This window comes from Grampus griseus (genome assembly GCF_964374135.1).
Source record: "Grampus griseus genome assembly, chromosome: X".
NCBI lineage: Eukaryota > Metazoa > Chordata > Mammalia > Artiodactyla > Delphinidae > Grampus > Grampus griseus.
In genome coordinates, this window is record NC_138999.1 from 4,599,202 (window position 1) to 4,743,380 (window position 144,179).

The 144,179-nt window shown below is 46.8% G+C and overlaps 1 protein-coding gene and 1 pseudogene across 2 annotated transcripts; both read right to left on the bottom strand.

Moving 5' to 3' along the window:
- Positions 1–23,746: 23,746 nt before the first annotated feature.
- LOC309839864 (pseudouridine-5'-phosphatase-like) lies at positions 23,747–94,881 on the bottom strand. Its single transcript, XM_082681838.1, has 4 exons — positions 94,580–94,881; positions 61,227–61,445; positions 43,448–43,677; positions 23,747–25,136 (listed from the first exon to the last, which is right to left on the bottom strand). The coding sequence occupies exons 1-4, from the start codon at positions 94,791–94,793 to the stop codon at positions 24,960–24,962; spliced, it is 840 nt and encodes a 279-aa protein (XP_082537964.1). The 5' UTR covers positions 94,794–94,881; the 3' UTR covers positions 23,747–24,959.
- Positions 94,882–123,461: 28,580 nt separating this feature from the next.
- LOC309839787 (high mobility group protein B1-like) lies at positions 123,462–124,577 on the bottom strand (annotated as a pseudogene). Its single transcript has one exon. The product of its transcript is annotated as a high mobility group protein B1-like (transcript).
- Positions 124,578–144,179: the final 19,602 nt, after the last annotated feature.

Consider the following 144,179-nt stretch of genomic DNA (forward strand, 5'->3'; position numbering starts at 1 on the left):
GCGGCGCAAAACGGCTGCAGGCCGCCGTCCCCTGGCCAGGCCAAGCTGGGGGTACAGCACCACGTCCAGTTGCTAACACACACAGAGAGGTGCGTGCGTTCCAGCTCGTGACTGGATGGCAGGCACTGGGTGGCCCACTCACTTTGGTCCACTGGCTGCCACCTGGGGATGGCCATCACCAGCCGAGAAGGCGATGGCCAGCTTTCCCACAGCAGACGGGCCCAGAGGACAGGCACACGCCCCTAACTGCAGTTCACCTTTGTGGAGCATCTTCTTACTGTCACTTTGGGTGAGGCACTGTGTCCTGATGGCAAAGAGCAGTTTAATGTGAAAACTGGTGGGGAGATGAACGTGTTGTCTTAAGCCCTCGTAAAGGTAGTACCGTGTGTGTGTGTGTGTGTGTGTGTGTGTGTGTGTGTGTTATGGTCACGCTGTCACATTTAAATGCGCCTTGCCGATCGCCACCGTGGTGCTGAAACCACAGGAGATGTTCTTCACCTTTTGGTCTCAGTGGTAACGGGGGACGTGCTCAATCAAACCGTCTCACGTGGGAGACCGAGGGAGGAAGGTGGGGCGCTGAGCACAGCGAAGGGCTTACGATGACAGATCACTGCAGTTCTGCAGAGAAAGACCCCAAGGCTTTCACTGAACGCAGACTCAGTGTGTGTCAGCTGACTGGCACATTTATGGAGAACGCTGATGAACTCGTAGGCTAATCTAAGTGAAGACGTGCAGCCTTTATTTCGTATCTCAGCTCAGTATCACATTCAAACAGAAACCAACTCCGACATCCAGAGAAGTCTGAGAAATAATTTAATACTTTTTTCCTCCGGGTCCATCAAAAAGGCCAATATTTTCGTCTTTTCTAGCTGCAGGTGGTATTCTGCTCAAATAAGCATCCTTCTGTTATAAAGGTGGTGCACTGCCTTTTATTTCAACAGCAGCTGTATGGGAATGTTAATTTTGCTATTATTGGTGTAAACTCATGAAGGAGAAAAGTTAACCCAATGGGCCACCTGGATTGGGATCTAATTCCTTAGCAACCTAGAAATAAGTAGATGGAAGGGCTTGTGCTCCAGATCAAAGACCTAGGAGACCAAAAACAAATAGAGTCCCCACACAAATGCCTTTAAACCCCCTCTGCCTCCTTATGTTTGATCAACTTGCCATCCCAGTCACTTAACAGGGCCAGGGAAGATGTGTTCTGCATAACCCGTCATGAACCACTGCTTAACCCTTGATGTTCGGAATGTCTAAAGTAAACAGCTTTGGGTTGCAAATTTGCTTAAAATTATACACAACCCCACAGGTATCTGTTTAATCATGTCTCCATGATTTATTACTGTGGAAAGCAAATTTTATACTCATATTGTCAAAATCACAGCTATAGATGCAGATGTGCAGATTGGCTTTGAGGGCGGAACCAGCAATGGCTGGGTATAATTTTGGAGACCTTTGCTGGAACATCACATGCGCAAAATGCCTGTAATGCCTCGTTTTTTGCTACTTGCTGAAAACGCATAGAAGCAAGTGAAGGATGGGCTACTGCCTAATTTTCAAGACAATATAATATTGCTGATTTTATTCAAAATTAATTACAGAATTAAAGACTGAAGCATTCTTTGCAGGTGGCTTTATCATTCACCTGCAAAATCATTGTCTCTCCTGTCATTGTCAGCATCCTCAGAAGATGATGTCAGCATCCTCAGTTTATCCTCATCATTCCAAACACTTCAGCCACAGTTAACGAACTGGACTGTAGACATCATCTCATCAATTTTAGTGCATTCTTCTCCCTTCCTTCTGCTGCGATAAAGGAGAAATCTCCCCTGTTACGTCATCCATCTGTGGTTAATCATACTTGCAAGGGCATGGTCCAAAATCTACAAATGTTTGATCCATAACTAGAGGAGTTCTGAGGGCAAAGGTGACACAGGACATGGTTGTTTCAGAGCTTTCCTTAATACTTCTGAGGAGACTGAGATGTCTTATTTTGGTGCTTCCTCTTCGCAATGAAGATATTCATGGTATACTATTGTATACCATGGGGATCAGACAGGAGTAATGGAAAGACTTCCACTTCTGGCCAAGAAGGAATAACAGGGACTGGATTAACTCTCCCACCTGAAAAAACCATTAAAACGAACAAAATATTGGAAATGGTGATTTTCAGGGTGAACCAGGACATCTGACAATGAAGAACCCTGAGAGACAGGAAACAAGATGAATGCTGTGACTGCCAAAGACTCTGGAGAGTTTCCAGGAGGCAGTGCAGAGATGGGGAACTGAGGCAGAGCCTCTCAGAGTGCAAGAGATCGACTGAAACTCCGGGGAGACCAATGTGACTGGAGTCAGTGGAAGAGAGTACCAAACAGGGGAAATCTGTGCAGAGAGGGAGTGTCCCAGAGACCTTCCCAGGGCCTGCCTGAGGACCAGCACGCGAGGGTGAGGAAACTCCATGAGGCCAAGGAAAGAATCACCTGAAATAATTAGAGGGATCAGTGTGCAGTGCTCACCCAGGGCTGGCAAGAGCGCCTGTTTCCACCAGCCAGACCGTGACGCGTGGGGCACTGAGTATTCAGAAAGGTCTTGCCTTAGTAACGGGGAATAATTAACCCTAGACTGAGCATTGCTCTGAACCTTCCTGTCAAATCATAAAAGTAAGACCCCAAAGTGGCGAACTGTTTCCAAGTAACCTAACGGAAAACAGTATACCTCAAGAATATTTACAGGAATGCAAAGATATCTAGTATCTAAACACATAAAAACAGAATGTCTAGCATCCGATCGAAAATTTCCTGGCATGCAAAGAAGCAAGAAAAAATAATGCATGACTGAAAAAAACAATCAATTGAAGCTGACCCAGAACTGATGCAGAGATTAGATGTGCTTTTAAATCTCAAAGATTTAACTCTATTTCCTTCCCAAAGTGTTGTGGTTTTAAGTGTATATAAAAGTCTATGATCCACTTTGACTTAATATCAGCATGTATGCTTATTTGTATGTATTGTTCGTAGGCATGGATCAAAGTTCATTTTTTTAATATGAATATCCAATTGTTCCAGTATCATTGGTTGAAGAGACTACCGTTTTGTTACTGAACTGTCTTTGTATCTTTGCCAAAATCAGTTATCCACACATATGTGGGTCTATTCCAATCTACTGATTAACTATCTTAATGCCGATATCACACTCCCTTGATTACTGCAGCTTTGTGACACATCTTGAAATCAGGTAGTGTCGGTCCTCCAACTTTGTTCCTTTTTTCAAAGCAGTTTGGCTATTCTGAGTGTTTTGAATTTCACCATGAGTTCAGAATCAGCTGGATAATTTTAAAGAAGGCTTTTAGGATTTTGAATGGGATTGTGTTGAATCTATAGATCAACTCGGGGACGGCTGACATGTTAACAATATTGAGTCTTCCAACCTATGAACAATGCACAGGTCTCCATTGATTTCGTTCTTTTATTTCTCTCAAGAATGTTTTTTAGTTTGTTTGTTGTTTTTTGTGTTTTGTTTTAGTTTTTGGTTTACTGGTTTTGCACATTTTTTCTCAGATTTATCCCTGAATATGTGATATATCTTTTATTGAAGACTAGTTGATTTACAAAGTGAGCCAATCTCTGCTGCACAGCAAAGTGACTCAGTTATACACATATATACGTTCTTTTTTATATATTCTTTTCCATTATGCTTTATCAGTGGATATTGAATATAGTTCCCTGTGCTATACATTAGGACCTTGTCTTTTATCCATTCTAAATGTAATAGTTTGCATCTACCAACCCCAAACTCCCACTCCATCCCTCTCCCTCCCCCTGCCCCTTGGCAACCACAAGTTTGTTCTCTATGTCTCTGTTTCTGTTTTGTAGATAGGTTCATTTGTGCCATATTTTAGATTCCACATATAAGTAATATCATATGGTGTTTGTCTTTCCCTTTCTGACTTACTTCACTTAGTATGATCTTCTCTAGTTGCATCCACGTTGCTGCATATTTTGTTCTTTTTTATGGCTGAGTAGTATTCCATTGTGTATATGTACCACATCTTCTTTATCCATTCCTCTGTCAGTGGACGTTTAAGCTGTTTCCATGTTTTGGCTATTGTGAACAGTGCTGCTGTGAACACAGGGGTGCATGTATCTTTTCTAATTAGAGTTTTGTCTCGGTATATTCCCAGGAATGGGATTGCTGGTTCATATGGTAGCTCTATTTTTAGTTTTCTGAGGAACCTCCATACTGTTTTCCACAGTGGCTGCACCTACTTATATTCCCACCAACAGTGCAGGAGGGTTCCCTTTTCTCCACAACCTCTCCAGCATTAATTGTTTGTAGATTTTTTGATGATGGCCATTCTGACCAGTGGTACCTCATTGTAGTTTTGATTTGCATTTCTCTAATGATTAGTGATGTTGAGCATCTTTTCATGTGCCTACTGGCCATGTGTATGTCTTGTTTGGAGACATGTCTATTAAGGTCTTCTGCCCACTTTTCGAGTGGGTTCTTGTTTTTTCTTGTTGTTGTTGTTGAGTCGTATGAGCTGTTTGTGTATTTTGGAGATTAAGCCCTTGTCTGTTGTATCATTTGCAAATATTTTCTCCCATTCCATAGGCTGTCTTTTCATGTTTTTTGTTTGTTTGTTTGTTTATAGTTTCCTTTGCTGTGAAAGAGCTTCTAAGTTTGATTAGGTCCCATTTGTTTATTTTGAATATGTCTTTTTTTTTTTTTTTTTTTGTGGTACGTGGGCCTCTCAGTGTTGTGGCCTCTCCGGTTGCGGAGCACAGGCTCCGGACGTGCAGGCTCAGCGGCCATGGCTCACGGGCCTAGCCGCTCCGCGGCATGTGGGATATTCCCAGACCGGGGCATGAACCCGTGTCCCCTACATCGGCAGGTGGACTCAACCACTGCGCCACCAGGGAAGCCCCGAATATGTCATATTTTTGATGCTACTGTAAATGGTATTGATTTTTATACACATTTTTGATTGTTCATTGCTAATACATAGAGATAGCAGTTAACTTTTTTGGATAATGAACTCTGCTAAACTCAACAAATAGTTCTAGTAGCTATTTTGTATATTGCACTGGAGTTTTGATCATGTGTCTATGCTTAAAGATGGTTTCACTTCTTCCTAATCTGGGTGCCTTTTGTCTTCTTTTCTTATGGCACTGGTTCAAATCTTTAGTACAATGTTGAACGGAAGTGGTGAGAGTAGACATATTCATTTTGTTCCTGAACTTGTTCAGTTTCACCATTAACAATGATGTCAGCTTTAGGTTTTCAGTGCACGTCCTTTATTAGATTGAGGTAGTTCCTTTCTACTCCTAGTTAGCTGCAGGGTTTTCATCCACACTGCATGTTGGATTTTTTTAAAATCACTTTCTACATTTATTGAGATGGTCATTGTGTGTGTATGTAGTCTGACAATATTGTAAATTATGTTGATTGGTTTTCAACTGTTTCTAAACAATCTTACATTGTGGCTTAGTACTGTGACGTAACCTAGCCTGCTCTGGCTGTGTGTGTGTTGTTAAACAATGACAATATTCTGTTCTACTGTGACTCACGTGACTGCATGATAGTTCTTTACTACCAGGGTCACACCTGCGTCTGAGCACTGCCTTCAGAGGTGACTGAATGGAACAGGAGTAAATCTGCTCAGTTATGGAGGGCTCCCTTTCATGGCTGTGTGATTCTGGTTTGTATCCTAGGGTGGTAACCACTGGCATGATTTCTTCATTGCCTCCTTGGGGGAGGAGGGCAATCTTCCCCAGTACTCAGCTGACTGTTATGGTTGTTTTTCTTACTGTGTTTTTGTTCTTAGCAGCCATGGTCAGCCCGCGAGAGCTCCTCCTCTTCTCTGGGGTGTATTCAGGGCTCACTTGCTCTCTGGTGTATGCACCCTGCTAGGTGTTAGCCTTCTCTCAGTCCGCTCTATACATTTCTGCCACTCACTGGAACTTTCATTTTCCAAAATTCCACTTCCACATGAAGTCGTCTCTAAGCAAGGCTTCTCTCTACATTTTTCACGCAATCTTCCGTGACTGTAAAGATACTCCAAAATGCTGAGTGTGACGTGATGAAATTCAGATGCACAAAAAGCGACCGTGGAAGGTGGCAAAGGGTTACCATCATGCGGACGTTAATGAAAACTCCCCGCTGGGAAGCCTTGGACACATCACTTCATCCATCTGGTCCTGACTTTCCTGATCCTTAACTGCTTGGCAAATGGGGTATCTTGCAGTTGGGACGAACCTTGAGCTTTCAGAGGTCTCCCAAGTTTCAAACGCCCTATTTCAAGAGAAACCTGCATTTTTGAACCCCAGGGGAGACAAGCTTGTCATTTCAGCCTTCCCTTTATTTAAAAAGGTAATCTAATCTGTGCTAATTCTCCAGGGCACAGCACTTAAGTCAGTGCATCATAGGAAGACCATTAGGTGTAAAGTGAGAAATACACTATGTCAACCTTGAAAATTGATTTAGCACTTTTCGCTATAAAACCTTCAGATTTCTCAGGTAAGCAAAGAGATGCTTTCGCTTAATTGTTTTACATCATCAGGTATCAGTCCTCATGATGGGGGCCGTGTCATCTGCTTAAATGTGAAAGGGAAGGGAGATCAGAAACCCCTCTCTGAATGGTAATTTCTGTTGAGGTTCTAAATTAGCGTGTCAGCCTCCCACATAAATCCTCAGGGTCGTAGACAACAGAGACCGTCTATTCTTATATTGGATTGGGAGGTCTGTATTATGTAAGCTCTCAAAACTATAAATGTGTATTTGTTCTGTCCACCTAGACCTTCCAACAGCACCACCAGCCTGCCCAGGCCGTCGAAGTCCCTATATCCATCACGGCAGCATATAAAGGGGGAAAAACCCAGCAGGTATAGTGTCTCCTGTTTACAGAAAACGTGGTAAGTCCTGTTGGAAAACAGACTCATCATCTGAGGCCCACAGACTCACAACAACCTTGCTTACTCTCCTGAGGTCCTGATCATTCATTTCTTCCCCCGAATCTTGGTTCCAAACCCTTCTTACACAATGTGTCAGATATCCAGCCCCATAATTACATTTTGGAAATTGGGCACAGCACAAATTCAGTTCACCTTCCTTGGACTTGTCCACTGTACTAAGATTCTGCACGGCACCCACTCCTTCAGTCTCCACCAGTGTTTTTCTAACACAAGTGATGTGCACCCCACCTCCCAGCCCAGGGGACATTTGGCAATGTCTAGAGACATCTCTGGTCGCCACAATTAGGGGTGGGTGCACGTGGCATCTAGTGGGTGGAGGCCAGGGAGGCTGCTCAGTGCCCTACAGTGCACAGATGGTCTCCCACAACAAGGGATAATCTGGTCCAGATATCAGTCATGCCGAGCTTGGGAAACTCTAATCTATCTGACTTGGAGAGATTCTCCTCCAGGATTGAGCTCTGACCCGTAACTCTATCTACACAACTGGGATGCAGATACCTAAATCTTTCCAGCCTTTCCACAAGAAACCTGATTACCCTGCCAATGCTCACCAGCTGGAGACTGATTTCACGTTTCTCCTGGTTTTCTGGAAACCCCTTGGTGCCTTCCCTCAGATATCCACGTTGCCCAAACTATGCGTGAGCGTGACATGCTGTGTTAGGATGCCCAGCTTCTCATGCCAGAACCATTCCCAGCAGACTGGCTTCGGCTCATCCTCCCACGCCGGCGCTGCTGCCCTCTCCCCAGTTCCCAGCAGGTCCCCCACCTGAGCTTGCTTCCCTGGGATGCAGCAGTGGCCAGGGGCCAATATCTTACAAAGCCAGTTTCAGACGTTCTTTCAAAGGCTGCCTGCCATCAAGTGAATAAGTAAACCTTTGCTGAAGAACCCATGCATGTAGGTGTCATCTAATATTTTCACTGATTTCTTTGAACCTATGCTAAGAGAACTTTTTCACACTTCATTTGCAAAGTGAGAGAATGAGTATCTTCCGAAGGAGGAAAATATATAGCTCCCTTTTTATCCAAGGTGAAATCCATAAACATGTATTACTGAGCAAAGACACCTCAACAGAGACAAGAAGATTCAAATGACTGGCAAGGTACCCCACGTAACTGTAACAGAAAGATCTGGCTTTCTTGCCCTCTCGTCAAATTACTCTGACTAATCACAAGATCCTACAGACATGTGAGTCCTACAGGCTGGAATGAGGTCTCAACTTTTCTAAGGGGTAAGACAGCCACATCAGGACAGAGGAGGCTGGAGCAGCTGATCTTTGCAAAGAAGGAAGGGGAGAGAGCTGGGTCAGGCCAGGCAGACAGGGAGAGTGGAACTAGAGAAATAAGCTTCACCAGAGGAAGACAGCAACAGGGTGGTTACTGGTCTTAGCTCTACAGTCATAGTCATGCAGCTGCTGTCGGCCACAAAAGGAAATGAGAAAGAAGGGACACGTGAAGTTCGCACACCTGCCAGGCTGGGAAGACCCACAAGCATTGTATTAGCTTGCTCTGGCTGCTGTAGCAAAGCAGCGCAGACTTGGGGGGTTAAATAATAGACATTTACTGTCTCCAGCCCCGGAGGCTGGAAGTCTGAGACCAAGGTCCTCTGTGTGTGTCTGCGCCCTAATCTCCTCTTCTTATAAGGACACCAGTCCTATGGGATTAGGGCCCACTCTGATGACCTCATTTTAGCTTCATCCCTTCTTTAAAGACCCCATCTCCAAACACAGTCATATTCTGAGGTTCTGGGGGTTAAGCCTTCAATGTACAGACTGTGCAGGGAGAGTACAAAGTTCAGTCTGTGTCAACATACTTCTAGTGGTGGTTCCATAGTTTGTTTTGAGGCAAGGGGACACCTGAACAATGACGAATAGAAAAGACACGATATAAGTAGTGGGATCCTCCCAGGCTAGAGGGTGCCCCCCAGGTACACCCTACGAGGGTGGGGAGCTGAATCTGTCAATGCCTCTCACTGAGCACAGGGTGATGCGGGTGGTGGGCACTCACTTCCTAGTGCGGTCGGTGTCAACGTCCCATTCATTTTCTGCACAAAAAATTCAAAGTTCTATTTGGAGGTTTTTTCTCCATGGTAACCCAAAGAGGTCAGAGTCATGCAACTGTTTAGAGGAGAGGTATCCAAAAGAGAAGAGAATGTCATTTCTACCTTTGCTACCTTCTGTACAAACTTCTAGCTTTAAAATAAGTAAGTCATAGGCACGTAATGCACAGGAAAAAGAGAGAGACAGAGAACGTCATCGCCACCTTTGGTACCTTTTGTACTAACTCTTAGTTATACAATAAATAAGTCATGGGGATGTAATGTACAGAAAAGAGAGAGAGAGTCACTTCTAGCCCATAATGTGAAGACATACATCTCTTAGAGATTTGGGGTCTAATTACTGTTGTAGGGTCATGGGGGTACTTCTCATAGATAGTTTCAATTTATTCAAATATACACAGACATACATACATGCGGAATTGTAAAAATTACAGCACTGGCCATGTCCTCACCCCCTTTTTTTAATCTTCAAAATCACATTTCTGGACCCAGGCTGTGAAACACAAAATGAAACAGCTCCTGTCCGATGGGTTGGCACTCTGCTGCTCATGAAAACGTGTAATGTCCAGCTGGGATTTTCATTTTTTACATCAGCAGGGCTAATTCTCTATTACCAGAGACAGGGTTTTACTTTTGTTAGGGAGTAAATTTTTCCTTTCTCTGATTAGGAAGCTACTAGATGTCAAAATATGGTGCTCTCATGATGGATTCAAGTAGGTTATGTTTATGGGGGAAAGTATGTCCAACTGAGAGACAACAGCAATTTCGTGCTTGGCACGTTACTTTGAAAGTCTGAAATAAGGGAGGTGAACTTCCTTAGGACAAGGTGAACTCACAGTTGAAAAACCACTCTGAGAAATGTTATGATTAAATATACTGAGAACAAAAAACTCTTTAAACACGAACGCCCATAAAACGCACAAAGCCTCCCAAGACATCCTAGTTTTTGGATTCTGTTCAGAGTTCACCGGCGTGCAAATTTCTTCACTTCTTTCGATAAAAACTTACACGTATATGAGCAACTGTTTGTAATGACATTTGTAATAAGAACAGTTGTAAGCTCCTGTTTGTAATGACATTTGTAATAAAAATAATTGTAAGCTCCTTTCAAGCAAGGGCTTTATGAATACGTTAAGTGTGGAATGAATGCATAAAAATGAAAATAATGTATGTGTGAAACGAGGCTGGCATGAAATGTCAAATATAACCACATTCGTGCATACCGGTTAAAGAACTAGTGCTTTAATGTTAAATGTTAGAAGAATCAAGTGAGTCCATTTTAAAGTTAGGGAAGACACATAGGATTCCTGAATTGTTCTCGGTTTAAACCTAATATTTATTTTGTTTTAAAAATCCTTAGAACCTTAAAATGCATATGGCTGAGTGAAAGAAGCCGGTGTGGAAAGGCACCACACGGTATGATTCAACTAGATGACCTTCTAGAAAAGCCAAAACTATGGAAAGAGTAAAACAAAAATCAGTGATTGCCAGGGGTTAAATGGGGAGGAGGAGTGAGTAGGCAGAGCACAGAGGACTTTTACGGCAGTGAAGCGATTCTGTCGATACTGTAATGATGGACACATGCCACTGTACGTTTGCCCAAACCCACAGAACATACCACACCAAGAGTGAGCCCTGATGTAAACTGGGGGCTTTAGTGAATTGTAAGGTAATGATATTGGCTCACCAATTGTAACAAACACACCACACTAAAGCCAGATGTTAATGACAGGGAAAACTGGGAGGGGGACATCTATGGGAACTTTCTGGACTTTCACTCAAGTCTTCTATAAACCTAAAACTCTCCAAAAAAGTCTATTAATTTTTTAAAAATCCTCTCCCATTTTTGGCTTTCCTGCTCAGCAGCCTGTGCCCCTGCATCCTAAGCGGGCTGCACTGAGCTAATGCTTGGAAGTGCTCTATTCCCACTCTCACAAATGACACTGGGCATCCTGCCCCAGGCACCCCCAGGTTTGTCCACGGGCAATTATGTCACTTGACCAGAACTTTAAAATGAGGTTCAAGTGGTCAGATGGAGAATGGTGCCAAAATTATTGGGTGACCAGAATCCTACAAGCAGGTCAATCTTCCTAATAATTTGGAACTTATCCACCAGCCGCTGAAAACACATTCCCAGGTTCTTCCTCACCTGGCACGTAAGAGCTGAGCTCTGTGCCATGACAACTGGCCGCAGCCAGCTCGTTCGTTCTCACGCTTCCTCAGTGCCCTGTTCTCACAGACGACCGCCCTTACGGGCTCTGACACAGTCCTGTCCCTTCCCACCTGCGTGTTGCCCTTCACCCCGGCTCCGGCAGCATGTGACCTGTCCTCACTGCCTCTCCATGCCCCGTGTCTCTGGAGACCCCGCTCAGATCCTGCTTCTTCAAGGAGCCTTCCACGTCCACCCAAGTTCATCCCTCTGACCCCACCCTGTTCTGCAGAAGGCCCTGCACTTCCTTTGGGGTTTGCACACACCTCGCCATCACACCCTGCCTCTTCCTTATGGGACTCTGGCTTATATCCTACAGAGCTGCTTAATGCTCCCTGTTCGTGCCTCGGACCAAGAAGAAGGTAAGTTCCTGACTCAGGGACCTTTTCTGAGCTGTTACTGAGAATTCCTGAATGTCCACCCTTCGTACAGGAGCTGCCTAAGTAACACTGGTGACTTTTAGTGTACTGAAATACGGTCTACCGAAACGTTCTACAGGATATGTATTTGGTCAAGAATGGATAAAAATTATTCTTATTTTGAAGTAATACACATAGTCTGCAAAAAATTAGGTTGACTGTTGTCATCAGCCGTTTATGCAGTTATCTTATGAGATGAACAAGCATGGGATATCAGTTTGAATTACTGGGTTTTCCTTAAAATGAAAGAATGTGAGTCTACTTTTAGTTCTTCTGGTGGTTACCTGCCCCCAGTTAAATGTATTTGTCGCTCTTTTACTTGTTATGAATTTAAAAACGGTGTCTATTGAACGCCTGGAATTAAACATGAGAAAAATCAGCATGCTCTTCCTCGCACCTCCACGTTCAACTGCATTTCCTCGGATGATGTTTTTATTAGTTACATCATCATCTCTACATTGTCATGGTTGATACCATTTATTTTCTTCTCTGTGGCCCTGATTTCCACAGGTTTCACCTTAGTTTTACACTTAAACACATCTTTTAAGTTTACAATGGATCTCTCAGACACGGCTTCTCTTGGTTGGTAAGAATTCAACCTCTTTCTGTTTGTTTTCTTCATGAACCTATATTCCCTGCAGTGGTGTCTGTTTGGACATATATACTTGTATCTTTTAAAAGGTATGGACAGTTTTGGTTGCATTCTGGGACATACAGTCTTTCCTTCAGATCTTTTTATATATTGTTCCACGTTCTTCAAGCACTTCCTGTCTGACATGGAGAAATCTTAGCTTCCCAGATTTTTTTTTTTTTTCTGAATATCTGTAGAATTTTTTCCATAACTTAAAATCGCAGTAATTTGCTAGACTATTTCTTTGTGAATTAATCTATGTAAACAGTGCCTTCGGTTTCACTGGGCTATTTCTGTCTCCAGGTTCAAATTTCCCTGTATTTCAGAACGTTCACCGTGAATGCACCTTTGACTATTTTGTTCCTGTGCGTTCATTGTTAATGTTGGCCGGGCACCGGTTTAAAGGTGGTCCATCTCTTCTCTCGGCCTCTCCTACTCACTTTTCATTCTCGTTTCTTTCCGAGGCTGCCCGCCTACTTCTCATTCCCATCTAATGTATTATCAGCTCCTCCTTCAACCCTTGTATCTCTTCTTTAAACTCTCATTTCAGAGGAACACTATTTGCCTTAACTGCTGACTTCTCGGACGTCTCTTTGTTCATGGGCTTTGTGGCTGTGGTATGTGCCTTTATCCATCATGTCCTGTTCTTTTTTTTTTCCTTGCAGCATCTCTTCAAAGGCCTCTGGCCAGCCACCAGCTCTTAAAATCGTATTATTTCTCATGTTTGAAGGAGACATCTATGAGGACCAGGAACTAGACTGAGCAAAATCTGAGGGAATGGCAGAAGGGTGAGCTAGGTAGGGTGATGGGCCGCTGAGTTTCCGGCTGTGGCTGCAGGGGTTTTCCTAACTGCACCGGGCCAGTGGGGGAGTGCTGACAGCAAGCTGTCTGGGCTCAGCCTGAGGCTGTGCATTGCGCGGAACGTGTCACAGTGCTTATCTCACCTTGACCTTTCTACCTTCACCAGGTAAGGGTGAGCAGTTGCTCGGCTAGGTGACCTCGTGACTTCCCCACTCTGCCAAACCCACGGTCTGCTTCGAGCAAAGGGGGCCTGTTGGCTTTTTTCTTACTAATTCTTTCTCCACCCCCATCCTATGCCAGGATGGAAGCATGACGTAGGGAGGCCTCCAAAACCGGCCCGCGCACCTTGACCCTACTCTTCTAAGCAAGGGGTCATTGCTTTTCCTTTTAATGTGCGTTGCCCACTTTGGGTAACTCTTGAGTTCTGCCGTTTCTGCCCGAGTCACGCAGAAAAAGACGGCTTGTCTTGGTGTCCCCATCACCTTCATCCAATTCTCATGCATTTGGCCATCTTTCTGCATGTACTGTGATCCAGAAGATGCCTAGTTTCATCAAAGATAACATTTTTTTTTGTTTCTTATTCTCTTGGTTGTGTTGGGTTGGTTCCATAGAAGAAATGGGATGGAAATATGTTTCTGCAACCATTTGAAATTGAAAGAGTAATTCCTTCCTTTAGAGCCACCTCTTATTTTTCTCCCCAGTGAATCTGATACCATAAGGGAGGGGGGGAGTTGAATGTCTAACATACTTATATTCAAACTGTCACATCTCTTCTGCACAGGTCTGCCTGTCTCTGTCTCTCTCTCACACACAGAACATTCTATGAGGATACAATGGCACTTTTCAATGCTATATGTGGACAGTTTGTGTAAAAATACTACTTACTAAATGAGGATGAATGGAGAATTTAATTCCTTATGGAGAATTTAAATTCTATCAGAGGAATGGTATGTAGCCGTAGTAATTTTTTTCTTTAATTCAAAACAATTAGGTTGCATAGGTAGATACCCACATTCAATTTTCTCTAAACTATTTTGATTGAAATGTACCAAAGGAGAGATAGAAAGATAGGTAGATGATGGAAACATAGGTAGATGACAGATCGATCGATCGATCTCAGTATGTAGATGTATGTATAATAGTTATTCCTGTTCCTACGATCATTTCTCTTTTCTCCTTTTCCTTCCAATTTCCTCCGCAGAAGGCATCTTCTCTGAGTTCAACATGCTCTTGCGCAAAAGTCTGTAGGCCCAGATTAGCACAGCAGGTATTTACATGAACAGCAGGGAAGGATCATCTGGGGCGTGTGACTTAAGTTGGCAACAGGAGAAGGTTCCGATTTGTTGTATAAATCATCCTCAGAGCCCCCGAGAGTGCCACACGCAGACACTTCTTTTCATTTCCAGGGTTTAAGATCACCTTTTAAACACAGTTAAACGAGGCAAAGTGTGTAGATTTCTGAAAAGAGGTTAAAGAGAGATGGTTTTGATGCCTCTTGCTTGTAGTAGCTGTGACTTATTTCAACAAAATAAAAGGTTTAGAAGGAGAGAGGGTTACTCTTGCTCAGTGGGTAGGGCAAACATTCAACACTGAAAAATACACCAGTATAAATCTCAAAATTTATACCACTATGGTTGGGTGGAAATTAATAGATATCATTTAGTAACTTTATATTATCATGGGTTTGTAGTGAACTAAAACAGGGCAACTTTAGGGGAAAAAGTCATACACTTAAGGGAGAAATAAACCCTATGTTTAACTCTGAGCTCCATATAGCCCCTAAGGATGGATACTGTTTTCTCCCCTGACTGCCCTTTCTTTCTTAATGCAGAAAGGTTTCTTTTGAATATTTCACAACAGACATTTTTTTTAAGGATGGCATATTTGAGTCAGCCGTCACCACGGCTTATTTGAGAATTAATCCGATACTTCTAAGTTTATTTTGGAACTTTCTTAAAAGTGTGTAACAATGTTAGTTTGGAAACGACTCTCCAGTGGTGAGTTCAAACAGTTTACGAGTGCTGTTGTGGGTAAGTGTATACATTGGGGGTATAATACTGGCATTCTCCTGGGAAAACTCTGAGTCTTGTAAGTGGAGAAAATGGTGCAGAATGATGTTTGTTTTCTAAAGTTTCTGCAAGCCACCATCCAATTTGGATTATGATTTGGAAGACTAGCCATTCCAATCCTAAAAGGTATATGTCAATTTCTTTCTGTGCGCTCACCCACTCCGAACCTCAAGGTAAGGAGAGCGGGCGAGACACAGCAAAGAACATCACACAGACATCTACCATTTCAATATTTTATCCAAAAAAGTCCGAGCACTCAGCACGGAGGAAATCTCAGGACACTGAACTGTCCGCCCTCTGGGTTGCACTCCCACCGAAGACATCAGTCTGGAGACAGAGTCTTTTATGAAGTAGGGCTGCAGAACCAGCCCCATCTCTACTGCCCCAGGAAAAGTGGTCCAGCATGGCGTCATCCTCATCTTCAGACCCCAGACATGAGCATCTGTGCCATCCTGGAGCTTGGAGCGTGCCCTAGGAGGTGGCTTAGGGCAGGATGCCCCAGCCCAACCTTCACCCACCGCTGAGAAGAGCCAGCTGAATGCTTCTACTGTAGGGGTGGACACAGAAGGACACGCTGCCATGGAGAAGGATCCCCACAAAAGAGTTAAAAAAAAAGATGAGGGTGATGTGCTTCCCTGCACTCTCCTGGAGAGCCCAGGGCACCTCATTTTACAACCTGATCTTGCTGCCTTTGTGCTGCCCACAGTGGCGGCAGGCTCGCTTCCGGCACCCGATAACTAAATAAAAGGAGCTGGCACTCGGGGAGGCCATGAATGCCCACGGTCAGCCGCCAACCTCTCCAAGGTCCCACGAAGTCCCCGCTCAGACCTCCTTCCTCTGCTGCCGTGCCTCCTATTCAAAAGCCTTCACTGTCATTAACCCGCCTCTTCTTTCCTTGCATCGACATGTGATTCCCGCTGATGAGCGGTTCTCAGCTAAAAATGAGCAGGAAGCGCTCTGGTTAAAGAGGTTAAGAGCGGAAGTCGCGTTCCCCAGGGCACTTGCGTTTTTACAAGGGGGATTCATGGACATATGTGGCAACATCACCATGGAGTTCTGTGCAGAGAGACAGGGCAGGAATGAGCCGGGTTCAGTGCAGTGAGTGAGATTTGGGGTCAGAAGTATTTGTCGGGGGCTTAAAGCATATACGCACGTGGCTGCTTCCTCGGCTGTAAAAAGACGTCTGTTTTGATGAGCACGATGTGGAGAGCTAGGGAGGACGAAGGTCTGAGAGACCTTTAGCTACTTGGCTGTGCTGGATTCGCAGGGTTAAATGCACTTTCAGGGTAAATGCCAAAACACTTCATGAATTCTTTCCTCTGTGCTTGCCCTCCACCCGGCCGGACTCTCAGCCTGTTCTGTCCTTCCCCTTCTCTCTGGGGTCTCAAGTTTTGAAAGAGAAATTTCAACTCTGTCCACCAACCAGGATTCCTCGTTCCCTTTAGGATCAAGATAAAATTACTTCACAGAACTCTACCATCTGGAGTTCTGAAGCATGTCCTTCTCTTTCTAACCACTTTGAATTGTTCAGTCCACAGAAAACTCCAACAAAGACGAGAGACTCCCTCCTGGATCCTTTTTGCCTTGGAGAGACCACCCTGTCTTTGCTCTCCTGATCAGTAAAACTTCTCGGGAATCTTCTCCACTCATGGTGCCAAGCCCTTCACCTTCACCTTCTCCAGTCTGTCCTTGGTCCCCAGAACTGATCCTGTCCAACCTCAGGTAACTAGACCTTGTGTCCACTTCTCTGCCCCGATCGTCCTTGGTCTCTTGGCAGCGTGTGAAGGTGGACTTTCAACTTTTACGACGTTCCAATCACTTCCCTTTGACCTGTTTTCACTGGACACCTTCTTGTGTTAGGACCCAGATTCTCCTAAAGCTATGCATTTTCCTCGAAGCCAAGCTTTGGCTTATCTTGACAAACTATCACCAGAAATAGACTATAAACCATGAAGTGATTTGAACTCCTTCTCTTTTACTTTGTCTCTTCTGTTGGTCCTTCTCACCAACATCACTTACTGCTATGCAGGCGAATGCTATCAATATTTTATTTTTAAAGATTTTTTTGATGTGTAACATTGTTAAAGTCTTTATTGAAATTGTTACACTATTGCTTCTGTTTTGTGATTTGGTTTTTTGGCCCCAAGGCATGTGGGATCTTAGCTCCCTGATCAGGGATCGAACCCACACCCCCTGCGTTAGAAGGCGAAGTCTTAACCGCTGGACCGCCAGGGAAGTCCCTATCAATATTTTAAAATGCACATATTTTACATTAGAAAATGGACTGAGTGCATCGATTCATTTGGCATACTCTAAATCCCCAATTGAGATCTTTATCCATCTCTTGTCCAAATTACCTAACTTGCTACAAATACAGGAAGCTCCTTTTATGCGAGCTAATTAGAGGAACGCGTTTGGGTGTTGGTAAAAGGTACGGATAACACTGGAATCTGGGATTTTATCGTAGAGCCAACTTCCACAAAGCCCTTCTCTTTTGATGCCTTCTGTAGTTTCCTCCTTTTGACTATTATGACTAGTGCTACAATGAACATCTGTGTACAAGTTTCTGGGTGGGCATACTTTTTCATTTCTCTTGAATACTTACCTAGGAGTGGCAATACTGGGTACTGTATGGTCAACCTATATTTTGCTTTTTAAGAAACTGGCCAGGCTAACTTTCACTGCCTCCTGACTCAAGCGTCAATGCCGCTTCTGTCGCAAGGCCCCCCCCTTGACCCTACGAGACCCAACTTAAATGCCCACTGCTGTTCTCCCTCAGACACTGTTCTTCTACCTCACGGCCGCTGATAGCAATTTGCAATTGAATCTTCCTGTGTGTGGTTCCTTACCATGTCTCCCACACTAAATTACACATTGCCTGGGGGTCAGAGCATGCCCATCTGGTTTACCATCACTAGGAAACAAAAGAGTCACTGTTTTGTTTTGGGTGCCCCTAGTTATCCACCCCCACTAGAGGCATTGGGTACCACTAGTTATCTGCTCCCCCTACCCCCCAGAACTCTTGGGATAGGCTCTGAGCTACTCCTTCCAAAGAGCTCTGGCCAGAGAAAGGCAGGTGAGTGTTCACAGCTAACAGGAGGGAGTGGACAGCACACGGACCTGCAGGGACTGTCACAAGACCAGAGCTGCCTATCTGAGACCTTCATCAGGACTCGGGGGACAATGCTGCCAACAGGCTCAAGGCTGACTTCCACCATCCTGGAACTCAGGAGGCAAGTTCTCACTGGATGCTGTCAGGGTGGCGGACGTGGGAATGGGGTGTATGGACAATTACACAGTCAATTACAGTTTGGAGGGAAATAATCAAGGTCCAGAAATGAAAGAAGTAGTCTCAGGGAAAGGAATGATAGATGCAAAGCCTCAGATCCTAATCCTTGAGAGGACTTTAAAAACCTGCCCTAATAATAACCAGATGCTCTTCTGAAGGGACCGTGAGCCTCGGGATAGGATGACTATCCTAGAAAACACATGCAGATGATCGCCGCCTTAGATCCGGCCTTGAACCGGCTAATGACTTGTCTCATCGACATGACTGTGCATTAGTAAGGAAATGAGCAGAGAATAAACAGCTCATCACTGGGCCTGATGAGTGTTTGCCAAGAGAGAGCACTCAAGAATGACATCTCAGTGTTTTCTTTTCCGAAGGTAGCTTGAGAATACTGGCAACCCCAGTAATGAGGGAGCTGTCTCAGGCACAGGTAAGAGGTAGCATTCAAAGGGCTTCATATTTTCCCACTTAGTGGGCATCTCAAACTTGTTTAAGGAAAATAGTCCTCTTGATAAAAATGGATGGTGTGGCTAAGGCTGGAGGGTGTTCTGTGGGCTGCCTTAAACAGCATGAGTCCATGTTCAAATGCAGGGCTGCCTGGGCCCAGGCGGGACCCGTACGAGGCAGGTCTGCACCTGGAGAGTGGTGATGGGACACCAAACATCCATGACACTTTAATTACTAAAAGTCTTCTTTCTTCCCCTGTGGTTAGAGGCAGCAGTGCTGGGAATGATGAAGTCTCCCGGAGTGTGCCGTGAGGATAAATTGTACCTTTAACCCTCAGCTCCACCCCTGGCCTCACAAGTCATGCGATGTAATCGTGCCTCAGGTTCCCCAGAGGTAAGACTTAGAGGGGATGCAGAAAGGACTCTCAGCCACTACAAGGAGTGGATTCAGACACAAAAGAGCAAAAGCAAAGGCGCAGAGATGTGCGTTCATAAATATAAAGTGCCTAGCAGCTCACGATCAGCACCTGACACGTTACATGACCTACTTATGCAGAAATATGGAGTCTTGCAATTTTCAAGTGATCAGCATATGTGAATACTCTGTACTAACTGAAAGTGTTTTCCACGAGCTTTTCAGGTTTCGGCAACTGTGTGTGTGTCTGCCTTCCTTCTGTAGGTACGCACTTTCCCACAGGCAGGCAAGCTGAGCTGGGTGCTTCTTGGTTCTGCCTGCACAGAAGGCACAGAGCATGCGCCCTGGGCAGAGGTAGAGGAGGGCGTTCCCTCCAGGGACCTGGTTCTGCTGGTGTTCCATCCGGGCCCTCTGCTGATCCCCTGCTTCTTAGGTCCCGTGGTTCTGGGGATGTGTGACTTCTAGTGTACTTGATTCCAGGGGGTCGATCTCCCCGTGGATGATATCAGTGTGCCTAGCTTCCAGTCTAACGGAGAAATCTTAATCCTTTTCAGGTGCATGTACCCTGCCTCCAAGTCATTCCTGTGGCCCAGCCAGCACTGGCTTCTCGCCTGTCCTGACGACCACGCAAGCTCCCCAGGTCCTGAGCCCTCGCTTCTGGTGGTGCAGCTCCCGCCTGGGTATGACTCATTGATTACAGGGACTGCTAAGCCTTCTCCTTTTTGTTGGATTAGATGGAGAGGACCCAAAGAGGTGAGCCTGGGAATACGGGAAGAGATAATGGCCGAGGAGTTCAGGGGAACATAAAGCACAGACTCAGGGAGAGGTACAAAGTCCAAACAAGATCAAAGCAAAGGAAGCCATTCCTCAGAAGACCAAAGACCAAGGACAAGCCCTTAACAGCAGCTAGAGAAAAGAGACAGATCACCTTCAAGAGTAGGAACAATAGCTGGTTGTTTAGTCAAAGCTACGAAACTCAGGTAACAAGGAAATCATATCTTTAAAGGGTGAAACAAAATTAATCTCAAACCAGAATTCAGGATCCAGTGAAGACATCCTTAAAAAGAGTGGTGAAATAGACATGTTCAGAGAAACAGTTGAGAGAGTTTGACATCATGAGACTCATATGTAAACATTAAATGGCATTATTCATTGACTAGAATTTCTAGAAGGATGATATGAAAGCTTATTGATAGTAAGAATCCTTTTGGTTCCTGACTTTTAAACGGAATGCCGATTTTACCACCAATTAGAGCACTGACTTGGCTTACAGAGAAATAGGTATTCTTTATAATAAATATCTATCCTCATCTGATTAAGACCTTGAATATGGAATGTATGCCAATTCTTTCCTAAAGTGGATTTTGAAAACATAGCATTTTAAGTGACTCTGCACAATACATGAATACCCATGCCTCTGACGAGGTTTTCAATAAGCAAATGTATACTACGGCATGTTTCCCAAGGTCTCATGTTTATTAAAAGAGATGTAAAATGACGTCATTTGCAGCAACACGGATGAACCTTGAGATTATCATACTAAGTAAAGTAAGTCAGACAGAGAAAGACAAATACAGTAAGATATCACTTATGTGTGGAATCTAAAAAAATGATATTGTACAAATGAACTTATTTACAAAACAAATATACTCACAGACACAGAAAACAAACTTATGGTTACCAAAGGGGAAAGGCAGTGGGAGGGATAAAATTAGGAGTCTGGAATTAACATATACACACTACCATATATAAAATAGATAACCAACAAGGACCTTCTGTCTAGCACAGGGAGCTATACTCAATATTTTGTAACAACCTATAAGGGAAAAGAATCTGCAAAAAGTACATATATACATAAAACTGAATCACTTTGCTGTACACCTGAAACTAACACAACACTGTAAATCAACTATACTTCAATTTAAAAAAAGAGAGATGAGAAACTATTACGATTCTTAAATACTTCTTTATACAGTAATTTTCATCCTCTAGAGAAACACATGGTTAACATATTGGTAAAACTTGAAAACATTTTAATGTAAAACTACTCATTTTCATATACAGTGTTGTAGAAAGCCATGTGGAACTTGGGAAGCATTGGCATTTGCAGTCAACAAAAGCAACACTGTAATACCATGCTTTAACACCAAGCGGGCGGCTTCAGAGTCTCTAAACAGCTCTGTGACAGGCACCCACCACGGTGCGGGGGCCTGTCCTGCCCCTTGTCAAACAGGCTTGATGCTAACCTGGTACTGAAAAAAGATCTGGAAGCAACTCAAATATTTTTATGACTGAAGTGCAACAAGATAAATACCCTGAGATGTGTTCCTATTCAGTTTTCTATGACTATGGAGCCTGGCATATAGTAAGGAAATAACAATCCTGAATTAGTTCAATCCGGATGACAGTTTTTCTGATGAAGCTAGTTACAAGCAAGAGAAATATCCAATGACTAACGAAGGTGACAGAAAGCAAGTACTCCACTGTACAAGATACGATCTGTTAAAGAGAATCACGAGAAACCAGAACATTTTGAGGCATCCTGAAAATCTGCTTTCAGTGTGAGCTGCTCAGACAACAAATACCCTTGGTAAACCAAATATCTCCAACCAACAAAAACTAGTGGAGAATGCCACGTGGACTCTGACATGGGAGTAACTGTAGCTGCCGTTTTATAAATCTTTCATGATGTGCTAAGGATTCTCATCCCATGTGTGACCTCAATCAATGCTTTACACCAACACTGCAAAGTATTCAGTAACCCCATTTCACAGCCAAGGCATCTGAGGTGGAAAGGGGCAAAATAAAGTGACACCACTAGTCAGTAGCAGGGCTTCGATCTGAACTGAAGTTGGCCTAATTTGAAACCCCTTGCTCTTTAATTCTCATTTTCCCTTTACAGAAGATGATGATGGTGATGATAATAATAATAATAATAGAAATAATTCTAAAGACTGTTGGTGCTAGACTTAGGTCAGAAAGCCTTTCTATAAGCCAGGGGGGTTTGAGCTTTATCCTGTGGAATAGTAGAGCGTAGGCAGTACACGATGTTAAGCAGAGGAATTAACACCAATAGGCAGAAACTCATTATTCTTTGTTATAGAACTTGTTATCGTGTGCAAATTTGTTTTTAAAATGTGGAAACAGCATTCAAAGCATGCCGAATTCAGCATCAAACCGTCGATGATATTCATAGGTATGTGCACTGAGGTTTCTAAACACTGACTACCGTGGCAGAGCAGAAGTAATTCCTATTTCTTAGTAAGTCAACTGTCTTAAGCGTTATGTGGGTGTCTTCCAGACCTTTTCTCTTTTCTATAAATCACTGAGCTCTAACTGAAGACTTATTAGGTGGAAAAACTCTAATAAGTAGTAATTAGTACGTTCTTAAAAGTGTTCACGTTTCATTTAAGTGGGATGAAGAAGAGAATGACCGTGTCATCTCTCGGTGGCTGTCATCAGTACCGAAAATCCTTCTGAAGGACAGGTAACATATGAGCCAACAGGTGCAACTTAGGGCACAAAACGGCGTAACTTCTATTAATCCCTGAGGGTCCTAATGGAACACACTTTAAATGAGCTAAGAAAGTAAGACAACTACTCTTTAAGCTTTCTTGGCAGCAGTCATTCTGGTCTAACTTTTCATTATTATACCTCTATGAAATTGATGGATTATTCCGTGGAAAAACACCACTGAAATGTTGTATTGCTTCAATTGCTTCCATCAGACTCACGTACAAAAACAAGAAAGAATATGTGGGCTTTGACCACACATCCGTATTCCTCTTTTGTACAAAAAAGTACAAAGTGTTTGTCTGCAGAGTTGGCTAAAACCACAAAAACACCACCACCACATTTAAGACCACATTCACCCTAGAGAAAAACTGACCCTGATCGACATCATTAAGAGGCATTAAACCTGTTTGTCTTATTCATGCAAAATGGCTTAATGATTAGAAAACAGCAACACAAATATTTTGGAAGAATGAGATACCAAATCACGTACGTGACCATTTCACTGAGAGCCTTTCTTTGCTGTACGCAAAGACAGCAATGGTTCACCTAAAATATGTAAATGCCTACTATATATAAAATAGATAACCAACAAGGACCTACTGTACAGCACAGGGAACTCTACTCAGTAATCTGTAATGACCTATAATGGAAAAGAATCTGAAAAGGAATATATATATATATATAATCAAAACACTTTGCTGTACATCTGAAACCAATGCAACATTGTAAATCAACTACATTTCAATAAAAATTTTTTTAAATATGTAAATGCCACTTTACCATGTGAGCACTGTTTGGGTTAAGAGAAAAGAAAGTCAATCATGTATGTTTTGCATTTATGTTTTACATTTGTTAGACGATAATTTTTTTTTAAAAAAAGGTAAAATCATACTCCCATACAAATAAAACATGAACAAGTAAGTGTCAAAACTTTTATTCAATTAAACACACTGGTGAGGGAACAGTAAGATGTTACAACTGATTCCAAGGAGAATTCAAAGAACAGGCACGTATACAACACTCAAGAATGTTGAAATGAATTTGCTGAAATGATGTAAAATTGGTCAACAGCCAGAGACAACCATGCACAGATAATCATTCCCCCTGACAATCACATACACCACTATCACCTTTCTAAGACTCACAGAATTGAAAATTAGCTCAAGGACAATCAGTAACAGAGACCAGGGCGGGACAGAGGTGGGGTGTCCACCAGTGGAAACACCCTGTGATTGTACTGTTCCCATTTTCAATGCCTCTCACTATATTCCCATCACAAAAGGCTGAGTAAATCTACTAAAAGCAGTTAATCACCAAAGTGTAATGTCCAATAAATTGTTCCAAAAATGGGCTACGGCTCTCGGTGGTAGCAAGGATGCACTCTGAAATCCAATTCTATCTGCATCAAAGAATGTATTAAAAAAATAAATGTTCTTAAAGGAAATGATTTCTCTGAGGCAGAAAACATTCTGAAACGTGGATATGCACCTCGATATAAGATGTAGGCTACCATTATATTCACACTGAAAGGAAACAACGGAAGATACGGTTCACAGTCAGTCTCTCAGTAGAGGTCCACAGAGATTTAAGGGCACATAAGGAATGTCAACATTTGCTGATAAAGAGAATGATTTATGAAAACCTCATCCTTCATGCGGATTTCCCACTCAGATTACAAACCAAACAGAATTAACATTACCACCTCACTTTTATTAGTTGCTAGCGCATCTTAAAATGAAACACTGAGGAGACTGACACAGTACACAATGTATATAACTAAAATAAATATGTACATACACATATATACATAAAAGCATATACATATATGTATATATATTTTACATTTTCCAGCCAGGGTTGAGAACAACGAAGAAGAAAAAGAAATGAACCCAAATTATTCAAATATTAAACATGACTATTCAAGCGACAATTTCCATCTGTGTTCTGGGCTGTCTCTCTTTTGCTTTCTGTCTGTCACGTTACAGTTCATTGACCCTTTAGAGAGTGTGGGCCAGACCCTCGTGGGATGAGAAGGCTTCACAGGCTGAAGGACTGTTTACGTGGAGGTCTGGGAGCTGGGCTTTCCTCTGCCCTTCTCCTGGGCAGCGTGGGCCACACGTGTGGGCGCAGGAGCCTCTCACTCATAGGGCGGCAGACCGAACAGCTCGGGCTGGAAGTCCTGCAGGGAATCCAGCACGAGGGTGGCCTTTGTGGTCAGGTCTCGGTTTAAGTTTCCGTCGGGAACCATGACCACCTGCATCCCAGCTGCGAGGGCGGCCTCCACCCCATTGGGAGCATCTTCAAAGACCAGGCACTGTGGGGTGAGGAAGAAAGAGAGGGTTGAGACGGCCTTCTCTGTAACCACACGTCTAGACTGGGCTTTCATTGCCCGCACCACCGTCAGCTGAGTCAGCTCGGTGTTCTGCGTGACACAGAAACGGAGTGGAGGCTGTCCGGTTTATGGTTTGTGGAGAGAAGAGGGCGCTGGCCCTTCTGCAGCCCGAGTGCGTCCCACCACGTCACTTTACAGGGAAGAGGTCCATCTTGGCCCCAAAGTGCTACCGAAATGTGGCACAGCTGAGTGGAAAGACTGGATTCTCGGTTTACAAATTTATTTTAATTGAATCATAAGAATCTGTTCAATTGATAATTGACCATGCTGAGCATGAGAGGAAGTTGTGAAAAGTAAGAAAAAATACGCTTTTTAGGTGTAAAGTGACTTCAGAGCTGGCAATGTTTCAAGTACTGCAGTTTGGAAATTAAACCGTTAGGATGTTTTAGTGAAAAACTCAGCCCCTGGGGGTACCCGTCACGCACCAAAAATCTCCCGAACACAAAGACTGAGTACCAGGTGCGGTACCTGTTCCAGCTTATTCAGACACCACCACTAAACGGGAGTGTCTGTGCCCCCGTTCGCATCAGGAAGCTCCTCAACGTGCCATCCTGTGACCATCGCTACTGCGAGTTTCACGTCAGGACTCGCTCCAAATGCGAGGCAGAAGTCTACCCAGCGGTGAACGGGTGTGTCACCTTTTTATCACCTTCCCTCCGAGGAGAGCACCCACTGAGAAAGTTTCCCTTGGCTCCTGGAATCCCACACTGAATGTGAAAGCAGCTTTAGTCTTTTCCATTAAGATTCTGTAGGGGCCGGACATGTATAAAGAGGGCTGCTCCCAGCACCTCTGAGATGCTCTCCTGTGCCCCTTCTTCTCCACAAGTGCCCGAGGACGCCCGGGGGTGGCCCAGGTTGGACCTGACAGTCTCCCCCTCACGTCCTCCCAGCCCCCGGCCCCCCTGCCACTGATCACAACGACTGCCCCCAACCCTACTTCATAGGTCGCTGCGGTCCCAGCCGCATGTGCTGGTGACCTGGAAACGGCTCCTGGGCACCAGCTGCCAGGTGCAGCCTGACACTAGAAGGTCTGCATCCTCTGATGTCTTTAAGTCAGTGGAAAACGCACAACACACACAAACACATACACATGCTCTCACACTCTTACTGCTGGTCTGCTCTGGAACAGGTTCACTGACTTCTTTTCTTTCCCTCCCTCCTTCCCTTTCTCCTGGAGGCTGAGCCGTTTATGAGCTGACTCCCCCCAGGGCCGAGGTGAGGACCGAGCGAATTACTACTCGTCACGACAACAAGCCAGCACTAGGCACCTCAGAGAGCGGGCTGATGCCCGCGACACAGCGCTGAACTGGACGGTCCTGGGCACACGGAACACCCAGTCCCACTGCCTTCCTGTCAGGCTTCCTGTGGCCCCCTGTCTTGTTTCAAGCTCTCTGCCTCTACCGAGAGAAGACGGTTTCCCTCTCAGGGGGGAATGACTCTGCTTAGGCCGCCGAGGTGCCGTTTCTTAGTTATCTCATTCAGAGAGTCCCTGCTGGTGACGTTTCCGTCCCTGACTTTTTAAAGTTATGACCTGACCATATTCTAAACGTCCCTGTTGTTTTACCTGGGACCATGGACAAGCACTTAAATGTCACCTGCTGACATGTTGTTCTTTGAATACGTGAGATTTTTAGGCTTTGTGCAGGCCGCCTGTGAGCTTTCAGCGGGGCGGAGGAAGAGATTTTGTTGATTCCTTGGCGTAACGGTGCTTGGCTCCAGTCGTGAAAACAGCTTTTTGTATTTGTGGGAGGCTCCTTCCAAGGAGCATGTGGGCAGGTGTGAGGAAAAGGTGGTGGCTCAGAAACCGTGGCACTGAGCAGAACAGGGGCCCAAGACACCTGTCCTCATCTGAGAACAGTGGTCAGCCCATTCACACCTGACAGCTCACCCGCATGCCCTTTAAGCTCCAGGAAATACAGATGAATGTCCACATGCTCTGTCCACATGCCGTTTAAGCTCCAGGAAATAAAAGGAGGAATGGTGGCATGATCGGGAAAAGCTCCGTAAGTACTTACGGCTAATACAGGCGGCGTAACTGACATACCCTGTTTCTGAAGGTTTCACTCTCTCTGCAGGCGCGCACCGTTTATTGGTTTCTGTTTCCAATTTATCTTTTGTCCCCACCTAATTCTGGAATGAATCACCCCAACGCAGCACGGAGATGTGAAACGCGATGTTTAGGACGCATGCGGCAGAGTGAAGGGTGGCAGGCATCAGGGAGGCCAGCCTGAAGGACGACAGGGAGGAGGGATGTGTGAGGCTTGTGCAGCAGGAGGGCCGTTGGAAGTGTGTCCAGGCAGATAAGTAAGGCTGGGCGCTCGAAAGGACTCAGGGCAAAGCCCGGCAGACAGGACGGGGAGTTTGCACACAGCCTCTTGATGCCGACTGTTCTGAAAGGTCAAAAGCGATTGTAGTCTGTGTTGTAAATACGGTCGGAAGAATAGCAGAAACCCTGATTGTATACATTGTGTCAGGAGCTCCTAAAGTTCCTCTCCTTTGCCTCCTCTCCTGCGGCCAACAAACGCCTTCCACGAGCGCCAGCTGGACCCTTCCCGTGGGTCAATAAGAATCCGAGAAGTGCGGAGAAGTTAAAAGAGAAGTTGACGTTTTTAAAAGCAGACTGTAATAGGGAAGAACAAATACGACTCCATATTGGATCTGCTTCTTTAACTTTAGCCTTTGTACGCTATTGCTTTAGCTTCCAGTTAAGAATGTTGCCTGTAGCCTGAAATACACAGGAGAGCCCATTCTCAAGGCTCTGACCTTTAAAGGTGTAACATCTTCCCATTCAGGTAGAGATAAAAAGTTGCAGAACAAAGAATACCATTTGTCTTATTGGAGGTTTACATGAACACCGCGACGGGACCTATGTGGACAGTTGCAAGAACAAAGGATTCTGGCACCAAGAAGTTTGCAGCGACTATCCACGCTGCTGCTTCAACTTGCCTCTCAAAATGCTTTGCTGAAACCCTTGGGGGAGTCTGGAGTTTGGGGGGCATGAGCCACCGTCTGCTTGCCAGGCACTGCGGTAAACCTTTCTCTGCTCCAGACTCCAGAGTCTGAGTGCTGTTTGGCCTCAGTGTGCGTCATCGGGCGCACACGCCTGCGTTCGGTATCGGAATCGGCCAGTGCATTGGAGGGTGTATGATACAGGAAACTGGACCCCTCGGTCCCTCTGCCCCGGCCCTGCCCTCCTCACACAAGCTGAACAGAGCAGCCAAATGCAGGGCAGGAACCACACACACGACGCGGATCCTGCGGAGGACAGCACCAGCGATGGGTCCAGGTGGCCGACCCCAGCCCTGGCAGCACACGGACAGCACCGGGAATCGTAGGGCTTCCCCTCCTTCTTACAAGGAGCAGAAATACAAAGCAGAACAACTAGATTTTGGAGCACCTGTGAAAATGCCTCAAAAGGTTTTTATGTGCTCCTTATGCTGTGCCCTGATTCCTAAGACCTAAAGGTCTTCTAAGGACCACTCGTAGGGAAAGTTACCCAGAGCCTAGAATCGTGGACACTGTATGAACAGTCATCGCACGGCTTGTCTCTCTACTGAAACCAAAGAATAAACCTTTGAAAGTTACCTGGCAAGACTATGCCTGTTCATAACAGGACTTAATAGTCATAAAACCACTGAATCATAAAACCACTGAAAGACATAAGCTAAAGCAATACAGCTCACACCTTACACAAACAAAAAGGAGGAAGTATGTTTTCCCGGCAAGTACCAAAATATGTCCGGGCAGTTTCTAAGGGCCACATGTGGCTAACAGACGCTGGCCTTTGTCTCTCTTCTTCCTTTTCAACACTTCATTGTTCCCTCAGTCACCAGACCAGCCCTTCCCACCCAGAACTGACTGGTTGCACCTAACCTTAACTCGCTCACACCTACTTGTCAAGTGTGACTGGAGATGTGTACTTTGGTGTCTGCCGAAGAAATGTCCCTGTAAGAAAGGCTCTGCAGGGGCTGCAGCAGGTGCAGAGGCCAGGGGAGTAGAACGCCCGCCCTCCCTCGCCCACCTGCACATGCACCTCGGCCCTCGGCCCAAGATTCTGTGGACGGGTGTGGATGCAATCGTTTCACCAGTGCAGTGAGTTTTGGAGCACAGCACACATAGCAGGTACCCCAGGACACACTTCCAGTACTTCAAGGAAGCTGCCGGTCAGGAGTACTCTTCTCACAGCTTGTGCTTGGCTGTAAGCAGGCAGGGCTGCGGGGAAGGCACCCTCTCATGGTGCCAGGCCGGGAGTGGGTACATGAAGACCGCCTGCTGAATTCGCGGAGGTGGCGGAAGTGCCCTGGTCGGGACTCAAAGCGACACAGGGGCCGCAGAGTGTCACCCTCGAGGGCAGCGGCCAGCCCAGCCCTCTCCTGTCACTGTCATGGCTGAGGGATCTGAGCCCGGGAAGCTCAGAGGTGAGCTGAAGGTCACACCAGCAGGCAGGTGACAGAATTTGGGAACTGTGCCCGGGTCTCCAGAATCCAATGTTCTTTTTCACTTTACCAGGCTGAAAGCTAAAATATATCTGAATTCCATCTCCAGGAGAGCAGATGAGCTTAATTAAACTGTAGCTTGAGGGGTTTAATTTAGAAAGAATGACATTTCCAACCACCAGGTAGGTGAAGGGAAGTATTTCAGGGGCTTATAGCTCACGGAGGTGCCGAACCCACTTCTCTGAAGGTGCTCAGACTCAGGAGCGCCCTGTAAGGCGGCCCACGTCCGCGACCGTCGCCCACGCTGCTCGTCTGAACCACGGGCTGGGGCGGGGTAGCTAGGAGGTACTTTCAACAGGAGCATCAGGAACTAAGATGGCTCATGTGGTAACTATGGAATTGCACAGAACTGAACCTTTGTCTGACGGTGGCGGAGAGAACGCAGGGAGGTGGATGGGATTAGGGAGATCCTTCAAAGGCAAGAGGGAGTTTGATGGACAATGCCGTGGACGTTGACGCAAAGGAGAGTCCGACCTTTCTGATGCGGAGGGCACTGGGACTGCCATTTTGGTGGAGGGAAAGAGAGTTTGCTTTGTGACAGCCTGGGTTTGAGTCCACTGTGGGAGGGTCTGGCAGAGAGATGAGGAGCCTGCCTATGTCGTGGGTGAGCGGAGTGGGGCTGGGTGTGAGAGGAGGGGGGCTGGGTGTGAGCAGAGGGGGGCTGGGTGTGAGAGGAGGGGGATGGGGTGTGAGAGGAGGGGGGCTGAGTGTGAGCAGAGGGGGGCTGGGTGGGAGCGCACGGGGGGGCTGGGTGTGGAGTTGCAACCAGGAGGAGGGAAAAGGGGAGACAAGGAGGGGCCCGAGACAGCCTCGCATTTCTCTGAGATGAGCAGACGGCCCAGGAGGGATGGAGCTTCAGCGACAGTGGGGGGCAGAAGGGGAACCAGGTGAGGCAGCAGTGGGGCCAGGTGAGCTGCAGCCCCAGAAGCAATGTTAGACCCGTCTGCTAGGTGTGTCATCAGATGGCCTGGGGCCCCCTCCCCTTACTTCCAAGGGATGGTTTATACACTGGGTTCCCACACGTTCGGAGTTATGGCCCTCACCGTGCTTTTCCTCATCAGCTCAGGCCAACAGGGACTCATCTTCAATCCCATGCACCTATTCCCTTCAGGTCCAGACCCACCTGAGATGACACTTGATAACTAATTTTACATTTCAAACAAGTACAAGTGTACATTTTAAGTGGTACACTTTTCTGGAACTAGTGAACTTGTTCCATGTGATTACATCGTCTCTAGGGAAGGAAGCTTTTCCTTTTGCTCAGTAACACACAAACTTTGACATGAAGTCACTCTGAAGCCTCTCAGGGCCTGGCATTACGTGTATGCAAATTTAAGTACCCCTAAAGCAGCATCCGTGATTTTTCGTTATATATAAAGCCATGGATAATCCAAATCTAAGCACTAAAACAGTTTTCAACTAAACCACTACTTTTAAGTTGAAACTTCCATTATATCACTTCTGGCAGTAGATTTGATTCTATACATTAATTTTATAGTATCAAGTTCAATTTTCACACTATGAGGCATGAAAACTTTGAGGAGGTCTTAAAGTTTTTTGATTAACTTTTTATTAACAGTGCTCATATCTAAGGTTTAAGTTTTACTGGTCTCCTTGTTCTTTGTCAGTGAATTACCCATAAACAAGTACCACAGTATTGTGATAGCAAATATGTATACACTTCATTACATGTTTACTTAAGTACTGTTGTAAAAATGACTGAAGTTTGCATGTGTTTTGCTGTTAATTACTACTTTTGTTCATATTCTTCATCTTTTTATCTATCCATCCATCCACCCATCCACCCATTCATCCATCTATCCACCATCCATCCATCCATCCACCCACCATCCATCCATCCAAGCATCCACCCATCCATCCATCCCTATCTACCTACCTACCTACACACCCACCCACTCATCCACCTATCTATAGGTAAAGCAGATTTGAACTGTGCTGTGGTCTTCTACGTAAGTGTCTGATGCTGAGGTCAGTATCCCCTGCACACTGCAGAGCTGCTGTCTTACTGAATTAATTTTAGTCTGAAAATAAAAGAATAAAGCCAGTACTGAGATAAACATATGCATAAAAAAATCCTCCAGAGTTACAGGCTAGATACACGAATGAATCACACCACTAAATGGATTCCTTTTCCTTTTGAGGAAAGCCTTTGAAAAATGTAGTATTTAACAACTTGGCGGGCATGGGCGGGAAGCTTCCTAAGGAATTCTCTGTCATTTTATTCATGAAAGCTACATCGTGAGGCCCTCTCGTTGTCCATCTTAAAGTATGTGCGTGTAAATTAAGTGCTGAGCAAAGGACTTCAAGTAGCTCAAAAACCTTTTTCTCATTTTCTCTTTTAATAATACAGATTCTGTGTTCACCACTTTGTCAGGAAACCACTGAAAAGCCCAGCAATGCTCTCAAAGGCTCTGCATATTTTAAAGATTCATAAAACAAGTGTTATTTGTTTCTAAATGGTCATCAGAATACTTTCTTTCATCTTCCTACCTCTTCTATATATTCAAGTAAATGGGCAAAATCAGTGTTTTCCTCGACCTTCTGCACGATACTCGTGAAACACAGGTTTGACTCAAGGTCCCTATTAGTTTCACGTGTTGAGAGCTAAACTATGACACCAGCCTTGAAGATTATCCCCCTGCATGGCTACCATGTCGAAATACATACTACGGGCCGAATTGTTTTCCACAAGATTCAAACGTTAAACCCTAACACCCAAGGTATTTGGATACAGGGTCCCTAGAATGGTTTTCAGGTGAAATGAGTCCCAAGGGCGCCCTCATCAGAGAGGGTTAGGGTCCTTCCAAGAGGAAGGGGAAGCTGCTCTGTCTGGCCCTCCCCTTGCGCTCACCTGAGGCAGAACCTGCCAGAACCCTCCTGTTGGACGTCTGGTCCCCAGAACCGCGAGGATACACGTGCTGCTGTTTCAACCCCCAGCCTGTGATAGTGCGCTCTGGCCGCCCAAGCACACTACTACAATACGTCTAACAGAGAGCTGTGTGTAATCTCCAGGTAGCACTCTCTCGGAGGAAGAACCACTCGGAGGTTTCTTAGATCACAACTGCTTGCAGTTTGGGGAAAGGAAATAAATGTTTCCTGGATGACCTAATTCCACAAATGCCTAGAAGAGCAGAAGCACAGCACGTTTTGTCTGCCTTTGGGCATAGCTACTGAAGAGGCTTAAGCCATAAACAGAATTATCACAGGACAGAGGGCGCCTTTGAAGACCTGCCTAAGTGATTTTTCCACTCCGCCTGCAAACGTCGTGTACAGGAGGGGCTGACAGTTACTTTGGGAAGCGATACACACGCAGGGAAAGCCTATGTAATTACTGGACCTGGAGGGGGTTAAACTCTTCGTTCCCAAGCGAGGGGACGGACAGGCCGCTGTTCTGGGAGTTGACATGTCACTGCTGCCGATGCAGGAGGCCTCTCTTCAGTCCTCTGCATGCGAACAGCTGTTACTTATGGCCCAGCCACCTGTTTACAGGTGATGACAGGCCTATGAAGGCAAGGCCCTCCAGGATTTACTCTCTGGTACTTACTCTCTTTACTCGCCTGAATCCTGAGAACCCACTGAGTGCCCACCAACCAGATGAAAGCTTTCTTTTACACACAACCGTAGCTAATTCAGCACTTCTGGAAGTGAAGATGTGCTTAATTCCAGGGGAGGCTTCTGATCTTTTTCTTCATCTCTCAGTAGTTGTATTAATGTTCATTTCTAAACATCCATCAACAGAGGAATGCATAAAAAAGATGTGGTACATATATACGATGAATATTACTTGGCCATAAAAAAGAACGAAATTGGGTCATTTGCAGAGTTGTGGATGGACCTAGAGACTGTCATACAGAGTGAAGTAAGTCAGAAAGAGAAAAACAAATATCGTATATTAATGCATATATATGGAATCTGGAAAAATGGTACAGATGATCTTACTTGCAAAGCAGAAATAGAGACACAGACTGTAGGGAACAAATGTATTGGATACCAAGGGGGAGAGGGGTGGGGAGGAATTGGGAGATTGGGATTGACATATACACACCACTGATACTATGCATAAAATAGACAACTAATGAGAACCTACTGTAGAGCACAGGGAACTCTACTCAGTGCTCTGTGGTGACCTAAATGGGAAGGACATCCCAAAAAGAGGGGATATACGTATACGTATAGCTGAGTCACTTTGCCGTACAGCAGAAACCAACACAACATTGTAAAGCAACTACACTGCAATGAAAATAAAATAAATAAAATAAAGATAAACTGTCTACTAGGACGTCATTAGGTATGAGGTTTCCAGAATGTTCTTTGATGCAGCAGTCCAGAGAGATCTACTGCAAAAAGGAGATTCTTCACGTTGAATGAGGGACTGGAGATTCGTGACATACAAAAATCAGCATAAAAAAAGTTTCCGGAAGGACTGCCCTGGATAAACCCATTGTTTCAAGTTTGATGGAGAAGTTTTGCAAATGTGGAAATGTTTTCAGAGAAAACCAATGAACGTCCCCCATAATTAATGCTCTGAGGAATACATCTGGGAAAAGCTTCAAGAAGATACACCTGACCATGGCAAACTTCACATTAGTGCAAATAAAGTCCTTGGCCTTTTTTCTTGGAATGGTCTGAATCCTCCCTGTACATAATAACTTTAACTTAAAACGCTTATAATGAATAAAATTAGATGATGCAAATGCTCACTTTAAACGTCAACCAGCTCTGGCACTTGGGTTACGCTTTTATTTCACTAGGAACGGAAATGCGTGAAGACATAAGGAGCTCTGGGCAAAGGGTGCGCAAGAGGTCGCGTGGTCAGGTCACCCCGGAGGGGCAGGGGACACTGTGGAGACGCATGAGGTCCCTGAAGGTGGGCGCAGAGCAGTCAGGAAGGCATCCTGGGTCCACGTGGGCCAAGAAACGTTCTCAAGAAGTATAAACAGCAAGCCCTGAGTTTGCAAGTCTCTTCTTGGGGTTTGCCAATGCGGGGGTGGGGCATCTACCAGCCAAGGGTCCAAGCTGACCCGAGCCCTCTGCATCGTGTGGATCCCTGTGTGGCCACAGACCACACCCTGGTTTTCTGCTTCTTGGACACTGGCCAGTGGACACTCAGCACGGTGGGGTGAGAGCCACAAAAACTACCCAGGACCGGGGCGCTCTGTGGTCCTCCAGGGACCCCAACACGTGCCCCAGGGACCATGTGCCGCAGGCGCTTTTAGCTGCTGGTAAAAGAAACAGCGCAAGTACTATTTACCTTCAAAACAGACTATAGCAACAACAGCAGTGTTTGCAGGCAGAACAGTCAAGTAAAGGACCAATAAATATAGCATTGTATTAGCTTTCTTCCTCTACCTTGAGAATATATTAGTGGGGTGAGAATGTTTCATATCCCATGCATTTACCTTCTTATAGACTTCAATCATTTCAGCCTCTGACTCAATTTTAGTGTCTAATAGAACAGGGGCAGTGAAGAGCTCCGACTCACAGGCACTGATACGTCATCCCAACTGGGTGAGTCCTGGTCCAGCCTGGAGCCAGGCCTGCCTGCGAGTGTGGCCGCCAGCCTCCTGGTGACCAAGAGCACCTCAGGACCTGCAGACAGGGGGCAGTGGGTCAGCAGCCAGGTGCTGTGCGGAGACTCTGGAAGAATCAGGAATGTGAACCCCTACGGAATATGATGTAGAAGCAGCAAAGAACAACGTAGAGGGAGAAAGTCAGCAGCAGAGGGCCTGGGAGAAGCTTTATTCCTGCAGCAAATGTCATTTCTAACATTTCTAATATTCTTATCTCCGTCCTATAAGTGGGAAAACTGGAACTGAGAGTAGGCACTGCGGTGGGCAGACTGGTCCCCAAAGATGCCCACCCCTGAAGCCCCAGAACCTATGAATGGGGTCCCTTACACGGTAAAGGGGACTTTGCAGAAGGGCTTCAGGCTATGGAGCTGGAGACAGGGAGGGTGTCCTGGCCGAAAGGTTGGGGGCTCCTCTAGCCAGGTGTGCCCCTAAAAGCGGAGCGCCTTCTCTGGCTGGAGGGGGAGAGATGCTGCAGAAGGAGTGATGTCAAGCATGAGCAGAGTCGGATGCACCAGTGCTGGCTCTGTGATGTAAGACCCACTGTCAGGACCAGAGCGAGACCTCGAGGGGTTGAGGGAGGAGCCCAGGACACCCAGCTAGGAGACGGGGACTCCAGTCCTACCTATAAGGAGCTGGGTTCCACCAGCCACCTGATGAGCCTGGGCATGGTCCTTCCCTAGCGCCTCCTGGGAGGAGCCCAGCCAGCCAACATCTTGGTTTCACGCCTGTGAGACTTGGAGCGGAGGACCCAGCTATGCCAGGCCCGGAATTCCAACCTATGGAACAGTGACATAAAAATCTGCGTTGTTCTAAGTCCCCAAGCTTGTGGTCATTTGTTAGGGCAGAGGTGGAAAGGAACATGGGCAACTGGTCCAATGTTAAGCACCAAAATTCACATTTAAAATTCACAAAATTCACCTGGCTAACTGTGGAGAAAATAATACAGTATACAACCAGCACACCCTCTGATTGTGCTAAGAGGCCTTCAGCTAATAAAACAAACCATGCTCTAATTTGCTGATGGTCCACAGAAAGGACCCTGGCAAGAAACTCCCAACCCAGTGGCCAGTCTTCTTTACTTGTGCAGAATTCACATCCCAGTTCCTTCTGCATTCACCTGGGGACCGATGCTGCTGTGTTTTAGAAAACAGGGAGGGATTCCATCTTCATCCAGTTTACGCCCAAGACTCTTAGAATTAGGAAAGCTTTGAAGAACTGGTCCAAGACCCCCAGTATCCCTCAAAGAGATTTGGATCCTCTTGCCAGCATTTAGGACAAGCTGTTGCCAAGTCTGGACTTAAACAAGGGGGAACCAGTCATCCCCACTGGCCTGGGATTAGGTGGGTCCCTGGAACACGGAGATTCAGAGCTAGCACTGCACAGGATCTGGCCGATGGCGAGGACTCAGTCACCCTAGTTTAAACAAACAAAGTTCCGGGGATGTAGCCACTGGGGACGCCCTCTAAAAAAAGATCACCCTTGAATCTGTCAGATGCCGTCCATGGAAATTACTGGGGACTATTAACTCAGTATTTGTTTAAGCTAGCATACGAGTAATCCAGTGTTTCTGAGGTATCTTGTTCATTGTCGCTGCCTAAGAAGCCTTTGCAGACAGACTTTTTTTTACCCCAATACAGCAACCCCCCTTCCCCGCTGATGACAGGCTAGTAACACAGAAGGGGAAGCTACGACAGAGCCCTGGGGTCACCAGCGAGGGAGGAAGCGGCCGGGCAAAGGGGCGCTGTCAGGAGCCAGGCAGAGCGACACAGAATCAGAGCTAACGACACGAGCACACACGCGGTTTACAGCTTTACAAAGGCAAAGCTGGGAACGCAGGAAGACGTTCTTCTTAGCCCTGGCAGTTGAGTCACTGCTCCCCGACCCTAGCAGAACTCTGTGTGTCTATGAAGGTTACCTGTGGGCACGACTATTTAATTTTTCACAAATCCAAGATACAACTCATCCTTCTCAGTGTCTGGAGCCCTGTCAAATTTTCATTCTGTGATGGTGGCTTAAAATAGATGGGTTATATGTACATGCTGTTACGAGGGCCTAATGAGAACCATCATTCTTTCGGACTGCCGATATGTGAAGACTGCACAACCACACGTACAAACACACAAAGAACAGAGAAAACACGTGGTGCAACACAGGGCTCACAGCTCCTGGTGCGGTCTGGGGTGGGGGGCGGGGGGGTCCCTGGGGCTGGCATGGGACCAGCTGGCTCAGGTGGGAGCCAGACCAAGGGCTCCTGGAAAGCAGGACTCCCTGAGGCCCCGTGGGAGATGAAAATCATTGGGGTGAAGGCAGGACTTGAGGTCATTCAGAAATGCAGAGGCCGGGCAGCTCGGCAAGCAGAGGCCTTACCGCTGGCCAACCAGAGGCTGAATATTCACAGGAAGAAGCAAGAAAGTGACGATGGGGAGTTGGGGAAAAAACAGGGACCGCTCGGTGGTGAAGGGGGCCCAGAACATGCCACGGGAGCCCAAGGATTATTCTGAGCTGAAGACATGGGAGATCAACAGCTGCAGGGCAAGGCTTTTTCTAAATTCTCCTTATCTTCCTAAAAGCAAAGCCTCCCTAAAGAATGCAACTGCCATAAATCCCCTCCCCAGGAGCTTTACAACCCGGGAAGGTTGACTTTTATGGCTGAAGAGAAGTCTGCACAGGTCAGAGCCTGGATAAGAAACTGTGTAAACAGACATCGTCATACAACTACCACGTCTCACATCTGTTCTCCTAAGAGCCCATTCATGTTTCCTAAAAGTCGTCTCTTCTACCAGAAGCGCCCCTCTGTCTCTCCCCAACCCCTATTAAGATGGTATATAAGCCCCAGGTGCTCACTGCCTCCTTGAATCATATTTTTCTGGGAACTGCCTCATGCTTACACAAATAGAAATCTGTATTTTCTCTTGTTAATTTCTTCTGTCCGTTTAATTTACAGGCCCCCAACCACCAAACCTAAGAGGGTACAGAAAACGTTTTTTCCCCCCTCGACAATGGAATTTGGGAAAGCAAGCAACCTAGTCCACAGAAAGTCAGTAGGGATACCAAGCAAAGGCAGGCTGGATGAAAGAAAAGATGTGTAATGGGAGGAGTTATGAAAGGAATAGTTGAGATCTTTTTTTTTTTTTTTTAATGAAGTAAGGGAGGGCCTGGTACATCAGGTTGCAAGAGACGTGAAATAATACCAAGACCAGTGACCAGAGGCCTCCGTATTTTCCTCAGTGGTTCTGGGTGACAGGAGAAGACGGGCATGAGGCCTGGGCAGCAATGGCCAGGGATGTGCAGTCTCCCTGAGGCCCCGAAGGTGGCTGACTACGGCCCAGTGACTCTCCACACCGCCAGGAGAGACTCGAGCACCACTATGCCCCTAATGGGGTGTTCAGAAGTGAGACACTGACTAAAGAGTATGCAATCCCCCAAAGACAGAAGCGCAGCTCATCTCACCTGGCCGCCAAGTTTTAACTTTCTTTTCTTTTTCTTTTTTTTTTAATTTTATATATTTATTTATTTATTTGTTTATTTGGCTGCTTTGGGTCTTCGTTGCTGCGTGCGGGCTTTCTCTAGTTGTGGCGTGTGGCCTTTTCAGTGCAGTGGCTTCTCTTGTTGTGGAGCACAGGCTCTAGGCGCGCGGGCTTCAGTAGCTGTGGCTCAGGGGCTCAGCAGTTGTGGCTCGCGGGCTCTAGCGCGCAGGCTCAGTAGTTGTGGCGCACGGGCTTAGCTGCTCCGCGGCATGTGGGATCTTCCCGGACCAGGGCTCAAACCTGTGTCCCCTGCACTGGCAGGCGGATTCTTAGCCACTGCGCCACCAGGGAAGTCCTGTTAACTTTCAATCTGCCAGAAGCAACGCACCCACTTGATTCCCATTATTCTGGGAGGTGAAGTAGCTCTTCCAGCAGCAACACCTGACAGCCTACACCTGTCTGCAGACTTTGGCCATATAGACAATACACAATAAAAAGAGATACAGAGAATGATTTTTAAATTAACGTGTTTCTTTGTCAAGAGATTATGTAAAATATATTAATTGCCATTTCACATATTGAAAAGTCAACTCAGGTGATGACTTCTGTAATTGAAGAAATGGTCTGAGTGTTACATGATGAAGACATTGTACAGTTAATCAGAACTCAAGTTAAAATACATTTGCCATTTTTTAACTCTCTAGGTATATAAAGGCTTAACGTGCGAGACTTTCTTCAAAACAAAACAAAAAAGTAATTCAAAAGAAAACTCTGGGGACTTCCCTGGTGGTCCAGTGAGTACAACTCCGTGTTCCCAATGCAGGGGGTTCCGGGTTCGATCCCTGGTCGGGGGAACTAGATCCTGCATGCGTGCCACAACTAAGAGTTCACAAGCTGCAACTTAGAAGTCTGTGTGCCGCAACTGAGAGCCCGCACGCCACACCTTAAAGATCCCACGTGCTGCAACTAAGACCCGGGGCAGCCAAAATAAATAAATAAATAAATAAAATAACTGATTCTTTAAAAAAAGGAATAATTGTTCATTTAAAAAAAATCCTGAAATTCAGCTGTGAACATTAACAAGAAAAATATGTATCCAAAGTAGTGACTGCCATGCTTTTAAAAACTGATTTCAGGTTTTACTTGTAACGTAGTAGTAAATATCAACACAAGAAATCCTGTGTAAATGATGGCATTTTTATTTTGCAACAAAGACGTGCATTTTTGCGGCGAGGCACTGAAATGGCAGAGCACACACACCCAGGGGGGCTGGGGTGACTCCCGGCTTGCTCCCTCAACCTGCCCCGGACTCTGAGCACCGCCGCTCCTGTCTGCAAGCCTCCAGAAGCTCAGGGGCTGTGAAAGCTGGGGCAATGATAACCTCTGCCCTGCGGGGCCCGTGGGATTCAGTGGGGGCTCCCGCATGCCAGGCCCCCCGGCACACAGGCGCTCAGTGAGTGCGCCTGAGCATGGAGATGGGTAAAGTGACTTCTGAAGATGGCACCGTACTTTTGCATATCTTAAGCACAAAAGAACGATACATAAATAACTTAGGACATCTGCAACGAACACTTGCTGAATGCCAGCTCTGTTAGGCATCTTCTCCTAGTAAAACAGTGACTAACGTGACAACATAAATTCCCCCTTTTATGCTACTTGTGCTTTACTACAGTCCTATTAGTACCACTGTACCAGATTAATTTGGTGACACGCACAGAATCATAAATTCCCAACGGCAACCGTGACTCTCTCTAGGGACTTGATAACTGCATGAAATGCCCTTCAACTCCGAGGCTCGTCACCCCTATATGCTGGCGCCTGCACTGCGTTAAAGAGGAAGCAGCAGGACACAACCTAAGAGCAGTGTCATGCTTCCATGAGCCTCTCTGCAACTGCTTGCTGAATTTGGAAGACAAATGCAAGTACAAAACGGGCGGTGGGCCTCCACAACCAGGAGCCGACCAACACTGTCCTTTCCTCCTACAATAGGCACATCTGAGGAAAACCCAAACACCTTAACTGTGTCTGCCTAGGAAACAGGACAAGACAGGTTTCATTTCTGCAAGACAAATAGCTGCATCAATAAGTGTGGGTGACTAACAAGGGTAACTGGTGGAGAGCACTTCTAGGAGCGAGACTACTCCTCAGATACGCACGTGCTCATTTTCCTTTGATGTGCCTAGAACACTGTCACCGTGGGCAACAGGGATGTCCGAGCTCTGCCTCGGCGCCTCGGCGTCTCACCAAGGGGAACTCCCGCCCGTATAGACTGGAGCCACACAGCCGTGCCCTCCTCTCCCGCAGCTGCACTGCAACTGGCCTCACGCAAAGCCGGCGTGTGGTCTCCCCATAAACTTGGTTTGCACACACACTTGAAAACCTGGCAATGCCATGTTTCCATGAATAGGGTGCCCGGCAAAGGAAGGACTGCCTGGAGTAGAAAGAAAGGCAGCACCCTCCTCCCTGAACAGCCAAACAAAGGAGGACACGACGGGTCAGCACCTCATCTTCTCAGCTGTGAAGACGGCTGCAAGCAGGCGCTCCTACTCTGAGCTGCTCCAGAACCAGTCTGCTCAGGGAGGCACCTCACTCTACCTGCACCACACAAAGAAGATGGCCCTTCTAGGAGGAGGGTTTTATCACCTGAAGGGATGGGAGATCCTTTAAGAAGTTCTTAGGGAAGGAGAACGCATTTGTATGGAATCTGTCATAGGATGGCAAACACGTGGACTCAAAGATGTTCTGATGTAAGAAGCAGAACCACACTGCAGCCAGGACCCGTCCCACCAGCCCTGAGGCCTCATCTTTGACTCTGTGGCTTAGTGGCTGGGCCATCGCAGGCTCCACCCTGGTCATGCAACTGCTGAGTTGAATCCGTCCGCGTACTTGTATTGCGAGGAACGCACTGCCGCCATCACTCAATGATATGCAATGATTCTTCCGGCTGTCGCATAATAAAAAATATATATATTTGGCCCTTGCCCCTGGTTTCCAGTACAGAGCTCCTAAAACCCTTGGCACTTCCTGGGCAATCAGAACATTTTTCATTATTCGTAATAATCTCCTTTCAAGCACATGTCAGCTTATGCTAATGAGTGACAGTCCTGGGCCCCAGATGCTTTCGGGATGGGGGCTGGTGGACAGAAGGACCAGGCAGGATTAGAGCGCTGCAGCTTGCACCCCAGCCCAACCTGCAGGCCCGGCGATGCAGTCAACAAAGGCCCATGGTTTAACCAGCAGTGCCAGGCAATGGAGCCTCCGCAGAAAGCCCTAAGGTTCTCGGAGCTTCTGAACACAAGGGGGTGCTGGGAGGGTGGCGTGCCCAGAGAGGGCACGGAAGCCAGCACCCTGGCACCCAGACCTTAGGCTAAGCAGCTCTTCCACCGGGCTGCTCCTGAGCTGTACTCCTACACTAGACCAGTGAACGCAAGTCGCGTCTTCCGAAGTTCGGTGAGTCATTCTAGTGAATTATAACAACCGGGAAGGGGGCTGTGTGGGAACCCACGTCTGTGGCCGGATGGGAGAAGCACGAGGGGCCTGGGTACCTCGTCAGAGGCTGGCATCCGCAGCAGGGGCAGTCTCGGGGGCTGAGCCCCCAACCCGGGGGTCGGCGCCGACTCCAGGTCCTTAGCGTCAGAAGTGCGCTGAATCGTGGGACGCCCAGCAGGCGTCTGAGAATCAGAGGAAGCCCAAGGGGTTACACAGCTCGACGGCCCTTACAGGTTCAGTATAGTCAGTTAGGCCCCGGGCCCAAAAAACACATCACTCAACAACGTTCGCCACTGTCAGCTGCATCGGGAGGCAGGCTTTTGAGTAACCTTCCCTGCGCTCGCGGTTAGTGTGGCAAAGGCCGCGTTAGTGACAAGCAGATGGTGAGAAGATCTCTCACGGAAAGGCTCTTCCCTGCACCCGTGCCCCACGAAGCACCGCACCCTCGGATGCAGGGACCAGGAGGGAGCACCGTCACCCTGAGGGACGCCCCGCCTGCTGTGGACACACGTGGGTCACCAGCAGCAACCGCTCTCGAGAAGCCCCAGGTGTTCTGGAATCTGCCTCTGCAGGTGGCTGAGGCTTCTTCCCCCTCCTCCGTCTCACCAGCCCCCATGAGCCGCGCGGAGACTCAGCAGAAGCGAACAAGCCCCGTCGCGCACTCTAAGCACTCTTCCTGGGCTCAGACACCACCTCCCCAGCTCCAGCACGGACGGCATAAGGAAGCAGCCCACAGAGGCAGGACAGAGCTCCGCCTGCGGCCCCCTGGCAGGGGAGAAACCGAGAAGCATTTGGGGGGAGGGGTGGTGAGCGTTGCTGACTTACGTCTGAATTGCTGAACTGCAGGGAACGTGTGTGTCCAAGGCTGCTCGTTACAAATAAGGACACCGTCGCCATGCATCACTGAAGGCCCCCCTTCCCTGCAAAGTGCCCGTCAGGCAGTGCTCTGCGAAGCCTAGGCTTTCTTACATTCGGGCACCCCAGACGATTCTGGCCGGGACTCACTGGCCAGGTGACTTGGGGTGGCTGCACTCCGCCACAAAACGAAGGGATCTCCCCACGCACCTTCCACCCGGCGACCCCACTGCCCTCTCCGTGAGTCCTCGGGAGTGCCGCGCAGCAGCTGTCCACGTGGACACAGAGACCCTGCGCCTGCGCACGGCATAACCTGCACGCCCGCTGCCGCTTACCTGCTCCACGGGAGCGGCGGGAGAAAACCTGCGGGCGCACGCCAGGAAGATGTCTGGCTCCGGCTTCCCACTCCTCACTTCGGGGTCATCGCCGAGGACGACGTGATGGAACAAGCTGAAGAAGCCCTCGTGTCTGCTGGTCTTCATCTGGAAGGATGCGGTCCCTGAGCTGGTGGCCACGGCACAGGGCACGCCGTGCTTCCGCAGGTGGTGGATCAGCTTCTCCACACCTGGGGGCGGGGGGGGGGGGCGTCAGTGATGATGGGGAGCAGAGGTACCGGCCGCAGGCCTCCAGGGACACTGCGCCAGCTCTGCCGCCCTGGCTCTGCTGCCTCTGCCCAGACATCGTGTGAGCTCACACTGTCCTGACAGGGGTCGTCAGCACTGGGGCATCCCCACGCAACATAAACGTCAGAGAGCGATTCAGGGCTCAGCGCTAGCACCTCCCAAAGTAACAGAGGTGACGGTACCGGGATGCTGCTGCTGTGTTCGTCAATCCTATCGGAGCCAACCCAGGGAAGGGCCTCTGCACTGAGTACACAGGGCTTCGTTTTGTTTTGTTTTAAAGCAATGAATACACAAGGACTATGCTTTTGGTGTTTTCTGAGGAAACTCTGTATTGTACAGAAAGCAATTCAGCATTCCTCACACTGCTGGACCCTGAACCAGCCCCCATCAGAGGCTGAAGGGAAAGGTCGCTGCTGAAGCAAAGCTGCAGGACCACCTACCAAGGGGTCAGACACTGAAAAGGCTCTGCTTAACGCAGCTGAACAACAATAACAACAACACACCACGTGAAAGACACGCTTCCGCGTTCCTATCAACGGTGGTGGTTAAGTCCAGGAAACACGTAGGTTAATGTATTATCCTTGGAGCCAATTAAGAGACCGCCAGTTATAAGAAATGTGACAAAAATGACAGTACTTTCCACCTTCAACACACCCGATTACAACAACAGTAATGTCTAAATCCACACAAAGGTTTATCTAAAATAGTATCTTAAATAATCAGATAATCACGGCTGTTTCAGTAAGTACATAAGGCGATGTCCCTAGTTTCTCAATTGCTACAGAAAAGATTGACACGTTTTTCGATACCTGAACCCATTCAGAAAGGGAACAGATACTGTGATCCTTCAGAGGAACAGTCCTATGAGGTGCTCAGAGGAAAATGTGGACCTCAACTCCACGCCAAGACAACTAAATCAGCAAAATCTAGCACTTGGATGGATGTAAAAGTCAGTGTCCGACATCCAATCAAAATTACCATGCTTGCAAAGGAGGAAATACAACCCATAACCAGGAGAAAAAGGCAATCAATAGAAATGAACACAAATATGGAAGAGATGATGGATATCAGCAGATACTGACCTCACATAACAGCTTGGTAAATATAATTACGCCCAAGTCAGGGACTGTCAGAATGGAAAAACAAACAAAAATAAAGTGAGACCCAAATACACGCTGTCTGCAAGAAACTTACTTTAAAGATAAATACTCAGATAGGTTAAAACTAAAAGGATTGAAGGACTTTCCCGGCGGTCCAGTGGTTAAGATTTCACCTTACAGTGCAGGGGGTTCAGGTTGGATCCCCGGTTGGGGAGCTAAGATCCCACATGCCTCGTGGCCAAAAAACCAAAACATAAAACAGAACCAATATTGTAACAAATTCAATAAAGACTTTAAAAATGGTCCACATTAAAAAAATCTTAACCAAAAAAAGGATTGAAAACTATGTATTATGTCACTACCCATCAAGAGTCAGTGCAGCTGTACTAACAAAAGACAAGTGGGCTTTAGAACAACGAATGACAGTTATCAGGGATAACTAGGGATGTTTTGTAATGACAAATAGGTCAATTCATCAAGAAGATATAGCAATTCTAAACGTGTATGCACCAAATAACAGACCTTCAAAATAGGTAAAGCAAAAACTCAAAGCACAGAAAGGAGAAAGATGTTTCAAATTCCTCTCTCAGTAGTTGACAAAACAAGTAGACAGAAGATAAGTATGGTACTGCTGACTTCAAAAACACTATCAAGCAACTTAACCAAATGGACATTTATATAACACTTTACCCAACAACAGCAGAATACATATTATTTTCAAGTGCATATAAAACATTCAACAAGATAGAATACACTATGAGCCAAAGAACAAGTCTCAAAATTTTTAAGTAACTGAAATCATACAAAGTAATTTCCCTGACCATAGGAGAATTAAAATAGGAATGGTATTTGAAAAATCAAAAACTGGAAGAAAGAAAAGAAGATCTACAATCTAAGATTTTATCTTAAGAAAGTAAAGAGAAAAGAAAAAATAATAAACTCAAAACAGAAAAGAGAACATAGAAAACTGATTAAACCAAAACCTAGTCCTTTAAAAAGATCAATTTAACTGGTGGGCTCTTAGCTAGACTGATCAAGGGAAAAAAAAAAAAATCCAAGTTTATCGCAGTGAAAGAGAGACAGCACTACAGGTCCTTAAAATCATTAAAAAGGATACAAAATATGACAAGCAACTTCATGTCAATAAATTTGCTAACTTAGATAAAATGGACACGTTCTTTGAAAGCTAGAAAGCTCACTCAAGAAGACGCTAATAACCTAACTAGCCCTAGGTCTATTAAAGAAATTGAATCTGTAGTCAAGAACCTTCCCAAATCTAGGACTGGATGGCCTCACTGGTGAATTTAGCAAGCATCTCAGAAAGAAAGAAGAAATAAAGAAACTGCAAGAAATTGGAGGGAACGCTCGCTTCCCAACTCATTTTATGAGGCCAGCACTTTCCTGATACCAAAGCCGGACAAAAGTCACACAAGAAAACTACAGACCTGTATGACTTCTGAACACATATGCTTAATTTCACACTGAAAGGAATTTCCAACCAGTGTGAAAGTATTCTACGTGAAGGGTTTCTATGGGGTGTGAATCTATCATGTGAAAACATGAAAAAACCACAGCATTCAAGATTGTTTGCAACAAGCACTGATTAACAGCATGGAGAATTACACTTACCGGTTAAATTTCAGTTAAAAAACCCTTTACTTAACGGATGAATTAAGATGGATGAAAGAAAGCCTAAAAACAAACAGACATCCAATAATCACCTCTGTCTGGATACGGTGATTAAAGCTGAGTATCAACGTGATTTGAATTTAAAACAAAATATTCAAATTGTATCACACGATAGTAAACCAACATATTAAAAAATAATGGAGCATATTTAAACAGATGCTTTCTCTAAAACCTACTGGAAAAAGAAAACTTTGCTGGAAAAGTTCTCTGGTGCTACTGATTTTAAAAATTTAAATATATTTTATCTCATTTTAGCTTATCCTTCTAACATTTCTAGTTCTGTGAACATTTCATAATGTACCTAATGTAACAGCAGAGTACTATACATAAATAAGTACACACCAATAAGCCTATATTGGAGTGAGTACTCAACATTTTTTTTTTTTTTCCGGTACGTGGGCCTCTCACTGTTGTGGCCTCTCCTGTTGTGGAGCACAGGCTCCGGACACGCAGGCTCAGCGGCCATGGCTCACGGGCCCAGCCGCTCCGCAGCATGTGGGATCTTCCCAGACCGGAGCATGAACCCGTGTCCCCTGCATCGGCAGGTGGACTCTCAACCACTGTGTGTGGCTCAGTTTTGTCCACTGTCACACAGCAATGATTAATGTTCCCGGTGGTGGAGTTGTGAAGGAATGCCTGTAAAGGGGCCTGCACGTAAAAGCACACACAGGAAGGTAAGGCCCCAACAGATGTCAGCCATGGTCACCACCATTACATCACACTTCAGGTTACAGTCAGTAATGAATCACTCGAACGTCCTGATACATTACTGCCTGACTCCTTCAGAAATTCTGTATCATTCATTCATTCATTCACTCATTTATTTTTTAAGTGAACAAAAAATTTTTGTTTTTAAATCAGGGAAATAATCTTTTAAAAAATTAGGCCTATTCTGTTTGGGTTTGAAACACACACACACACACAAACCTGAGACACTTTTGTATCCTTTAAATACTGTACACCAACTTTTTCTTATTCAGTCACTCTGAGAAGTAAAAGACTGAAAATGTGAAAGGAGTTCTGTCCTGTGGAGAAGCTGGTTCATTAGGTACATAAATGAAATCCACTCAACAGCTTGTAGCCTTGGTGTGCTTAAGTCGGTTTCAGGGCAGGGCAGGAAGACAGACAGCTCTTGCTACAAAGAAGCCACACTCACAGGATTGACCTACAGGGGAAGAAATAAGAAATGTGGAGCATCAGGGATCCTGATAGAAGAATGTTTCCGTTTGACTTCACCCTAGAGACCTAAGATTGGTGAGAAAGGACACAGAGGCTGCCACGAAAATGGATTTGAAAACGGAAAAATGCAGAAAAGATAGCGGACATGAGTTCTTTCAGGCGGTGCCGTGGAATTCAACTGTTGAGTGGGTATATCCATGAAACCTCTAACTAGCTGAGGCATCATTTGTAACACTTCACCCTGAACCCAGCGAGGGTTCACTCCCGGGGAGAGTGAACAGGACCCAGGGGCAGATGATACCACATAGCAACAGACACACCGTGTGTTTCAGGAAACACAGAGCGGCTGCTGAGTCTAGAACTCTGCAGGGATGCACAGGAAGGTGAGGGTCATGTCACGATGTCAGCCCGGGGGCTCAGCTGATGCAAGCGCCCAGTCACGTGGCAGGGGAACAGACACCCACACCGTCCTGGCACGGGTGCACTGTGCAGGGCTCTGCTCAGCCTAGACCTCCACACGTGCGTTCCTCAGACAAGGCTCGGCCCCTCCTCACCCCGACTTGCATGTGTAAGGGCGTAGGCAGACCACCTCTCCTAGACGCTGACTGTGCCCCTGCCTGAAAGGTGAGCAGCCCAACACCACAGTGTTACAGGTCACAGGGATGCCACCAAGGGCAGTGGGTCAAACGGTGCCCCCCCCCAAAGATATGTCCGAGTCCTAAGCTCTGGTGCTTCTGAACGTGAACTTATTTGGGACAAGGGTCTCTGCAGATGTGATGAAGGACCTCCAGAATGAGATCATCACGGATTTACGGTGAGCCCTAAATCCAATGACTGGTGTCTTAACTCTGTTCCTGCTGTTACAATAAAACACCACAGGCTGGATGCTCTATAAACAACAGAAATTGATTTCTCACAGTTCTGTGGGCTGGAATTTAGATCAAGGTTCTAGCAGATTCAGTGTCTGCTGAGGGGGCCCTCTTCCTGGTTCACAGACGACTGTGTATGCCCTGTGTCCCCACATGGTGCAAAGGGTGAGGGAGCTCTCTGGGGTCTCTTTCATAAGGGCACTAACCCCATTCATTGTGCTCCACCCTCATGACCTAATCACCTCTCAAAGGGGCCACCTCCTGATACAATCACACTGGGGCGGGGTGGGGGGTGGTGGTTAGGGTTTCATATATTATGAACTTGGGGGTGAGGGGGGATGATTCAGGTCATGGCAACTGGTGTCCTTAGAAGAGGAGAGACACAGACACAGAGGAGAAGCCACGTGAAGATGGAGGCAGAGATGGGAGGGAGGCAGCCAAAAGCCCGGGGATGCCTGGAGCCCCCCGGAAGCTGGAAGAGGCGGGAAGGATCTTCCCCTGGAGTCTCCGGAAAGAGTGCAGCCTGCCCACACCCTGATCTCAGACTTGTGGCCTCCAGAACTGTGAGAGCATAAACCTCTGTTGTTCTAGGCCACCAAGTTTGCAGTCATTTGTTACGGCAGCCACAGAAACTGTGGCCCCAAGGACCCAAGGTAGCAGCACTGGTGGTGGAAACTAGAAGCTGGGGCCTTGATTCTGAGAAGACGACATAATTCATGACTATAAACATGAACGTGTGCTAGCAATGTTTCAGCAATTGTTAGCAATCAAGGGCAGAGCTCAAGAAAGAAAAAGGAAACACACACACACACACACACACACACACACACACACGGGAAGAGAAGCCTAGCAGCTGTTCTCGACATCAGTGGGAAGAGGCTCCAGGAACCTCCAGCTGCCACCTCAGACCCAGAGACCAGGTCACTCCGCTGGGATCAACAGCCAGGAGGTGCGAGGGCGCTGGGAGCTACAGGAGCAGGTTCTCAGAGGGGGGATCTTGACACCTCTCCCTCCTTACAGGAGACCTTTAGCAATGCCCGGATTTTAATGTCACTGTGGATTCCTAAGGAGCGCTTTGGAAAGGCATGATCACAGGGCATGAGTTCACATTCCAGGGCAGATAGGGGAGACAAGGTCCTGCTGACTCACCCTGAGGGTCGCCCTTTCCAGGGTGGATTCTAATTAGGATTCTTACCTAAGTATGGGAGGATGGCGGGGACAACCAGACATTCCACCCTCCTTCCCAGGGCAGGATTTGGAGAACAGGCCCATCAAAGGCAATGACAACTCAAGTGAAGGGTCGCCTTCCAAGACGAGCAAGGCCCAGGAGCCTGAAATTTCCATCCGCCCCATAACACACTAAGAGGGACCTGACACGATGACTTCCCAGTCTACCACTGTATTTAGGGCAGTGGTTCCCCAGCAGAGACATTTTGACCCCCGCCCCCCGGGGCATCTGGCCAAGTCTAGAGACACTGTTTGGTTGTCACAACTGGGGGAGGGGGGGCTCCTGGCTCTGGTGGGTGGAGACCAGGGATGCCGGTCATCATAGGCAGTGCCGTACGCAATGTTCTCAGTCAGGGCAGTGTAGGAATGGCCTAGAAGTCCAGGGGTCAGATTCCTCACTCTTCCGTTTACTTCTCCAAATCTGCATCCTCACCTATAAAATGTGAGTAAGAGCAATCCTGCCTACTTCACAGAACGAGTATAAAAACTGCAGATGATATAAAGATATAGGAAGCATGTTCAGTTTTCAATTTCTACACAAACAGGAGATGATGGAAAGAAAGGTGGGTGCCTTCTAAGCAATTCACATCAAAAATGGATTGATTTCCTTCACCTGATGCGTCCAATAGAGACGAAAGCAGCGGAGTGCATTACTGTGGCTATCAAACTAATCTGAAAGTGATCAGCCCAATTTTGTGAGGACCAGGACAGTCAACTGAGATAATTTTCCACTGTCAACTATTTTTTCCTTGCTGCCATTCTGCAGAAGTTTCAACACTGTGGCCAGAGTTTCTGTGCATGTTGTTTTTCTGGGCATTATCTCAAATATAAAATTCTTTTTTTTTTAATTAATTTATTTATTTTGGCTGTGTTGGGTCTTTATTGCTGTGTGTGGGCTTCCTCTACTTGTGTCGAGCAGGGGGCTACTCTTTGCTGCAGTGCGTGGGCCTCTCATTGTAGTGGCTTCTCTTGTTGCGGACGGAGCATGGGCTCTAGGCGTGTGGGCTTCAGTAGTCGTGGCTCACGGGCTCAGTAGTTGTGGCTTGCAGGCTCTAGAGCGCAGGCTCAGCAGTTGTGGCGCATGGGCTTAGTTGCTTCGCGACATGTGGGATCTTCCCGGACCAGGGCTTAAACCCGTGGCCCCTGCATCGGCAGGCAGCTTCTTAACCACTGTGCCAACAGGGAAGTCCTCAAATATAAAATCCTCGGTGTTATCGCCTATGTCCTCGGGAATGGTCTGGTAAGGAAACAGAAAGTCTTTCCCTGTGTTCCTGTCTAGGCTGCTGCAGACATGCCGAAGGCACCAGCGCCTGGAAGGCTGCAGCAAGCCCCTAGTGAGGGTCCCCTCCTTTCCATGGGTATCTCTCAGAGGAAGACTCTGTGGTGAGGTGCTGGAGCCCCACTCAACATGCCATGACACTGGGACTAAGGTCCCACTGAGTGTGTGCTCAGGAGGGCACGGAAGCAAGGCCCTTCCCCTAGTGGCTGTGTGACTCGGTTTGGGGGAGAGGAGACAGGCACAGCTGTGACATTTACGGAAAAATCCTTTGTACAGCATGCAATTACCACCATTTTCTACCTCGCCTGTCCAGGAACTTTAACAAAATACAACTTCATAATCCGTGAACGGCTTCTGGTATTTAAAAACAGAAACAAAATTTTTTTTTCTTTTTTTTTTTGCGATAGGCGAGCCTCTCACTGTTGTGGCCTCTCCCGTTGCGGAGCACAGGCTCTGGACGCGCAGGCTCAGTGGCCATGGCTCACGGGCCCAGCCGCTCCGCAGCATGTGGGATCTTCCCGGACCGGGGCATGAACCCGCGTCCCCTGCATCGGCAGGCGGCCTCTCAACCACTGTGCCACCAGGGAAGCCCAGAATTTTTTTTATTGTGGTAAAATATCATGAAGTTTACCATCTTGTGCATTTTTAAGTGCACAGCCAGTGGCATTCAGGAGCTTCACCTTGCTGTGCAGTGGTCACCACCAGCCATCTGGAGAACCCTCTCACCTCCCCAGACAGAAACTCTGTCCCCAGTGAACACTGCTTCTCCCCCGCCCCGCCCCGGTAACCTTCACACCACCTTCTGTCTCTGTGACTCTGACCACTGCAGCTGACTCCTGTCAGTGAAATAACACAGTATTTGTCTCTTCTGTCTGGCTTCTTTCCCTGAGCACAATGTCCTTAAGGTTCACCTGTGTTGTAGCCTGTGTCAGAATTTCCTCCCTTCTTAAGGCTAAATAATATTCCACTGTAGGAATATAAGACATATTATTTATCCAGTCATCCATCAGTGAATACTTGGGTAGCTTCAAGTTTTTGGCTATTATGAGTAATTGCTTTCCATTCTTTAAAAAATACAATATTTTTTATTTCTTGAAAAGCAAACCGCAGCTGAAATATTTTGTCTGTTGTGCACCGCATCCCCGAAATAATGCTGGGAGCAGATCTTCCAAGATTGAAAATAAATAGACTAATATACAGCTGACCACTGAACAAGAGGGGTTTGAACTGCGCGGGTCCACGTACAGGTGGATGTGTTTCAACAGTAAACACTACAGCGCTACACGGGCCGTGGTGGGTTGACTCTGCAGGTGAGAAGGAAGTGCAGACACGGAGTGCCGACTATAAATTACAGGTGTTGTCCAAGGTTCAAGTGTACCCGTACTATCTGTGCACACACTGCGTCCCCACTGTTGGGTGGGTCGTCTACGGGGAAGCTGTGGGATGCGGGGCAAGCCAGGCGGCCCCCTGGAACCTGGCCGTGTTCACTGGGACGACAGGTCACTCCTCACCCCACACAGGTGCCACCCACCCCGAGTCCGCACCTGTGCAGTCAGCACCTTCTCCTCAGACACCCAGAGCCTGTCCAAGCGGCTGGAAGCCACTCTCCTCAGCTGCCGACGCCCGTGACTAAACCATCATGGCCATCTATCTACCCATTTTCTCTCCACTGAATTGAGAGGTCTTTCAGTAAGGACTTCTTTTATCCGTGATCTCTTCCTCCCAAGTATTTAAAAATCCACAGGGGAATCGCCACACATTTAAAAACAAACTGCAGCTCGTTCATTTGAGAAAAACATTTATGCCCACAGTTAAGTAATAGCTAGAATCGCAGGAAGACAAGACATGTATCTTGTGGCTTAGTCTAGGATGTCTCTGTTATAATTTAGTGACAACTCAGGCACCTGGCAGTCTTTGAATGCCAGAACATTTAAACCAGGAAAAAGGAGTAACGTCCATGTACATCATCAAATAAGTCAGTACTCTACAGGACAAGGGGAATCAGAATTGTAAAGGTCTGTTACTGGCATTACTGACCAGCAAATGATTTTGAAGGAGCGTGGCATCGTGATTGTGGTTTGTTATCACGTCCATACTCAATATTCTCCTTTCACTGCTGTTGTGATTGATTTCATGATGAGAAAAGCTAGGCGTAACCTGAGACTCACACCTTCTCTCTGCATGTGCTGTCTGCTGGATTCTTTTTATGTTTGCAATTCTACAGCTTCGGTGCTTAAGTAATAATGACTCTTGAAACTTCAGTTCCAGTCCTGGTTTGTCAGGTGAATGTTAATTTTTGCCAGTACCACGTCACACTGTCACCTCACATGGGACTGCGGTCCACTGAGACCTTCTGACTCCACCTTAGGTCAAGCCCTCATAGTCTGGTCCTCCTCCCAGCTAACTCTCCCCTGCTGTCGTCATCATGTGCCATAAACCCAGAGGAATTCCCCCCCACCCCGCATAGGTTTCCCTCTGGCACATCATCTCTTCAAAACTCCCACTGGTTCTAGAAGCAGCAGACAGCTTAGCTCAAGACTAAAGACCTAGTCGAGCCGAAGCCCTTGACTATTTCTCAAGCACATCAGTAAAAGGTTCAGCTTCGAGCCGCCTCTATCTCACACGCTCTCCGCAGTTTCCCCAAAGTTCAAGCCCCCGTCCCCAGTACAAAGCTGCCACTGCCCCGAGAACATTCTGCTTTATCTTCCTCCACTCCCCTTCCACCACTCTTTTCTGAATTTCTCTTTCTGATGTAAAACTATATGTTACTGTAGATTTCCACTTAAATGGATATGCACGTATCCTAAGCTGATTATACACACCTTTCTTTAATGTGCCCATGAGCAGCCACCCAGCCCCAGATGCCCTTAAGGACTGAGTAAAGGAAGAGGAAAATTACAGGATGACCCTAAGGAAATGAGTGCCTTCTTGCCAGGACGGTGGGCCGTGTGTTCAGAGAGTGGGGCGGCAGGAGCCGACAATGTCTGCTAATAGCCATGGGGGACTAAGGGCATAAGACACACGAAGAATAAAGTAGAAGAGAGAAGCAAAAGGCAGGGGCTGCGGGGGTGGAGACACATAATTACCCAGGCCAAAGCAGGCTGGCAAAGAAGAAACGGGCTTGGGTAGAAGTGGGACTGGGGCCCACACCACGGAGAGCGGTGTCCACTTCGCGGCCGGGCTGTGGTCATCAGGGGCGCTCCGGAAGAAGAGCACAGGTACCTGCTGTGCCCCGGCAAGGCCCACCCTCCTGCCCAGGGAGTCCCCACGTGTGCCGCTCTCCAGCTTATGTCGGGGGGCCGCACTCCACGGTGGACACGGCCGAGTTCCTGGTTTCCCGAGGTGACCTGGTCTGCAGAGCACAGGGAGGCTCCGCTGATGGGAGAGCGGGGACCGGCCGTCCCCAAGCCCCAGAGGCCTGGGCACCACAGCCTCGGCTGCCCAGGGGGCCGGGGATCAGCGTGTACTTCCGCTCTTCTGCTGGGTGACCTCCAGAGCAGGAGGGGAGAGAAAAACCCGAGGGAGCGCGGTGTGGCGGGGGGGCGGGCTGGCACCTCCGAGGGGCCCGTGTGACGGGCAGCGCGTGGGCCATCGCTCCTGGGCTCGGCCTTGTCCCCCTCCTGTCCACTGGCCCAGATGCCACGCCCTGGGCTCTTCCGTGGGAAATCCCCCCATCCCAGCCCGTGAAAACGAGCAGGAAAAGTAGAGAGCCAGGCCAACAGGAGAACCTTCCAGGGGGTTTCACACCAGAAGAGGCACCGACTTTATGACTGGCCTTCTACACCAGTTACTCTCGCTGAATTATGCCAAAATACATCATTTCATCCATCTCAAAGAATCCATGACTGAAGAAATGTGCTTCAAAACACAACGGAGGTACTAGCATCCTTCATGGGGACCCTGTTAAAAAGGTTTCCTTACGTCCCATGGCAAAAGTTTTGCTTACGTTAGGCCACATATATTTCAATACTTCTTATCAAAAAGTTGTGCCACGATTCAGAAGATGTCTCTTCCCAGAAAATAATTAGACCTTTCTCTGACCTTCACCCTATATTTCATCAGTAAGGCATGTGGTAAATGCCTACAGAACATACTGGTCAAAAGTATCTCCCTCCTAGATCATTCATGACCCACTTCAAGGAGAGGCATCCACAGCATTCTGTCATTAGGCTGCTGACAGGAAGGTAATCAAGTCACTTGTGCCTGGCCTTCAAGCCCCACGGGCCAGCCCTACCCTCCAAGTGGCTGGACCCAGGCAAGGACACACCCGCGTCACTATCAGGGGCTAATTGCCTGGTGCCTGGCCCAAGGAGGGCACACCTACATCATAATCAGGGCCTGCTTCCCCTGGTAACTGGCCCAGGCAGACATGCCTGCATCATAATCAGGGCCTGCTACCCCTGGCAAACTGCCATGCCTTCCTTGCTAAGTACCTGCTGGGGCCACAGCTCTCACCCTGAACTGAGAGTTTCTTTCTCAAAATGAAGGATATTGAATTCATAATAGACCGTCCCTACAGACAGACTTCTTTTCTAATGAGCTCAAGATGCCTTCCACAACCTAAAATGCCCCACCAGAAAATACCTTCAGAAAGAAAAGAAATGAAAGTCAAGGGTTATGCTATCATCCACAGCTGCGTGATGGTAACAAAGCGGTAAGTGAACAAGATGAAAACCTAGACCTAGCAAGAGGGCAGTGGTGACTTTTTCTAGTTATAGTCACCACACCCTGGTCTCCCCAGGAGGTCACCTTTCCGGTGGAATTCAGGTTTGGCTCAGATAAAAGAGGGGATGGGAGGAATGCAGTAGGGGTGGAAACTAGGGGGCAAAGCACGTCTTTTTGGGTAGACAACTTGATCTCCGTCCTTACTGTTTTTGTGACTAACATGTTACAGAACAGAAGCTCTAAGGAAAGGTGCTTCCTTAGGTTTCCACACAGCCCTTCCTTCGGCTCCACAGCCCATCCTGCCTTTTTCCTCCTGTTCTTCTTCCCCTTTGGGGTGCGTATAATTACCAAATACTGCTTGTCATCCTAACCCACTCAGAACGTCCAGTGGCACCTTCTGACCTCCGTCCCTGGTCTAACCCAGCACCCCAGCACGATTTTACATGTCTCCTGTCTGGTGCGTTCTTGGGCTTTTCTTTATACTCTTGTCATCTTCTCATGTTTAGCTCACCTCCCAGTTACGTGTGTGCGAACGACCTCATGTTTTCAAGGAGACACTTTAGAACCACTGGTAAGTCCTCACTCTCAGCTGTGAGGCTAGTAAAAGTTTAAGTATACACAAAAATTCTTAGGCTAAAAAGCCAGATTCATGACCTTGCTCAATCAGTAAATAAAGAGGTCCTCTACCCCTCTTGTCTAGAAGAGGTGAAGGAGTAGCACAGAAAGAAGAGTCATCACAATGAATAGGGTTAGTGAGTTCTGTAGGACTAAACTGTCTTTGAAGAACCAGTTCCTGCCTCACTTCTACGGTGGAGGTGTCTGGATTCAGTTCTCTTCTGTTGCTACCTACGATTAGCACCCTACTTAACTCATACCTAGTCACTGGGAGAGACAAATGAGGACACTACAATGACTGGATCACCAAGCAGATTTCATAATATAGACTTGTTGGCAATCCAGCCAAACAACCAGACTAGCTGAATGAGACACAATATTTTCTTGGAATTGTAGTATAACATATCTCAAGTAAATCTTAGAATATAGGACAAAAATTCTAGAAGGAAAACCACCTGAAAAGCTTGGGGGGATGAGGAAGAAAAAGGGTATTTACATTTCTAAAACATCACAGGCGCTTTGTATGTTAAACCATGAAAGAGACTCCAGGTCAAATATGAACTGTCTAGACAAATCCTTAGCTGGGTTAACCAAGAAAAAAAAAAAAAAAACAGGACTCATAACTACAATCAGAAATGAAAGATGGGACATTAAAACCAATGCCACAAAAATAAAAAGGATTAAAGGAGAATAATATGAAAAATTGTAGGTAAACACTGGATAACCTAGAAGAAATAGATAAAGATATACAACCTATCAAGATCTAAGCAAAAAGAAAGAGAAAGTCTGTTCAAACCTCTAACTATTAAGGAGATTAATTCAGTAATGAGAAACCCCCCAACAAAGAAAAGAGGACCAAATGGATTCACTGGAGAATTCTACCAAATTTTAAAGAATTAATACCAATACTCCTCAAACTCTTCTCCACAATTAAAGAAGACGATATACTCCCAAGCTCATTCTATGAGGCCAGCATTACCTTAGTACCAAAGCCAAACAAAGAAACTATAAGAAATTGATACAAATATACTCAGCAAAATACTAGCAAACTTATTTAAATAGCACATTAAAAGGATTATACGTGATGACCAAGGGGGAACACAAGGATGGTTCAACATACGAAAATCAATGTGACGTACCATATTAACAAAATGAAGGACAAAAACCACATGGTCATCTCAACTGATGCAGAGAGAGCATTTGACAAAACTCAGCACCCTTTCATGATATAAACACTTAAACTAAGAATAAAAGAAAACTACCTCAACATAATAAAGGCCATATATGAAAAGCCCACAGCAACATCATTACTTGATGTGAAAAGGCTGAAAGCTTTTCATCTGGGATCAGGAACATGAAAAACATGCTTTCTCTTGTCACTTTTATTCAACACAGCACTGCAAGTCCTAGCCAGAGGAAATCAGGCAAGAAATAAAAGGCATCCACGTTGGAAAGGAAGAAGTGAAGTTATCTGTTCACACATGACATGCTCTTATACGTAGAAAAGATTCCACACACATACTCAAAACTGTTAGAACTAATAAACAAATTCAGCAACGTTGCAGGATACAAAAATCAACATGCAAAAATCAGTTGCATTTCTATACACTAACAATGAACAGCCTGAAAAGAAAATTTAAACGCTTCCATTTACAATAGCATCAAAGAGAAATAAAAGTTAACCAAGAAGGTGAAAGACTTGTACACTGAAACGACAAAACACTGCTGGAAGAAACAAATAAATAAGACACACATAAATGGAAAGACATCCCATGTTCATGGACTGGAAGATTTGATACTGTTATAATGTCCATACTTCCCAAAGTGATCTACAGATTCAGAGCCATCCATATCAAAACTCCAAAAGCAATTTTTGTAGAAATACAGAAATCCATCCTAACATTTATATGGACTCTCAATGGAACCTGAAGCGCCATAACAATCTTGGAAAACAAGAACAAAGTTGGACAATCTCACACTACCTGATTTCACAACACATTACAAAGGTACAGTAATCAAAACAGTGTGGTGCTAGCACAAACACAGACATATAGACCAATGGGATAGAATAGAGAGCCCAGAAAGAACTCGTCACACATATGGCCAAATGAGCTTCAACAAGACTACCAAGACCACTCAAAAATGGGGAAAGGACGGTCTCTTCAACAAACTTGTGTTGGGGAAAGTGGATATCCACGTGCAAGGAACAAAGCTGCACTCTTACTTTATAGCATACACAAAAATTAACTCAAAATGGATTAAAAACCTAAAGGTAAGAGCTAAAACTATAAAATTCCTGAAAGAAAACATGGGGAAAAAGCATTATCACACAGGATTTTTTTTTTTTTTTGGCAGTATGCAGGCCCCTCACTGTTGTGGCCTCTCCCGTAGCGGAGCACAGGCTCCGGACGCGCATGCTCAGTGGCCATGGCTCACGGGCCCAGCCGCTCCGCGGCATGTGGGATCCTCCCGGACCGGGGCATGAACGTGCGTCCCCTGGATCGGGAGGCAGACTCTCAACCACTGCACCACCAGGGAAGCCCGACACGGGATTTTTTTAATATCTTCGATATGACACTAAAGGCACAGGCAAGAGCAGAAATAGCCAAATGGGAGTACATCAACCTTAAAAAGTTCTGTGTATCAAAGGACACAGTCAACAGAGTGAAAAGGCAACCTATGAAATGGGAGAAAATATCTGCAAATCATGTATCTGATAAGTGGTTTATATCCAGAATTTATGAAGAATTCCTAGAACTCAACAAGAAAAAAACAAATAACTCTATTAAAAAATGGGCAAAGGGGGCTTCCCTGGTGGCACAGTTGGTTGGGAGTCCGCCTGCCGATGCAGGGGACGCAGGTTCGTGCCCCGGTCCGGGAGGATCCCACATGCCGCGGAGCAGCTGGGCCCGTGAGCCATGGCCGCTGAGCCTGCGCGTCCGGAGCCTGTGCTCCACAACGGGAGAGGCCACAACAGTGAGAGGCTCGCGTACCACAAAAAAAAAAAAAAAAAAAAAAAAAAAAGGGCAAAGGACTTGAATAGACATTTCTCCAAAGAAGACATGCAAACGGCTAACAACATATAGAACAATGCCTCGCGTCATTAATCATTAAAGAAAGGCAAAATCAAGAGAGAATCACTACACACACAATAGGACAGCTACTATCAAAAAGACAAAAAATGACAAGTGTTGGTGAAAATGTGGAGAAACTGGAACCCTTGTGGGCCGTTGGAGGAAGAATAAAATGGTACAGCCAGTATAGAAGACAGTTATGGTGGAGCTTCAAAAGACTAAAAACAGAATTACCTTATAATCCAATAATCGCACTTCTGCGACCATACCCAAAAGAAAGGAAAGCAAGGTCTTGAAGAAATATTTGTATATACATGCTCACAGCAGTGGTTTTCACAACAGCCAAGAGGTGGAAGCAACAGAGTTATCTATAGACAGATGAAGAGAGAAACAAAATGTGGTCCGTACAGTGGAATATGATTCAGTCTTCAAAGGGAGAAAATCACATGCTACAACATGGATGAACCTTGAGGACATTATGCTAAATTTAAAAAGCTAGTCACAAAAGGACAAATACTGTATGAGGCACCTAGAGCAGTTCAAATTCACAGAGACAGAAAGAAGAAGGGTGGGCGCCGGGGGCCGGAGAGGGGGAGGAATGGGAGGTAGGGTTTAATGGGGACAGAGTTTCAGCCTTGCAATGTAAAAAGTTTGAGAGATGGAGTGGTGACGGTTACACAACAACTTCAACATTCTTAACACTACCGAACTGTACACTAAACATGGATAAGATGGTAAATTTTAAGCTGTTTCTTGTGACATACGGATGTGTTTCCATCACTAAAGTTTGTCAGGATTACTGGGTGTGCAAACAGCCCAGAGGCAGCTGATGAAGGGAGTGTGAATCGCGGTGCTTGTACCCGTGCGTGAGGAGTTAGTGTGTGTGTAATCCAAGAACAGTCCACATGGTTTCTGTGTGACACAGGCAGCGGTATTAGCAGGGCCCTTTGACAGAAAATTCTCTGGTTCCCGGGAATACTCAATCTGCCCCTCTGGATATGTGTACAAATATAGATAACAACACACGTTTCAAAAATGATGATGACTCATATGAATACAATTTTGAATCCAAAATTACTGCTATAACTGTAAACTTTTTCTCCCTTAGCACCAGGAATTCTAAAGACTGAGTTTTCACCTTTTCTCCTAGAAAAATCTTAAAATAATACTTCATTTTTAAGCATTTTTTGTCCCTGTAATCTAGAACATTCTTGACCTTCTCACTTGTAGTAAGAACCAGCAGGCAATTCCGTTGTGATCAACCTTCAGTTAACATGCCCCAAGGGAGAAAAATCATCTTCCCTTTCAAAGAAAAACAAGTCAAGAGAGCGATAAAGGCCATACAAACAGACATGTCAGAACAGAATTATGCCTTTAACTTAAAAAAAAAAAATTAAACTTCTTTGGGGAGATTTAGGTTCTTGCTTATCATCAACATGTTAAAGTTTGCATAGCTGCTGAAACCTTAGTCGGTGTTATCTGATTGTGAAAAGGAAAAGCCTTCTGTCAGGAATGTAATCTTTACATAATACCCATGCAAACACAATGCAAATGTTTTTGGACCTCAGGAGTCAGTGAAAGGAACGCATATTCTTTTAAGAAGCCTTTAAAAAGACAAGATTGAATCGCAGCACACAACAGCATCCACCAAACTCTCTCTCGAGCCCCTCTGAGCCTCACAAGGAAGAGAATTTTCCAAGAAGTTATCAAGACCAAAGGACAACCCTAGCATGCCCCGCATGAGTCTGTGAGAGTCACTACTAAGGTGAGAGACAGGATGGCAGAGGGCGGCACCTGGCATGAGCGCGGCGGTGGGGAACACCTCCTTCAGCTTCGCCTGGCTGGCTTCCACCAGCTCCTCCTTGGACGTCGGGAGCTGCAGGGTGTCTACGATGATCTGGGCCGCCTCCAACGCTGTCTTACCCATAACAAGGGACTTCACATCCCAGCTGTATTTCTTCCCATAGCGACCGCAGACTGCCTCAAACACCACTGAGTACAGCCGTTCAGTATCTGCAGACACAGTGAGACGAAGACACAGAGGCTTTTAGGGTGCATGCGGTGGTAATGCCAAGTCTACATCAGAGAAGCACGTGTGTTCACAGTGCAGGTCAAGTTCAGGGTAGAAAGCTCTCTCGGGGAGACCTATGGACGTGAGGGAAACGTTCTCAGGCCATGGGGACCAGACGATGCCCTGGGCAGCCTGCTCTCTGCTGCTTGGGAACGTTACAGGCTGGCCCAGAAAGGAAGTCTCTAGTACGGTGAAACTGCCTTGTCTACGCGCACGCACGCATCTGGGCCTGAGCACGCGCTTGACGCCCTGAGCTGGTCCTCCCAAGCGTGCACCGTGACGGCAGCACGCAAGGGTCTGTGTGTGAGCCCTCTGCTGTTAGGGATGTGCCCCGAGGAACTACTCCCACCCGGCAGGAGCGCAGGAGCGCCTGGCCGCGGGCGGAGCAGTGAAGTGCCTACGCAAGGACAGAAACTTGTGCGCGGCTCTGAGTAGGAACACACAACTCCTGTGCTTCTCGTTTCCTCTCACGGGACCAGATCCCTCACGGCACTTGTGTCATCAGGCATGGGGGGCGGGGGGCTTTGCCCACCAAGCCTTCCTGCAACAGCGGCGGCGTTTCCTGCAATGTACCTGGATGCTGACGCTCTGTGGTGAAGGGATCATTCCCAGGAGGCCGCCACCCACCCCGTGGCTGCTTCTCCCGGCAGCTGACCTGCCCTTCCCCTCCCCACCAGCTAAATGTGTCGTGCTAGGGCCTCCCTGTAGGCTGCTTCCCTGGACAAGCCCTGGACCCTCAGCCCCACGGTGGCATGCTTCAGCCTTGACGATGACCAGCAACAGAAAGAGCTTTTCTTTCTCCTCTGCTTTTCAAGGCAAAATCATCTACAGCTGCGTATCAAGTAGGCTCAGCGCTTTAACTCTTTGGGTCCTCACCGTTCTACCACGGGCTGGATTCTGGCGGGACGGTATAAGACACACAACAAAAAGATCTCAGATATCCACCCTCAGACATACTCGCCAGACTGTGCTTGGGCATGACCCCTGGGCTGGGTAATACATTCCAGCTTTTGTTTCCTTTTCTTTTTTTGGTACAAAAGAAGGTGGGACTTGAGGAAAAGTCTTCCCGGGATCCTTGGTAGAAGCAGCCAGCGTCTGCATAATAGCCTGAGTGGTTCTAGTTTTTCTAGAACCACGCTGCACTTAATCTCCCTGAAGAAGTCCCAGCAAAGAGGGAAGGGCTGGTGCACCCTCCGCCGGACGCTGAGGAGGGCTGCCTGTCACACGCTCTTTTACATCCTTCTCGCCTGTGAGCGGACAGAGAGGGAGGGCTCTCGGGGTCGGGGGGGGGGGGGATGGATGCACTGGCAGGGAGGCTGTACATTTTACCGTCTACACGTGAGCACTTTTCTTCTAGCGGTTGAGAGAGAGAGAAAGACTGACAAAAAGACATCGCCGGCACCCAGCGAGTGAGAAACCACTGATGGGTTTGCGAAGGCTAGGGAGTGCCAGGAGAAGCAGCAGAGGCCGGGTGGGGACTTAACATGAGGGACTCGTGGGGAAGCAAGTGGACGGGGAAGGAGAAAGGAGCATGAAAAAAGACTAATTCTGAAGACAGAAAACAGCTGTATTCTTTAAAAACGCTTCAAGCAGCGTTTATTTAAAGCTGAAGCTTTTAACCTAAAAGGCACAGAACGGTGGGATTATAAATCTGCAGGAGACTGTGCCGACAGCCACTTTTCTTCACAATTCAGATAAAATCCCCCCAAACCCTCGGTGGAATAAGCGAGGATCTGAATGCATCGCCAAGCTCCTCAGACCCGGCAATGAGGACGCCCGCTGACGACAGCGTAAGATCAATGAAAGGGACAGCGTTTTGAAAGGAAAAGGTTCTCCAGAAGCTAAACTAAAATGAAGCCGCATAAAGTAGCTGTGCTCTGCGCCATGCTTCTGGGTTATTTTTCACAGGAAACTCACGTGGTTTTCCACAGGCTACGTGCACACAAGCTGCTCCCTTACTCAGGTGTGTTAGGAACATACTGCAGGTACACGAGAACCTCAGCCCTGGGCGGTGGGGGGGATAGGATCCAGGCAGCAGTCCCAGCAGGTACAGATGAAGGGATCAGGCAGGCAGTGACACGAGGGCATCGGATTGGGCGGGGGGCAGTGCGGGAGGTGAGCGGACAGACTCAGCCCAGAGGTTGGTATTTTCATCCGAGCTGCGGGCTGGGTCCCCAGGTGGGAAAACAGAAGGCACTGACGTTTAGGGTCACTGAACTGTTACTATAAAAGGCATCACCACACCTGGAAGGCCTCTCTGTTTCGTCTGAGGCTGAGCTTCTGTCGTTGTACTATGCTTAGCAACAGCTTTTATCATCGAGAACGTATTTAAATGCTGGCTGAGTCCACCCCAGACTCAGGACGGTATCCATTTGTGTTTCAGCTTATGAAGACGGAAGGGGTGAGCGTATTTCCCCACTTCTCTCTTGCACGAAGCTGCACCTAATCCAGTTCTAAAGGCATGATCTGCATTATCTAATAGCAAAACCCCTCAATCAACCCGAGAGTAAGAAGCATGTAGGGTAAGAGCTGGCTTGGTTTCTCTGCCCACCCCATCTCCACTTCTGTACCACATGGACACAAAGCAAGGGCGTCCTGATCCGAGAGGAGCAGCGAATCCCCAGCCTGGCCACGCTCTGGCTGGACGTCCCAGGAGGAGCTGCTTCGCCCCGGTGACCTGCGGCTTCTGCCGGGGGCACCGTGGGGAGCAGCGGCCGCCTGCAGGCCCAGGCGTGCCGGAGGACTCTGGGCTGGGAGCCGGCCCCGCGCTCGGAAGCCCGGCTGGCCTGGGTTGGAGGCCCTGCCCCGCAGCTGGCCAGCCGCTGGGAACTCAGGACATGTGCTCAGCACCCCACTGGGCCTTAGCTTACCCGTCTGCACCCTGGGGGGTCTTCCCACGGGCACACACCTGCTAGGCGCCTGCGTCAGCTGAGCGGGTAACCGGCGCGCAGCTGTGAGCACGGCGCCCGGCTCTGCCTCCCTGCCTCTAGGGCCGTCTGGGGCACACGTGCCCTGCAGCGGCTCCGCGGAAGGCGGTCAGGGAGCATCTGTGAGCTCAGAGGAGACGACGAGCTCTGCTTTCCCTGCCTGCACACCACAGCTCCCAAAACGGCAAGGGCTGCTGCATCTGACAAGTCACAGGGCCTCGTTCCGGGTGCTTTACTTTAAAAGGAAGTGGTAACCATTTGGGATTCCCTCCCACAGTGTTACACATTCCCTAGCTTCACAAATACTTGTTAACTGACCGCCCGGCCTAGGACAGGCACACTGACGCCGTGTCCCCAGCCCCATGATCCATAAACTTCCGGAAACGGAAAAGCTCTCATTTAGCAAAAACAGAGTCAGTTTTAAGGTTTAATATTTGGGACACTTAGCGTGAACCTTCTTGCGCTTCCCTGTACAAACACCAACAGGCTTTGGATTACGGATGCTGCCCCAGGCCACCGCCGCCGCCCCCCCACAGAGCATACATGTCATGGAATCAATGCATTCCACTTCAAAATAATAATTTAAAAATCAAAATACAACTGGCTCCTCCGGTTTTGGAAACGGACTGTGGACCCACATTGATTACCGCTCTCCAGTCAACTTACGCCTTCCATATCCTGTACACCTTGAACAAAGTGAGATAATGCTTCTCAGAACTTAATATATCTTGAGAATAGTCTTACTTTCCAATTACTAAGAAAAGAAAAAGGAGGGCGAAGGTGACCTAAAGACGCTGTTTTGTGCTACAGATAGCTCCTTAACGATACAAGATACCTCTCCACGTGGAAAGGCAGAAGGGCCCATCTCGGGCTAAAATCAAACTGCCACAGTCTGGCAAACAGGGAGTTGTAGAAGGGGAAGCAGACTGATGTAGCCGGCTCCATGCTTCCTCTCACCCAGAAATGGAGCAGTCTTCTTCAGTGTGGTGAAAGCTACATAGTTTACATGTGAAACGGCTTTAACGATAAAAAGGCAGCGCACGGTACATTCTGATCAAAGTGGTGGTGCCACTCTTCTAAGCCACCGTGGTAGTTAGTACACAGTAGGTAATCAATCACTGAATACACTCCTTGAAAACATGCACTTCTTTTGTTCACCTACCACTCGTTTCCCTAATCCACTGGTCCTCAAAGTGTGGTCCCTGGACCAGGAGAGTCAGGAATGCAAATGCTTGGGCCTCAGCCCAGACCTACTGAGGAGAAACTGGGTGAGGCCCCACGCTGTGACCCCAGATCTGCTGTGTGTTTTATCAACCCCCCCCTCCCACCAGCAGGAAACCAGGGTGTGCGTGCCTAACACAGGGGAGAACCACTGACCTGACCTGTTTTTACCAAAGCCCAGTGCTCTGCAGTCAGCGATTTTAAAACCAGATCAAGTTTAACCAAGAAAAGCTTGATTTTAACGATTACACACATAGATCTATAAGCAGAAATTAAAGAAAAAATAATCTATTTACACTTTCCTCTGTATTGCATCCCATGCATACTTAAACTTTTTTTTTCTTTTGAAGAAACATGTAGCTTGCAGTAAACTACAGACAACTTGATGGAACATACTATACTGAAAGGATTAGTGAACTGGTTCATCTCTCTCCCAAGTGGAAATCGAGAAGAAGAAGGATGTCTAGGCCTGGGACCACAGAACAGGAAGCAACAGCTGTTGCCGGGGCCCTCGGTTTGAGAACTACTGAGACCGACACACTTGCTCTCTGCGCTTTCTAGCAGGGGGCCCTTGATTTCCTCCAGTGATGAAGGACCTCACTGGAAAATAAGCGTCCGTTCCCAAAAACGGACTCTTCGGTCAAGCGGCACAGCCATCCTACGGCCTAGGCTCTAGATGACGAGAGCCTGCAGACGTGGCTGGTTCTTCTCAGGAAGACAGGAGATGAGCCATCCGACCCGGCGGGCTCTGCTGTCAGGGGCTGCCCGGGGCTCTTCTTGACTTCTCAGGGCTCCCCAGCTTGCTTAATAATTTCTAGCACACTCATGGCGAAAAGTGTTTCTGCAACAGCTGTCTGCTGCTGTTCTCCATGCTCCCAGCACACGGCACGAAGCCCAGAGCCTCTATCGGCGCCACACTTGGTTCCGAGTTGCCTCTGCCGTACACCTGCCGGGCCAGCTGGCCAGGGCGTCTACCAGCCTCACCGGCCGCTGTGACGAGCAAGGCCAAGGCGGAAGAAGGTACCTGCTAAAAGTGCCGGTCACCCCAGGTGCGGCGGAAGGGCACCGGTGGATCCGGAGGAAGGCAGAAGAAGGTGTGGACGTACCAGGTTCTGAGAGGGGCTGGCAGGGACACAGCCTGAGGCAGGAGGCCCTACAGGACAAAAGGCCCTTCCGGGAGCCAAGAAGGGCCCGCCGGTGGTGAGCGCTAGCGGAGGCGCCTACGCCTAGCTCTCCGCGGGAGGACTCGGCCAGCGCTTGGCTGAGCAGCGGCAGAAAGGCCGGCAGGGTAGTGGACAGCCCTCCCGGGAAGGGGGCCGGCAGGGTAGTGGACAGCCCTCCCGGGAAGGGGGCCGGCAGGGTAGTGGACAGCCCTCCCGGGAAGGGGGCCGGCAGGGTAGTGGGCAGCCCTCCCGGGAAGGGGGCCGGCAGGGTAGTGGACAGCCCTCCCGGGAAAGGGGCCGGCAGGGTAGTGGACAGCCCTCCCGGGAAGGGAGCCGGCTGCAGGGACCGCCTGGTGGAGGCTGCAGGGCGGGGACCCAGGAGGTGGCTACCATAAGCGGGGCATGCGGCATGGCTGGTTTGGGGGCGTATCTATCCGGCTTTCCCTGGCCCATCCCACGTGGGAAGCTGCAGGCACAGAGCACTGATCGCTGCAGGGTCCGTGGTCCGGACGCTCAGGAGGCTGTGGGTCGGTGCACGGCTGGCACGTCCCGTCTCTCGAGCGTAAGGCGTCTGCCAGCTGCTTGCTTTCTCACTCTTGGGAGTCCAAGGTCCAGAGGCCACTGTCCTCCGAGTCAAGACAGCCACCCAGCAGGCTGCGCCGGCCCGAGAAGGACAAGGGTCCCACCCGCAGGGGTCAGACGGCTCCGTCTCCAGGACAGGACGCCACTGTGGAAAGCCACCGGGTGAGCAGAGCAGCTATGGAGACTGTGCGAGATGCCCCAAACATTCCAGTCCCATTAGGGGAGACAGGCACTGAGCCGGTCAAAGACCCTGGGCCACACGCTGGACCCACGGGCCCTGCATGGATGGCCCTATGTCTCCTCCTGGCCACCTGACCCTCCACAAACCCACCCTCAGCACGTTCCAGGCTGGAGGTAGGACCCCACTCCCTCCCTAGCTCCGTTCACCTCTCCCCTGGGTGAAGCATTCCTCTTCACACAGGTGCATCGGGCACATTCTCTGTGAGAGGCACTGAAAAAACGTGGTTAAGTGAGACAGAAGCATCCTTGCCAAGTTAAATACAGAACTCAGTGATTGAGACTGAAAAGCTTATTAAAGTTTGCTTGGGGGAAAAAAAAAAGGAACACCCAAATACCTGCAAAGGTAAAGGGAAGCTTTGCAGAAAGAGTGGTAGAGAAAAGGCAGTATGTAAATCAGAGTATTTCTCTCAGCTCAGAACTACTGATATGTGGCCCTCTGCTAACCGCAAGGACCTGGACGTCCAGGAATGTCCTCTCAGACCTGAAAACGGATGCCAGGCAGAGGCTACGTTAGACACCGAACGCAGAGGCCTGGCATTCTGGGGAGGAGAAAGAAAACAGGACGAGGAGAACACAGATGCCGCCTCTAGCAAACACTGCAAGTCTCCAGGCGCTGAGGGCACGCGGGTGCGCTCTCCAGGGGCCACCAACACTGCGTGTTGTTTATACACACAGGAGAGGCTTTCCTAGTCTGTGTGGCTTAACCTTTACAAATGAGCTTGCATGTAAGAGGGAACAGGGCCTCGTGTTTAGGAATGTACAAGACGGAAACCAGTAATTAACAAGCATGAAATTACCAGTTCTGGTAATATGTGCTTCAAATTAGCAGCCTGCTTTCTCTAGCAGGCTTAGAGGAAAAGTATTTAAGGGTCTGATGTACTGTTTCCTGTAGCTGGAAGCTATCAGTTTTCAACTGTAAAGAAGAAATAATAACTCCTTAAAATGAAGATCGGTAATAATAATTTAACTGGGTGATCACTTGTAAAGTAAAAATCTTGATTAGTATTCAGCATGATTCACTGGTGGGGTCAACTATTCCCTTTAATAGGTATGGGTATTAGTCAAGAATTTTTTTTTCTGGTAATCCATAATAAAGTTTAAGGAAATCATTTTAAAAATGAACTGGTTCAAAAAATGTTGCTGGATCATATGTTATCTCTATGGAAACATATCTGTACTGGAGGAAAAAAAATGAGCACTGACCCTTAGACTCGTAAACCTAAATGTAAACCCAAAGCTATAAAACTTCTGGAAGAAAATACAGGAGACCATCTTTGGAACCATGGGTTCTACGAAGGCTTCATACACAGAACACACAGTAAGAACCCTAGAAGAACACATGGATAAAGGGGCTTTCGTCAAAATTAAAGGACCCCAGGAAGAAAAGGCAGGCCACAAAGTGAGAGAAAATACACACACACACACACACAACTTACATGCAGAATCTATAAGGAGCCACACTTTACAGCTTAGTGGTGACACAAACAACCTGCAGTAGAAAGAATAGCAGCCCCGCAAAGATGCACGTGCCCTGATCTCCAGAACCTCTGAGTAGGCTTCATGGCAAAATGGACCTCGCAGGTGTGTTTAAGCAAGAGTCCTGAAGTGGGGAGATGACTCTCCAGGATCACAAGGATCCTTCCGAGAGGCAGGCAGGAGGGTCAGAGTCAGAGGAGATGTTGAGGGCAGAAGCAGAGGTCAGGCAATGCAGGGTCACAAGAATAGGAAGGTGGGTGACCTGCAGAAGCCGGAAAGACAAGAAAACACTCCTCTAGAGCCTCCAGAAGGAATGCAGCCCTGTCAACACCTAGATTTTAGCCCAGAAGGAATGCAGCCCTGTCAACACCTAGATTCTCCCCCGTCCAAGACTGCTTGTGGATTTCTGGCCTCCAGAGCTAAAAGATACGTCACTTTGTGTTGTTTTAAGCCACAGGGTTTGTGATAATTTTTTACAGCAGCAATAAAAGTAATACACAGCCCAACATAAAAACCACTTTGGATAACAGTCTGGCAGTTTCTTACGAAGTATACAACTATCATACAACCACTAGCAATAAAAAGGAAAAAAAAAAATAACATGCAATCCCATGAATGAGTTCAAAAACATGATGCTCAATGCAAGAAGCCAGATGAAAAAAGGAGTACATTCTGTATGATTCCATATAAAATCCCAGGAAGTGCAAACTCATCTGTAGTTTCAGGAGACTGACAGTTACCATGGCAGGGGCATGAACAGAGAGGGATCGCGGAGGGCCACAAAGATACTCGTGGGAGCTGTATCCTTACATTCCTTACCTTGAGTGTGCACATGGTATCGCGGGAATTACATGCTAAAACTGATCCATCTGTGCAGAGTAAACTACCCGTGAAGTCCAATGTGATCAAAGTGTCCTGACTAGACTTCTCAAGGTCTGCTCAGAACAAGGAGAACCAGTGTTTGCAGCACAAGAAAATGAAGATGTACCTGGAATTCCAGGCGGCCAGACTGTTCCTGAACACAGAGACACTCCTGGGGTCAGCCAATCAGTATGAGGACGTGGGGACAAAGGACAGGGTGCGTGAGACGGCTCTCAGTCAACCAAAAGGAAGGCTGTCTTTTAGAAAGCGTGACGTCTGTGCCCAAGGAGGGAAGACTTAGCAGCGTTGTCCCCTATCTTTGGCCTAGGAAGAGAGCAAGACTTTCTCAGGATTTAAGGTATAAAATGAGCTTTCCCTGAGGAGACACCATCTTGATGGATGCGAACAATGGCCTCTGAAAAATAAAACTGGAAAGACTCCTACCTCACTCCTTACTACTGAAGTAAATGAAAAGGCCATACATCACAGTCGGAGGTCAGGGCCTGACTCTACCCAAGGGATGCAGGCCGGGAAGACCATCCTAAGAGGGCCGACGAGAGGCTCATCATGCTGCCTGCCGAGGGGCACCGACAGGCAAGGGAGGTAGCTGCTCACACACAGTGTGCGTGTCCCCTGAATTCCTATGTTAAATGCTAATTCCCCATGTGATGGACGCTGCTAGGAGGTGAGGCCTTTGGGAGGTGGTGAGGTCATGAGGGAGGAGCCCTCCTGAATAGGATTAGGACCCTCCTAAAAGAGACCCAGAGAGAGAGTCCCCCAAGCCCTTCTGTTACGTGAGGACACAGAAGGCACTGTGAACAGAGATCGGACCCTCCGCAGACACCAAATCCGCCTGACCTTGGTCTTGGACTTCCCCAGCTCCAGAACTGTGAGAAAAACACGTGTGCTCTGTAAGCCACCCAGTCTGTGTACTTTTGTTAGGGCAGCTGGAGCAGACTGAGGCAGAGTGATGGCAGGACTCCCTCACACACGGAAGGACTGGAGAAGGACAGGCGGGCACTGTCCCACACGACGAGCAGTCAAGAAAAACGTGATCTCTGCAGTAGCTACCAGTTCCAGCGCCCCGGATGCCAAGTACGAACAATGATGAGTCTTCCAGGCAAATCCCAGATGCCCCTGCACACCTGCCAGGTCAACTCCAGGTGTCCCCAGTTAGTCAAGGGGTGTGGACAAACGGCCTTCCACCTACCCACCCCCATAATCACACTGAAGCACTTCACGTGGAAAACACAGGAAAAACAATTCCTCTCCTCGTTTTTTGTTCTTGTTTGTATTTCGGCCAAAGCACAACATAGACAAAGAAGGTAAAGAACAACGACTCAAGCTTCTCTGCAATATTTCACTCAGACTGCGGCGAGATAACAGACATGCCCAGCTACGCTTCGTTCCCCAAAGTTGCTTTCTTTATCCATTCCACCACTGAAACTGGTGATGTATCCCCTGCATCTAGGCTTTCCCTTGTTCACTGTCTCTGCTTTTCGATCACCCATCCTGTGGCCCTGGTCTTCCTCCCACCCTCAGAGACACTGAAAGTGACAGGAAAGGCGAGGCATTGGCGACGGCCGGCCCTGGAGCCAGAGGCAGTGGTGGGGATACAGAACGGGCCCCAAGAAACAGAAGAGTAGGGCGGGCAAAGTCGGAGGCGGGGGGGCAAGAAGCACAGAGGACGTTTACTGAGCCCTGACAAACTGCAAGATTAGGAGACATACCTTCTAAAATGGGGAGAAGTTCAGGGAAGTAAGTGTAGAATTTGGTAGTGATGATTAAGGGCTTTTCAAGTTAAAAATCTCCCAAACTCATCCATGGAATTCACTTTACAGTTTACCGATTATTTTGTGATATTTAACAGTATGTTACGATACAGAAATGCTATCAGAACAGCTTAAAAATATGAGATTCTTTTTAAACTTTTTTTTTTAACTTCTATTTTTAAGCTTTTAAACAAGGCATACTGAGTTTCCATGACTTCTTCCAGGTCAGCGAGCTCACCTAGGGCCCATCCAGGGCTGAAACCACGGTCTGCGTACGAAAATCCCAGGAGCTCCGAACTTTAACTTGGCCTGGCACATGCTCCTACAACTCATGGGTGCCGGGCACTCTGACTTCAGCCGCGGTTCTGCCAGGTGTGGGACCCTGACCAGCGGCACGGGCCTCACGTGGGAGCTGGTGGGAAATGCATTCTCGGAACCGCTCCAGAACCACAGAGCCTGGGGCGCCAGCAATGTGTGTTTGCACAAGCTCTCCACAACAGCCTGATGCCTGCTCGAGGGAGAGAAGCACGGACCGAAGTTTCGTTAGCATTCCTGGCAATGAGATGACACACAGTGTCTCCTATCATCACTACGGCTACTAAAGTAATTAGTAATAGCCAACAATCAATCACTGGGCACCTCCCATGGGATCTGTGTGTCCCTGAGATCCATGACAACCCTCCTGATATGTACAGGATTACGCCATCCCCAATTTTTAGATGGACAGACTGATGCTTGGGGTACATGGTCCATGACCAAACAGGAGGTAGAGAAGGAGTCAGCCTACCCTCTTCGCATGTGCTGACTCATGCTCTCAGTCGCTACGCAAACCCGTGTCTCCTAGGAGGAGCTCGTGTCTGCCAACACCTGGCTCACAAATTTTCATCCCCATAACCCTGTACACCCTCACTTTGCAAACCTAAGCTCCGGGTTTTGGACGTGTCCCTGTTTCCCGCCTTCCTGTTGCAAAAGACGAATCTAGAAGCTTATGGCAGCACCACTTCTGTGGGGCACTGGCTGACCGTGAAGACACCTTATTCAGGTGAGGGGATTCAGTGAAATGGTTACCAGTCCTGCCCTGAGCAAGCTGTCAGCTGAGGGCTTGTCAAAGGTAAGATCTCTCCAAGGTTTCTCTTAAGACTTGGAGCAGAATCGACCAAACGTGGGCACAGAGGGTTCCACGAGGTCACTGATTCCTACAGGGACCTGTGGCTCAGGACACCAGCCTGTTCCTTTCCTGCAGAGAACCTACCACCTTACACCAAAATTTTCTATGAGTGCAACCCTGGGCTCTTCCACCTGGTAGAGTAAACACAGGCAACAGCGTCCGGCAAAATCGAACAGCATCTGTAACTGAAGAAGCAAAAGGAAGATGCTGTTTTCACTCGTAGAAGGCAGAGCCGCTTGAGAAACGCAAGACCAAGGCTGAGTCGGAACACCACATACAACACGTCTTTTTGTGCAGGGAAATCCAGGAGGTGGGCATGTGAGTTCCACGTGCCCGTCGCTTGACCAGGGGAAAGCGGGCTACCCTCAGGCTCGTGACAGTGGGGGTCCCCCATCAGGCTACTGAAAATTCGCCCTGGAATCTGGAGGCTGAGGGAGAGCTTGCCTCAGTTACAGGAGTGGAGGCTGGGCTGAGGGCAGAGTGGAGGGGACTGTGTCCTCCCCGGAGTGAGATGCTGTCTTGCCAAGCACGGCATCCTGGGGACCCTGGAAGCCTCGGGAAGCTCTCTGCCCACGGAGGAGGTGCCGTGAGTGGGGACAACCAGGATTCGCGTGCTGGCCTTGCTGCTTCCTGAAGGTGTCCCCTTGTCAAAGGGACAAGCGCACTGGAAACTCAGTTTCCCTGTCACCCAAGGCTGTGCGGGGGGGATGAAAGGTGCCATCAGATGTAAACTGTCCAGAGCGGAGTTATGTGCTCCGTCAAGGGTGTTCCCATGAGATGCAGCAGGAGATGGAGAAGGGCAGGTAAGGCGGGGCTTTTCCGGGAGGGTCTGTCTGCAGAGGGTGCACGTGAGGACATCCGGGGAGAGGGGACGGTCCATAACAGAAGCACAAGCAACAGGAGAAGGGGCCCCCGGCTGGGCCTTGTCTTCGGGAGGACATGCCGTGCCTTTCATGTCCCCAGTCCCCTCTGTCCCTGGACGCAGGGCACGGGGAGCAGCAGCATGGGATGGCACAACTTTCTCCAGGGAGTTTCAGGAGTCAGGCCTGCAGGCCACGCTCCTCTGCTACTTCTCATTATGGGGCAGTGGGCTCGAAGGGGCGATTTCAGAGTAGAGCAGGTGGCCTGGCCCCCAAGGGGATGCCCACCCGGTGCATGGACAGGACAGCGAGGCTCCTCGGAGGGAATGGCCCGCAGGGAGGCGGCTGGGGGCGGGGCAGAGGCACGTGGAAGGGGCTGGGGCTGGGGGAGGCCCACGTGGCTGACAGAACGACGGGCCTGCTCCCTCTGAGGGCGCTCTATGTGCCACGCAGTGCGGGGGCCCCTCCTGCAGCTGTGCGATGGCAGGGAGGATAAAGAGACCCTGGTGTGGATTCACAAATTCGGGAGAGCCATAAGGTCTTCCAGCTGAGCTCTCCAAAGAAGACTGAGTCTTAAATCCTGCAGATACTGGGATTAAGATACTGTTTTTACAAACTTATGGTTACCAGGGGGGAAGGCGGGGAGGGACAAATTAGGAGCTTCGGATTAACACATACACACTACTTAAAAAATAGATAACCAACAAGGACCTGCTGTACCGCACAGGGAACTCTACTCAGCGCTCTGTAATGGCCTACATGGGAGAAGAATCTAAAACAGGGTGGATATGTGTGTATAACTGAGTCACTTGGCTGCACAGCAGAAACTAAGAACACTGTAAATCAACTATGCCCCAATAAAAATTAAAACAACCAAACAAGATACTGTTTTTACATTCACTGGCGCAGAAAGCTGATATACCTAAAATGAGGAAAGAACCCATATAGACACTGAGTGAATCACTCTACGCTATATATGTGGCCACATGTGCAGAAACGGCTTTTCCAGTTAGTTTTTTCTCAGCACAGATGGTGATGACCTCTCCCTCTCCTCTCCTGTATCCTTCCTTCCTTTCTCACACTTCCTACGTGGATGTTTCCAAGCAGAATCTCAGAAGGTGCAGAGGCTGACTAAAGACTGCCTTCCTGTTTCCTGTAAAGAGTCAGCAAGCACTGCATGGGACAGCACATTTATCAGGCCCTGTTTCTGAATCACGGCTCCATCAGCATGCGTCATCCTGCTACAGATTCTGTGCGGGGCCACACCGGCCTGAGCATGGCTGAGCGTGAGGGTGTAGGGCTCCAGGGCTGTGCCTCCCTTACACTTGGGATGCCTGGGAAAGACTGGGCCCCCATGGCGGGCTCAGGTTTGGATTCTGACCACCAACTTACACACTAAAGTAATTCAGAAGGTACAATGTAAGACAGCGTATTCAGAGTATGTAACCGCCCTTGCTGTGGAGCCCACGCAAAATTGCAATAGTGGATCCGGGTATAGGCAATGCTCAATGACTTTCTCCAAAAAGACTTCTCCTAAGGTCAAACTGAAACCATTACTAGAGTCAGGTTATGATTTTGTATCTATTTCCCTTCTCAATCAACTTTATTTTCCATATTTGAATACAACTTACCAAACCTAGAAAAGTTCTAACTTGAAGGTGGCATGCATCCCAGGAACTATAATAACTTTTTACTTTTTGTTTTGCAAAGTATCATCAAGCAAGATTTGGAAACACTTAAAAATGCAGTACGTTTTACACATGAGTGTTTCTTGATTCACTACCCAATGACCGATTCAAGAATTTCCCTGGCAATCTTACTAAATTATGCTAAAATTATGCTAAGTTACTTTAAAATGAGATGAAGGATAGGGATGCTATAAACCCTTTTTTTTTCTTTAATTCCTTGAAGTGATGGTTTACAATCAGGGGTGATTCTGCACTTGGGGGACATAAAAGACAAGATAAATGTGTTTTGCTTGTGAATCATTTTTTCCTATCTGATTTAAAAGATAACTGCATAAAGCAATAATTATAAATCTCTGTTGATGGGCACATAACGTATGAAGATGCAATCTTTACAGCAATAACAGCACAAAGGAGGATGGGAAAGGAGATACACAGGACCAATGTTTTTGTATACTATTTAAATTAAGCTGGTATTAACGCAAACCAGATGGGTGTAAGTTGTTAACTGTAAATACTCAAAGCAACCACTAAGAAAATAACTAAAAAAAAAAAAAGATAAGACAAGAGAATTTAAAATGTACACTAGAAAATCTATCTGGTTAACATAAGAGAAGGAAGGCAGTGATGAAGGAATAGAGGAACAAAAGAAAAAGACATGGATTTGTTCGTTTTATTTTTTTGATTCCACATATAAGTGAAAACCTACATTATTTGTCTTTCTCTGATTTACCCTCTAGGTCTATCCATGTTGTTGCAAATGGCAAAATTTCAAACTAATATAACACAGAAACTTGGGACTTCCCTGGTGGCGCAGTGGTTAAGAATCCACCTGCCAATGTAAGGGAGACGGGTTCAAGCCCTGGTCCAGGAAGATCCCACATGCCGTGGAGCAACGAAGCCCCTGCACCACATCTACTGAGCCTGTGCTCTAGAGCCCACGAGCCACAACTACTGAGCCCGCACGCCACAACTACTGAAGCTCGCATGCCTAGAGCCCATGCCCCACAACAAGAGAAGCCACCGCAATGAGAAGCCCGCGCACTGCAACGAAGAGTAGCCCGCACTCGCAGCAATGAAGACCCAATGCATCCAAATAAATAAAATATGTAAATAAACAAATTAACTGAAACGAAGCAAAACAGAAACAGGCTCACAGTTACAGAGAACTAATAGTACCACAGTGGAGAGAGGTGGGGGCGGGACAAGATAGGTGAAGGGGATTGAGAGGTACCAACTACTAGCTATAAAATAAATAAGTTACAAGGATGTAAAGTACAGCACAGGGAATACTGTTAATATTTTCTAACTTTACACAGAGTGTAATCTATAAAATTATCAAATCATGATGTTGTACGCCTGAAACTAACATAATACTGGAAGTAAACTAATACTGACACTTCAATAAAAAAATAAATGCAGACAGAGGAAAGTCTTCCTTACAGTAGAATGCCTGCTAATAAATGCAGATTGATGGCATCTGACCAAAAAAAAAAGACATAGAGAAAACAAATAACATAACGCCATACATAAATCCTCTCTTATCAATAATGGCACTATATGTAAAAGGTTAAAAGTAAATTAAAAGGTCAAGATTGGCAGAATGTATTAGAAAAAGAAAAACCACATGATCCAACTATATGCTGTCTACAAGACACACTTTACATTGAAAGGTGCAAAAAGGTTGAAAGTAGGAGGATGGAAAAGATATCCAATGCACACGGTAACCAAAAGAGATCCAGACTGACCACATGAGACAAAGGAGACTTACGGCAAACATTTCTATTAGAAACAAACAAAAAAATTAATAGAAACATTTTATAAGGATAAAGGGGTCATTCCATCAAGAAGATGCAACAACTATAAACATATATGAACCTAACAACAAAGCCCCAAACACATAAAACAAAAACTGACAAAACTGAGGGGAGAAAGGGATGATTCAACAACAGTAGCTGGAGACTTTGATGCCACACTTTTAATAATGGAGAGAACAATTAGACTGAAAATTAACAAGGAATATAAGATCTGATTTAAAACACTTAACTATGTAAATACCATAAACTGACTGGAGCTTATGATAGTATGGAACACTCCACCCAACCATGACAAAATATTCATTCTTATCAAGTTCACAAGGAGAATTCTCCAGGGAAGATGATAAGCTACGCCATAAAACAAGTCTCAATAAATTCACAAAGGATCAGAATCATACCAAGTATTCCCCTGATCATTGACAGAGTGAAATGAGAAATCAGTAACAGAAGGAAATTTGCGAAATTCCCAAATATGTGGAAGTTAAACCACACACACCTAAACAGTCAGTGGCGAAAAGGAAAAATTACAAGGGAATTATGGGATGAAGGAAAATGCAAACGTAACACACCAAACGGTATGGGATATAACAAAAGCAGTGCTGGGAGGGAAGCTGATGGCTGTAAATGTCTGTGTTAAAAACGAATGGTCAGAGAGGTGAAGCACTGGTGGGTCTGAACGTGAGAAAGTGGACCATGAACCAAGGAATGCAGGCGGCCTCTACAGCTGGAAAAGGCAAATAACAGATTCTCCCCTGAAGACTCCTGAAGGAACCAGCCCTTGATGTGATTAGCTCCTGAGACTGAGGTGGGGCTTCTGACCTCATAATACACTTGTGTTGTCTTAAGCCACTCGGTTTGTGGTAGCGTAAGGCAGCAATAGAAAACTAACACAATAAGAAACTTTCCCCGCCATCTATTTTTCTTTTTTTCTCATTGGGTTTGTGTACAATGACTCTCAAACAGACCAAGCACAAGAAGAGACCTTTCTTAACGTCTCATTCACAGGTGCCTTAACCACGGAAGGTCGAGGACAGCTGCAGAGAGTTTGTAGAACTATCGTGTGTGACAGCTTCCACTGTGTGTGGAGGTCACCCACCAGGTAGTAAGAACACCATGGCCTCGGCCTTTGTGACTGCTACATCATAATCACACACGTATAAATCTTATTAACCACTGGGCTTTTTTAATCCATGTCATACTGACATATGATGACTTCCTCTTAGTGAATAACTTAAATTCTTTTCAAATTTTAAAAGATAAATAAACATACAATCATAGGGTTCTAGATGGATGTGCCTTTCCCATCTTCTAGAGAGCTAAACCCTCTTGAGAGTTAGTTTCCCCACGCCTCAGGCTTTATGGATTAATGCTAAATCCCTAGTTCTCATGCCTTTTGAATAAATGCAAACCAGAACGTGTCCTCCAAGAATGCATAAAAAGTTTCCATCTAACTTCACCCTAGAGATCTAAGATGGCTGAGAAAGAACACGGAGGCTGCCACGAAAGTGGATTTGGAAAAGCAAAAATGCAGGAAAAGACTGACAGTAGACATGAGTTCTTTCAGGTGTTGCCTTAGAATCCCATGTGTTGGATGGGTATATCCATCAAACCCCTACTAGTTCAGGCATCATTTCTAACACTTCACCTTAAACCCAGAGACATGCAGTTTTAAAGATTCCCTTCCCCACGCAAATCAACAGCTTTCGTTCCTTTCTTCAAGACCTTCCTTCAGTGGCTGCTCCTGCTTCTCCTCTATTTCTACCCTTCCTGTGGGTACAATGGAATCCAGTACTGAATGTATCCCCAGTGGTGCGTGCATTAGTATGAAGGCAGTGCCAAAAACAGTTTTAATTTAGCACAGTGCAAATCATTAAGGAATCTAGGAAATGCACTGAAATGAGAAGAGATAAAGAAGCACACAGTCCTCCTCCTTCAAAGACACACAAGCCATTGTGTCACCAGCATATTTCTTTAGCTGTTATGTGTGTTTCCATTCACTTATTTTTTGGTGTGGGTGGGGTGGAGGAATGTCAGACAACTCAACTGTAAAGAGATGACAGGAGTTAAGACTGGAGAAACTTATGCTATAATCCTGCTGGTACAGCCCTGGGCATCCATGCTCTACCTCCCTGGCCAGTCTCCCTGTGAAGTCTGTAAAATATTGGTCCACATCTGCTTGATCTCTTCACAGTATCAAAAATCCTACATTTCTGGGTGGATTAGTTTGCTCTGGCTGCAATAACAAAGCACCACACAGTGGGGGGCTTAAACAACAGAAATTTACTTTCTCACTGTCCTGGAGGCTGCAAGTCTGAGATCCAGGTGTCAGCAGGGCTGGTTCCTCCCGAGGCCTCTCTCCTGGGCAGGCAGACGGCTGTCTCCTCACATGGTCGTGTGTGTGTGTGTGTGTGTGTGTGTGTGTGTGTGTGTGTGTGTGTGTGTGTGTGTGTGCGCGCGTGCGTGCGTGCGTGTGTGTGTGTGTGTGTGTGTGTGTGTGTGTCCTAATCTCCTCTTCTTGTAAGGACACCACCCATACTGGATTAGGACCCACCCTAATGACCTTATTTTACCTAATTACCTCTTTAAGGACCTTGACTCCAAATACAGCCCCATTCTGAGGTCCTGGGGTTCAGGGCTTCAAAATATGCGTTCTAGTGGGATGCAATTTAGCCCACAACACGGAGTTATACATGTTCATCTACTTAGTGTGTCCTTCTATCGAAGGCAAGGGCAACCAATTAGAAGTACCCTTCTATTTCTTGTTTTTTCTAGGTTACTAAGAATGTAACCCAGAAATAAGGGTCAAAATTTCTTTTAAAGAACATCTGTTTACAAGGTATAAATTGATTCACATAGCTCAGATGTCATTTAACGCTACCCAGGATTTCTGCAAAGACGAAAAAACAGTAAGGCGTGCTTCCCCCTCCCACGCAGAGTGTACCTTTGGTTACGTGGGAGCTTTCCTGAGCAAAGGAGGCAGAGCTCGGTCACCACAGGTAGAGCTCAACTGACCAAGCCTTCCAACTGCAGGGGCTCTGAGAGCTGAGCAGTTACAGTGCCCATCCTGTTCTCAAACAGAACTGGCTTTTAGTCCAGAGCTCCGAGGACCTGGGAAGTGACAGCAGGTGAGAGAGGCTGTCTCTCTGGGAACAGGCAGAGGCTCCTCTGACACAGAATTAAGCCTGGCTCCTATTCATTTCCTGACTCGCGTGGGTATATGGCCTTACACGGTGTTACTCCAAGTCAGACAAAGTACACGAAAGAAATCCATCAGGCAATCACATATTATTTTCATGGCCCTCTCTGGGACTTGCATGGACCTGGTAAGTATACTGAAAGAATGAAAAATTCTTGTCAGGTTCAAAGATTATTGGATTTAGGTGGAAAGACATTCACATATGCCAAGAAATGCAAAATCTAATCAGCTGGGCGGGAAAAGGCTTTCTCTAATGGACAGGCACCTCTCGATCCCCAGAACATTCACAGAGATGTTTAAGGGAAGGCAGGGTGCTGAGGCAGTGTTTGTGTGTTATCTATTAGTTTATTACTTGTATCCTTTAATGGAATTTGGCCTACTGGGGCAAGAATGCTATAAATAAACTTTGAAATACACACTGGAATTACTAATTTTCACTAACAATTTAAGACTACATTATTGCAACTCCCTTGGAACAGTCAAGTGAACTTTACGTTCATCATAAACTTCATTTACTAGGCTTAAAATGATCTCTGGCTATTCAGAAAGGTTCTGCGTGTTAATTCAGACGAGGGAAGTATGGAACAAGGAACTAAAACGTAATAGCTTTATGAATGGAGCTTAACAAGCACAAAGGTGTTTCAGTTGATTAAAAAATGTGTAAACAGAGTCAAACACTGTCATGGCCTCTTAACAGTGAAGACTAACGTCTACCAGATTTGTCAACAGAATAAGCAGAAATTAAGTGTTTAAGGGACAGCTAGGCTTTTTTAAAAACCCGGTGTACAGGAGTCAACTCAGCACACAAGCAGCCGCATCAGTAATATTAAGCACCTGTGATACGTGGCCCCCGTGTGTGTCGGTGACGTGAGAAGAGTGGAGGGTGCGAAAGGGCTGGAATCCCAGGGCACCGCAGGCGGAGAGGTGGGGCCCGGGGTAGAATGATGCTCCTGGGGCTCCCAGAATGGAGATTCCCATAATCAGGAGGAGGTGGGTGGGCACGCTGGGAAATAAGACAGCTCTATAGGTGCGGGATGGGTTTTCTGAACATGGGTCTGGGTATCTAGCTTCCATCTATGAGATCTGTATCTGGGGAAACACGTTCTGGTTATCCGAGTACCGGACGCCTACGTTATTTTAGGCCCTTTTACACGCTAGTGTCCATGCCAATCAATAATGACGTGGACAAAGTTCAGGCAGCCGTCAGGTGAAAGAGCAGGGCCCACGGCGATCCCTGCCAGAGTAGCAAGAGTATGTATGTGTCAGATCATTTTCTGATCCGGGACAACTGCCACACCCCCCGAGCCAGCTCCCAGCCTGGAAGCCGCAGCCATCCACGCCATCAACAGTGCCTTTGTACGGCACGCCCTGCCTGCGAGGCTGTGCAATGGCTAGGAGGTAAGGCCTACGTTCCTGCATCTGGCACAAGGCTCACCACGCCCCGTCCCCTTCCTGAGACCTCTGCTCCCACCCTTCACGGGGCAAGGAGCCTCTTCTCCAGGCCCTGCTCTCTCAGACTTACACACAGTGCCCTGCTGGCCTGGGATCCTCACAGCCCTTCCTGCTGCCCCACCCAGCCGACTGCCCCGAGGCTGGGAACGGACCCGGTCTCCCGGGAGGCACCCTGGATCTCAGCCCACTTCCTCTGCCCGGCTCCCAGGGAACTGGGTCAGCTCAGCTGATCCTGAAGAGGCAGCAGGACAGAAAATGTCTGCCCCCTGCAGCCTGCCTCCACGGCACCCCTGCGTGGCCTTGTATCCCTGCCCTGCACCGGTCTCAGTACCCGGCGTCTGGTGGGTGGGCCTGCTACGAAAGCCTGTGGGACTCAGGAGCAACGCAGGGCCCTAAACGCCTCTCTCTCCTTGACGGCCCCGGTGGATCCGTCCTGTAACGCTTTTCTGAAATTCCCTTTGAACGTAAAGCTCTATCCCCAGATACACTCAACAGCCAGGCGGACGGACCTGGCTACAGGCTGGCAGCGTTAAGCCACATTAACTCCTTGGGTGGCTGGCCCAAATCACCCAGGAGCCAACTCGAAATGCTTTCATGAGGCTCCTCTCAGACTGGTTGAACAAGATGAGTGCCGAGATATGGCTCGAACTTCCAGAAAGGAACGCGTTCGTTGGGCTGCACCTGGCAGACCCAGAAATGATTTACATTGTTTGTGTTATGGCCACACAGACAAGCGAGCACACACACACATAACTCAGCACACGGGAGGGGGCAACAGATGCGCGACAGGTAGAGTCGAGGGTTATTTTTATGGGCACAAACGCCTTTCCTCTTGGAAAGTATCTAGGGACCAGCTTACACCCAGATTCCTATGACAAGGGAACGTAGGACCATTCTGGGGATAAACTCCTGGTAAGCTGTATCCTCTCGGCAAAGCCTTCTTCGCACACACACAATGGGCATGGAACACGGCTTGCAATCTCGCCAACGAGAGCACCGAAATTCAACCGCCGCCACTGATGTTTCTGGAAGTGACGGAACTGCCCGTGAGCACGCCTGAGTCTGGTGAATCACTGCCTCTTTTTCTCGAGCTGCGAGAGGAGGCGGGGTGGGGGGGCAACACCTGTCAGGCACTGCCTCTGAGGTTAAGTCGCTTGACCTCAGTAAGCCTCGCTTCCCTACCTGCAAAACAGGCAAAGCCGAGACGGCCAGCGCAGGGCGCCGTCGGCCTGCTGCCAGGGAAACAGCCGAGGCGGGCAAGGTGCGCACGGCGGTGCAGGGCACGCGGTGAAGGCTCGTGGTAAATATTCACCGTTACCACAGAGGATGGAGACGGAGGGCCTGAAGAAAGGCGGCGGCCGCTGAAGGACACAAACATGGCTCTGAATATTGAGGAATCAGTACTGGCATGTTGGGAGGGGCGGGGGGCGGGAGGACCGGAAGACGGGAAGGTCACTGCCAGTCTCTAACGCGGGCGGCTCACGGGGCGCGCAAGACGGCAGATGTGGCCGAGAGCTCTGGGCTCAGCTTGAAACCCGGGGCTTGGGCGCGACCTCTGGGTGGAACAGCCCGCGTGCACTGGGAAGTGCGGACGGAGGCCCGAGAGCAAGAGCGGTTACTGAAGCCACGCATCCACAGCCCAGTCCAGGGCCCCGCACAGAGGTGGAGAGGAGGACAGACAGACAAGGAGAAGTGAAACCATGGAGACAGATCCCCCAGGACGGAGCGGGGCACTGGCCCCTGACGCAGACAGTTCTGGAAACATAAGAAAAGATGCTGAGTGGTATGGCAACACGGAAGTCACTGCTCCCTTTGTGCAAATTACGTCCACAGGCTGCAGGAGGAAGGCAGTTTGTGCACAGGACGCGGCAATGAGGGAGCAGAGGTTTTGTTTATTTTTTTTAATTTATGACTGAGTTGGGTCTTCATTGCTGCATGTGGGTTTTCTCTAGTTGCAGCGAGCCGGGGCTACTCTTCGCTGAAGTGCGTGGGCTTCTGATTGCGGTGGCTTCTCTTGTTGCGGAGCACGGGCTTTAGGCGTGTGGCTCAGTAGTTGTGGCTCGTGGGCTCAGTAGTTGTGGCTCACGAGCTCTAGAGCGCAGGTTGTGGCACACGGGCTTAATTGCTCCGCGGCATGTGGGACCTTCCCGGACCAGGGCTCGATCCCGCGTCCCCTACACTGGCAGGCGGATTCTTCACCACTGCGCCCCCAGGGAACCCCGAGAGGTTTTGTTGAAATGACAGATGTAGCACACTTTATGCTGAGGTACAGAAGCATCAGAAGAAGAAGAAGAGGAAGGAGAAGGAGCTGCTTACACCCAGAAGAGAAGGAAGCCTTTCCTCCCGGGAGGAAGGGAGGGCCAGGGCCGAGCCCGGGGGGAGGCGCCAGTGATGGGAAGGACAAAAGGATACCTGCAGAGTCCTGCAAACTCACCCCAAACTAGGGCACCGATGAAGAGGCCAGTGTTAAAGTACACCCTCAAATTCAGGACCCTGACTCTACTCCCGGCCCAAAAAGCAGAAACAATATTGTAAATGTCAAGACAAATACACTGCCCTTATTATTCAGTATTACAGGTGCGATTACATAAAGATATTAAGTTCACAGAAGGGCCATCTGCTCACTAAGTGAGGATGTTCCTTTACTTGATCTAACAATAAATATTAATGGTATTAAGAAGGGCTGCATCATATATCCCGATGATTAAATCTCTTTTGCAAAGTCACGTTAAACAGTGCCGTAAGGCCTTGGGTCAGCTAGCACGTGATCTTGGATCTGTCTTTATATCTTAATGAGATGCTGAAGTCCCAGAAGATGTCCTGCACCGTCTGTGATGTGCTGAAGGTGGGAGCGGGCAGGACCCTGGGGAGAACACCGGGGGATGGGGAATCTCACCAAGTCAGCAGGTAAAGCAAGTACTCAGGGGCGAGGTGAACCAGGCTTCATCCAAGCAGCACCTAACGTTTTCAGTCAGCCAAGGGGGTTGTGGGCAATCTCCTCATCACCCGTCTGAGATAAAACTAAAGCACTAGGCATCAGCTACCTGGCCTTTAAGGAAGGACTCCCACTGGCACCTGTACCAGTGAGGGCTGCCCAGCAACAGAGGCGTCCGGGAGTTCTGACACGACACCAGGGCTGCCCACAGAGATACATGATGAAACGACCAAGTAGAAGGGACCGGGCCTGATTTTCACTGGGCTCTCCAGCCAGCTCACCAGGTTGTCGAAACACAGCTCAAATTCGACTACAATTCCACTCTGCAAAGCCAGCCACTTGAACCTACCACTTTAAAAGCTGATGCGTGGTCATTAAGATGTCGGTACCGAGGTCAAAATATACGGCGGCACAAGGCAGTAACTCAGCTGGTTTGAAGTTTGCCTTGATTATATGTAGTCATCATGCAAAAAAATAAACGTTGTCAATGCAACCAAAGGAAATGCTTTGTGGTAAGATAAATAAGGGAAATAAGAGATGTAGAGAGAAAACAGGAACGTACTAGGGGACCGACTGAAATTGATGACTATTTTTGGCCAGAACAGAAATACAAGTAACACCTTGCTGGCATAAAACATTTCTTCAGTAACCAAGTGACTTTCCTTTTTTTAAAGCAAGAGCAGAAAGGTTTCCAAGCCACTGAAATTGAGATGAACAAGGGAAAGAGAACCCCGTCTAGGTACGAACAGGTAGCCCGCAGGGCCCTCACGCCAAGGACTGCACCAGCCCAGGGAACATGGACAACATGCGGGCATCCCTGTAACACCCAGCTCATTACCCAGCTCAAGCTCCAACCTCAGGTTTCCCTGGACCTTGGCAGCTGACAAGGAGTAAGGGATGAGAGCAGCCCAGGCCCGCAGCTGCAGACATCTGCTGAGAGCTGCAGGAGAATCAGTCACGGGGGCCCAGGGCTCAGCTGACAGGCTCCAGAGGGACGTGGCTGTCACCAGGTCTAATCAGCACACCGCGTGAGATGCAGGGATCGGTGTGGCTGGCTACTTTGGTAAGTCATTTAGGAATCTTTTCTTTCTTTCTTTTTTTTTTCTTGAGTGTGATCTCCTGACTAAATATCAGCTGCCATTTTAAGATTCCACCAAAAGAGAATTTGGTGCACGCATGTCTTTACAAATCCTGGGGCCCAGGTCCAAGCGCACTGTGAGAAAAAGACAAGGAAGTGGATAGAGAGGGTGAGAACAGTGAAGGGGCCTCTTCTTTTCCAAGTGTTTCCTGCTGTCACACGACACCAGGGAATGCACTGCCACCTAAATTCTCCAGGGAGCCGAAGGCTCTGGAACTGTTTATTTTACACTGTTCACGCAAATCTTGTAAAGATGTACGTTTTATATTCTTCTCTCTTTAAATAGAATCAACTGATAACTACTTAATAGTTTTGTTTTGTTTTTCAGGGGTTCATGCTTCAGGCTTAATCCTCCCATTCCTTTTTTTTTTTTTTCTTTTTTCAAATACATAGAAAAGTCGAAAGAAGCACAGAAAAGACCCATATAACCTACATCTGTAAGCAATAAACCTAAAAATTTGCAGATACTCTGACATTTATTCCTTTATACCTCTGCATGCTTCTCCATCAAATAAAGACACTCTTCTACATAGCCATGACTAGCACCAGAACCGGCCAATCAGCAACGACTGAATGACATCATCTAATTAGCTACTGCACACCGCATTCTCCAACTGCCCCAAAAATGTCTTCTATAAGACCTCCCCCCCCAATCTAAGATCTGCTGCATTTGGTACTCAGGTCCCTTTAGCCTCCTGTAAACTAGAGCGCCCCACCCCAGTCATTTCCCGTGACATTTGACACTTTCAACAGCCCACCCAGAGACCTTGCGGAATGCCCTGCATTCTGGATCTGTCCGGTCGTTTCCACGTGGTGTCACCTTGCTTGTTCCTCCGTCCCTCCAAACTAGAAAGGACACCTGGAAGTTCGCCTGGACTCAGGTAAACTGCTGTGGCAGCACATGGCAGCCAGCGGCTCCCCCGCTGACACACCTGAGTGGGACGTGTCGCTTAAGCGGTGGCCCCCAGAACTGTCCATCACGAGCATGCGTGTCCGCCTGTGCTGTGTGTCAGTACCCTGTCGGGGTGGCACTCTGGCACTGTCTGAACACCCTCGCTCCCAATGAACCCAACGGTCTTGGTTTCCACCAGTGCCACTTGTCTGAAGCATGTAGAGTGAGGCCTGCAAGATGGTGACCTGACGAATTCTACCATTCTTTCCATATTTATTAACTAGCATTCTCCTGCTGCCCATGCCTCCCCTCTCTTTTCTTTTAAGGATCACGACTCACAGATTTCTTTTTAAAAAACTTAGAGTCTTAAAATCCATCACAGTCATTATTCCTTTGATTTCCACTCACCCTGCCTTTCGCCAGTGGGACCCCCTGCCCTGGCTCTGGAAAGGTACCCACGCTCATCTTGGGTTTCACGGGCCCCAGTCTGGAACTGGCCTCTTCTCCCCAGACTCTTGGTTCCTTTCCTTGTGTGATATTTAGAAATCCAGAACTTGACCGCTTTTAAGCAGCCATGAATGCTGCTCCGGTGGTGTGGGGAAAACATATAAACGGCGGGGAACACAGAACCACATTGACAAATATACGGCTCTGCTGGAAAGGTTTACGTGGCAAAGTGGACGCGGTGCAGGCAACTGTATTTGCTTTGATGAATGTATGCTTTCTCATGAGTCTGACGGCAAAAGTGGGGATGCCCTTGGACCCCGTGCCCTAACACCCTGGGAGAGATAAGGGCACGTGGTCCAAGTCAGGCAGAGCTGCAGGGATGCAAGGGGGGGCCCCAACTCACAGAGCCACCCTGGCTTCCTGAGGGTGAGCAGCGTCCAGGCAGCCCTCCACTTCCCCGCAAGCACCCCTGCCCGTCTTTCTGCCTCAGGGTTCAGGCCTTCGGGACACACAGGCATTACATCACCGCCGATACCGGGTCCCTCAGGCTCCTGGCTTCTCACTGAAACATCCCACGCACTACCACGGAAGACAAGAGCTGTCTTGATACGACAAGACTTTACTAGAAGGAGGGCACTGACCACATGGAACATCTACCCTGAGAGGCCGTGAGTTGGTGCAGTATGTTCTTGGCAGAAACGGCTGAGGGAGGCCAAGTGAGGCACGGGCATGATGTCTGGATCAGAGGGAATACGAGGGATGGAGAACAAGTGAGGTGGCAGCAGGAGGAAACAAGCAGGCCAATCCGGAACGCAGAACATCCTCTGAGAGAACCAGCCTGCGCTCTTCCAAGAGTCCCTCTCACGGCGAAAACACAGGCCATGCAGCTAGGGGATGGGGCGAGGTTTTCTAGTTCAAAACAGGCTAAAGGGACATGACTACCGTCTGGAACCCAGTGTGGAAAACACCAGAGTAATATCCACCAGGCAGAGATCATCCTCACCCCCACATTTCAACACAATGGTTAATAACCAGTCTTTCTTTTTTTTTTTTTTTAAATACTACTCTCTGTGTGATAAAAACAAGCTCTTCTCTGCTTCAGAAAACGTGTTTACTGCTCAGCCATCTGTTCTCCTCGTCTGGAATATCCACTGTCCTACCTGCCCTTGAGAGCACATCCTCCCAGTGATTTCAGTTCAAATGACTGCCCTGCCCCTTCTCCTGTCCTTCTCATGTTGACCGCCAGCAGTTACTCAGAGATTCACGCGTGTTGTGTGTCCCAGCTGGACTCCAAGACCACTACAAAGAAGAGACTTGCTGTGAATCCCCTGCAGCACCCGGCACAGTATATTCTGAACAGATAAGGAAGGAGTGAACTCACTCCTCTAGAGCTGCGTTGTCCACCACAGTACCCACAAGTGGCTACTTCAATTAAGTAAAACTAAAAAATTAAGAGTTCAATTCGTCAGCTGCCCTGGCAGCATTTCACGTGCCTGGGTGCCCCTGCGGCTCCCGTCCAGGGCAGCTCAGATACAGAACATTCCCTCCACGGCGGGCAGTTCTGCCGGGTGGACATGCTGCTCCAGAGAGCACAAGGGTGCCCGGTTCTCGTCAAGGACACGATGATGGCAGCGGAGAGACGGAAGCCTGCTGCTTACTTTGGAATGCGTCTCCAAGGCCCCAAATAGCTCAGGTACGCAAACTATGACCATCTGCTCTCATTTCGCGTACAGACTGGGCAGTGAGCAGACTGGGAGTCGAGCAGACTCTGGTTTGCCTCTGGATCCGTCCCTGATGTCTAGGCCTAGAGAGGAGAGTCAGGGGACATCAACTGGCCAGCCCAGTGCCGGGAGCCATGCTGATGGAACTGCCCTCCAGGCAAGGGCGTGGAGCAGACCATCCTCACCCCAGGTGTGCGCCCCTCTCTGCACAGACACTAAGCTACTGACCGCAGGCAGCAGAGCGAAGGATGTGTGGGAGCCGCACCTTGAAGGAAGGTGGGCATGTACCTGCCAAACACTCAAAACGCACGTTGAGAGGTGTTAGGATGGCAGTCCACCTCAGCAAAGCCAAAGGGGGAAGACATTTCTTGAGCAGAAATGCATGTGTGTCACAATTATTGTTTTCAAGAAAATTCTCCTTAGACACACCAAAGGCAATTTTAAACCACAGACCAGCATTGCCCTCCCCCATTTTAACACAATTAAATGAAGCTTTTAATATATGAAATGCCGGAATTATGAGTCACCAGTATTCACATATACCTGACAGTGAGAGCTTTATCTTCTAACGTAAGCCATTCTGCTATAACACTACTGCACCTTCCAGCTACAGGCTATGTATCCATCACTTTTCAAACATCTCAAACAAAGCTGTGAAAAGTCACCTGGGCACCTGTGTAGTGAGTGCTTTTGGTGGACGTTTCTTGGGGGCATCATCTCCCTTGCTCTTTTACATTGCATTAAATCTCCGTCTACCCCTGAAAAATAACACAGTGTAATGGATAAATTATAGTCGCTTAAAAAATGAAAGAAAAAATAAAGGAACAGAATCAGAGAAAGCAGAGAATAATCAGAAAGACAAAAGTGAACAAAGAATCCCCCCCACACAGCTTCCCAAGGAGAAGAAAGGAAAAATAGTTCGAGACAGGAAAAAAAAAAGTTTGCACAGCTAAGATTCTAAATAAAAGCACACAACGAGGGGGACGAGGAAGCTAGGAGGAAGCAAGGAACGGGCAATCTACACCTGCACTGACAGAAACCTGCTGAATATCTTAGTGGTGTTACCAGCTGGACCAAACTCCCGTCGACCTGCAGAATTATGCAATTTTGATCTCACCTTCCTGTTAATCTAGAAACGGGAGCAGCTGTGGTGCATAAGAACCGCTAACCGCAGGAACACGGGAAAGGCTGACGCGGCTCAGGTCTACTAGGAAGCACGGCCAACGGGACCTGAGTTTACCCACCTCGGTCCCCCCTCGAGTGCTTTCTTATTCCTGATGAATTTCCTGACATTCAACATAGTCCGTGGGTACCTTCGCCTGCCCCTACCAGCGTCTTACTCCAAACTGAGAAAGTACAAGTCAGGGCCCCTTTCTGTGTGAGCTCTGCTCAGCCGCAAGGCCTCAGACTGGCCTCCGAATTTCCACCACCTCCTGTGCAAATGTAGAAGGGACCTAAATGTCACCTGGTAAGGTGACATCAAACGCAAGCGTGTGCCCTTAGTTCCGGGGGTTGGGGGCAGGGCAGAGAGAAGGGGAACGTGCCGTAGCACAGGTCCCCTGACATCCGTGCGGAGACCGCAAGGCACACAACAAGCCAGGGACGGGGGGAGGGTGTCTCTGGGAGCCCCAAGGGCAGACAGTACCCTCACACCGGCCATCCCGAACGAGCGTTTATTCTGCTCTACCTTCCTGAGACTCTCTGGGAATGTCTGGACTGAGTCACATTACAGGATAGGAACCAATGGACGCCGAAAAGCTCATCATCTCCACTTTTAAACCTCATACGTGTTACACAGGGTCAAATACAATGTACGAAAGCTCTTCCGAAAATTCATCTAGGGCGTGTGCTACAGCTGTACAGAGAGATCCTGTGTTTGTCATCAGCTTTGTGGAGGTCCCAGCGTCTACAGAAACCAGCATAGGTGAGGTGAGCCAGAGGACGACGGGTGACAGCGGATTCCGAGCAGACTGGGCAGGGCTGCGAGCTGCTTCGGTCAACAATGGATCCCTGAGCCCCAGGAGCAGCACAAAGGTCCCGCCTCCACCCAGCGTTCACACTGTGCCCTGGGCCCCCGGACGGAGAAACGGGCACTTCCATACGGTCTCAAGAGCTATGATTGCCATTTGGCAAGCAGGAAGCTGTAGGAGTACAAACAGGTACAGGGCAGGGGATCTATTCGTCCACGTGAAGGCGGAGTAGAAGCCAGGTGTCACCCATTACAATCCTGCCACCTCTGTGTGTTTATGGAGACGTGGTCAGTTATAATCGACACTGCAAAGAGTCGTATTTCCCCTCACAGATCTATCGTATTATTTTTCTGCTTATTTTTTAAACATTTGAAAATAAGCTTTTTATTTTTCCTGGCTGATTCTTTAAGGATTTAATTACTGTAACAGACTCCTAGAAAGCATATTTTAGGTATACCACATTTTACATATTCCTAATTCTGAATATTCTTAACATCCACCCTCCATCTGGCCCCGTTATCAACAGCAGACATCAGTGAGTTGCTTCCTAAGGCTCTGTACCTGGGTTGTCCCATACGGTAGGCACTGGCCAAACGTGGCAAGTGAACCCATGAAACCTGGCTAGTTTGAGCTGAGATGCCCTGTGAGTGTAAGATACACACAAATTTCAAAGGCTAGGTAACGAAAAGGAATGTAAACTATCTCAACTATTTTTTTTTACTGATCATGTGTTGAGTAACAATATTTTGGATGTGTCAGGATAGGAAAAAAGTACCATTCAAGTTAACTTCCTCTGTGTCTTTTTGCTTCTTTAATGTTGCTATAACAAAATCTTACATGGTGCTACTCCTATCAGATAGCAGGACTCTGGACCACCAACTTTCTTGTCTCTTAAAGAGAATGGTCCTACCTCTTGTACGCCTAACTTCAGCTATTTAATGAACTAGATAATCTTCCCTATTCAGGAGCTGACATAGTATTTCAAACTTGTATCTTCTTCCTTCAACATCTTATCCTTGTTCATAAATAACCTCAGTCGCCTTGGTCTCCGTCTCTAAATGGCATTTGAGGGCCAAAATTACTATCTAGCTCACAGCTAATTGCTACCTCTGTCAACAAAAACAGATTCCAAAGATCGAAAGGAAAACAGCATCAAACATTTCAAAAGCACTAGAAAGTAACCCCGGGTTTCTGGTCAACATTTCTGCAAATATCTCCATTGACTTCCTCATTCTCCTCTGGTTAAACAGGCTTCCCCATGCAACTCTTTGTTTCCAGTTTCACTTCCCTGAGAATACAAGATTGCAGCTACATTAACAAACAGAACTTCCTGGGGAAATGGATTCACAATTCTGAAAAGCAGGCCCACCGAAAAACACCTCATAATAAACTGATGATACGTTGTTATGCAAACAACAGACAACTGAAGTCAGGCGCTTAAGAATTACAACAGGTATAATCAAGTAGATTAAATGAGGTAAAGTAGCACATTCTGGAAAGTGGTGTTTTATACCAGACATTTTGTAAAAAAAAAAAAAAAGAATAAGCAAAGGTGCATTTCTGATAAAGTTCTGCAAGGCCTTACCACCGCCTCCAAGAGTCAGGGTGGAATGAGGTAAAGGGCAGAAAACGAAGGGGGAAAGAGGAGCTAGGTCTTATCCTCCCAAAGGCCACTAATTCTTGTTTCTCTGACCAGTTCAGAGGATTGGGTAACAGTGCCAGACCAATGCTTGATAAACTTTAAACTTGCCTTAACTAGCAAAGAGGAGACCCTGGTTGATAACTACCCCTGCAAGCACCACCACATAAGTCACATTCATGGCTCCAGGGAACAGGTATATGTGTATCTTGAGTGGGGATGAAGCATAAGGCTCACTTAGAAGTCTAATAAATTTAATTTTAATGGGACACCTCAGTTTGTATTAAAATTCATAAGACTCACAAAACATGTTCTCTGGACTTTTCATTAGAGGATAAGGAATTTATTTGACAATTTAACTTGACCATCTAAGCAGGAAAACTCACATCTACAAACTGTACTTACGAATCCCATATGCTTTTTGAAATTGAGTCATTTCAGATTTAGTAGCTGCATACACTGTTCTACCCAATTAGTTACCTCTATGGGAATTTATTTTACCCCTTAGGAATGCATTCGTTTGTATCTCTGGGTCCATAAAAATAAGACTGTTTTTTGTGTACCTTTAAAATAAAAAATCAGTGCCATTACTACTGAACCAGTGAGCCAAATGATCATGGGGGCAAGGTCACACTCCCCTGTAAAATGAGCACAACATCACTTATATTTAGAATCAGATCGATCTGGAATCATTTCTCAGTTCTGTTCCTTATTAGCTGTGTGACCTTGGGCAAGTCACTTTACCTCTCTGAGTGGTGCCGATTTTGTTTTTAATTAGTCAGGGCAAACATCTCCTCCCACCTTGCAGGATTTTATGAGAGGCAGCACTGATGTATGCACACCTCCACCAGGTTAGTAGCCTACGTAAAGCATGCAGACATTTTTAAAGTCCTATGAAGCCCTCCGGAGACAATGAGGTCAGAACACGTTTCCTAACCCTGTAACACCGGGTAGTGTCATGAAACATACGCCCAAGCTGTAAGGCAGAGCTCAGAGCAGTTCTCTGTTGAGCTTTAAACGCAGCGTTTTCTACGAATTCTACTTGAATTCGCCTCGGTGGGTAAGTTCACGCCTACCACCATCGACTACGGGGCTGTTCGGCGCACACAAGATTGTTAACCGCTCAAAGCCACAGCACGGGTGTGCACCTCTAACTCCCCGGCACTTGGGTGAAAATGTAGATTCTGATTGGGCAGCTGTAGGGTGGGGACTCGGGCTCTGCACTGCAAAACTGCTGCTCCCCGGTGATGTCCCTGCTGGGAGTCACTCGGACCAGCCAGACCGCTGAGCAGGACTCCGCCGCCGCCTCCGCGCTACAGATACTTGGGTGTGGAGCAGTCACGGTGGCGTGGAGCCGTCCTGTGCACTGCGAGAGGTTCCGCCGCATCCCAGCCGCTACCCTCTGGACGCCAGCAAACTCCCACCCTCCAGCTAGGCTGCCCCAAACGCCTCCAGACGCCGGCAGAGGCCCCCAAATCGGCGGGTAGAGGACGCTGCCCTGTAGGATGCTACGAGCAAGGTGCGTGCACCTCTGGGCAAGCCTGCAGTGATCCTAGAAGCCGGGGTGCAGACAGGGAAATGGAGGCCCGGCTGCGCGCGCAGCGCCCGCGGCCCCCCGAGGCCCAACGCCAACCTCCCGCCCGCGCTGTGGTCCCCTAGCACCGCGCCCTCACGCGCCGCCCCCCACGCACTCCGTCCCCACGCGCGGCGCGGCCGCCGGAAGTAAGTGCCCCGGGCGCCGTCGACGCCTCAGCCACGAGCGCGGCCGGCCTGACGTGGGCCCCGCACCCCCGCCGCCCGCCAGCCTGGGGACCCCGCACACCGCCCCGCCGCGGCTCACGCCCCTGAGAGCCTGTGCCCCCCGCCCGTGTCCTCCCAGACAGTCCTCGCGGGAGGCGGCCGCAGGCTACTCACCCAGAAGGAGGCCGTCCAGGTCAAAAAGCAGGTGGGTGACGGGACGCAGCGGGGGCAAGGGCGCCGCCATTGTGCCACCGTCTCGGCCGAGTGGGGGCGGGGAAGAGGCGCGCGCACACGCGCTCCGGGCCTCCCCCGCGCGCCCCGAGCCGTGCTGCGCACGCGCGACCCCTGGCCTCCTCGCGCCCGCGCCCCCCGGGACGCTCTCGCGCATGCGCGTTCGGGCAAGCCCCCGTGAGCCCCGAGCTGCTCTGCGCACGCGCGCCTTAAGCGTCCCAGCGCGGTCTCTCAAAAATCGCGCGCCCTGAGCCTCCGCCGCCCGGCGCTCGCCTGCGGCTGGCCTCCTTCCGAGGCTCCTGGAATACGCCACTGGAGCCGCTCCCGCGCGCTCTGGGCCTCGCCGGCATGTTCTGCGCACGCGCGCCGAGGACGGTCACCCCAGCTGTCGCCGCCGCCGTGGTACGCGCGGGCGCGACAAGTTTGCCCGCATCCTCCACCACCACCACCACCACCACCACCACCACCACCACCACCCCCCCCCCCGCCCACGCTCACTTCATACCCGTAAACGGGCTGGGATGCTGAGTCAAAGGGCCGAGCAGAGCCGAGTGCCTAATCTGGGTGCCAATGCCTGGCTCGAATTTGGAAAGGGCATGAGGAAGGAGGGAGAGCGTGGAGGGACGACGGCGCATGGGGTTGATGGAAAGCGTGCATAGATGCTCAGGTTGGCATCCTTGAGAGCCACCAAGTAAATGGGTAGCCAGGTGGCCTTAGTTACGGGGTCCCCGGTGGCTTCGTCCCCGCCCGGAGCGCCCGTCCCTGGATGCCTGGCAGGTTTCCGTTTCAGTTTTGCCCGCCCGGCTCCCTGCGTGCCTCGTAGGGCGCACGCGCAGTGGCGCGCGAGTCCCCATCCTTTGCGCCTGTATCCCCCGAGCATCCCTGGCTGGTCCATTCTCCCAGAGCAACCCCCCGCCGAAGTCTGATAGGAAAGGGCCGAAATAATAAGACGTTTTAAAATGCCTTGCCGTTTTTGCCTTTATGTCTCATCTGTCTTGGATTGCTATGTGTTTTCTTTTTTTCCCCCAAACTTTCTGAAGGCAACCTGCAAAGCATTCTTTTTTTTCGACCACTCTCAGGAATACTTTCCCACACCCCCGTTTCTATTTAGTGTTAGTTGGCATTGCATATGCATGTTTAAGCATAAAGATAGGATCTTTCAAGAAGCAGAAATAAGAACGTTTCAGAGACTTTAAAATCTGAGCGTTGTGTTTCTGGTGAAGTGCGTAAACTGCACTCGGAGGCACCTGAGTTCAGCAAATGTATCAACAATAAGCAGTAAAACTCTGTGCCTTCGTTTCCTCGTGTGTAAAACCGGGGTGTTAAATGACGCAAGGCAGGTCAAGCTGTTGGAACTGGCAAATAGTATATGCTCAATTCATTTATGTCTTTTTAGAGCTGTCGCTGTGAGACACATTCCCTGTTTTTACTCCAATCATGATTTCCCATTGAGGACCCTGGATCTAAGAGAAGGCAGTTCATCATCCAGTTAGTGGAGGGACTGTGACCCAAATGTGCTAGGCTCCTGTATCAAAGCACCACAGACCGGGTAGTCTCAACAACAGGAAGGTATTGCCTCAAGCCAGAAGTCCAAGATCGGGGGTCAGCAGGGTTAACGCCTTTTGAGGAAAGGATTGGTTCCAGGCCTCTCTGCTTGGCTTGTACACAGTGGCCTTATTCCTCTATCTCATCATATTGTGTTTTCTCTATGCATCTATTTCTGTGTCTAAATCTCCCCTTTTTATAAGGACATTAGTCATATAGGATTGCCACCCAGACTCATGACTACATTCTAAGTTCATTACATATGTCAAGACCCTGTCTTCAAGTAAGGTCACACTCTGAGGTACTCTGGGTTAGGACTCCTACACTATTTTTTTTTATTTTTGAGGGGGACACCATTCAACCTGCAAAAGATTTGTTCCACAAACATCGAGCACATACTGTGTGTCCATGCTCACCTACTGGAACCTTTAGAATTCTTCCTCTCAGTTTCTTTCCATTTTTGGAAACAAATGGACACACAAAGGAGAGAGTTCTTTTTCTCTCCCACGGTAACAATGTTGCATCTGTTCATTGCTTAGATAAAAGGAGCATTTTTATTTATTTATTTATTTATTTTGTGCAGGTTTTTTTTCTGACGAATTGATTAAGATATAATTCACATACCACACAAATCAGCCATGTAAGAGTGTACATTTTAATGACTTTTAATACAGTCACAGAGGTGTGCATCCTTCCCCATAATATGTCAATGCTGCTCTCTCACTTCATCCCAGCTTCCCCTTCCACTGCCCCATGCTCTCAAGTCTGCTTTCTACGTCTGCATCTTTATTCCTGCCCTGCCACTTTTTTATTCATCAGTACCGCTTTTTTAAATCGCATATATATGCATTAAGATACAGTATTTGTTCTTCTCTTTCTGACTTACTTCACTCTGTATGACAGACTCTAGATCCATCCATGTCTCTACAAATAACTCAATTTCGTTTCTTTTTATGGCTGAGTAATATTCCATTGTATATATGTACCACATCTTCTTTATCCATTCATCTGTTGGTGGACAATTACGTTGCTTCAGTGTCCTGGCTATGGTAAATAGTGCTGCCATGAACATTGTGGTATGTGACTCTTTTTGGATTATGGTTTTCTCAGGGTATAGGCCCAGTAGTGGGATTGCTGGGTCATATGGTAGTTCTATTTTTAGTTTTTTAAAGAACTTCCCTACTGTTCTTCACAGTGGCTGTATCAATTTACACTCCCACCAACAGTACAGGAGGGTTCCCTTTTCTCCACACCCTCTTCAGCATTTATTGTTTGTAGATTTTTTGATGATGGCCATTCTGACCAGTGTGAGATGATACCTCATTGTGGTTTTGATTTGCATTTCTCTAATGATTAGTGATGTTGAGCATCTTTTCATGTATTTGTTGGCCATCTGTATGTCTTCTTTGGAGAAATGTCTATTTATGTCTTCCACCCATTTTTGGATTGCACTGTTTGTTTTTGTGATGTTGAGCTGCATGAGTTGCTTGTATAATTTGGAGATTAATCCTTTGTCAGTTGCTTCATTTGCAAATATTTTCTCCCATTCTGAGGGTTGTCTTTTGGTCTTATGGTTTCCTTTGCTGTGCAAAAGCTTTTACGTTTCATTAGGTCCCATTTGTTTATTTTTGTTTTTATTTCCCTTACTCTAGGAGGTGGGTCACAAAGGATCTTGCTGTGATTTATGTCATAGAGTGTTCTGCCTATGTTTTCCTCTAAGAGTTTGATAGTGTCTGGCCTTACATTTAGGTCTTTAATCCATTTGGAGTTTATTTTTGTGTATGGTGTTAGGGAGTGTTCTAATTTCATTCTTTTACATGTACCTGTCCTGTTTTCCCAGCACCACTTATTGAAGAGGCTGTCTTTTCTCGATTGTATATTCTTGCCTCCTTTATCAAATATAAGGTGACCATATGTGCGTGGGTTTACCTCTGGGCTTTCTATCCTGTTCCGTTGATCTATATTTCTGTGTTTGTGCCAGTACTGTACTGTGTTGATTACTGTAGGTTTGTAGTATAGTCTGGAATCAGGGAGCCTGATTCCTCCAGCTCCGTTTTTCTTTCTCAAGATTGCTTTGGTTATTCGGGGTCTTTTGTGTTTCCATACAAATTGTGAAATTTTTTGTTCTAGTTCTGTGAAAAATGCCATTGGTAATTTGATAGGGATTGCACTGAATCTGTAGATTGCTGTAGTTTGTATAGTCATTTTCACAATAGTGATTCTTCCGATCCAAGAACATGGTATATCTTTCCACCTGTTTGTATCATCTTTGATTTGTTTCATCAGTATCTTATAGTTTTCTGAGTACAGGTCTTTTGCCTCCTTAGGTACGTTTACTCCTAGGTATTTTATTCTTTTTGTTGTGATGGTAAATGGGATTGTTTCCTTAATCTCTCTTTCTGATCTTTCATTGTTAGTGTGTAGGAATGCAACAGATTTCTGTGCATTAATTTTGTATCCTGCAACCTTACCAAATTCACTGATTAGCTCTAGTAGTTTTCTGGTAGCATCTTTAGGATTTTCTATGTATAGTATCATGTCATCTGCAAGCAGTGACAGTTTTACTTCTTCTTTTCCAATCTGTATTCCTTTTATTTCTTTTTCTTCTCTGATTGCTGCAGCTAGGACTTCCAATACTGTATTGAATAAGAGTGGTGAGAGTGGACATCCTTGTCTTGTTCCTGATCTTAGAAGAACTTCCTTCATTGTTTCACCATTGAGAATGATGTTTGCTGTGAGTTTGTCATATATGGCTTTTATTATGTTGAGGTAGATTCCCTTATGCCCACTTTCTGGAGAGTTTTTATCATAAATGGGTGTTGGATTTTGTCAAAAGCTTTTTCAGCATCTATTGAGATAATCGTATGGATTTTATTCTTCAATTTGTTTATATGGTATATCACATTGATTGTTTTGCGTATACTGAAGAATCCTTGCATCCCTGGGATAAATCCCTCTTGATCATTGTGTATGATCCTTTTAATGTGTTTTTGGATTCTGTTTACTAGTATTTTGTTGAGGATTTGTGCATTTGTGTTCATCAGTGATATTGGTCTATAATTTCCTTTTTTTGTGATGTCTTTGTCTGGTTTTGGTATCAGGGTGATGGTGGTGTCGTAGAACAAGTTTGGGAGTATTCCTCCCTCCACAGTTTTTTAGAAGAGTTTGAGAAGGACAGGTGTTAACTCTTCTGTAAATGTTTGATAGAATTTGCCTGTGAAGCCATCTGGTCCTGGACTTTTGTTTGTTGGAAGATTTTAAATTAGTTTCCACTTCATTACCTGTAATTGCTCTGCCTATATTTTCTAATTCTTCCTGGTTCAATCTTGGAAGGTTGTACTCTTCTAAGAATTCTTCCATTTCTTCCAGGTTTTCCAATTTATTTGCATATAGTTGCTTGTAGTAGTCTCTTACGATCTTTTGTATTTCTGCGGTGTCAGTTGTAATCTCTCCTTTTTAATTTCTAATTTTACTAATTTGAGTCCTCTTCCTTTTTTTCTTGATGAGTCTGGCTAAAGGTTGATCAATTTTGTTTATCTTCACAGAGAACCAGCTTTTAGTTTTGATTGATCTTTGCTGTTGTTTCCTTCATTTCTTTTTCATTTATTTCTGATCTGATCTTTATGATTTCTTTCCTTCTGTTAACTTTGGGTTTTCTTTGTTCTTCTTTTTCTAGTTGCTTCAGGTATAAGGTTAGATTGTTTATTTGAGATTTTTCTTGTTTCTTGAGGTGAGCATGAATTTTATGAATTTCTCTCTTAGAAATGCTTTTGCTGCATCCTGTAGGTTTTGGATCGTCATGTTTCTGTTGTCACTTTTTTCTAGGTATTTTCTGATTTATTCTTTGATTTCTTCAGTGATCTCTTCATTATTTAGCAGTGCACTGTTTAGCCTTCATGTATTTGTGTGTTTCACTGTTTTTTTTTCCCCCCAGTAATTAATTTCTAGCCTCAGAGCTTTGTGGTCAGAAAAGTTGCTTGATACGATTTCAGTTTTCTTAAATTTTCCAGGGCTTGATTTGTGACCCAAGATGTGATCTATCCTGGAGAACGTTCCTTGTGCACTTGAGAAAAAATTGTGTTCTTCCACTTTCAGGTGGAATGTCCTAGAAATATCAATTAAGTCTATCTGGTCTATTGTGTCATTTAAAGCTTGTGTTGCCTTATTTATTTTCTGTCTGGATGATCTGTCCATTGGTGTAAGTGGGGTGTTAAAGTCCCCCAATATTATTGTGTTACTCTCGATTTCTCCTTTTACAGCTGTTAGCATTTGCCTTATGTATTGAGGTGCTCCTATGTTGGGTGTATAAATATTTACAATTGTTATGTTTTCTTGTTGGATTGATCCCGTGATCATTATGTAGTGTCCTTGCTTACCTCTTGTAACAGTCTTTATTTTAAAGTCTGTTTTATCTGATATGAGTATTGCTATGCCAGCTTTCTTGTGATTTCCATTTGCATGGAATATCTTTTTCCATCCCCTCACTTTCAGTCTGTATATGTCCCTAGGTCTGAAGTGGGTGTCTTGTAGACAGCATATATAAGGGTCTTGTTTTTGTATCCATTCAGCCAGTCTGTGTTTTTTTAAATTTATTATTTATTTTTGGCTGTGTTGGGTCTTTGTTGCTGCATGCGGGCTTTCTCTAGTTGCAGCGAGCAGGGGCTACTCTTCATTGCAGTGTGCGGGCTTCTCATTGCGGTGGCTTCTCTTGGTGCGGTGCACAGGCTCTAGGCGCGTGGGCTTCAGTAGCTGTGGCACGCGGGCTCAGTAGTTGTGGCGCACGGGCCCAGTTGCTCTGCGGCATGTGGGATCCTCCCGGATCAGGGCTCGAACCTGTGTCTCCTGCATTGGCAGACAGACTCTTAACCACTGCACCACCAGGGAAGCCCCTAGTCTGTGTTTTTTGATTGGAGCATTTAATCCATTTACATTCAAGGTGATTATCGATATGTATGTTCCTATTACCGTTTTCTTAATTGATTTGGGTTTGTTTTTGTGCGTCTTTTTCTTCTCTTGTGTTTCCCACTTAGAGAAGTTCTTTTAGTATTTGTTGTAGAGCTGGTTTGGTGGTGCTGAATTCTTGTAGCTTTTGCTTGTCGGTAAAGCTTTTGATTTCTCCATCGAATCTGAATGAGATCCTTGCTGGGTAGAGTAATCTTTGTTGTAGGTGTTTCCCTTTCATCACTTTAAATATGTCCTGCTACTGCCTTCTGGCTTGCAGAGTTTCTCCTGAAAGATCAGCTGTTTACCTTATGGGGATTCCCTTGCATGTTATTTGTTGCTTTTCCCTTGCTGCTTTTAATATGTTTTCTTTGTATTTAATTGTTGACAGTTTGATTAATATGTCTTGGCGTATTTCTCCTTAGATTTATCCTGATGGGACTCTCTGTGCTTCCTGGACTTCATTAACTATTTCCTTTCCCATATTAGGGAAGTTTTCAACTATAATCTCTTCAAATATTTTCTCAGTCCCTTTCTTTTTTCTCTTCTTCTGGGACCCCTGTATACTTCGAATGTTGGTGCGTTTGATGTTTTCCCAGAGGTCTCTGAGACTGTCCTCAATTCTGTTCACTCTTTTTTCTTTATTCTGCTCCCTGGCAGTTATTCCCACCGTTTTATCTTCCAGCTCACTTATCTGCTCTTCTGCCTCAGTAATTCTGCTATGGATTCCCTCTAGAGTATTTTTAATTTCAGTTTTTGTGTTGTTCATCACTGTTTGTCTGCTCTTTAGTTCTTCTAGATACTTGTTAAAAGTTTCTTGTATTTTCTCCATTCTGTTTCCGAGATTTGGGATCATCTTCACTATCATTATTCCGAATTCTTTTTCAGGTAGGTTGCTTATTTTGTCTTCATTTATTTGGTTTTGTAGGTTTTTACCTTACTCCTTTGCCTGTAACATATTCTTTTGTAGTTTCGTTTTTGGTTTTTGGTTTTTTTTGATGTGTGGGGCTGTATTCCTGTCTTACTGGTTGTTTGGTCTGAGGTATCCAGCACTGGAGTTTGCAGGCAGCTGGATAGAGCCGGGTCATGGTGCCAAGATGAGGACATCCAGGAGGCCTCACTCTGACTGATATTCCCTGGGGTCTCAGGTTCTTTATTAGTCCAGTGGTTTGGACTTGGAGCTCCCACCACAGGAGCTCAGGCCCAACCTCCATCCTGGGAACCAAGATCCCGCAAGCTGCACCGTGTCACAAAAAAAAAAAAAAAAAAAGTAAAAAGAGAAAAAGGAGCAGTACAATAACAAAGAACAAAATACAAAATAAAATTAGAAAGATAAAAAATATATTAGGAAAAATAAAAATATAATTGAAACATTTGCAGCAGTAAAAAACAAAACCTCAATAGAAAAAAGAAAAAAAAACGGGGGGTGGGGGGGACAAGCCAAAAGGAGCAGAACAATAACAAAGTATAAAGAATAAAATAAAATTATAAAAATAAAAGATTTTGGACTTCCCTGGTGGTGCAGTGGTTAAGCATCCGACTGCCAATGCAGGGGACAAGGGTTCAAGCCCTGGTCCAGGAAGATCCCACATGCTGTGGAGCAACTAAGCCTGTGTGCAACAACTGCTGAGCCTGTACTCTAGAGCCCGCGAGCCACAACTACTGAGCCCACGTGCCAGAACTACTGAAGCCTGCGCACCTAGAACCCATGCTCCGCAACAAGAGAAGGCACAGCAATGAGAAGCCCGTGCACTGCGACGAAGAGTAGCCCCCACTCACCCCAACTAGAGAAAGCCCGCACACAGCAATGAAGACCCAATGCAGACAAAACAAAAATAATTAATTAATTTAAAAAAAATTTAAAAAGGAAAAGATTTATTAGAAAAAATAAAAATATAAATGAATCAACAACAATGAATCAACAAAGTAAAACAAAACCCCAATCTAAAAGAGGAAAAAAGCAAAAAAACCCCAAAAGCCTTGGCTATGAGGGCAGAGTTGAGGCAGGGGTGGAACTTAGGCAGGGGTGGAGTTCAGGGTGCGGCGGGGCCTCTGCTCAGGACCTGCGCGGAAGGGGAGAGGCAGCACATGGAAAGGAGGGCCTCTGGAGTGGAGTTCGGGAGTTTCAGGGTCCGGCCCTGGGTGGGTGTGTGTAGGTCGGGTTAGGTCCGGCACGTTGGAGGGGGTCTCGGAGGGGGGTCTCCGAGTGTAGAGGTGGGGCCCTGGGTGGGGTGCAGGGGCGGGGCTTGGGCTCTGAGTGGCAGGAGGGAGGCTCCCAGGGCAGAGGACTAGGCCCAGTAGCCCAACAGGCTTCCCGGTGCCCAAGTGGACAGGGACAGTGCTGGCTGCATTCCCTTCCGTTCCTCTGCACCCCCCCTCCCCCAGGGTCTCCCCCATCCCCGCTGGACCCCTAAACAAAGAAGGAACTTTGGTTCCTTCTTTGTAGGAACTCCTCCCCTCCCCCAGCCGCCCCTCAGGGGGTGCCGGTCCCTGAGGGCCGGCCTTTACTTTTGCTCCCCCTTCCCTCCCTCCCTCTCCCTCAGGACCCTCGTGGCTAGAGGGGGCCTAGGTGGGCAGAGCATCAGGCCCGGGATCTCAGCATGTTCCTGGGGGCCCAAGTGGGCAGGGGAAACCTGGCCACACTCCCTTCTGATCCTCTGCCCTCCCAGTGATTCCCCAATTTCCCCCTTCGGGCAAGGGATCCCTTCACCTCCCCCAGCCACCCCTCAGGGCGCCAGTCCCCTCCCGCCTTCACTTCTCTTCCCCCCTCACTTCTCCTCACCCCCCACGTCCTACCCAGTCGCTGGGGGTTCCTGCCGTCCCCTTAGGTGTCCGCGGCCCCCCACCGGTGCCTGGTAGGTGCCCTAGTTGCGCGGAGACGCGAATTCTGCGTCCTCCTGGTCCAGTCCGCCATTGTGACTCCGCCCCCTAAAAGGAGTATTTTTTTAAAGGGGAAAAAAAAAGCCTCCAACGCCAGGGTGAAGGATTGGAAACAGCAGGGATAATGCAGGAGATCTCCATGTTAGAAAAAGTTGGCTTCTTAGAAGGAGCTTAGGGAGTTGCCTGGGTTTTGAAGCTTCCTAAAGATTTGCTGCAAAAATAAGCAAACACATAGATACAGGTGATGAAGGCATCACATGTCCTGGTACAGACATCCTTGGAGAGCGTCCCCCTTGCCCTGGTGCCGTGGCTGCAACACTGGGCATATCTGGGTGGACAATCCAGTTTGTTCACTTCCAGGAACCAAGGTGCTGGCAGTGGGTTCTCCCTTCACAGCGGCTAAGCTGACAAAATCTCATGGCAGTTGTGGAAGAGATGCATTGGGGAACTTCTCCCACAAGGCGTGAAAACATGGCTCAGGTGATTTTTTTTTAAGTATTATTTTCCGCACTCTTCAGAAACATCTCTGGTACACGATGGAAGATGCCTTTCGCTTCAAAACAACAACAACAACAAGAAAACTGAATAATGCTTCTTTGTCACAAGGTAGATTAAAAAAAAATGAAAATGTGTTCTATTAAAGTCGTTTCTACACAGGTCACTAGGTCCTGTTTAGCTGTTCATAATTCTCCTAACAGCCAGAGATGGATACACACAGAACTTCTACGAAGAGGGAGGATGGCTTTCTTTCCATGAATTACATTTTATTTTTGCAAAATTGTCTTTTCCCTGTGGCACGATAGCTTACTTTTCCTGACGACTTTAAAATGCAACCCAGACAATCCAGTAAACTGTAATACGATGGTGTCGAAAGCTCATGTCTGATGGCACAAATAAAAAGACGATCCTTTCCCACACAATGTGTAAACTTACACATGCCATTTATTGTAAAAGAAAACACATATATACACATACGTATATATGCCACTCTCTGTACAGTCCTGACTCATTTCAGCTTCCTTATTTTGCTGTCTTGGTTCTTCCGTCTATGTGTTTGCTTTGTGTGCTGCATTTCGAAAGCTGCTTAGAGCCCAGGTTATCTTTGGAAGCAGTCCCAGGCCTGCAGTTTGCGCTCAGCAGCCCTGATTTCCTTCCCTAGCTCCGTCTACCCTGGTCCTAGGATGTGTGAAATTCACGACTGATGCCTGTCTTGCAGGTTACACTTGCAAAGCCCCACAGCGCTTGACCTGAGTCTCAAAGGGCTGTGTTGATTCAAGACCCGAGGAACATTTGGGGCTGCTGGTGGCAGGACCAGTTGGGCTTTGCGGTGAGCTTGGAGATGCCAGGACGCCTTCTCCAGTTGCAAGGGTTCCATGCTGAACTTTCCTTGAGCTGCAGTACTCACATGGGAACAGCTTGAAATTTTAAGGTGCAGGGGACGGGGGACAGACATCAAAGTACTGGTGTCTTGAGTGAAACTTTGACACTCTTTATATATCCATACAATGGCATACCTGTTATATATATAATATATATTTTAGATATGTATATTTACTTGTATTCCTTATGTATGGATGGATATAAATATACAGAAAGTATATCCATCCATACATAAGGTATATGCATATATAAAGTGTAAATATACATAAACATATATATTCTTTCTATTTAATAAGATCAAACTCTAAACAGCACACAATAATAAAAACTTAAGCACTCATGACCTCTTAGGTAAGTGCTAAGGGTAGTTGTCTGTCAGTTTCAGAGACTTGTAAAATTCCTTGTTGGTGGTGAGAGACACTTAACTAAGAAATTGTGTTAGGCAGCGTGGGCTGCTCTAACAAGGTATCGACCGGGCTGCTTAAACAACAGACGTTTAGTTCTCACTGTTCTGGAAGCTGGAAGTCTGAGATCAGGGGACCGGCAGACTTCAGTTCCTGAGGAAAGACTGCTTCTTGGTTCCTGGATGACTGCCTTCTCTCTGTGTCCTCAGATGGGGTAGGAAGATGGGGGTGGACGTCTGGTGTCTATTCTTTTTTTTTTTTAAAGAAGATGTTGGGGGTAGGAGTTTATTTATTTATTTATTTATTTATTTATTTTTGGCCGTGTTGGGTCTTCGTTTCTGTGCGAGGGCTTTCTCTAGTTGTGGCAAGTGGGGGCCACTCTTCATCGCGGTGCGCGGGACTCTCACTGTCGCGGCCTCTCTTGTTGCGGAGCACAGGCTCCAGACGCGCAGGCTCAGTGGTTGTGGCTCATGGGCCTAGTCGCTCCGCGGCATGTGGGATCCTCCCAGACCAGGGCTCGAACCCGTGTCCCCTGCATTAGCAGGCAGATTCTCAACCACTGTGCCACCAGGGAAGCCCTGGTGTCTATTCTTATAAGGACATTATACTTACCATGGGGGCTCCACCGTCATGACCTCATCTAAACCTAATTACTGCCCTGTGAGTTATAAGAAATACATGTTTGGTCTTTGTTCCATTTCGGGCAGCTCCTAAAACCTTTGGAATTTCCTAAGTGAGGAAAGAGATCAAGGTGTCTTTTGTTATGTTAAGGAGGTGACTTTTGCAAAGCCCCTAAGTGTGAGGACATATTGCCAGGGGAACCAGTTGTCTGATTAGAGGGTTGGAAGGTTCAGTTTCACCCCCAACTCTGAGGAGGGGAGAGAGGCTGGAGGTTGAATCTATCGTACATGGCCAATGATATAATCAATATGCCCAGGTAATGACGCCTCCATAAAAGCCCCGGGTTTGGAGCTTCTGGGTGGGTGAACCTGTGGAGGTGCTGGGAGGGTTATGCCCTAAAGACGGCATGGAAGCTCCGTGCCCCTTCCCCATACCTGCCCTGTGCATCTCTTCCAACTGGCTGTTCCGGAGTCATGTCCTTTTATAATAAAGCAGTAAACAGGGAAGTAAGGTGTTTCCCTGAGTTCTGTGAGCCACTGCAGCAAATTAATCAAACCTGAGGAGCCGGTTGTAGGAACCGCTTATCTAAAACTGGTTGGTCACGTGCACAGGTGACAACCTGGACTTTTGATTGATGTCTTAAGGCATGTGGGCAGGGGGAGGTGTTCAGTGGAGGTAGGCGACTTTGTGGGATGGAGCCCTTACCCTGTGGGATCTGAAGCTATCTCCGGGTAGATAGGTCAGAGTTGAGCTGAACTGTAGCACACACCACTGGTGTTGGAGAATTGCTTCCTGGGGTCAGAAAACTCTGGAATTGGAATTGATATCAGAAGTAAACTCCCATGGCCCTAATGTATAGCACAGGGAACTATATTCAATATCCTCTGGTAAACCATAATGGAAAAGAATATGAAAAAGAATGTATAGATGTATAACTGAGTCACTTTGCTGTACAGCAGAAATTAACACGGCATTGTAAATCAACTATACTTCAATTAAAAATAAATTTGAAAAAAAAAAAAAGAAGTAAACTCCCAAAGATTCCAAATACCGTCTCATTGGGGGTTGGGGCTTCAAGCTATGAATTTTAGGGGGACACAGACATTTAGTCCATCGTAGAATATTATCTTTTATTTTGTTCTTTAAAAAATTGATAACCAGGTCTTTTACTTACTTCTGTCCTATGTCGAGTGACCCGGCTGTCCTGGCATTCCTACAACTTTACCACTTTCGCGCTGAAAGCCCTGCATCACAGGAGCCTTTCAGCCACAGGCTCATGGGGACCCTTTGCCAGGCTTCCTCAGCTGCCACCTGCGGTAAGGTGCAGTTAGAATATGATCGAGCCCACGGCCTCAATAAGGTAGAGAAAGGGTGACAGGCGTGAGCCCACCTCGCCTGGCATTTAAAGCAAGGTGACTTTGTGGTTGGGCTGGTGACGGAAGCAGACGTTCCTGTTAACAGCCATGTGGACGTGCCTGTGAGGACCGGAAATGCAGGTCATCCTGCAGACCTCTGGCCTCAGGGTCCACGTGGGCCGATGTTCTCTCCCAGGCGTGGCACCACAGGTGGCCTTTAGGGCGAAACAGCAGGCTCGCCAAGGAGAGTTTGCAGGTGACCACACAGCCTTAGCACATAGGAAGGGATGCAGAGAGATAAGTGTTGAACTGAGGTTTTAGAACCTACAGAAGTCACTCGCCCATGTACCTTTAGTTCAGGGTTTTCCCCCTTGGCATTATATATATTGGGGGCAGGAAGGTCGTTATGGGCTGAATCGTGTCCTCCAAAATTCAGTGCTGAAGCCCGAGCCAGACACCAGGACCTCAGAATGGGACTGTATTTGGAGATCTTTAAAGAGGGGATGAAGGTAAAATGAGGTCATTAGGGTGGGCCCTGATAGGATTGGTGTTCTTATAAGAAGAGGAGATCAGAACACAGACACACACACAGGGACGACCACGTGAGGACACATGGAGGAGATGGCCGTCTACACGCCCAGGAGAGAGGCCTCAGGAGGAAGCAGTTCTGCAGACACCTAGATCTTGGACTTCCAGCCTCCAGGACAGGGAGGGAATAAATGTCTGTTGCTTAAGCCATCCAGCCTGTGGTACTTTATTATGGAAGCCCTACCAAAATAATGCAATAATTTTCATTGGGGGGTGGGGAGAAGGGGTGTTTCTGTGCCTTGTAGTATATTTAGCAACCTCCCTTGCCTCTACCCACAAGATGCCAGTAGCAAGCACCTCCTGTCTGTCTGTCTTATCTATCTATCCATTCTTCTGTCTATGCATCCATCTATCCATCCATCCATCTATCCATTCCTCTATCTGTCTGTTCATCTATCTTTATTTCTGTTTGTACATACGCACATGCACACATGTATATGGACTCATATGTATATGGAATCCCAGTAGCCTAATGGACCAGGAAAGCAGGGTGATAGCTCAGAGGTTCTGCCCTGTGTATGCAGTCACCTTCCCCATGTCCCTTGACTCCAAGAATTCATGACCCAATTCAAGAGCTCTCTGTCCTGGATTCAAGAAGGATTTAAAAAAAAAAAAGAACATACTCCTTGTAAAGCTAAAACATTTCACCGATTCATTTTGACAGCATCTTCCTGACAACAGCATGCTCATCGCTACTTAGAAAATGTGTCCTTTCTCGCTTTTAAGACACAGTTAAGTGTGCTGCTAATTAACACTTTCCTTATAGACACCAGATAAGTAAGCGACAGTCACTTGCCACGGTCTCTCAGCTCCTCAAGGAGCTAGGGTCTGTCTGTCTGGTGGCCAGTCTGCTGTAGCCGCCATCCATAATCTGCCTCTACCCCATCCTCGTTTTCATATCTGTGAGGTGCGAGTCCCATCCAGCGGAGATTGGGGGTAGGTTGGGCTCGGGCCTGGTGCTCTCTGCAGCCGTCTGTGGACAGGTACCTGCAGTCTGTGCTCTTCTCCAGCCACGGGGGGCTCACAAGCCTTGCCCGCACCCTCCAGCCCAAGGAGATAGGCTTCTGCATCACATTCAGGGTGAGGATGGACCCAAGGGGACACCTTTCCTGATGATGCTGGGAAATCAAAAGCTCTGGCTTCCATAGGTAGCTGGCAAGGGAGTGGGGACCAGGGGATGTGGTCCCCTCCTCCCAACTGTTTCCCCCAAGCCCCGGGAACTCCAGAAGGGAGGCCTGACGTGGATGGCTGCATCTGCCTCTCGTGGCGTTTTCCTCCAGGATGCTGTTAGTATTTTGCGGGAAGGTCATTAGTCTTGACCTCCTTTGCGGTCAGAGTACCACCTGGAGGACCTGCCTTCAAGAGAGGAGCCCCATTTAGTGCTCACAGTGGTAGACGGCAAAAGTGGTCCACAGACCCACGGCATCAGCGCCATCTGGGACCTTGCCAAAGATGCGGACCCCTAGGTGCCACCCGGCCCTCCTAAATCAGCATCTGCATTTCACCCAGGTCCCCAAGAGGTCTAGGCCACTGACCCTCCCCTCCTGGGGCATGAAGGACACTTCGTGGTGGTGTGCAGGCATGTGAGAACCTCGACGTGTGAGGATTTTATGTAGAAAACAGGAAATCAGTTAAGCCTTACTAGCATTTATTGTGTGTGTGGATCCTGGCCAGTGATCTCCATGGGGGATGGTCGTGTGTCCCTGTGGGTCCTCCAGCTGTCTAGCGAGGAGAGTGTGGAAAGACATCCATGCCCCAGATCGATTTATTTGATTTCAGCATGATGCAATGTGCATATTAGCGTGAAGCATATTTACAGCTTTTTAAACATTTTTATTGAAGCATAGTTGACTTACAATATTATATAAGTACAGCTTTTATTATTTAACTTCTAAACCAACCTTCAGGAAATGGACAGAGTTCTTAAAGTCCTACAAAAGGAGTAAAATGCAGGTTCAGGTTCTTAAAATGCAGGTTCAGGTTCTGGCATGAGCTTTGTAGCATTCACTGATAAGGGAAAACATGTTTGCTAACACACGCAGCGTTCGCACCTAAGTCGATAGCACTGTGCAAAATCACACGTATGGACCGAGGCTGAATGGTCAACCATGGGGGCAGTGAGGTGCATGGTTGAACCGTACGCTGTTTCAGAATTCCCTCTGGCGCCCAGACCCTATGACCATGGACACCTGAGGGAGGGGCCTGAGGCTCCCCCCTACCTGCCCCTCGGGAGCGCTGCTCACCGCTAGGACTCATGATGCCTCTACTGAGTTCTCTTGCCCTCCCTCTTTCCTTCCTCCTGTTGCAGGAAGGGGACCCTTCCAGGGCCTGAGAGTGAGCTCTTGTCTAACATTCAGAAATGAATCGTCCGAGGAGACACACGTGCTGACAAAGCCGGAGACTCTATTGGGAAGGGGCGTCCGGCTGGAGAGCAGGAGGGTGAGGGGACCCAGGAGAACTGCTCTGCCACATGGCTCGCGGTCTCGGGTTTTATGGTGATGGGGTTAGTTTCTGGGTTGTCTCTGGCCAATCGTTCTGACTCAGGGTCCTTCCTGATGGTGCGCGCATCAGTCAGCCAAGGTGGATTCCCCGAGAAGGATTCCGGGAGGTTGGTAGGACCTGTGGACTCCTCTCTCCTTTTGACCCTTCCCAAATTCTTCCAGTTGGTGGTAACTTGTCAATTCCGTGTTCCTTACCAGGACCTCCTGTTCTAAGAGAACTCATGCCAGTGGCTACTCTCGGGCCCGGCCAGGGCGGGAGGTTTCGGTCCGTGGTTCCCCTGACTCTCCCTTCTCTCCTTGCTCCCTCCCTCTCCCTCTGTCTCCCGCTCTTCTTCCCCTCCTGATTTTTGGGTGTGGCTGAATCCTCTGGCCTACCCCTTGCCTCCAGGACCTGTTAGGGGTGGTGGTGTCCACAGCAGACGTGCCCGGGCATCTGGGTCCCTTCCGTCTCCTTCCCAGATTCACAGGAGGGGTGCCCAGGGCCCTGCATGCCGAGTCTCTTGTCCCTGGGGCAGAGTCACTGCGCGGTCTCCCTGGCACAGGGGCTACTTCAGATGACACCGCTGGCTTATCAGAAGGGCCTTGATTCCACGTGACGTCTTAGCAAGCCTGTCTGTTCTCAGAAACACGTACTCAAGGCAGATAAGGAGAGCCTCCAGGAAAGAGCGATGAGCAGTTCCGGGTTCAAAGTGGCTTTTTTGTTTCCTAACAACTGCAGTAATTGCCCCCAGCCTTCAGAGGACTGGAACACGCTCACTGCTTTAGAAACATCTCTTAGTTCATTCTCTCTATGACAGAGGCAGGTGATGTAATTATCCTTATCCACGGGTCAGACAGCAGAAACAGGGAGGGTGTATCTTGCTGCCTCTCAAGGAACCCACAGGCAGCATTATCTATTTCTATATTCTTCTCTGTGTTTTTAAAGTTTCTTATACTGAGGGTAATCAAAACCACATCCCTAATAGACGACTAATGTGAAAATTAACTACATTCATGATTCTATCTATCCATCCATCCATCCATCCATCCATCTGTCCTGGAGACAACCAACAAAAAACTGTAAGAAAAAAGGAAAAAGAAAGGTCGAAAAAAATACACCAGGAGAAACATTTTTGTTTTTTATTTCTACCATTTGAATGGAAACCCATAATGGCAGCAGCAGTCGTGTCCCACTGTGACCGTATTTATTTGAGCGCCTCTTAGCCCAGCCAGGCCCAGAGAAGCAGGTTTTATCCTGTTCAGCCTGACCAAGCGAACTCCAGTTAAACAAAGAGCAGGGGGGAGTGGAAAGTGGGCTTCTGGCCACCTCCTCTCCCTCCCCAAGATGACACAACCCTGGCAGAAACAATGCACCTTGCATCATCCCTCTGAAATCCACAAGCCACATGTCACTCAAAATGCTTCGTACCTGAGGTCAAGGATACTTTTCTCATTTTTTTTTTTTTAACCTAGCATTTCCCAAGCACATCACACATACTCTTTAACAAGAAAGTAGTATCTGTTAACTTCCCATTGGGTTGGATCGCTGCCCCTCCACCATCATGCTTTTAAAAGTGCCAGACTACTGGTGTGCTTGGGGTCCACTGGGACCCTCCAGCTCTCTCTAAATACCAGTTGTCCTGAAGCAGTCATTTAGTACAAACTTTGGATCTGGGCAATTCATTGTGATACCCAGAGCATTGAAATACAAGTAAATTTACGTATTAAATTGTACGGAAAGAGAATCTGAAGTACCTGTAAGAGTGAAGATTTAAGAATCATAAGAGGAATTGGATATGTGTGTGTATGTGTGTGTGTGTAGACATGCATACACATTTATGTTATATATGTAAATAATCGAGTTGTCTGTGTGATTTTAAACTTGAGGAACCGTCTTTACATAAAATTTAAAGGTATTTAACTTATAAAGACACACATTCTTATATGTTATGTATTACATACAAATAATGTGTGTGTGTGTTTAAGAAACTTAAGAGGAAACGTCATTACATATCATTTAAACATACTTAATTTGCATACATCATATATTATAAGTAACTAGACGTGTGTGTTGCTTCAGGAAACTTGGGTGAGGGACTTCCCTGGTGGTGCAGGGGTTAAGAAGCTGCCTGCTAATGCAGGGGACACAGGTTCGAGCCCTGGTCCAGGAAGATCCTACATGCCACAGAGCAACTAAGCCTGTGCACCACAACTACTGAGCCTGCACTCTAGAGCCCATGAGCCACAACTACTGAAGCCCACGCACCTAGAGCCCGTGCTCCACAAGAGAAGCCACCGCAGTGAGAAACCCACGCACCACCATGAAGAGTAGCCCCCACTCGCCACAACTAGAGAAAGCCTGTGTGCAGCAACAAAGACCCAACGCAGCCAAAAAGAAATAAATAAAAAATTTATTAAAAAAAAAAAATTGGGTGAAAGTTCTTTCTGTATAATGTATGGTGTATGTGTGTTATGTGTAAATGAAATTGCACAGGCTTCAGAGCTGTGTAATAAGTTAAGCAGCATAGATGGATCCAACAGTTATAGTCAATATATTTTGTTCTTTTGTGGACACTTTTCAATCGGATATGTTTGTTGGCGGCCGTCCTATGCACTTATAAAGAAATAACATTTAAAAAGCATGTTTCAGCCCCATTTCCTGTGGCCATTTACCCTGAAAGGGCTTCAGGGGCAATCAGTTCCCATGACTCCCCCCTCCCGGCGTAATCAGAACGTCATTTAAAGGAAGGTGATTTACTACAGCTCAATTTTGGACATAGTGATAAAGCGATAACTTCAAGCCCCGAAAAACAGGATATCAAGGACAAGGCTGTGATTAGCCCAGCTCATGACGCACGGGCAATGCATGATAATTAAAAACCACAAATGACCAAAAACACCCACCCTGAAATGACTCAGCATTTTACGTCTTCCTCTGTTGATCGGCCACTGTCCACCTTCTTTGTAGCACCAGAGGAAGCGTCTGTGAGTGGGGTCCACACGCGTTTTGCCCCTTTTCTGCCCGAGAACCTTCCTTTTAGTCTCCACGGAGCGTCTCAGGACTAGAGGTAGGAGAGTGCTTGTGATATTCTAGCATTGCTGGGCTTTGTTGTCATTTTGTATTGAAGGATAGTTGATGTACCATGTTGTGTTAATTTCTGCTGTACAGCAAGGGAATTCAGTTATACATATATATCTGTTCTTTTTCATATTCTTTTTCCATCATGGTTTATCCAGGATATGGACTGTAGTTCCTTGTGCTGTACAGTAGGACCTTGTTGTCTATCCATCCTGTGCATAATAGTCAGCATTTCTGAGCTTCAGAAGATGGCACTGGCTTGCTGGAGGATAGCTGAGCCCATCCTGAGCTGCAGAGCTGCAGAGCTGAACCTGTACATTCCAGAATGCACGCACTTGATCCCGTGCAGAGACGATAGAAGATGATTGTAGATAGTAATAGGCCAGCTGCACAGTGGATCCTGAGGTCCCAGGCCCCGTCCAGGTAAAGAGATGACCCTCCCACGAACGCCGTATTGCTCTGGTCCCAGTTGCCTGATTTGCGTTGAGATGCCAGTTCCTCTAGTTAATGCCCTAAGGACCAAGCCTTGGTCTTTCCAGTCCATCTTGGAGAATGAGTCACTGCTTGCCACTCTTTGACTGACTGCATCATGCCCTAGTCCTAGGGTAGAATTTTGCACCAACCCTGTCTCCACTGGGCTCTCCTCTGCAGAGTCCAAAGTGAGGAGATGTGCCCAGTTTTATCTTGAGGGTTACTTTGGTGGGCACCATGATGAGAAGGATGTCAGACATCACCTAGGTTCCACCTTGAACAGTTTCATTACTGCGCCTCTGCGAGTCTTAATAGAACAAAGCCCCTGCTTCTCCCGACCTCAGAGCACAGTGGTTTACATAGTACTATCAAGTGCAGTCTTTTCACTTCCATTCTCTAAAGTTAGCTCAAAAGGAGCCTTTATTTATGTTCTAGCCAGTGTGTCCTGGTCCATTATCTTGTGAATAACCTGGCCTGGAACGCAGCAGAAGAGAGAGCCAATGCTCCAGGCTGGTTATGTACTTTTCCGAGGTTGCACGGCTAGCTTGGGACCTGACTCCAAGGCCTCTTTCCACTTACTAAGATAAATCCTCTGGGGGATTTTTTTTTTTTTTAACATCTTTATTGGAGTATAATTGCTTTACAATGGTGTGTTAGTTTCTGCTGTATAACAAAGTGAATCAGTTATATGTGTACATATATCCCCATATCTCCTCCCTCTTGCGTCTCCCTCCCACCCTCCCTATCCCACCCCTCTAGGTGGTCACAAAGCATCGAGCTGATCTCCCTGTGCCGTGTGGCTGCTTCCTACTAGCTATCTCTTTTACATTTGGTAGTGTATATATGTCCATGCCACTCTCTCACTTCGTCCCAGCTTACCCTTCCCCCTCCCCGTGGCCTCAAGTCCATTCTCTACGAGGTCTGCGTCTTTATTCCTGTCCTGCCCCTAGGTTCTTCAGAACCTTTTTTTTTTTCTTTTGATTCCATATATATGTGTTAGCATACGGGATTTGTTTTTCTCTTTCTGACTTACTTCACTCCGTATGACAGACTCTAGGTCCATCCACCTCACTACAAATAACTCATTTTCGTTCCTTTTTATGGCTGAGTAATGTTCCATGGTATATATGTGCCACATCTTCTTTATCCATCCATCCGTTGATGGACACTTAGGTTGCTTCCCTGTCCTGGCTATTGTAAATAGAGCTGCAGTGAACACTGTACATGACTCTTTCTGAATTATGGTTTTTCTCAGGGTATCTGCCCAGTAGTTGGATTGCTGGGTTGTATGGTAGTGCTATTTTTAGTTTTTTAAGGAACTTCTATACTGTTCTCCATAGTGGCTGTATCAGTTTACACTCCCACCAACAGTGCAAGAGGGTTCCCTTTTCTCCACACCCTCTTCAGCATTTATTGTTTGTAGATTTTTTGATGATGGCCATTGTGACTGGTGTGAGGTGATACCTCATTGTAGTTTTGATTTGCATTTCTCTAATGATTAGTGTTGTTGAACATTCTTTCCTGTGTTTGTTGGCCACCTGTATATCTTCTTTGGAGAAATGTCTATTTAGGTCTTCTGCCCATTTTTGGATTGGGTTGTTTGTTTTTTTGATATTGAGCTGCATGAGCTGCTTGTATAATTTGGAGATTAATCCTTTGTCAGTTGCTTCATTTGCAAATATTTTCTCCCATTCTGAGGGTTGTCTTTTGGTCTTGTTTATGGTTTCCTTTGCTGTGCAAAAGCTTTTACATTTCATTAGGTCCCATTTGTTTACTTTTGTTTTTATTTCCATTACTCTAGGAGGTAGGTCAAAAAGGATCTTGCTGTCATTTATGTCATAGAGTGGTCTGCCTATGTTTTCCTCTAAGAGTTTGATAGTGTCTGGCCTTTATATATGTCTTTAATCCATTTGGAGTTTATTTTTGTGTATGGTGTTAGGGAGTGTTTTAATTTCATTCTTTTACATGTAGCTGTCCTGTTTTCCCAGCACCACTTACTGAAGAGGTTGTCTTTTCTCCATTGTATATTCTTGCCTCCTTTATCAAAAATAAGGTGACCATATGTGTGTGGGTTTATCTCTGGACTTTCTACCCTGTTCCATTGATCTATATTTCTGTTTTTGTGTGGCAGTACCATACTCTCTTGATTACTATAGCTTTGTAGTATAGTCTGAAGTCAGGGAGTCTGATTCCTCCAACTCCGTTTTTCTTTCTCAAGATTGCTTTGGCTATTCGGGGTTTTTTGTGTTTCCATAGAAATTGTGAAATTTTTTGTTCTAGTTCTGTGAAAAATACCAGTGGTAGTTTTGATAGGGGTTGCATTGAATCTGTAGATTGCTTTGGGTAGTAGAGTCATTTTCACAGTGTTGATTCTTCCAGTCCAAGAACATGGTATATCTCTCCATCTGTTTGTATCATGTTTAATGTCTTTCATCAGTGTCTTATAGTTTTCTGCATACAGGTCTTTTGCCTCCTTAGGTAGGTTTATTCCTAGGTATTTTATTCTTTTTGTTGCAGTGGTAAATGGGAGTGTTTCCTTAACTTCTGTTTCAGATTTTTCATCATTTTTGTATAGGAATGCAAGAGAGTTCTGTGCATTAATTTTGTATCCTGCTGCTTTACCAGATTCATTGATTAGCTTTCGTAGTTTTCTGGTAGCATCTTTAGGATTCTATATGTATAGTATGTCGTCTGCAAACAGTGGCAGTTTTACTTCTTTTCCGATTTGGATTTCTTTTTCTTCTCTGATTGCTGTGGCTAAAACTTCCAAAACCATGTTGAATAATAGTGATGAGAGTGAGCAACCTTGTCTTGTTCCTGATCTTAGTGGAAATGGTTTCAGTTTTTCACCATTGAGAATGATATTGGCTGTGGGTTTGTCATATATGACCTTTATTATGTTTTTAGTTCCCTCTATGCCTGCTTTCTGGAAAATTTTTTATCATAAATGGGTGTTGAATTTTGTCAAAAGCTTTTTCTGCATCTATTGAGATGATCATACGGTTTTTATTCTTCAATTTGTTAATATGGTGTATCACATTGATTGATTTGCGTATATTAAAGAATCCTTGCGTTCCTGGGATAAACCCCACTTGATCATGGTGTATGATCCTTTTAATATGCTGTTGGATTCTGTTTGCTAGTATTCTGTTGAGGATTTTTACATCTATGTTCATCAGTGATATTGGCCTGTAGTTTTCTTTTTCTGTGACATCTTTGTCTGGTTTTGGTTTCAGGATGATCGTGGCCTCGTAGAATGAGTTTGGGAGTGTTCCTCCCTCTGCTGTATTTTGGAAGAGTCTGAGAAGGATAGGTGTTAGCTCTTCTCTAAATGTTTGATAGAATTCATCTGTGAAGCCATCTGGTCCTGGGCTTTTGTTTGTTGGAAGATTTTTAATCACAGTTTTAATTTCAGTGTTTGTGATTGGTCTGTTTATATTTTCTGTTTCTTCCTGGTTCAATTTCGGAAGGTTGTGCTGTTCTACAAATTTGTCTATTTCTTCCAGGTTGTCCATTTTATTGGCACATAATTGCTTGTAGTAATCTCTTATGATCCTTTGTATTTCTGCAGTGTCAGTTGTTACTTCTCCTTTTTCATTTGTAATTCTATTGATTTGAGTCTTCTCCCTTTTTTTCTTGATGAGTCTGGCTAGGGGTTTATCAATTTTGTGTATCTTCTCAAAGAACCAGCTTTTACTTTTATTGATCCTTGCTGTTGTTTCCTTCATTTCTTTTTTATTTATTTCTGATCTGATCTTTATGATTTCTTTCCTTCTGCTAGCTTTGGGGTTTTTTTGTTCTTCTTTCTCTAATTGCTTTAGGTGTAAGGTTAGGTTGTTTATCTCACTGCTGTGGCCTCTCCCACTGCGGAGCACAGGCTCCGGACGCGCAGGCTCAGTGGCCACGGCTCACGGGCCCAGCCGCTTCGCGGCATGTGGAATCTTCCCGGACCGGGGCACGAACCCGTGTCCCCTGCATCGGCAGGCGGACTCTCAACCATTGCGCCACCAGGGAAGCCCTAGATGTCACCTTTTGATGATGTCAGAGTCATGCTTATTCAGGTTAAAATAGTTTTTCAGGTTTCACCATACTATCGTCCTGGGTTTCCATGAAGAATGGGAAATATGTCAGCAGCCGCCACATTATGTATTAATTATGTGAGTGCCTGCCAAGAGCCAGAGGCACACAATTAAAACGAAGTAAGGTTTTATTTATAGACATGGAAAACAAAGGTGGAGATTTAGTCTTTCCTTTTTTTTTTTTTAACTAAACAAAACGGAATAATGATGGATGGGAGGGGACAGGCGAAAAGAGAAACGCTGACGGTTATCTTTCCCGGGGTACACGTGTCCCCCAGACGTGTGGACTGAGGCATTCAGGCTCACTTCCTCTGTGCTGCTTTCCGCCCACCAGGCTCAGGGCTGCCCGGCCGACTTCCCCACCCTTGGTGTTGGCCGGGAATGCCTTCCTCGGGGCTCTGCGTGCCGCATGCCGGGGGAGCAAGACACGTGATAGTCAAGGATGCAGGGCTGCTGTGCTGCGGGCCGTGCACAGGGCATCCAGAACGCAACACCGGCTGTGCATGGCCTCACCCGCACCCCGGTGCCTCCCAGTGGGGGAGCATTGTCCCCACGTGTGACGCCCACCTCCCCACTGCTTTCCAGCCCCCTCAGCTTCTCCGCCCACACGTGTGCACCTGCCACACCTGCCTGCTGTGCACAGTGGCGTGGACACTCCCGTGCACACACGAGGTGCTCTGAGTACATGTCCGCTTTTTTTCCCCCTCCCACTTCAGGGTGCCAGCAGGAAAAGAAAGATCACGGTGCAGTATTCAGAAATGATAGGCGTGTCCGTTTGATGACTGCCAAGGTGTGACCGATCATTTCAGGAAGCCCAGCTCCCCTCTGATTTATAGATGAGGCACTAGGGGCCTGAGGGAGGACCACGTGAAGAAACACAGAGCTCCGGGCTTTGAATACTCATTGGGCAGCCCGGGGAAGTTATATGGATTTATATCACAGGCTGTAAAGTCATCACCGGATAACTGGTGAAGCTCTCATAAAAAAGTTACTTAACACCTGTGTTTCTTCACAGTTCCACTTTTTTTTTTAATCTTTTTTCCATGTCACATCTTTCTTTTCTTTCCTTTTTTTTCATACTTAGGAATTTGTTTTTTTTTTTTTTTTTTTTTTTTTGGCTGTGTTGAGTCTTCGTTGCTGCGTGCGGACTTCCTCTAGTTGCGGCGAGCGGGGATTACTTTTCCTTGCGGTGCGTGGGCTTCTCATTGCGGTGGCTTCTCTTGTTGAGGAACACTGGCTCTAGACACGCGGGCTTAAGTAGTTGTGGCACATGGGCTCAGAAGTTGTGGCTCATGGGCTCAGTAGTTGTGGCTCACGGGCTCTAGAGCGCAGGCTCAGTAGTTGTGGAGCATGGGCTTAGTTGCTCCGCGGATGTGGGATCTTCCCGGACCAGGGCTTGAACCCATGTTCCCTGCATTGACAGGTGGATTCTTAACCACTGTGCCACCCGGGAAGTCCCACAGATCTTTATTTTCTGTTCTAAATATACAAGTTCAAAGTCTGGCATGAGCCACTTGAATCTGTGTCCTGAAAAATGACAACCAGATTTCCTACATACTTGAGAGGCGTGTACGTCGATCACTGAATGTGTCCTCAGGACCATGGCTTCTACCACTCCTTGTGGCTACACTGGCTATGTTTTCAGATGTGCTGTTTATTATTCCAGTGTTTGGCCACGTAGACAGGGTTTGGCTTCTGTATAAAGGAGCTGGGTTAAACAAGGAATGAGTCTGTGGTTCAGAAATCAGCCTGTCCATTCTGCAAATGTACGTCAATTACAGAGAAACCAGCCTCTGGGACAGTGTGTCCTTTGCAGTGCATGCCATACATAATCTACCTGTTATGAACCAGCCAAATATATTATTTTTTTCCCCCAGAGATAGATGCTAAGAAATGCATGTAACCCCCCGTTCAGCCTCACCCTCCACGTTTCCCTTGTTAATGAATGATCGGAATGAATTAAGATGTCTAGTTCTTGCTTACTTTACTTCTTATCCAGGTATCCGCAGGTTTCCTGTCCACATCCGTTTTGCCCTTTGTGCTCACCCTTGCAGATTGAGTCAGAGGGCTGCTAGAAAGCATTGCCACCCAAGATGATGTTACTAAAAATGGTGAAACTATTTTACTGGAAGATTACTCCGCGGCCTGGTTATTTGCCGTAGGGCACTCTGTGTGTTCAGTAAACCCATGGCAATACCTGACAGATTATTCCTATGAATTGGTGTCTCCAGGGTCATTCATATTTCCCAACTGAGATATTGCCCCATATTCATTTATAATGAGATTTTAATATAACAGCTGATGCCATCAGGATTCAGAACTGTAAAAGCTTTCACTGCGTGGGAAAAAAAAAAGATATAAAGTCTCCCTCTATTTGTATTTAAAAGCGAAACAGTAAATGTCAGGCATCCCTTAAAAGGCTGGATGAAACAGGCATTAAAGATTTATGGGTAAAAATCCTAAGCCATGTTCTGCAGACCAGTCGCCACCTTTGTTGTTTTCTTTGCTTCTTGTCTTCTGATTAAAATCCCCCCTTTTTTGGATATTAACCTTGTAAAACTCTTATCAGTCAGTCAGTGAACTCTTACCTAGGACCCCTGGGATCCAGGTAAAAAAAGGTGTAGCAGGGCTTCCCTGGTGGCGCAGTGGTTGGGAGCCCGCCTGCCGATGCAGGGGACGCGGGTTCGTGCCCCGGTCCGGGAGGATCCCGCGTGCCGCGGCGCGGCTGGGCCCGTGAGCCATGGCCGCTGAGCCTGCACGTCCGGAGCCTTTGCTCCGCAACGGGAGAGGCCACAGCAGCGAGAGGCCTGCGTACCGCAAAAAAAAAAAAAAAAAAAAAAAAAAAAGGTGTAGCAATGATGAAACACAATGGCAGTCTCACCTCCAAGGCTGTCCAAGATGGAAAACAAAACTCGGGAAATGCTGCAAGTGCCAGTGTCAGGGATCATTAAATGCCTATCAGGAGCATCGAGTGCTGGGCTCAGCTGGGCTCAGCTAGGGCAGCCGGCTTGACTGTCAACTATGGTAGGAAGCCTGCAGGTGAGACTGAATGGGTCCCGGGTCCAGTGTTCCTCTTTAGTGGTTCCAGGATGGGGGAGTTGTCTTGTCTACAGATAGATGGAGAGTTGGGGTGGGCAGGTCTCCTTTACAGTTAATCTGTCTACCCCAGGGTTTCTCAGCTGCAGAACTGGAAGACGCTTTGCTGTAGGGACTGACCTGTGCATGGAAGATATTTAGGACCCACCTGCTAGATGGCAGTATCAACCCCCCTCCCAAATGTGACAACCAGACTTGTCTCCAGGTGTCGCCCCATGTCCCTTCAGCTCCAGATGACAACCACTGACCTACAGTAAGCATTTAAAACGCACGAGGCACTATTCACAATAGCCAAGACATGGAAGCAACCCAAGTGCCCATCAACAGACGGTTGGATAAAGAAGGTGTGGTACATATATACAATGGAATATTGCTCAGCCATAAAAAAGAATAAAATATTGCCATTTGCAGCCACATGGATGGACCTAGAGTGTCTTATGCTTAGTGAAATAAGTCAGACAGAGAAAGACAAATACTCTATGATATCACATGTATGTGGAATCTCAAAAATAATACAAATGAATGCACATACAAAACAGAAACAGACACAGAAAACAAACTTATGGTTACTAAAGGGGAGAGGGACATTGGAGGGACAAACTGGGGATATGGGATTAACAGATACAGACTACTCTATATAAAATAGGTAAGCAGCAAGGATTTACTGTATAGCACGGGGAATTACAGCCATTCTCTTGTAATAACCTGTAATGGAATATAATCTGCAAACACCCTGAATCACGATGCTCTGCACCTGAAATTAACACAACATTGTAAATCAACTATACTTCATAAAACAGTAGAATAAAATGCATCCGTCAGAGTTTTGCGGTGGAGCAGGGTTCCTCAGCCTGGGCACCACAGTGCTGACTTTGGGGGCCGCATCATTCTTTTTTTTTTTTTTTTTTAAACCTCTGCAATTATTAGTTTATTAGTATCATCCAGGACTCAGATCTTCAGTATTCCTCCTGAAATTACATAAAACAAATGCAAATGGAAAGAATCCAAGTCAAAATTATATAACAAAACAGCACTCCATCACAAAAGCGTGTAAAATTACAAGAACGCTATTTTAGAACACTGGCACTTTAAGAGAACGATAATCTCAAAAACGACAAAATTGCCAAATTGTTCCCTAAACTGTTAAGCAGATAAACATATGACCCTGATGAATGAGCTTGAGTGCTGTAAAGAAAAATCAAATTCAAATAAATCAGGTAATTCGTACTGAAATACAAAGTTTGTCTTCTTCCCTCATGTCTATTTCATTTATAAAGGGGCAAACCATAATATAGGAAAATATACCTGATTTAAAATGTGGTATACGACTTTAAAAGTTGGCCCAATTAATTAAAAATACCTTTAATGGAGGATCTCAAGTTTCCTAAACAATCCATATTTAGATAAATAGGAGAAGACATTTACAGCCAGCACTTTTTCTCCAGAGCCTTTGTTGGGACTAATATCAACAACAACAACAAAAAAACCGTAATATGGCAGTCTTGTATTTTAAGCTCACGCTTTTGGGGATACATTCTCAGTCTTAAATGTGGGAACTGCAAATATAACTGCCATTACGTGGTAATGGGAGTTAAAGGATGTAGAGTCCTCATGTAAAGATTAGAACATACTTTTCTATTAGTCCTTCAAGGACAGACTTTCAAAATGTTTGATTCTAATAATCCCGTGCTGTGAGTAGATTGGTTACTCTTCACTTTGTAAATGAACCTGGGCTACATGACATCTGATATCCACCGATCAAGATTTGAGTTTCAGTTATGGATGAAAGCTGTCTCAATTAAGCTTTTATCACCCTCATCATGAGTATGCAGGGTGCGTACACGAAAGCTTTTTATCAGCTAACTCTACGAAAGATAAACACTGTAATAATTCGTGTGATCCAAAATGGGCAATAGCAGAAGACTAGCTTCCCCTTAGGAAGAAACTTTTCAGACCTATGAAAAGGACAACAACACTAATAAAAAAAATTGTGTTTACTTAGAAGCATTCAGAATGTCAACAAAACAGCTGCAACTTTTCTTTTTACTGCAATTACAGAGTGGTATTCAGTTAACAGAACAACAATTATTTCATATAAGCTACATCAGAGACAGCTGAAGATGAAAAAACTACCATCCCCATATATAAGTAATTTGTGCTGTGCACCAACAAGAACCTGCTTTAAATTTCCCTGCCAATTTACAACCCCCATACTATACCAGGCAAGGTTAGTGGCTATTGAAAATACCACCAGGACAGGGCTATCTAAAGACACATTCGGTAGTGTGTTAACTATACAAAAAAAGACACTGTACAGTTTAAAAAAAAACCTTACACAGCCTTACATTTCAGTTTTTTTCTTTAAAAGAAGTGAGTTGTGTACAGGGGGGTTAAATGCTTTATAGACAAGAAAAAAAAAACTGTGCTGGAACCAACTTATTCATCATCATCGTCATCTTCCTCCTCTTCCTTCTTTTTCTTGCTTTTTTCAGCCTTGACGACTCCCTCTTTTTGCTGCATCAGGCTTCCCTTTAGCTCCGTTTGCAGCAATCTCCTTTTCGTACTTTTCCTTCAGCTTAGCAGCCGTCTCCTAAAGCTGCTTGTCATCTGCAGCAGTGTTTTTCCACATCTCTCCCAGTTTCTTTGCAACATCGCCCATGGGTAGGTCAGGATGCTCTCCTTTGATTTTTGGACGATACTCAGAACAAAACAAGAAAAAGGCCGAAGGAGGCCTCTTGGGTGCATTGGGATCCTTGAACTTCTTTTTTGTTTCCCCTTTAGGAGGGATATAAGTTTTCCTTTCTCTTTCATAACGGGCCTTGTCCGCTTTTGCCATGTCTTCAAACTTTCCTTTCTCTTTAGCAGACGTGGTCTTCCACCTCTCTGAGCACTTCTTAGAAAACTCTGAGAAGCTGACGGAAGCATCTGGGTGCTTCCTCTTGTGCTCCTGCCGGCAAGTTTGCACAAACAATGCGTATGATGACATTTCGCCTCTCGGCTTCTTAGGATCTCCTTTGCCCATGCTTGATTATTTTTCCTCCGCGAAGCACAGAGGCGCCCAGTGCCCGTCCGGCTCTCACTTGCCCCGGCACTGTCTCTATGGAGCTCAGTGTACTGCAATCCCGCATCATTCTTTGATGTGGGAGCGTCCTGTGCATCGCAGGGGCTTGAGAACACCTCCGCCCTGGTCCAAACATTGCTGAAGGCTTCCTGGGGAGGCAGAGCATCCTCTGCTTAGCACCTGTGAACTGGAGACAGGAAGGAGCCCCTGGAGGCCTGACGGAAGCGGGAAGAGGGCCCCTGCGTCCTGTCTGCAGCTCTTCCCCCAGGTTTCCAGGCAACTTTCACTCTTGCTGGAGGACACCCCAGCTTGTCCGAGCTGAGTCACTGGGCCAGGGTTTCCTGGGTCCCCACGTGCCGCCTCTGCCACAGATGAGGAGACTGTGGGCTTATGTGAGTTCACGGGATTGGCCAAGACACTCTTCAACGTAGGACGGCTTTGCCAGGGCTGACTTCTTCAGTTGCTTTTCTACAGAGCCCTGCCTTCTGATCCACAGCCCTTTGTCTGTAACCAGAAAGAAAAGAAAGAGATTGGAAGCCCAGTGTCTGGCAGCAACACTTGTTCTGAACCAAGGAATGTAAAACTGATGTACCGTTGAATAGTCATTCTTTAGCCGACAGAATGCAAATATCCATCGTGTTTATCGCTGCGGAACCATTAATATGTGTGGTTGCAGGTTGCTTTCTAAAACTTTGCTCAAGGTATATGGATTACATGATATATTTGAAGATATAGTATGTGTGTGTATGTGTATATATATATATATGAAGGTAATGGTACATATATAGATATCTATATATATGAAGGTAATGGTGAATATATACACATATAGATGTATTATATCTATATATATGAAGGTAATGGTGAACATATACACGTATAGATGTATTATACCTATATATATGAAGGTAATGGTGAACATATACACGTATAGATGTATTATACCTATATATATGAAGGTAATGGTGAACATATACATGTATAGATGTTTTATACATATATATATGAAGGTAATGGTGAATATATACATATATATTCCAGTTGTATTGAACGACAAATTTATAGATATTCCAGTCTTACTCAGATATCGTTGACGTTAACATCGTATACCTTTCAGATGTACAGCACAGTGATTTGGTATACCATGTGTATTGTCAAATGATGAGCACCATAATTTTAGTGACCATCCATCACCTCACATGGTTACAATTTTTGGTTGTTTCAATTGCCGAATGGTGTGTGTGACAGAATGAATGCTTTCAGTGTAGAAAACGACTGTGTCTGTTACGAGTGCCAAAAGCCGTCCTAAGGCAGCTCAGCGTTGGAGGGGGTCTTTGAATCCTTTTAATAAATTAGTTTTGATTTTTTTTAAAGCCATTACTTTGTAAAATCCAAACAATTCTGAGCTCTGAAACACAGCTAGCCACACTTGTTTGTGTTTTTTTGAGACCGAGGACTTGGGGTTGTAATTGCCAGCAGGCAGGGTTCATTTTTAGCTCGTGGTGACTTTGAACATCAGATGGCGTTTGCACTATGTGGGTGTGTTTTATTTTTTTCCCATTTACTGTATCATCATATGCTCTCTTATACCCTCAGAAGCAGCTTCCAGTGCTTAAAACCTCATGACCTTTCTGCACTGTCCAAGTTTTGCAATAGTGTGAAAACGCTCCGAAACCTAAATGCGGCCAGAAGAGTTGGGCAGAAGGACTGTGCCTTTTGGACCCTGTGCTCAGAGCTTCTGTGCCCCGTGTGCTCAGGGGGCAGCTTCTTCCCAGCCTGTGCACCCGAAAGGCAAAGAACCCCTAACTCAGGTGGACCGTGTGGGTTATGAGGGCCCAGCCTGGTGTTCTGTGGCCCTGGACGTACTAAGCTGAAAGGCATGTATTGACTTTGAAACGGCCAGCGATGTGATTCCGTTAAAAAAAAAAAAAAAAAAAAAGTACCAAGTCCATTTTTGGTTAATTAAGAAGAAGGGAAAAGTGTCGTTTGGTGAGCAAGCATGTATGCCTCTGCGTCAGGATTTCCCAGCCTGGGCACAGTTGATCTGTGGGCCTGGGGAATTCTTTGTCGTGGGATGGGTCTCGTGCATCGTGTGATGTTTAGGCGCATCTTTGGACACCATCCTGGAGATGCCAATAGCACCTGCTCTGTTGTGAGAACCAGAATGACTCCAGACACCACTAACACCTCTGGGGGGTGGGGTTGGGGGTGGGCGTTGGGGACGAGCTGCAGAGTCACCCCTTGTTGACAACTACCGGGCTAGAAAAAGCATTTAAGAATTAGTAAGACAGAGCTTGGACTGAGAGCACGATGCACCACCTTGGCACGAATGATACCTGGGGCCGGATCGTTCTTTTGTTGGCAGTCATTGTGGGATATTCATGTGCATCCCTGGATTCTACACATGGGATGCCAGTGGGTAGAAGGTCACAGCTTGTGAGCACAGCTGTGTTGCTTGTGGAGCAACGCCCACAAGCTGTGACAACCAAAAATGTGTCCAGACAGTGCCACCTGTCCCCCAGAAGACAAAGTAACTGGGGCTTGACAGTCGTTGGTCTAGGCGGACCTTATATTACAGGTGGGAAAAAATAAATCTGTGTTCTATAGGTAGTGTTGGGGCCAAGAGTTTTCCTGCCCCACCATCTTGTCACCCATCCCCTGGGACATCCAAAGGGGTGTCGAAAGCCATTTGCCTTTCTGGGCATGCCGGGTCATGTCACATAATTGACATCTCCTGAGGCAGACTCATCACGGTCGGCAGCAGGCAGTCGAGTCCAGGAACTTCTAATTGCAAATGAGTCCAGGTGAGGAGTTCATTAATCAAGGAGGTGATAGTCATAACTGTCTAGAGCTAGAGGGTGCACCCTCAGGTTTTTTTGGTTGGAAGTGACAGAAACTCAATGCCCCCTCACTCAAACCCAGAAAGGGATTTTTTCAGTTGCACAGATGGGAGGGAGGCTCACAGCGTCAGAGGAAGAGCCCCAGGAACCAGGACCGTTGGCCTTAAGGAGCTGAAAATTCTTTGTAAGTCCAACTGATATGACTTGTCACTGCCGTCTGTGGCTGCTGGTGGAGGGGACCACTGTATTTGAGAGTTGCTGGTTTTTCATCCTGGTTAAATGCAGTGGTGTTATTACCATTTTATGTACATTTGGGAGTGGATGTTTTGGTAGTTATCCGTCACTGGATACAAATTGCCGCACATTTAAGGGCTTAGAACAACATCCATTGATTATTTCCGTGTCTGTGGGTCAGGTGTCCCCGCATGGCTTACCTGGCTCGTCTGCTCACGACGGTCTTTACAAGCCTGCAAAATATTGGCCACAGTCGTATTGTCACCTGAAAGCTTGGAATCCCCTTCTAAGCTCATTCAACAGGTTGCCAGAATCTAGTTCCCTGTGGTTGTAGGACTGGGACCCTCAGCTCCTAGGGGCCACCCCTCCCTAAAGGCATTTCACACCACGACTGTTTGTTCCATCCAGGCTGGGAGGATTGCAAATCCTCTGCTTGGAGTCTGTTTCCAAGGGATCACCTGATTAGGCCAGGCCCCCCCACTTCAATCTCCTCGTTGAGTTGCACAATGTCAATTGATTAGGGACCTCAATCATATTCCTTCACTTTTGCCAAGTCTTACATCTCAGCACCCCCCACACACACACATCCTCAAGAGGAGAGGATCACACAAAGATGTGGGTACCAGGAGGTGGGAGCCATGGAGGCTATCTTAGATTCCTGCCTACGACAGATGCCTTTTCGTGGCAGGACCTGGGAGCCTAAATACGATTTGGAAAATAGGTCTCTCTGGACAGCCCTTGCCTCCCTACACCCAGTAGACCCTAGTGACATCCTTCTTCTGTGATCCTAGCTACCAGGTCAGCTCTCCCCTCCCCCCAGCCCCGTCCGGTCCACCCAGGCCTTACAGCAGAAAGTGTTCTCTTATTGGTTGGAAGTTATCACTCCACTGCTGTCCGTGTAGACCTTCCTTCTGTCCTTACGCAGAAGGTTCATTGGACCCGGGTCTATGGTCCCTGGGCCACGCTGGTGGGCCCAGATCGTCACCAGCGGTGACCTACAGTCCTGTTTGCATTCACAGTGGGGGGTTGGCATTTGTTCACATCTCAGTTTGAGGCTGGAACATCACGCTAGTGAAATCAGAAGACTTGGTGGTGTTTTTTTTAAAAAGTAAACGTCAGCTTGATGTGTCTTTTTGAACGCTTTTTTAAAAAAACTTGGGGTAAAATCCAACAAATGGCATGTTAACCGTTCTACAGTGTGTAACTGAGAGGCACTTCGTGTATCAGCCACTTTGTTCAACTGGTACCTCTCTCTAGTTCTAGAACTTGTTCATTATTCCCCCCACCAAAACCCCATACCCTTTATCAGTCCCCCCCAAACCCAACCTCCTTTCCCTTTAGCCTCTACTACTCATCTCCTTTCTGTGTCTATAGATACACCTCTTCTGGACGTTACCTATGAATGGGATCACACAATATGTGGCCTTTTGTGTCTGGCTTCGCTCCCTGAGCATCATGTTTTCAAGACTTGTCCGCGTTGTAGAACCCTGTTCTTTTTTATGGCTGAATCCTGTAGCATTTTATGGCTGGACTGCATTTTGTGTATCCGTTTACCTGTTGTTGAGCGTGTGGGTTTTCACGTTTCAGCTCTTGTGAGCTGTGAGCCCCGGGTGTGCAGATGTCTTTAACAGTGTGGTTCCGCTTCTTTTGGGTGTACACACAGAAGTGGTCTGGCCAAGTCATGTGGCCAGTTTATGTTTCACTTTCTGAGCACCTGCCGTGCTGTTTTTCACCTCCAGGTTTCATCTCTCTTCATCGTTGAGGTCCTCATTTTAGACGGTTGTCTCTGCTGTGGCTGAGCGGCCCTGAGAGGTAAAATTACAGCGTCTCCTGTCAGAATTTGTGTTGAGGAAGATGCAGTTTATCCGTGAGAGAGCGCCTGGCAAAGCCTCAGTTTGTACCATGAGAGTTTGTAAGACTTGTTTCTGTCTGCCCAGCAGCCTGTTGGGAAAGGTGGGACAGCCAAGGCTCAGGTGAAATACAAGGAAGGAGGGGCCCAGAAACCAGTCACCTGAAACACAGGGTCACATGGTTCCAAGGTCACGAAAGGAGGCCCGTGGGTCCCGAGAGGCCATCAAACCTGTCCTGGTGGCTGGAGATGGGCTTGAAATTCCGTAGGGGCGATTCCTGGTCCTGTTGGGAGTTGCCGTCGGGCGGGGCTGCTGGTGTTCCAGATGGTGGCAGGGATCCCAGAAGTCTCTGAGCTGTTGAGTTGAATCTGCTCCCCAACTTGAAATGGGCCACGGAGCCGGGAGTAAACAGGGTCTTCTGGAACCCTCCCTCCACCTGCCTGTTCTCCATCACACGTCATCTACCTCTCACCTGCGTCCTGGCCTCCCTCTCCTCTCCACCCACAAAGTGTTATTACCCCCATCCAAGCCTGCCTTGGTCTGGGGACAGAACTGGGTGTCCTGAGGTCCAGGGGATGGAACCAATGGCCCATCACCTTATGAAGATTCAAATTCCAGTTAGATCAGGAGCCTTTCTCTCTGTGTTGACTGCACTAATTTCCGTCTCTCTTCCAACCCCATTTCCTCACCCTCAACACATACAGTTGTGTCCAGTGGACACATTACGAGATTAGGGATTTTATCAAACACAGCAGTGTGAAAGCGGCTGAGTGACTACTTACAACTTATTTTCAGCAAAAAAAAAGTGCTCCTGGCCACTGCCCAAGCATTCATTAGGACATGAAGCCTCCTAGGGTGCGATGGTGTGTGTGCAATATACGTGGCACCTAATTATATATTCCATTAGAGCCATTGGAAGAATCAATATGGTGACTCCAGATGGCCTTCTTTAAAGAATTACATGAATGCCATACATTCCCAGCTACCTTTGAGCATAGCTGCCACTGAAGTTTTCAAATCGAATGTCTGTTCCTGTGATTTTTTCACTTCTGCATCTTTTAAGCTGAATGAACCTTGTGCATAAGGTTATACTTTGAGTATGATTATTTTTTCTTGGTTCCAATAGGGAGCGAAATTAGAGAGGCTAGTGTCATTTTGACTTGTGATAACTGCATAGCAGGGTTATTGGGGATCCTTTCTGTGGCCCTTTTATATTTTCCTACCAATGTAACAGTTGGTTATTTACCAATTTGCTTGGAATGCTTCCCACAGTTAGTCACTTTTATTCATAGACTTTGCTTTTCAGTAAGACTTTTAGGATTTCCTTCTTCACCAGACCTGGAGTCCCCTATTGCATCCGTGCTGTCCCAGGAGAATTTTCCCTGCAGCACATAATTAACTACATTCTCAGCTTCATCATCATCTCTTGCAGGAAACACTTCTGCTTTTCCTGCAAAGATGCTCAGTGCTGCTTTTTCCTGGGATTCTGGAAGAACAAACATTCATGAAATGAATTTGTCTCCATGTAGTTGAAAACAAAAAGAGATATGCCGTTGCTACATTCATAAAAATATGTTTAACAAATAGGGCTCACTGTCTGTTTTCCATGTATTACATGGTAATCATAGAATCTAAGTAAATTTGATTGGAAAGAATTAGCATCCACCCTTGGCAGCCTTTCAATGATAAAAAGATGCCTTGAATTAAAAACTTGGACAATTCCATGGAAATAATCTTGAAGATACTGCTGTCTTTGGAGATCTTACTAAAAATCATGACTTTGGACGATCCATGAAGCCTAAGAGTATCGGTACTCATTGAAAACAGGGGCAATGAAAAGCACCGTGCTTGCCCCCCAGAACCCCGTGTACCTTTGAGCCACCATGCCTGCACCATGTGCAGAGTCTAGAAGCCTCAGGAACCCAGTTGTTGGTAACTCTGGCCCTGAGCCACTGCCCTGGGCCATTCCCCACACTCCGTCCCGTTACACAGTTTACTCTGTGGGTCAAACCCTGTTTGCTTTTCTGTCTTGTTTCTACCCACACATTGTTGACCTTTCCTGAAACCTTAGCTTCTCTACGCCGTGCTGGTTCCGCATCCTGGTGGGCTGCCTCAGACAGACGCTGGGGAAGGTCCTCCCAAGCGGACGTGTCCCTGCCAGGAACATCAGGAGACAAGTCAGTCACACACACACACGTTCACATCTAGCAGAAAGAGAGAAAAAGCATAAAACATGTAAAAGCCCAACCACCTTATTCAATTTCCAGTGGCACACAAGGGCACTCTGTTCTAAATTTACATATATACATTTTTAATTCAGTCTGTGTTATATTTCTTTAAGTGATGTAACGCCTGTTTACAAATGTTTTGAGGCTTATTTTACGTATTTTGAAATTCACCCACTTGCACCAGTGGTTTGCATTAGGTTACCAAGTTGTGCGATCATCACCGTAAATCAGTTTTAGAACGTTTTCGTCACTCCAGTGAGATCCTTCACGCCCGTTGCTTTTCATCCCCACTCCTACCCCGGGCCTGAAGATGTCTTTAAGAAGTCAGATTTTTCTCAATTTCATCATATTTCTTGGAACCCTGTGATTATTGCTCTCGGGGATGTTGCCAATCATCAGATCATATCATTCTGCTCCGTGACCCTATAATCCTTGTCTTACAAGGTCCCAGAACTAATCGCTCAAGCATGAGGAACTAAAACTTATGTGTTCTCTCCATCTCCACGCCCCTCACTGCTTGGAATGCTTGTCTTTTGTCTGCCTTTACCCTAAACCGTCTGACCTTCTTCTGCCATTTTCACCGTTTTCTCCTAACTACTTGAAATTATGGTCATTTCCAAAGGAAAGGTATATGGACCAATACTTAGGTCCTTAAGACTGATTTCCCTTATAAACAAGTCATTGTCTGTCAATGAGATGATCATTACTTGTCTATCTCAGACTGCTCTCATTTGAACAAATGTACAGTTATTTCAAAAGGCACAGCTAATTGTAGGAGTAAGGGAAATGCACTGAATATGGGCAAATTACACAGCTGTAAATAAAATCAAAACTTGAAATCTGGACATGGAAGCATGCGAGGGTATTATTTGGTAAGGATTTTCAAAAGAGAGAAGATACCAAGTGAGATAATTTGCAATTATACAGTAGACTCCCAGGCCTGGTCCAGGCAGTGAATAATGAGTTCTTACCTATAGATAATGAAACTGGCACAGGAACCTGATCTACTGGTGATCTGGGACTTTCGCTCCTGGACATCGGCTGGAAGTACTGCCCAGCTAAAAGCTTAATGTCTGATAAACTCTCTTCTTTCTGGAAACTTTATCCCACAGATAAAATATTGCTCTGAAATTGACTGTGATAAACCAGGAAGAATTAGTTGGTGAAGCGAAGTGATAGAAATCCTCAGAAGGAGGTGACCTCTTTTAAAATCTATAATAGTGAATGGCCAACGCGTGCCCTGGGGGTTAGAGTCGTTAAGATAAAAATAGATAATATCTCCTCGCCAGGGACTCTGAAAAAGGAATGACTCAAGCATTAAAATGGACTCAGACATGAATGTCTGCCATTGCAATCACAAATCCGTAAAGGGTCCAGCGGAGGAGGGAGAAAGCAAGAAATCGGCCTAGCAAAATAGGGTTTCCCTCTAATGAACCCAGACTTTGAAAGGGAGTATTCGGGAGGTTGGGGAAGGGCAGAGAATCATGAAATGAATGGCTTCAGATCTCCATCATGTCAGGAAGACCAAAAACCCCAAACAAACTCCTCAAAATACTCACCTGGTGCTCTAGTTCCCAAGTCTACCTGGGCAATTTCCATGCCCTTGGATGGGACAGCATGCCCACTGCATCAGACCTAATCCTTAGAAAGGTAAAAATCCATTTAAACAGCACCTGTATTTTCAAAGTTCTGAAGCCGTACCGGCGGATGTCACGGAGCCCCACCTGGAATCGGCCCTATTCACTTTATGTGTCTGACTCCACATGGTGCTGGTACGTTTCTTGGAGACCATCACGTGGAAATGCTCACCTGATCCACTGCACAATGTTGACTCATATCCTGGGCTGTGCCTTCGGGATTGCTTGCTGTTTGATCTACTCACATGAGCTGAGACCCCTTTTGCATTCCCCGGCATTTTAAATCCAACCCCCTCCTGGGATCCCCCAGGATCACAGCCTCACAGACTCTCATGGGTAGCGGGAAACTTTGCTACCTCTGAAACTCTGAAAAGTATACACAAACAAGCAACTAACTAAGTGACTGGCCAGCCAATGGCTGTTGACAAATGGGACTCACCTCTCTCCCTTTAATCCTTAGACTTGCCTTAGATTTTAGGCTGCCTCAGTGATCCCTTCTGGCTTCCCAAAGCCACCTTCTTAATCAATCCTCTTTATCCCCTCAGGTCCACGTCACAGACTTTCATCTCTACCTCTATCTAACTGGCTTGGCGTCTCCTGGATCTTCTTTCCCGAGGTCACCTTTGACCGTCTTACTGCCAGTTCCAGGATCTTTTCCTTTCGATGATTCCCACTTCTGGTTCTTTGCATACCTTTCAGCATGCGCTTTCTGAGCTGCGTTCTCTGGTTCTTTTCCCCACCTCTGCCCCTGGAAGTTTCAGTTTACTCACGCTTATGTCTTATGCCCTTCTTTTCTTCTGTTTCCCCTCGCTGGGCAATCTCACCCACAGCCATGGCATCAAATGTCACCCTTAGTCCTGTTTCCTAATTCCCTATCCTGTGCTCTGCTTTCCCCCCTCATTCTAGTATCCGGGGAGACAATACTGGTATCGTGAGTGATGGTAGGCACCGTTCCAGATACAAAACCTATATCTCAATCCCACCTTTTCTACATACAAGCTGAGCTGGTAAAAACTTCTGTAAATGTCAGTTTCCCCTTCTGTAAAATGGGAAGGAATAATAGAAGATAGATAATTTAGGTTAACATAGATGATACATATTTACAGTATCAGGATCATAGGTAATATATAGTCACGGTATTAGGAGAATGCCTAGCACATTGGTAGCCCTTAGTAATTGACAATGGCGACAATATTTTATTGTCTTTTTCCTGTGACATGAGCTACAAATATTTTCCAAACTAGGCATGTGCAAAATTTAGCCTTTAGCTGCTCTTTTCCAAATCGCTGTACCTTCAGTCCATGTGCTGGAAGCATTCATGTCCATCCCCCCATTCCCTTATCCAGTTAGTCATCCACCTGGGTGGCTTAGTTTCTGAAGTACCTCTCTGACTCCATGGCCACCATCTGCCGATGCTCATCTTAGGAGTTTCACTGCAATGCACTATTTGGATTCATCCAATAAGGGGGGCGTTTGGGCACTATAGCCCTGTCTGTGGCGAAAGTTCACAATTGCCTTTCCATCTTCCTATCTTGCTTCTCCACTCACCCTCAAATTCTGTACTTACCTGGTTCTTTGTTCTTTTTCTTAGAAACGGTATTCATGTTTATTAAACACATTTTTAAAGTATTATTAGGTGTTGAACTTTCATGAGCTTCAAGGTTTACTTTTCTCCCCAGTTCTGCATAACTGAACTTTCAAATCTGCCAACTCCCACTGAAATGACTCCACTCTGGGTTCTAAGGCGCCAATTTCTTGCAGATTTTCCTTTGCTTCTTCTAACATTTCTCCTGTTTCTTCTTGAGAGTGACTGATGAAAACACAGGGAGACCAATCTGATGAGGTATCACTAAGCGGTCATCGTCTGCAAGCCTGATGTACTCACAAGCATCTTCGAACTTTTGGAGTTGTTTCTTTCTTCACGTCTATTTCTTCCTTCAGCTCTGTGACTCTACTTATATTCTGTGCACATTTTTTTGTTTTTTTTAATCTCCTGTTTAATCTCCTCAAAGCCACATTGATGTCTTCTGCACCTGCCCTTTTTATGGTGGCCGCCATCTTGGGTGGTTCTTTGTTCTTTAATTCGTCTCCATTCCATCCAGAATGTTCCTGGAAAGTGGATGTTGCATTGGCACTTTAGAACCATTTCCACGTTTCCTGGCAACTCCCTGACCAATCTAGTCGCAAAGGACTCACCCTTGGCCCTTTGGCCAATACCCCATTGATACCAAGATTTCACATTGTCCCTGAAGCACTTGAAAGGATTTTATATCCTGGGGTGATCTCCATGGTAAGAGCCAGGATGCCAGCGATGCCTTTTGTACCAAGGGGAAGAAGGTGAGGGTGGAAACCCAGGCAGCACGTTTTTGGAGCAGAGCATAAATGGAAGTTGAAACTCTGTCAACAGATTCCCTTAGGGTGCATCCCTTCCCCACATACCCATGCCCCCGCAAGTCTTTGTGTCTTCCTAGGGGTCGGTGAGCCCCAGTTGGAAGACTCGTGACCTGGATTATTGGATTCACCTCCTCCCTGGTCTCATTTTCTGCCAAACTTATTCGATCAAAATCTACCCATTTTGCCTCTGTGAGAGTAATTTGCTCACAATGTGTCTCTGTTTTCTTTGAAAACCTACCTAGTCTGACTTTGGAAGAAACTCTTGCTTTTGGCCTTCGGATGCTTCCAAAATCTGTTTCCATTTCACTCAGTGAGCCTCACCTTTCACGTCGCCTCCATAAACATTCCATTGCAGGGAGGCCGGCTAGTTTTCTGTGGGCATATCCCTTAGCTATTTCTGCGTTCAGCTCATTAATAGCCAATTGTGTTGCTTGCTAAAATGAAATTATTACGGAAGTAATAACGTTTATGTGTCCCCTAACAAGTAGTGTGAACATTACCTTTTCCTGCCGCCTCATCCCGCATTGATTTTACACAGCAGAAACTTTTTTCCTCAGGTCACTGTACTTGGGGACAGTTCAGGGACATCTGATAGATCAGAGAGAGATGGAGGGTTACGGTGCAGTAAACACATTCCTTCTGTCGACATAGAACACTTATACAGAATCAGAATGTTCATTATCGTGGGGCATTAGCAAAAAAATAAAGTTTTGCCCTTTCCATTTTTTTATACCTACGAGAGCTTCAACGCTGAGAGGCAGTAATTCTGTTCAGTGATGTAGCGCTTCTAAGCTGAGCTTAATTTGGGGAAAGAGCTGATTTGCTGTCGGCACAAAGAAGGGAATTGCAGCTCCCGGCAGCCTCTCCTACTGTGCACGCTCCTTACGAGTGCCGAGTGCCACGGGGGCATCACGTGGTTCCGTGACCCCAGTTCATCAGTCTTCCTCCGGCTGCTGCCTCTGCCCTTATTCTCTTGAGACAAAACTTTCTGCTTTCTTGACCAACTTCTCGAGAAGGTCATAGTTAGCTTTCTCCAGTCCTTGACCTCCGGTTTTCTCTCTGTTCACTAGATCTGTCTGAATGGTGTTGTGACCTCTTTGGTTTCTAAAACCAACTGGGGGGTGAAACACCAGGAAACGGCATTGTTCACACTTGTTAAAGTCATTTCCTGGTGAACGCCGGCCCCTGATTTGAGCTGCCCTCTGCTGCCACAGTTGGCCACATGTCAACAGGTAGGAATATTCCCCCTGTGGGGAAGGCTGGTGATGCCACGTGGGGAGCCAAAACGGGGTCTGGAAGGAGCCCTGGGAGTCTGCTGCAGTGTCAGCTGCCTTCCTGTGTGACCCTGGGTCAGGCACTCACCTTTCACGGGGCTCCATCGTCTCACCTGTAGATTGAGGCCCTTTGGATGTTAATTCCTGGACTCTATAGAGTCCGGCCCTTTGGTTTGAGCCAAAACACCCATATTCTGCAGAGTTCCCAGGCTACAATTTGAGATCAGATATCCCGAGCTGTAAAACCAAAACCAGGGGTTACTTTAATGAATGTGACTGCACTTTGGGGTAGGGGATGGTAATCGAGTCCTAGGTCATTCATCAAAGTCTTCCCCTAAGGGAGCTGGCATGTTCCATAAATCCCCCCAGCTACCCTAGATGAATAATTTTACACTGAAAGCAAGTAGTCATGAATCTGCCTCTAAATCTCGTCTTTAAATCCACGCTCAAAAGTTGACAGACTGTCCGTCCTCCTGAGTCAGACTCCACTTATCAGCCTATATATGGTCAGGCCACTCAGTATGGCTGTTCTCTTGTTCCCTGTACGTCCCCTGCTTGACCAGTCCCTGCTTTGCCTACACCCTACTCACAGGACCGTGCTTGGCCCCTGCCCCTTAGGCCAGAGCTGCCCCACCTGTTGGTTTATTAAAGGGAGACATCTGCCCTCGTGATGATCGTTAACCTGAGGGGCTGTGGGCTCCTGGTTTCCCTGGTAACGGATGAGCCCACCTCATGTTTATTCCCTCTATAAATGGTAGCCTCCTTCTCCCCCGCCGCTTGCGGAGACTCTTGCCATGTCCTGTGTGTTCTGTGCTGTACACAGCGGGGGTGTTGCTCCAGGACCCTTTGCTTCTGACGTCTAAGTTCCCCCATCCAGTAAACCATCGGTGCCGCTGTCGCTCTTTCTTCCGTCTCGCAGCTGGGTAGCGACAGAGCTTGCGGGGTGCAGCCGCACAGCCCGTGACCGGCAAGGAAAGCCCAAAGCTGGTGCTTCTCGCTCATGGCCTGCTTCTCAATGCCCTAACTCAAGCCCATCTCTGTAGAGAAAGGCAGCGGTAGCATCCACTGAGGAACGCTTCATGGTTTAGTCGGCACGGCCAGTATATCTGCCGACCCAAGGGTGTGGGACTCAAGTCCGTGGGCAGACAACAAAACAGAAGTGGTGTTGGCCATCGATGCTTTGAAAATTCTACACACATCAGTTCAGTAAGTTATCACGGTTAGCATAAAATGTTAAGACTATGAAGACTGGTCTGCCAGCTGCCGGGTCCCAAGGTAAAGTGAAGCCCCATTTCACGATGAAGCGGTCATCGTGAAAATGCCAGTTAATAAGGTGAGGTCATGCCAAGAACGGTTACGGCTGAGGAATATGAGGGATGCTGTTTTAGAGAACCGTGACCTTCCATGAGGTGTTGACATAAACACCCCAAGGACGTGTCCTGAGCAAGGACGGGACGCTGCAAAGCCCACTGAAGTGTAAGGATACAGGTGTGTGACGTGTGGCCATCGGCCGTTGGTGGAGTGCCCGGCCCACCACCTGACATCACCGTCAGACACCTGGCAAAACGCGAGCACACCCCGACATCGTGGCACATTCAGGCTGTTTATTGACTTACCGCTGGCCTTGCAAGTCCAAGGCGGTTTCAGGAACCTCATCGTCATGGCCGAGATGAAGTTTGTTTGTCCCATGACTTGGTGCTATGTGGATGGCCTTTTTTCTTTTTTTAACATCTTTATTGGGGTATAATTGCTTTACAATGGTGTGTTAGTTTCTGCTTTATAACAAAGTGAATCAGCTATACATATACATATGTTCCCATATCTCTTCCCTCTTGCGTCTCCCTCCCTCCCACCCTCCCTATCCCACCCCTCTAGGTGGTCACAAAGCACCAAGCCGATCTCCCTGTGCTATGCGGCTGCTTCCCACTAGCTATCTATTTTACGTTTGGTAGTGTATATATGTCCATGCCTCTCTCTCGCCCTGTCACAGCTCACCCTTCCCTCTCCCCATATCCTCAAGTCCATTCTCCAGTAGGTCTGTGTCTTTATTCCTGTCTTACCCCTAGTTTCTTCATGTGGATGGCCTTTTAAAAAAAGGTTATAGTTTATACTTTGTTTCTGTTTCCTAAGGCTCTACCCAACTTTTTGTTACAAATTTTCCCCCCACTTAAATCTCACGTGAACGAATGATCATGTTTATATCCTTCATCATTGACCATAGATTCAGTAATTGAAGGGCTTACAGATGATCCTAGATTCAATAATTGAAGGGTATACAGTTGATGATAGTCGATAATTGAAGGGTTTACAGACAATCATAGATTCCACAGGTGAAAGGTTTACAGATGATCACAGATTCCACAGTGGAAGGGTTTACGGATAATGATCATAGATTCAATAGTTGATGGGTTTACGGATGATGATGATAGATTCAATAGTTGATGGGTTTACAGATGATGATGATAGATTCAGTAGTTGTCAGCATTTTGCCATATAGGCTTGATCCATCCAAAATCAATGGCCGTCTTATAGTGTCTTTCATGAAGCAGTTCATCCCACAGTGGGTGCCAGAGTCCTTCAGAATCTAGAGGAAGAGAAGCGGCGTGAAGCTAGTGTACAGGTGTGTGCTTTAGGTGTTGGCTCTGTGTTAATAATGTGCCCTAAAGTGCCTGGAGCTGGGCTCCCCCTGAACCCCAGAGGATGGATGTTCCTTATCGTGGAGTGACTATAACTTGCCGCTACCAGCAGGTGTCCGTCATAGCTTTTGAACCAATGTATCTGACTAGACTTGGAAATGGAATCTAGTGTTAGCTCAGAACTTTGACCCCCCTGCCCCGCCCAGGTCCTTTTACCTGTAACCAGGGGAAATCGTCTTTTCACAAACACAGCCTGTTACAGGTGGGATGGGTAGGAAAGTGCTTTGAACAACAGTGAATGCCTGTGGAATGTGTAAGCATCCTGGGGTTGCTTTACGCATGCTGGTTTAAGACAGGGTAGAAATGAGGAAATTTGGGACAACCTGCAGATAGGAGAAAGGTGGGTGAGTTCTTGATCAGCTCTAGCTTTCCTCCATTTCTCCCTCCCTGTATTCTAGGAGGTGGGTACACTGGGGGTACCCATCCATTGTTGGAGAAGGCTGCTTGTTCTGGGTTGAAGAGTGATACCCTCTCCCCAGCCCCTGCTGCCAATCAGTTATTGGCAGAACCTTGGAATGCGATCTTATTTGGAAGTAGGGTCACTGAGGATGTACATAGTAAAGGTGAGGTCCCACAGGAGTCAGGTGGGCCCCTGATCCAGTGCGGCTGTGTCATTATAAAGAGACTCATAGAGCCTTGCGGAGGGAGAATGATGGGAAGATACATGGCGAGAACTCCACGTGCTGATGCAGGCAGAACTTACAGTGGCAGGTCTACAAGCCCAGAAACACCAGGGGTTGCTGGCAACCGTAGTCAAGCTGTATATCTTACTCAATTTGTTTTCACATTTACAGTTTTTATAGAGGTTGATAATTATGTTTCCCACAGCTCTTTATTTCCAGTTCTTTTTTTTTCTTTTGGCCACGCCTCGAAGCTTGTGGGATCTTAGTGCCCCCGCCAGGGATCGAACCTGCGCCTCGGTAGTGGAAGCTCAGAGTCCTAACCACTGGAACACCAAGGACTCCCTCTTCATTTCCAGTTCTTCGTTAAACTTCTGAATTCCCCAAGACTCTTGCTAGTTCCCCAGGAGAAACCTTCAGAACTTGTCGTACAACTAATTGAAGACATAAATGCAGCAAACATTTAGTGAGATCCCCCTTCTGTCTGCTGCTACACACAGGCTTTTGGACAATGGGAAGTACAAAGAAGATGTGGCCTCCATGGGGAGAATGGCTCAGTTGATTTAGGGAGAGAAGATGTAAATGTGCTCAAAAATGGAGACTCAGGGGCAAAATCGTTCACCCAAGATCGTCCAAATTATTAAACAGGACCTCCCTGTGCTTGATTCCATAGTTAAAGGTTTTACTAGGATAGCACACAGAATAGGTTCTGGGAGATATTAATTGCATCTCCAGTATGCAGTTTTGCAAATGGAGATGTTTTCTTTCTGTAACATATGAGTGAAAATAATTACCTGATCCTGAGAGCCTTCCATTTTTTGAAGTATCAAATGACCAACTGACCCTTTGAAAATTACAATATTCTTAGAATATAATGAAGACAGTAACAACCTCCAGAGCAAACCAGAAAATGGCCTGAGTAAGATGAAGACAACACAAATTGAATTTGTTGGCACATTGGAAACTACCCATGGCAAAAAAAAGACAGTTCCGTGGTTGTAATTCTTTCCCCTCATTGGGTCAACATTATTCTGTTTAGCTGATTTATGGAATTTGTTTTGTGTCATAAGTTCATACTCGGCCCCATTTCAGGCATAAATGCCACTTGGCAGTTGGACTGAACTATGAAAAATCCTAACATTTTCGACTGTGGGTTTGAAATCAACCCAGCCTCCCAGCAACTTAATTGAGTCTCCACCCTGGGAAACAGGGAAATACCACGTGGCTTTTGTTGCTTTCGAAGGGGCTTCTGTGAATTAGGAGTGCAGCTGTCTAATTTGGTCTGATTCCAGATGTCGTTGATATATAGTGACATCTTGGCACTCACTCTGATTAAATTCCCAGGATTTCCACAGTTGAATGTCGATACACAATTTCTTATCTGAAGTCCTTGGAGCCAGGACTCCAAGGACTGGAGCTTGGAATTGAGTTATGCATGCTTTAGAAGGTTAACAAGTGCCTTTTCCGTAGCTCATAGGACCCCCTCAGCAGGTGGTGGCAGCACTCTGAAATCAAACGTGTTAATATTCCTGCCGAAAAATGTATGACTATTTCTCCCAGTGGGATACATGAAGACAACTGCTCTGATAGTTACACTGTATTCAAATACTGGTAAATTAAATTGTATGAGGATAGACCATCAACACCTTGGGCACTTCCTGTCTCTAAGGAAAGCATGAGATGTAGGCAAGTCAAAGTAAGAAGTAGCTGTACACGAACCCGTAACATATGTCCATGATCTCTGGATGCTCGAGTACCTTTGCGATGGGGTGCCTTAGAGTCAGCCTAGTACTCTCATCCTGTACTATTTGGCCAAGCGGTGATGGTTAGGGAATAAGGGTCTTCAGGGACCAAATGGTCATGTGAAAATCGACCCTCTCAGGGACTTCTTTTATTACAGTCTGTCTTGTCAATCTAGTGTCCTTTCTGAGTGGTCTCTCTTGTGGAGCGAATTTGCCATAATCTCTGGTTCTTGAGGCCAAGAATTAACAGATCACATATCTTAGCCATATCTGGCTCAGGGGTCGGCCAACAGTTTCTGTATAAGACCACATACATGGTAAATATTGTTGGCTTTGCAGATCATATGGTCAGCTGTGCAATGACAGGGCAAAAGCAGCCATAGACGGTACATAAATGAACGTGTGCACGGCTGCGTTTCCAATAACACGTTATCTACAAAAACAGGTAGTGGGCTGGTTTGACCCGGGGGTCATAGTTTGCCAACCCCTGTGCTACGTGATTTTTTTTTTCCACTGTAGTTCACAATTCTGTGATCATGACCACCACTGTTAACTTTGCCCTTATCAGTATACAACCAACGTAGAATGGAAGAAAATGTTTATCTGCTCTTCATGGAATACAGAAACCCGTGGTTTGATAGATTTCATATCAAAGAATAAATAAGTACCTGAAGTGTTACATTTCACAAGAAGTGTGTGAGAGAGCACACTAGAAACTGTATTATTTTACAGTTTTGTTCTAGCCTGGCTTGTCTACTCTTGGTATGCTGGTGCTTGGACTACTCGGGGAATATTTCTTAGAAAACCCTTCCTGTGTGGGTGAGGATGAAGAGGTGATTTGAGTTCACATTGCCATCGTCTTGGCTGTTTTTTCATGACCGTCCACCTAAGCTAGAAGACCTCTCTCCCACAGCTTGTAAGGGTTTCTCTGGGATCATAGCTTAGTGGCAAGATAGGGCTGTTTTCATCCATGTTACATGTATTTTCAGGACTAAAGTTCGTATCAGCTTCTGTCTTTCATGGAGCCCCAGGAAATAGATCCTGGGACCAGATCTGCAAACCTATGGCAAAATCATCGGTCGAATTTCATCCACTGACCTTTTCATCCTTTTCATCTGTTTACCATCTTTCTAGACCATCTTCTTCAAGTAAGAGTCCTCCGAGGCTGACCTTATCTGGTAACCATGCTTCTGGGCTATTGCTAATGACAAATACCTTCCTTCTTTCCTTTCACTGTTACTCACGAGGTGTCTTAACCTACTTTTGATGCTTTCCCAGTGCACTTGAGCCTAGTGTTTCATGACAGTGCAGCATGATACTAGCAAACAGCTGAGGCACGAGGGCTGAGACAAGACGGATGCCTCAAGTCGGTTCAGGTTGGGTTTCGCTGCCAAATAAAAAACAAAATGTACAAAAATCTTTCGGTTTCCAGGGCTTTTGGTGTCTCGCAATCAAGGACAAGGAACGGTGGGTTCTAACTCCGCCCTTACACCACTGTCGTGATTTTCAGTGTTGTACAACTAAAACCGCATTTGGAGAGGGGATGAGAATGATGAAAAAATGACCAAGTAAATGACAGTTGCGACGATTAGATAAACAGTGGGAAGGGTCACGGAGCATGCTTACTGTTAACTCACGAACTAAATCAAAATATAGGTTCCTAATAAGAAAGCAGACCTAACCCCCTGATCTTCAATTTTCTTGTTCTGTGGCTATAACTTGGGTTATAAATTTCATCTCCAGAGACTTTTATTTTCACACAACTTATCACAGTCATAGTGGAACTACCACTCACAATTGGCTGTGCGTGACTGTTGGAACACACTGGTGTGACACGCCCCCTCCAGCCCCATCCACATTTTTGCCAATCTCTGGCATCACACTGGGTTTAATGATGACCAGACCGATTATCTAACGCAGTTTCTCAACCTTGGCACTAGCGATGTTTGAGACCAGCTTGTTCTTTGCGGTGCGGGACTGGGTTGGATGCGTGTTTGTGGTTGGCAGTGGGAGAGGCTGTTCTGTGCATCATAAGGTAATTAGCAGCA

Coding starts and splice junctions, on each gene's coding strand:
- LOC309839864 (XM_082681838.1), bottom strand. CDS start 94,793: ATGCGCGAGAGCGTCCCGGGGGGCGCGGGCGCGAGGAGGCCAGGGGTC. Junction 61,446..94,579: donor CCTGGACGGCCTCCTTCTGG/GTGAGTAGCCTG, acceptor CTGTGTCTGCAG/ATACTGAACGGCTGTACTCA. Junction 25,137..43,447: donor CCGCCGCTCCCGTGGAGCAG/GTAAGCGGCAGC, acceptor CTCACCCCACAG/TGCCTGGTCTTTGAAGATGC.